The 144,179-nt window shown below is 39.0% G+C and overlaps 1 protein-coding gene across 2 annotated transcripts; it reads right to left on the reverse strand.

Moving 5' to 3' along the window:
• Window positions 1–8,179: 8,179 nt before the first annotated feature.
• runx2b (RUNX family transcription factor 2b) lies at window positions 8,180–62,112 on the reverse strand. Of its 2 annotated transcripts, XM_057823445.1 has the most exons (6): window positions 61,488–62,112; window positions 53,604–53,760; window positions 47,626–47,730; window positions 23,991–24,158; window positions 20,930–21,091; window positions 8,180–13,377 (listed from the first exon to the last, which is right to left on the reverse strand). In XM_057823445.1, the coding sequence occupies exons 1-6, from the start codon at window positions 62,049–62,051 to the stop codon at window positions 12,881–12,883; spliced, it is 1,653 nt and encodes a 550-aa protein (XP_057679428.1). In that variant the 5' UTR covers window positions 62,052–62,112; the 3' UTR covers window positions 8,180–12,880. The 2 variants fall into 2 exon arrangements, with proteins under 2 accessions (XP_057679428.1, XP_057679429.1); XM_057823446.1 differs by lacking the exon at window positions 23,991–24,158.
• Between the last annotated feature and the right edge of the window lie 82,067 nt (window positions 62,113–144,179).

The following is a 144,179-nucleotide window of genomic DNA, read 5'->3' on the forward strand; positions in this document are numbered from 1 at the left end:
TTTGAAGTCTACGGCAATGGCGCCACCCCACTGGCCACCCCGCTTGCCAGTATATCGTTAGATTGTTGTAGCATCAGTTATCCCAAATGAATGCATTTATTTTGTTTTGTTAAATGTAGGGCTGTCAAATTTATCGCGTTAACGGGCGGTAATTAATTTTTTAAATTAATCACGTGAAAATATATATCGCAATTAACGCATTCGCGGTACGACTCACGCATTGCCGCAAACAGCCTACAATGGCGCCGTTTTACTTATTTACAGAGATAAGAGGCAGTGTCAAGTGAGTGGAGTAGATTCATTCATTGGGACCGTGCTTTTTAATTGACAAAAGCTTTGTCACCTCTCCCACAGCAACTATAAATATTGTGGGGAAGAATGACAGGAGTTGATCTTTTTCTTAACACCCTGTAGTGTACCCAACACAGAGAAGATATAGCATTTGCAGCCACCACACACAGTCATGGTTGCACCACTTCCCATCATGCATTTGGGCAGAACAGTTAAGTCGTTACAGTATCATTTACTGAAAGCTCAACAAATTGGAATTGGAAGTCACAAATAAAGAACATAAAAACAAAACTGGCAAAAAGTGGACTACTGAACAAAACGAAACACTTTTTAAATTATAAAGCACGCCATATCTTGTTCTCTTCATTAGTAATGCCATACCTCAGCTACTGTGTGGAGGTTTGGGGCAACACATATCCCAGCAATTTACAGTCACTTGTGGTACTTCAAAAAAAGGCAATAAGAATAGTGCACAAGGCTAAATACCTCGAACATACAAATAAACTGGTCTTGGAATCCAAGCAGTTATAAGTCCTGGATCTAGTCAAATTCAAAACGGCCATAATCATGTTTAAGGCACGGGATAACGCATTACCTGGAAATATACAAGTTTTGTTTTCAAATAGGCAAGGAGGGTATAGTCTGAGAGAGGAGTTAAATTTCAAAAAGCAATATCACCGTACAACAAAAAAGAGCTTTTGTCCTTCAATTTTAGGTGTGGACTTGTGGAACAAACTTAGTGAGGACCTAAAGAAAAGCGCTAATTTGAGCGTGTTTAAGAGAAAATACAAAGATCTTGTTTTCTGTAATTATAGAAATGAATTATAGTATTTATGTTGAGAAAATGTTGAGTGATGCCAACCATTGTTCTTTAGGCATTATTGAACTGTTGTGAATTGTATTTGTTTTGTCTGATCCATGCTGATGAGTATGTAGCGGAAAAAAATAAGTTTTTTTCTTCTTCCTACTCCTTTTCGAATCTTATGTTTTGTTTGTATTCTTGTACTGTATATCCATAATGTGATGCATGTTTTCAAAATAAATTCAATCAATCAATCAATCAATCAATCAATCAATCAATCAATCAATCAATCAATCAATCAATCAATCAATCAATCAATCAATCAATCAATCAATCAATCAATCAATCAATCAATCAATCAATCAATCAAATACACTAGATGGCAATATTTAGTCACAATATACAAACTCACATTTATCCTTTAAGAATTACAAGTCTTTCTATCCGTGGATCCCTTTCACAGAAAGAATGTTAATAATGTTAATGCCATCTTGTGGATTTGTTATAATAAACAAATAAAGTACTAATGTACAGTATGTTGAATGTATATATCCTTCTTGTTCCTTATCTTTCCATTGCAACAATAATTTACAGAAAAATATGGCATATTTTAGAGATGGTTTGAATTGCGATTAATTACGATTAATTAATTTTTAAGCGGTGATTAACTCGATTAAAAATTTTAATCGTTTGACAGCCCTAGTTAAATGTATGCCTAACATACACATAACACAATAAAACAGAATTGTTGTGGAACTCAAAATGTTGACTGGACAGTTATGGACTATGCACATTAAATCATTAGTAACATCAAATATTACACAATACACCAAAGTATATCAGTAGCCGTGTCCTTAAAGTGCATGTGACACGAAAAAGCATGTTTATTTCATAATACACGCGGTATTTTTTGCTCCTGAATGATATGGACTGCTTGGATGTGTGTGGAAGCGATCGCTATATTTATTTAGTTTTTTGAATCCCGCGCCATGAAAATGAGTGACTTCTGGCTTCGGTCTTGCATTGAGGAGGAGGGCGCTGTGACGTGTACGGTAGAAGGCGTCCTCTTCACTATACAGCGTACTGTTGTGTATGAGGACGAAGGATTCAGCTGATTTTGCGGATTAATACGTTTATTTTTCGCATCACGCCAGCCAAACGGCTGCAGAAAAATCATTCTGTATGAGGGAGAGGCGTATGCGCCTTTTTGGAGTTTCAAAAGGTTCCCATTCACCGTGGATATTTACTGTGGGACCATTGGACTTATGAGGAAGTGAGTAAACATCTTGTTTTGTATTATGTCAAATACGAATACAGCGATTACAAAGTAAACACTACAAACTTTCTTTAAATAAAGGACTACTTACGTTTGATCATTGATAGGCATGTAAAAAGCTCTCCTCATGCACATTAGCAGCACGTTAGCTGCACAACAACTGCACCCACCCTCCTCCGGGGAACGAACTGTAAGTTGCTCTCCGCCGGGTGGTTTGCCGTTCCGCGAAGTCAATCGACAACCCAGTCATCATGTCAAATAATCCAGGCTAGTTATGTGTGATTTTCCGCTTCGAAGACTTTGAAACATCACTCGGTTCGGGTTAGCATGTCGGCTGGCTGTCACGCCTTTTGGTTTGTTTACATTCTCCGAAGCCGGGGAAGGGAAATGACATATGTCCGATTTAGGTGTCATAAAATATCGTTCGGGATGTGCGACAGTAAAGGGGAAGTCGACAGTTTTGTCCATTATGGAGTAATTTTGCCATGTCGTCCTGAATAAATGCATTATTATTATTTCATATTCCATTTAGCACAAGACTGTTATTTGTCATGACCATGCCATTTATTTAGCAATTGGGGAAAATACTTGGATAAAAAGAATATCCTGTAAAAATATTGAAGTAAAGAGACAGAAACAATGACATTTTGCAGCTCTCTTCGTCGCGTTTTCCTCGTTGTGAATAGTTCCCCCTCGACGGGCTGACTGGTCCTTCTCAAGCCATTTATATAGCTATTGGGGAAAAATACTTGGATAAAAAGAATATCCTGTAAAAATATTGGAGTAGAGAGACTGAAACAATGACATTTTGCGGCTCTCTTCGTCGCATTTTCTTCGTTCTGAATAATTCCCCCTCAATGGGCTGAATAGTAAAACCGATGAGCCCAGTCTACCGCTGACGTCATCCACCTGTTGGGGACGCTAAAGCCCTATAATGGTAGGCGTGGCTAACCGGCAGATTAAAAGACTAATTTCTTGTCATCTGCGCTTTGCTAAATTGTTGTATATCGTCGAATCGTCTCAAAATATGATTCTAATTTACATAATCATGCCATTTGAGACTTTTTTTCTCCTGTCGTATGCTCTTTAAGTCTTTCTGATAGTTTTCCCCAGACCTTTTTACTGCAATAATATAATGAAAAACTGAAATTATGGCTTTTAGTTTTGGCCACCCCAAGATTTTAAGTGGCCCCATCTAGCCACCTCTATGAAACATTTCTGGAGGCGCCACTGGTCTACGGTTACGCAGACATCCAAATTTTCATGAGAATGATCATTTGTTCATTCGCTGCCAGCCTTCCCGCTTCAAATGGATTGGACATCTAGCACCGTAAATGGCAGTTAAAAATAGGCGGAACAAACACTTCCCGATGACCATATTTGGATCAGACAAGCCAGCCAACTTCCTGACAAATAAAATCAATTAAATTATTAATAATAGAATTCCCCTTAGTCCTAAAATGTCACGTGTCAATACGAACCAAAACCCCCAAAATACATCAAATGACAAAAAAACAAAGGCACACATTCACACGCATAAAAACTACAGAGCTAGGAAAGGATTGGGACAGATGTTGGTAGTTATCGGGGAGACAGTGAAAAAAAAAATCATATCATTGAAATCCATCAAATCATCTAAAAGCTTTTTATTTGCTTTCTCCAGTTACAACACAAATACTTTGACTTTTCAGGCTGAAGCAGCGGGAATGTCAAGCGCGCGCGTGTGGGTGTGTAATAGCTGATTCCCTCTGCGTGCAAACCTTCAATAATAAAGTCCTCCCAAAATGACTTTATGATATTAGCGCCCACAAAGTGACAGATTATATGACAAGCGACTGCCCACCATTGACATCTGCGGCTCATTTGAGACAAGAATGTTTGTTGTAGAGCTGATAGTGCAAAACATTGTCTGTGTTGATAAATTTGTTGAGAAAAAAATTTAACGTTTGAGTCCAGCTGTGGTTACAAAACAGAATGAAAGCGAGCTAAATTTGGATCAAAGTTTCTCCTTGTTTCTCACAATTTTGTAGGAAATCATTTAAACAAAAACAAAAGGGTAGATAAACAAAAACCTATAGTACACTTTAAATAAAGCATTGAAAAAAATACTTATAAGTACTTAAATTAATGAATAATTTAAATAAAATGAAAAGTAAAAATGGGAATTTAGAATAATAGAAAAAAAGGTAGATTGGAAATGAAAAATGATAGAAAAATATAACCTAATTTCTAATTCAAAAACATAAAGAATTCTTCACAACAAAATATAGCAGACTAATTTTTGGTACCACAAACTTCATTTCTTAATAGTATTTTTTTTGCTTAAAATTTCCCATTTTCCAACATTTTTTTCTTCTTCTGATTTTCTGTAGAAAATCTTGCTAAAATATCATCAGAAGATTGTCCTCGCAAACAGAAAATGTACTTAAGTGATATTAAATAGACCAAAAAAAAAAAAAAAAATTAACAACAGTTTTTACTAGGCATGTGCCATTTAACGGTTTGAAGGTTTATCGTGGTATGAAAATGTCACGCTTTCAAAACCACAAAAATTTTCTGTTATACCGTAGTACGGTATTTGCTATTTTTTTATGTCCCAAAAATGCAGCGAGAAATAGCTTCCCTTCCCCTTACGGTTGTTGCTCTGTCCTGTATGTCACCCGACGTGCAGGCAACACCTCCAACATGATTTCACATTTACGTGACCATCATCCGTCACGTTACACAAAATTTAAGGTAACTAAACGCTGTCATGAACGCTTCCCACCAGCTACGAGAGTTCACTCCACCGTGTTTCGTGTGTCTATCGACGATAAAACAAATACTATAACGTAAGCTTATTAACGAGGCTATTAACGTGGCTAGTTAGCATGCCTAGACGGCTAACTTTTTTCCTCCTACTTTTGTAAAATCTTCCGCCCTTGTAAACGTGGTGATTTTTTTTTCATTGTGGCGACTTTCTGTGTTGAGAGAGGGTTGTGTGTGTGTGTGTATAATGTGTAAATAATGATAAAGTCATATACATGCGCTCCGTCTCTTACTGTCCCTCTACATTAATATTTAACTAATTAATATTAATAGTAGTAGTTGTATATTGACCCAGAAAAGGTGAACATACTCACATTCCTGCATCAAAACTTGGACTGAGAGAGAAATATGCAAAAAAAATGAGCAAGTCTCGAAAAATGTTGAGATGGAGCTTTAAGGTCAGTGAAGTGTCTGATGTATATACTGTATATATATATATATATATATATATATATATATATATTAAAGTTGCACCGATACTGATACCAGTATTGGCAGGGGGCGCCGATCCGGCCCGAATTGGTGGTACGTGAGCTAACTTCCCAAAATCTCGATGCATGACATTTGTATGTATTTGTCTCGATTTTACCATACGAAAGTATCATCTTCGTCTTCAATACTCCAGATGGTCACTACAACGCATATCCGAGATGTTACGCTGCTTTTCTAACATGGCATTCACAAACGATTAGCATGCGTAAGCTAACGCCCGCTGTTGGAGCGATGATGGGATCAGAAAGGTTAAGACCATGAGAGACTAAGCAAACTCATGGTTTCATGATGAACAATGAGTGGCAAATTAAGAGCGCCGTACTTCAAACTCGTCCTGTTTATGAAAGTCGATTCTCATATGCTGGTGTTGTGCAGTAATGAGCAGAAGTGACTTCTGTGGCCAGAAAACACTCAAGCGGCGCAGCGCGCACACTAGATATCATCAGATAGCAACCTAGATATATGTTAGATCCCATGCTAACTCTCGCGCGCAGACACTAGATATCATCAAATAGCAACCTAGATGTGCTACATTAGATCACATGCCATTAGCTGCGTGAGCCCAGAGCGACGCCATATTGTCCATTGATGAATTAGAAACCACCATGACTGAATGGAAGTTAAGCAGGCCAAATCAATCCATACCAGTGACTATAGATAATGCTGCAAATACTGTTAATTCAGCACATGTTACAGATGGACTCGGACCACAAATAGGATGTTTTGCTTATATGGTAAATATAGCTGCTAAGAGAGCTGCATCAAACAACAGTGTGCCCCACTTTACAAACAGTAAAGATTGTTCTCAGCACTTATATACAAAATTTCTTCAGATCAGTAAGAAGTGGGCACATAAATATTATGCATTAAAATGCTTGTTTTTATGATGGCACTGTTATTTTTGCTTGTTAGCAAAAAAAAAAAAAAAAAAAAATAATAATAATAATAACAGTTGTATTTTCTGTGTCAGAGCATTAAATGTATTGAATTGTATCAAAAATCGTACCGAACCGTGACTTAACTGTATCGTTGTATCCCTTATACATATATATATATATATATACACATATATATGTATATCTATCTATCTATCTATCTATACATATATATATATATATTTTTTGCAAACAGTGGTATCGGAATGGTATCGGTATCGGCAGATACTGCACAGCCAGGTATCTGTATCGGTATCGGGCCCAAAAAATGGTATCGGTGCAACACTAATATATATATATATATATATATATATATATATATATATATATATATATATATATATATATATATATTCAAATTTTATTAAGAAGTGTTTTTACTTTTTTATGAAAAATAATTATTTTTGTTTTTATTTATGATTATAGTGCTGCAACGAATAATCGATTAACTCGAGTAATTCAATTAGTGTGGATAGAATGCCCTCTAGTGGCCACAGTGAATATGACATAACTTATTTCACATGTCTGAATCCAGCTGCTCCCTGTTAAAACCAACATAGATCTAATGTTTTTTAAATGCATTCGTAATTTTTTATAGGTGTAATTAGCTGTTTTTTGTGAGAATGCCTTTCAACCATTTGTTAAGAGTGTTGCAAGAAAAAAAATGAGCATTTCATAGCATTTAAGCTAGCGAAGCTTTGCTATCTAAGTTAGCCAAGTGTTCTATCGTTGCACTTAAAATCCTCATTAATTTTTTTATACCATTTGAGGCTCAGCTCAAGCGTTTGAATTTTTTCTGTTTCAAATCCGATTTCTCGATTATTCGAACTATATAGTTCATTGATTAATCGACAACTAAAATAATCGATAGCTGCAGCCCTAAATGTTGAGCAAATTGAGCTGTGGCTGTGGGTTTAGTCTATAAGTTCTATTAATTTAAAAAATTCAGTTATGTATTTTTTTTTCTTATTTTATTTATTTTAACATGTATTCATGACGATGTTCCAATTTGCAAATATTATGTGAAAAATTTAAAAATCCAGTTCAATTTTTCATCTCAAATAGACGTGTCAATTACCGGATACAAGGTATACCGTGGTGTGGTATGAAAACGTAACTGTTTCAAAACTGCAAAAAATTGTCTTTTATACCGTCACTATGATATTAGCTATTTTTTATGTCAAAAATGCAGGGAGAAATCCCTCACTTACAGCTGCAAGGCTCAACCCTCCCCCACCGGTTGTTGCTCAGTGTCAGTGAGTCAGCTGTGCTACACAAAGACTGGGGGAGGTGCAACTCCTGAACTTTTTCCACCGTAGAAGAAAACAAAATCGCTGGTATGGGAATACTTCGGCTATAGAAAAGTTACAGATGGCCGCGGCTTAGATGATGAGGGCCAAGCATGTTTGTAAAACATGTTTGCGGAGGGTGGCTGCTGCGGTGGTAATACCTCCATTATGATTTCGCATTTACACAAAATTAAATGTTAGTAAACACTGTCATGAACATTTCCCACCAGCTACAAGAGTAAACTCCAGCGTGTTTAGTGTGTCTAGCGATCGTAAAACATGTGTTATTTTTCTCTCTGGCAACTGTGTGTGTTGAGAAAGAGAGTGTGTGTATAATGTAAACATGAGACGAGTCATACACACATGCTTTTTATGGAAAATAATTCAGTTATTTTTGTTGTGACGGTAATAATTTTGAGCCGTGGCTGTGGGTTTAGACTCACCTAAAGAATTGCATTTATTTTATATTTCAGTTAAGTTTTGTTATTTCTAAACTTAACATTACACTTATGTTCCAGTTTGTTTTGAAAAATAAAAATCCAATCAATGGATTAAAAAAAAAAAAAACCCAGATATCTCAAAGTAACACATTTTAGAGCTGTGATTACACAACTGTGATACTGTGAAACTGATATTTTGGCTTTGGTTATCATGCCATCAGAATCTCATACTGGCACATGCCTAGTTGTTACCCGCAAAGTGAACATAAAGGAACAAAAATGCACATTTTATACTGATAATGATTAATTTTGGTACAAAAATTTAACAGCATTTTTGCCATGTTTCTTGTTTCCGTACAAAACCTTACAAAAACGTACTTTTGGACGATCGAATGTCCTGGAATTGATTGTCACGGAATAGAATACAAATGTTAAGAATAAACATTCCGTCCTATTGCTGGTCTACAAAAACATGTGCGTTTTACTTATTACCCTGTTTTAGATTTTGCACTAAATCCAACTTGAAGTGAAAAGAAAATGATCGTGTCAGACGTTTCACAATTGTGGACCACAGACAGCCAATAAGGCGACAGGATGACATCACATGACTCTTGTAACCATTATTAAGTGCTTTTACTAATCCAAGATGGCTTCAACATGGAACAAAAAGATTATTAAAGACAATTCGAGTGTCAAACACCCTGACAAACTTTCTCAAAGTCGTCACTTTGCTAACAACAACAACAATTCCATCTGATTGTCTGCTTGGCTGGAAAAGGAAAACTTTGGAAATCTTTGGGTACCACCAGAGTTGTTTCTCCCCTTTAAATTATCAGCTTTTTTCTTGTTCTTTTGAAAAATATATTCATAAGGACGCAGCAAAAATGTCAAAAATACAATAATACATAAGTTATGGCTTCATAAGTTAAACAGGAAGCAGAACGCCCTGTAATATACACGTTTAAATAAGTCTTGCTGCTCAGTGCGACTCCGTATTGTCGTATAGAAAAAAAAAAAAAAACATAAAACATGCCTAATGCGCAAAAAAACTACCAGTACAAGAGACACACAATCAAAAACCAATGTCACTCCCAGATTAAAGTCGGAATATTATTGGAAAAGGTTTATATTTTGAGAACCAAATCAGATATTTTAGGAAAAATGTCATGTTATTTGTGAGTTTAGGAATTTTTTATTATTATTATTGTTTTCATCAGTTTTTGAGATAAAGGCCAAGTATATTATTAGGAGAAAGATAAGTGAAAGTTTATTTGGATAGCAACTGGGTAATTGAGAAAGTTGGGTATTTAAAAAAATGAAAAAAAAAAAAAAAAGGATATTTGTGGAATATAGCAGTCATACATTTAATGAAAATAGTCATATTGTCAATACGCTTGAAAAAATACTAACTATTAAGACAATCATGAAGTTGGGAAACTAGTTGTAGAAATTTAAGGAAGAATATATTTTTCAGGGAAAAGCACTGTTGTGGAAAAAGTTATTTTCAGATTTTTCAAAAAAAGTTTAAAATTTTCAAGAAAAGTTGTATTTTTCTTTTCAAATATTTAAGAAAAATGTATGGAACAAAAGATGTAAATATCTGAGAAAAGGTAAATTTCTACTAATTATTTCCAGCAGAACAAAAACTGCTGTTCACCTAAAAATTATTAGAAATACTGCAGTGATAGTAGTCGTAGTAGTACAATTTCAGGGGAAAAAAAAGAAAAGAAAAAAAAGAAACCGATATACATATATATACGGCGGAAAACAAAGACGGCTGAAAAAGCAGTTTCTGCTCTTGCACCCCTCCTTAAAATAAACTGCTGTATTTTAAGCCAAAAGAACTGTTGCGTTTGACTGAACAATATGTCTATATGCTGCCATAGCAGTTTCATGGCGCATTAAGCCTGTTTTTAATTTGCCTGTCTTACCCTGGAGGCCCCCGTTTACAGATACCGTGCAACCGCTTTTGTTTCAACCCAGCCATAAAAAGAAGGTAAGTAATTATATTTATTATTCGAAATGTCAGTAAAAAAACAACAATGACTTTATAAAGTTATTCACTTACATATTTTAAACTTCTAAACAAATTAAGTCACAATGAAAAAGATAGTATCTGTAAATACGTCACTGATATCTTGCTCATCATATCGCTTAATTGTATTTTTTATGTTACTGTCGCATTTTCCCCAATATGTTAGATGATAAATGATCGATCCAAATAAAGAAAAATTGAAAAAAAAAAAATGTTAAAAAAAAAAAAAAGAAAATCTCGACCACTCCTTGATATCTGCGATTTCTGACCCTTGTTATATTACCGTGTTTCACTCATAAAATCCCCCCAAAGTCCGGCTGTGACCATTCACAGATGTGTCTTGACACTTGGTGAGACATGCTAAACGGTTTTGGATCGAAACAAGGTAAGCACACGATATCATCTCGTTAAAATCGTGGTGTCTTTATTTATGCTCTCTCATGCTCTCACCTCGAGTTACGGTTTACGGGTTTGAATTTTTTTAAAAAAAATGCCCTACGGTTCAAAATTTTTCTGCCCCAGAAAATTGAGATTTTAAGCTTTCCAATGATGTATCACACATGCATATAGGACAATTTTGAAGTTTGGCCAAATTGGGGGTCTCAGAGCAGAACTTCAAGTCACCTGTTTGCCGCCATATATACAGTATATATCACTTTCTAATTTTTGAAAAGTGGCATATATGAATGAGTTTTCGGCTTTAAAATTTTTATTTAAACATGTTGCAGATGACCTTCAACTTGCCAACAGTCCTGGATTTGGCGGTACAAACCTGGAATTTAGTAAGTTCCTATTAGTACCACCGCCGGTATTGTACTACAGCATATACAGTGGTACCTATACGTACGAACGTCTACAAACGTTATTCTAAGGTTACCACTCGTTTAAACGGGAAAATGTTGCCTCTTGTTAAGAACGAAATTTCAGGTTACGAGAGGCAGAAAATACTATACAATACTGTAAAAGATACGTATGTACTTGCTGCTTTTAAATGTCGCGCCAAAAGATCCTGCTGCCCTATTGGTCATAATCTTTCCCATCCCCTTCAGTATGCAGCTTTCCTATTGGCCTATGGTTGGTGACATTTCAATTTAGATGTCGCAGTATGATGACGTGCACAGTGTTATTGTTGCTGTCGCAGGTCGACGTCTAAGCCAAATGAGAACAAGGCTACTCGTGTTTTTGTCTCACAAAGAGTTTTTTTTTAAGCCCACAGTACATTAGTAGCACATTAAAGCATAGGTCTCTTCTAATGCCGCAACGATTAATCGATTAACTCGAGTAATTTGATTCGAAAAAAGATTCAAATTAAATTTTGCTGCTTCGAGTATTCGTTTAATTACAGTGGCGTTGTAACGGTTTGTTTTTAAAGTGTTCACATTTAGTTTTATTGATTTAGGTAGCTACACTGCCCTCTAGTGGCGACACTGAATATGACACAACTTATTTCACATGGCTGAATCCCGCTGCTCGCTGTTAAGACCAACATAAGCTAAGTTTTTGTTTGCGCTAATGTTTTTTTTTAAAGCATTCGTAATTTATTTTATAGGTATATTTAGTAGTTTTTGTGGGAATATGTGTTTGAACCATTTGCTAAGAGCATTGAAAAAAAAATTAAAAGTCAGCATTTTATAACATTTAAGCTAGCAAACGTTTGCTATGTAAGTTAGCCACTTGTTCTTTTGTTGTACTCTGATCCTCATTTATTCAGTTTTTCATACCGTTTTAGGCTCAGCTCAGGTATTTTCATTTTTTATGTTCCTTATCTGATTACTCGATTATTCAAACCAACTAGATTAATTGACTACTAAAACAATCGATTGTGGCAGCTCTATTCTCCTCGCGTTCTTGTGTCGCGAAGAGTGAGATAGTCGGTAGGCACTATCGATCTCTTGAAAGAGGACATTGCCTCACTCGAAAGGTAAGATATATTTTTCTTTTTCTCTTTGCATTTTGTTCTATTATCTACTTCATTGCAGATATTAAGGGTTAGGTTAGATATATGGAATGATTCAGATGTGTTTAGCTGTTGTTTTATTCCGGTTTTATGCCAATTATAAAATTTAATATGGCGTGTCAGTAGTGCTTGGAATGGATTAGGGAATTTACATGTAAAACGCGTCTCTATTTAAGAAATTTTCGGGTTACGAGACTGCTTCCAGGACCAATTCATGTTGTAAGTAGAGGTACAACTGTACAGTTTTTTTTTTGTTTTAGAAAAATGCTAATATAACCAGTGGAAAAAATTGTCACTGACATTTCTCCTTCAAATATAAACATTACTGTGGTAACATTCCGACTTGAATGTGACAGTGTCATTTGTACTTTTCTCTAGAGTTTATGTCTCATCTCGTCCATGTCGGTAAGAAAGCGATACAAAAAAGTCAGTTTTGAAGGATGTGCTGCTTATTGCCGCTTCGAGCGCTTTGGTCCAAACATTCCAGGAAGACAAGTTCGCACAAGTCGGGATGAGCTGCGTTCAAGAAAATAAAATCCCTTTTCATTCAGGCGTTCAGTAAGGCCGCCACACGGCCTCATCCATACGGCCCCCTGTGTTCAGGACGGTGGGGGAGTTGCTGTGGCTGCCGTCTCCCGCGTCCACGCCGCCGTCCGCCTGGCTGGGCAGGTTGGGGTTGACCAGCGAGGTCCCCGTGGAGGTGCTGGTGCATGGCGGGGGGGCTACGCGTGAGGGTGAACGCTCCCCGCTGCCGCCGCTGCCCGGCACCATGGAGATCTGGTAGGACCCGGATGAGGCGCCGTAGTACAGGTAAGGGGTGCTGCTGGTCTGGAAGGGTCCGCTCTGGTTCTGCGTGGACCCCGGATAGGGAGGCGGAAGGTAGGCGTGGTAGTGGGCGCTCCCTAGCGACATGGCGGAGGTGACGGGCGGCGTGTAGGTGAAGGTGGCTGGGTAGTGCATGCGGGGACTGCTGAAGCGACTCTCCGTCAGGGAGGACAGGCCCGGGAATTGGCGCTCAAACTGGGCTGGGAACGGGCTCAGGTCTGAAGAACCTGGGGAGATGACGACAACAGCAAAGGGCAGTTAGATCACCAAGATATTACCAGTGTTGTTAATACCGGCGTTGGAGTTTCTGTGTTAGTTTTTTTAGGAGTGGACTTAGGAGTCTAATTAATTAATGTTCCCATCTTTGCAGTACTGTTACCATTACTGAAGATGTGTAGGGGTGCGTTACTACAATTTGGTTGCATGAAGAGCGAGTTGTCTGATTTTGTCCCACATTAGCTGCCTGACTGCCTGAAGAGGAGGGGGTTAGAAGGAATGGGGTGTTGCAAACGTGATGATGATTGGCTAGGTGGGTGGATCATGCCCTGCTTCACTGCACGCTCTGGCAAACACAAAAGAGACAGCAATAATGGCAACAGGCCAGGGAATTTTAAAGCGTTCTCAACAAATTATTTTCAATATTTCATCTTGTTATTTTATGGAATATTTAAGGATCGTATTTAAGGATCGTATTCTGCTTATTGTGAAGTAGGCCTAACATAGTTTCAGAGAGTTGTACTAGTTAATGGTCAGTTTTTTTGTGTTTTCTTAATAGTGTTTTTAGTCTTCAATCAGTTAATATAAACATCTTTGATGTGAAAGATGCTATAAAATGTAACTAATTACTTTTTAGTCAGACCAATAACACTGGTTTTTACACCAAGCTTTTACACTGAACCCAGGGGTTAATTTGTGCCGGATCCTGCCGTAACAGATCCGTCACCTCTTGATTTTGGCCTCCCTGTGTTCCGGCACTTATTTGGGCAGATCCGGCGCCTCTCGTGTGACATTAAAAAAAAAAAAAAAAAACTGGAAATTTGCGGCATCTGGGAAGCAAGCAGCCAGGATCAAACGGTATTTCAACATGCCAAAAAGACAGTTGCATTTACTGTCTTTTTTCAAAAAGAAGGAAGATGGTTCAAAATGAGTCAGAAAACAACCGGAAATGAGGGCAGCTGCAGCGATCATGCTAACGGGGAGGGCCGGGTGCAACAGGAGGCTAGCGCCGCAGCGGCTAACCAGGTTCACGGACAGCCAGCCAAGCCAGGGCAGGATGCTACAGGAAGCTTTCTGACAGATTTCATCTTTCACAGAAAGTAGTTCCTTTGCCTCTAATGTTACTCTATATCATGTTGTCCTAGCAGCCGTAAACAAACTGTGGTCTTCACACTTAACCTCGCCAATGTTACGTTAATGCAATAAAGTAGGCGACAACGTTTTGAATTTATTTGCTTACATGGGCCTACACAATAATTACAACTGTGTTTATGGAATAAATTATTGGAGAAGTATAATGAATTGTCGGATAAATATGTTTGTAAACCACAGACTCAAGGCACAAATATAACGGCGTAGTGATACATTTGGCGATGAGGCCCAAGCCATGTAATTATCATCTAGCCATGTTATATCGTGATTAATACACGGCAACTGACCAATCAGAGAGTTCCCTCAAACCCACCCGTTATTAGAATAAATAATAATAATGGGAGATTTGTGTTATTTATTGTAATCTCTGATTTTTTTTTTTTTTATGTTTTACAAGTTACACCTGTTGAGAAACCAATTGGTGACTGTTAACTGTAAGTCCCACCTGTGGTTATGTGGGCAATTGCCCGTGCTGTGCAGGGTATAGCCTAAATAATTCTAAATTGTTGTCATCACATTTATACCATGGATATTATCTGAAATTGAGGCTTGTATGTCCCACAGCATGGCAAATGGGCATTTGCGTGTTGTTGTCAGCACCATTTTCTGTGTATGTTTCGGGACCTGTGCCCGTCTCGTCTGTCATATGTACTTTGCTTTCCGACACCTTATGATTTACAAATTAAGCACTGACCAAACCTCATGTACTTATACAGTATATCAAATCATTCTTTTTACAATTAAAGTAAAGTGAAACGCCATTAATCAGTTCCTGCCGTCCCAAAAATGATGCCCCGACTTTTGTTGTCCTAGGTCTTGAGATAATACAAAGTTTTATGTCAATCTGGTTAAAAGATAAGCTTGCAATTATATGGTCATACTTAAGCGACTAGCTAAAACTGCAAACTCAAAATATCAATAGTTCAATTCCTGTTGATTTTAGGATTTGGTATCCGCTGAATTGTTTTGGAATGGTCACTGTGTGACGCCTGCAGACCAAATTTCGTGGGCTTAAGGCAAAGGACTGTACTTCTTTGACAATTTGCAGGGGGGGCTATAGAGTTGTTGTTTTGTTAATGCACCCGAAAACTTCTAAATATCAATATTTTTGTCAGGCTCGATGGGTGTGCCAAGTGTCATGGGTTTTCCCGCATGTTTAATCCTTCCAAATTGCACAAGCTTTGCCAAGATACTCCATTGACATGATTTCCTATGGGGGGAATGAATGTGACTAAAAATGCCTGTATTGTTTTATTCATCATCTTCTGTCTCGCCGGCCGGCGCTGACAAAGCGTTTGCATGTTTACGCATATTTACGTGTGTCTGTGTGTGCGCTGAATGAGGAGCAGCACATGTGGAAACACTTTGTGCAAGAAGCAGTTTCCATGAGATCTATAATGAGGCGGACCCCCGGCTCTGATGTGGCTCCGGCGCTCGCCTCCCGTCGGCTCCAGCGAGCGCGCGCGAGTGTGTGCGCGCTACTCCCCCAAAATAAAAAAAAAGTGCCCCCCAAAACCACTAACTGACTGCGGCGAGCGCAGCGCTGGGTGCAGGGTTTATAGAGAATGGGAGGTCTACGCTGTACACCCCCGTGCAATCCCCCATTTGTTTCTCTCAGTGGTTCAGTCCAGCCAAGGCGTTTGTATCGTAAATCATGAGGCGTCTTCCCTGTCAGCGCGTCTGTTGCGAAACAAGGATAAGGATGAGGGGGCGGGAGTCACGTAGCATATGATGCTAATTGAAAGAATTCCCCCAATCTTCCAAATATTTGAGGTCATGTACAATGTTCATATTAACTTTAATTCTCTTATGTATGTTATTACTATACAACTTCTATATGGTGCTGACTTAAGGTACAAGTTCCGAGACAAAACTTTTAACTCTAAACATTCGTGTTTCAATATTTCCAACAATTTACTCTTTGCAGGTTGTTCTGGTGTATGCGACTTGGCCACCAGGGAGCAGTATCAGACAAATATGGACATGCGAACAATGAAGACTTTTATAACTACTGAGGTGGTCTTTGGGTTACGAACAAGTTCCGTTCATAGGCTGGAGTTGTAACCCGAAGTTCGGAATTTCCCTTTTAACTCATTTGCTCCCAGAAACGTATAAATATGTTCTATTTTTAATTGTTTCAGTGTCCCGAAGATGTATTTATACGTCTTTAACATTTTTTTTCCCACAAGAGACATCTTTAGGTTCTGATGCAACTCAGCTTCATAGCACAATGCTGAAAATCCATTTTAAAGCAATAAAACAGGCAACTGGAGGGCAGTAGTGTATTTGGTAAGACCCGCAACCCGATTCAACGGGCCGCGCGGCCAGGGCGTCGGCGGAAGACAACCGAGCAGAACAATCGGGAGGACTTCCGGGATGCCAGGCGTTGGACGACCGAGCAGAATGATCGGAATCACCAGTGTAGTGGATGATGTTGTTGAGTCTGTGTTGTTCGTTGAGTAGAGTTCGCTTTGCCGTGTTCGGCCGCTCGTGTCTCTCGTGACTGTGTCTCATGACTCAGCCGGAAACGCACACAACAGCGTCATCTCTCAGTTCAATAGTTTAGTTTTGTGTAAATAAATTGTTCCTTTGCTATCAGAAGCTCTATTTGTCTTGTTCTTTATGTTATTTTGTAGAAGGAAAACATTATTCAGATGTTTGGGATGTCACAAAAGCAAAAAATAGCTGTGTTAAAATCAAAGTTATGTTTGAAATGTATGCTTTTACAAAAAGCTCAATTTCTTTGTGTTTTCATCAGAAATTGGAAAATTGCTCAAACTAAGCTATTTTCTAATGCCGATTTCTAAAGAATGGAAAAATAAATTAACATTTTTTTTCCTGCTGTAAGAACAGAGTCTAATCTTTTTTTGGTGGGTTCCATGTTTATATAGCAATACAGCAGAATTTTCTGTGGGCCTTGCAAAATCAGTCAAAATCCAGTAAAACGGCCGGGAGCGAAGGGGGTTGCACCGGTGAAACTGGCTGGGAGTGAATGAGTAAGTACCTCTAAATACAAAATAGCCCTCCAAAAACATGTATTTTACGTCAGGGGTCCCCATCTGCCGGGCTGCGGACCGGTACCGGGCCGCACAGAAATAATAATTTAATAACGATCGCATTCCGGCTGTATGAACCCTGTGCCCCTGCTTAACACACCAATATCTCTGTCTACTCTAGATATATTACTACGGAATAGATTAAAATGATGTCATAGAAATCCATAGATTGGACCGCTAGCAGTACATCTTGTTTGTGTATATAATATATCTATGTGCGCTTGTCCTCGACAACAACGTATTGCTAGGCCGCGGGCGCAGCACATTTGTTCCCGGAAATAATTAGCCCCCACACGAGCGAAGATGACTGAAAAACAGACGTCTTTGGAGATATTTTTACGGCGAAAAGGGCACCTGACGAGCCTACAACCTCGAAGACCCACGAACTGCAAAGAAGTGGATTCGTGACCCGTTTGTGAATAAACCAAGTGATTCGAGCATGTCTGTGCAACAGAAAGATCAACTTGTAGAGATCGCAAATGATGGCGACCTTATTAAGCGTACATTTGAGACAACAACTCTACCGAGGTTCTGGATTAAAGTCGTTCTGGAATATCCTGTAATCGCTACAAGAGCATTGAAAACCTTGCTACAATTTCCAACATCGCATCTTTGTGAAGCGGGCTTCTGTTTAACGACAAGGCGAAGCGGTGTGCAGTTGTGTGCAGCTTAAATGGCAGGATGTATCTGAGGAGAACTTTTCTACAAGTCCTTCCATGATCAAACGTAAGTTAAGTTAATATATAATATAAATAAAAGTATGTAGTGTTTACTTTGGAATCGCTGCTGCGGCTATGTTTAACGTTACGCGCTTGCGCAGAACCGCATCGTTGCAATTTTTGATGGGTTGCAAAATTTGTCAGAACACCGGTCCGTGAAAAAAAAACCCCAAATAACACCGGTCCGTGGTGCAAAAAAGTTTGGGGACCCCTGTTCTACGTCATATTATAGCGCTCCAAAAACATGTATTGTACGTCATATTAACAAGATCAAGTAAAAAATAAGATACTGTGAGGTACGTTGTGTTAAATGCCGTTATATTGAATAACTATTCGGGCTTTAAAAAAATAAATAATTTTTTTTTACTCGCGAGTGAGTCGCTTTGCTGAGAAAAAAGGGCGCTATGGAAATCATGGCCACTACCAAGGGTGGATCAGTTGATACAAATCCCTTTAGTATCCAGAGAAGGGTCATCTGACCCTAATCAGCATATCTTTTGTGAGGACTGAGGTCGTCATTAGTCATTCCTATTCACACTCGCGAAACAACAGGGTTGGATTGCTCCAATTAGCATCTTGAGTGTTTGCAGGGCTGCCTTGGCATTGTCGGACAGTGGACCGCTCAGGGAGGCAATCGGGCGGACAACCTTTTTACATATTCCAAAAGCTGCAGTTTGCCAACAGTACAAGGGACGGTGTAATAAAAAACAAAACATTTTTTATGTGGTGACGTATGACACTTCGCCCTTTTCCCGGGGCTTGGTGTTGAAGGTTGTTTTTCCTTCTGTGCCTTCTTTGCGCCCACATGAGAGTGAGCCAATTCCTTTGCAAGACCCATCAAGAAGTCCACCCATCTCTCTTGCCTTCCGGTGCATGCCTGATACAACACATATGCATTCAGTGCTGTCATGTCAATCATAATGTAGAGCATGACGACTGGCCATCTCCGTGTTCTTCTGTGTTTGATAAAGCCAAAGGAGCCCTGGATTTGCAAATATTCAAGATGCTAATTGCAGCTATCCAGAGTGAAACCACCCCTTCACACCTAGGCAGTGACTCCACAGGAATGTACGGGGGGTTGTCTGCTGGATTGCTTGTTTGAGTGGTCTTTTGTTTCACAAAGCCAAGTAGTCAGGTTGGTATTGGGGTCATTTGACACCTTTCTAGTCTTTCTTTAAAGCCAAAAAACCCTGGAACTTCCAGTGTTAACGTGAGCCCGTCATCCGAACTCAAGATTTTTTTGGTCTTTTGGGTGACTGAGAGTTTTGTAGTTGAGTGTAAGATCATTTTTTTGTAGTGTGCACTTTTTTTTTTAACTAAACTTGAGTGTTTGGGTGGTTTTAAGAGGTGTCCTAGTGATTTTGTAAAGATATTTCTTGTGTGTACGTGGGTTTTTTGTAGGGCTGTCAAAATTATCGCGTTAACGGGCGGTAATTAATTTTTAAAATTAATCACGTTAAAACATTTGACGCATTTAACGCACATGCCCCGCGCAAACAGATTAAAATGACAGCACAATGTAATGTCCACTTGTTACTTTTTTGGTGTTTTGTCGCCCTCTGCTGGTGCTTGGGTCCGACTGATTTTATTGGTTTCAGCACCATGAGTGAGTATTGTGTAATTATTGACATCAACAACGGTGAGCTACTAGTTTATTTTTTGATTGGAAATTTTATAAAATGTATTAAAACGAAAACATTAAGAGGGGTTTTAATATAAAATTTCTATAACTTGTACTAACATTTATCTTTTAAGAACTACAAGTCTTTCTATCCATGGATTGCTTTATGCGAATGTTAATAATGTTAATGCCATCTTGTTGATTTATTGTTATAATAAACAAATACAGTCCTTATGTACCGTATGTTGAATGTATATATATCCATCTTGTGTCTTATCTTTCCATTCCAACAATAATTTACAGAAAAATATTGGCATATTTTATAGATGGTTTGAATTGCGATTAATTACGATTAATTAATTTTTAAGCTGTAATTAACTCGATTAAAATTTTTAATCGTTTGACAGCATGTGAGACTTTTTGTAATAATGATTTTAAGAGTTTGTTGTTTGTTTCAAAGTCTTTTAGGGGGTTCAGTCAGATTTTGAGGTATGTTTGAGAGGTTTTTTACCGGTGTGGTTGAGACTGGCAGGTGTGTGTGTGTGAGAGGTGTGTTATGTTATTTTGAGCCTAAACGTCACCTCATACGTATGAGAACAAAGAGCGAGATGATAAAAGGCAACCTGGGGAAAGTCCAAACTCATCAAAGATGACAAGGCAGCTGACTCCATTTTAAACATGGCAGTGATTCAAACAGGTGTACACAGATTAAACTCGTCTGGCGGCATGTATTATTTTGTGACAGTGCTTACGAATCATAACGCGAGGTCAGTTAATGCAATTATGCTCATTTCCTTGTAAAGTGGGAGCGACAGAGCAGCATATCGCCCATAAAGACGCTTTGTTAGTAATTCCCAGTCTGTTATTAACCAACAAGTCTTTCATTACGTCGCAACGATCCTCTGGGATCAAAAGAAACCGGAAAGAATTACTGTATCAAGTAGAGTGTTGTAGGTTTCTGAACGAAGCCGATATTGTATGTTTTTTAAAATTTTGAGTTGTGTATGTGTCTGACCTGGCAGGCGTCGGGGCACGTCACTGATGGAAGGCAGGCCCGTGCCCCGGCTGGACGAGAGCGGGGCGGTGGAGTGCACGGAGGGGGACGCCATGGGGCTCAGGTAGGATGGGTACGTCTGCTCGTACGACCACGGCGGCGACGACTGCGACTGACGTGGGTCTGATGAGGTTGAGCGGAAGAAAAATACAAGAGTTATAGGGAAGGACAACACCTAGTATAAATCAACTTCATATGAAAGACGGTTGCTCAAATTGCTTCAATTTCTTAGATCTCGGATAAAGGAGAAAATCATGTTTAATTGGTTAGCTTCCATTGATGACGATAGATGTCCAATCATGGGCTAGTTTCAATCTTTTGTTGTGAATTTAGATTAGTTTGTCATCCAGTCCATTGTCCATTTACAAGTACAGCCATTTTGTTACATCAGTTACACCCACTCACATACAGTGGTTTGAAAAAGTATCTGAACGTTTTGGAATGTGTCACATTTCTGCATAAAATCACCATCACATGTGATCTGATCTTTGTCAAAATCACACAGATGAAAATACAGTGTCTGCTTTAACTAAGACCACCCAAACATTTATAGGTTTTCATATTTTAATGAAGATAGTATGGAAACAATGACAGAAGGGGGAAAATAAGTAAGTGAACCATCACATTTATTATTTTGTGGACCCCCCTTTGGCAGCAATAACTTCAACCAGACGCTTCCTGTAGCTGCGATCAGTCTGGCACATCGATCAGGACCAATCTTGGCCCATTCTTCTCTACAAAGCTGCTGTACTTCAGACAGATTCCTGGGATGTCTGGCATGAATCGCTGTCTTTAGGTCATGCCACAGCATCTCAATGGGGTTCAAGTCTGGACTTTGACTTGGCCACTCCAGAACGTGTATTTTGTTCTTCTGAAACCATTCTCAAGTTGATTTACTTCTGTGTTTTGGATCATTGTCTTGTTGCAACATCCATCCTCGTTTTAGCTTCAACTGTCTGACAGACGGCCTTAGGTTTTCCTGCAAAACATCCTGATGAACTTTTGAATCCATTCTTTCATTAATGATTGCAAGCTGTCCAGGCCCTGAGGCAGCAAAACAGCCCCAAATCATGATGCTCCCTCCACCATGCTTCACGGTGGGGATGAGGTGTTGATGTTGGTGAGCTGTTCCATTTTTCCTCCATACATGACGTTGTGTGTTACTCCCAAACCAAGGCCGGCCCAGCCTATACGCAGACTATGAAGCTGCTTAGGGCCCCTGACCACTAGGGGGCCCCCAATCTGGCAACCTCATTTTATACGTTGTTAATAGAGCATCGTGAATAATGTGGCGTGCATTGCCGTTTATCTATGCAAACATCCGTTTACTACAGTTTGCTTTGACTTTTGTGAGTTTTGATACTTGATTACAAGCTTAAAAAATAAAAGTTCTTCATTAACTTCTTTCCTCTTTTAGAAAAATGTTTGGCACCATCTACTGTAAGCACTGGCCATCATTTGCGGTGAGAAGTTTGAAGTATGCAGTGCAACAAAATCTGATTAATATACAAAATATGGACGTATGGGTTGGATTGCATGTATGGGGTTCACAGTACACTGTGACGAAATGGTGGGCCAAAAATATGGGCCCCTTGGCATTATTTTTCTTAGGGCCCCCAAATGGCCTGGGCCGGCCCTGTCCCAAACAATTCAACTTTGGTTTCATCGGTCCACTAAATATTTTGCCAAAACTTCTGTGGAGTTTCCAAGTGCCTTTTTGCGAACATTAAATGAGCAACAATGTTTGGCCATAGATTTACATATAGTTGATGTGTGCACGGAGATATCGCACTGTGCCAGTAATGTATGTGTCTTTAGCAGACACTCAAGGGCTCTTCTTCTTCTTTTTTTTTTTTACCTCTCTGAGTATTCTGCGCTGAACTCTTGGCGTCATCTTTGGTGGACAGCCACTCCTTGTGACAGAAGCAACTGTACCAAACTCTCTCTATTTGTAGACAACTTCTCTGACTGTCAGTTGATGAACATCCAGACTTTTAGACATGTTTTTTTATCCTTTCCCAACTTTATACAAATTAACAATCCTCGATCGCAGGTCTTCAGACAGCTCTTTTGACCGAGCCATGACGCACATCAGATAATGCTTCTCATCAAGACATTTCTTACCAGGTGTGTGTTTTATAGTGGGCAGGACCGCTTTAAACCACTCGTCAGTGGCTGGGCACACACCTGACTTAAAATGTTTGGTAAAAATTGGTTTCAATTGCTCCTTAGGCAGAGGGTTCACTTACTTATTTTTCCTTCTGTCATTGTTTGCATGCTATCCTCATTAAAATATGAAAACCTATAGATGTTTGAGTGATTTTAGTTAAAGTAGATGCTGTATTTTCATCTGTGTGATTTTGACAAAGATCAGATCACATTTAATAGTGATTTTATGCAGAAATGCGAGAAATTCCAAAAGGTTCAGATACTTTTTCATACCACTGTAACAACAGTGATAAACTCGAGCAATAGTCATAATGTCACGAGGAAGTTTGAGCAATCTGAAATCATATTTGGTTGGCTAACATAGTCTCAGCATTGATACTTTTTGGAAATACTGGCTTTTATTGAACCTTTTCTTCAATTTTACACATCAGAACAATGACATTGTGTTTTTTTTTCAATGTATTAATCAAGATTCTTTCTTGTAAAGGTGTTGTCTTTCCCCTTTAACACTACAAGTCCCGGAGAATTCTGGAGCATGAGTATTTGCCTGTGTTCTAGCGTTAAGTTTTGCGCGAACATTAGAGTGTTTACCACGTGGACAAGTTTCTGTAAGTAAACTAACAGCTAATGAAGCGAAATGAGGGGGCGAGTACTGACCACATTTGAATTTTACAATAGACACATTAGCTAGCTCTTTCAGTGCCATTGACGATGATAGGCATCCAATCATATTGCTCTACATTAAAACTCTTTAAGTGAGTTTATCTCTAGGGATTAGAGTAGCCACAGGCAGCCAATGAAAAAAATAAAAATACCATCTAATTTAATCAAATTCATATTAAAATAGTATTACCATTGATTTGCGTCTGTCCTTGCGGCGTGAACGAGTTGGCCGCCGTGTTGAGCGGCGGTCGCTGGGCTTGGGTGGGCACGGCCACACGGACCCTCATTCTCTCAAGTTCACTCAGGCGGTCCGAGAAGAGGCCCGATTTGGGGGTGTCCTCCAGCTTCTGACGATGCCCTATGGATGCAGCGTAGCGATTAATTTACATTTTTTGGGGGCCATGTTTCGAGCAGTGTTCAGTGACTTTTAGTGTTAATTTAAAATACTTTTGTACTCCATGCATGCTCCAACAATGCCCTGATGAGTACACAGAGAATGTCCCCTAATGCCCTTTTTCTTCACTTCAATAAAGAGTGTTTGGGACAAACACTCGCCTGTGCACATTCACACAAGTGTCTGAGGCAGCAGGGCTGTTTCACTGGTTCTCTGCCTTATGCCATCTTGACAAAAACACTTTTCTAACCAACTTTTCTAACACTTAAGACTCGCTGCTAACAGTAAACAATCACATTTGCCGCTTTGACATTTCTGGTGCTGATTTGATGGGCCAAACGCTTATTGCTTCATGTTCGCGCTCATTCAAGCATCCACATTATGCATCAGCTGCAGTCACGCTTTAAGCCGAAGGTGGCAGTCGCGAGTAAAAAAGTGCCAAATTCAATATGGGAAGTGGAAGTAATAGGGGTTAACAGTAGAGTTTAATATAGACTTATATGACGTTAAAAATTCAAATGAACTTCAAAATTGAAGTTCATTTTGTTAGGTTTCGTGTTTTTCCCTCCTAGTGTGTCCCTGTGATTGCCCATTGATTTCACCTGTAGTACCTGTTCCTAGTGTATCCGCTAATCTGCATCCTTCTGTATCACCCATCTGTTCCTCGTTGTCTCGTTACCCCTTGTCTCTGTGTGTGAATATAGGCTGCCAGTTTCTTTTCACTCCCTATTGTGTCATTGTCAATGTCAATGTCGAAGTCCTGTCCAAGCCCTCGTGTACTACTCCCTCCGATAAAGTAAGTTTTGTTTGAACCTTGCCTTTTTGATCCCCAGTACTTTGGTTGTACTTTGTGTTTTTGTTAGTTATTATCAAAACATTTTTTTTTAGATCACCGCCACCTGCCTTGCTGATTTTTGTTTCCCTGCATTTGGGTCCACACCACCTGCCTGCCCGCGATTTCCTGACACATTTGCTAATTGACAAATAAGATACAGAATTTTCGGACTATAAGCCGCCACTCACCAAATTTGACACGAAAATGGCATTTGTTCATAAATAAGCCACACTGGACTATAAGCCCCAGCTGTCCTTTTTTCATTATGGGATATTTACACCAAAAGATATTAACTGTAAAACTTTATTTGACAGTGGCATCATAAGACTGCCTAAGACCAAATGAACCACCATGAAGCTTTGGACCAATTGGCTGAAAATGTTAATTGCTTCAAGAAGCTTCCTTTGGGCATCACTGCTCCCTTGAGGGAGACAGTCAACCTCTGCTGCCACCTGCTGCCAACACTGGTGTCATCCAACATGCCTCCTGGCATGCATTGCAGCACTACAGATGTAAATAACAATCAAAATTCATTAGTGCTGTCAAAATTATCGCGTTAACGGGCGTTAATTAATTTTTTAAATTTATCACGTTAAAATATTTGACGCAATTAACGCACTCCCCCCGCTCAGACATATTTAAATGACAGTGCAGTGAACTGCTTGTTAATTGTGTTTTATGGAGTTTTGCCGCCCTCTGCTGGCGCTTGGGTGCGACTGATTTTATAGGCTTCAGCACCCATGAGCATTGTGTAAGTAATTATTGACATCAACAATGCCGGGCTACTAGTTTATTTTTTGATTGAAAATTTTACAAATTGTATTAAAACGAAAACATTAAGAGGGGTTTTAATATAACATTTCTATAACTTGTTCGAACATTTTTCTTTTAAGAACTACAAGTCTTTCTATCCATGGATCACTTTAACAGAATGTTAATAATGTTAATGCCATCTTGTTGATTTATTGTTATAATAAACAAATACAGTACTGATGTACAGTATGTTGAATGTTTATGTCTGTGTTGTGTCTTATCTTTCCATTCCAACAATAATTTACAGACAAATATGGCATATTTTATAGATGGCTTAAATTGTGATTTATTGCGATTAATTACGATTAATTAATTTTTAAGCTGTAATTAACTCGATTAAAAATTTTAATTGTTTGACAGCCCTAAAATTCATGTTATGTGCCAATTATTTCTTCAGTTACTGTACCAGTTGTTTCATTAATTGCTAGCTATGGTATTTGGCAACACTTTATTTGACAGTGGCGCCACAAAACTGACATATGACCATCATCATAATTATGATATGACACTGCCATGAGCATTAATGAATGCTAATGACCGATGGCATTTTGTGTCATCTGGCAAATTATCTCATTTTTGAATGGAGGTAAAAAATCCGAGCTAGTGACATCATTTGCCGGATGATACTTAATGACATCTGTCATAAGCATTCATTAATGCCCATGACAGTGTCATGTCATAATTATGACGGTCTTATGGCAGTCTTATGACGTCACCGTCAAATACAGTTTTACCTATTCCATCCATCCATTATCTTCCACTTACTCCGGGGTCGGGTCGCGGGGGCAACAGCTTTAACAGGGAAGCCCAGACTTCCCTCTCCCCAGCCACTTCAACCAGCTCCTCCGGCGGGCTCCCAAGGCGTCCCCAGGCCAGCCGAGAGACATAGTCTCTCCAGCGTGTCCTGGGTCGTCCCCGGGGCCTCCCGCCGGTTTTACCTATTAACACAAGTAAATCAACAAGCCGCACTGGACTATAAGTCCCAGGATTCAAAATGAGGGAAAAATGTAGCGGCTTATAGTACGGAAATTACACCAGTTTATAGTGACTTAAGGGGAGTTTACAATGAGGCAAACGTTCTTTATTTTCCCCCAAATCTGACATTCTGGTATAAGTGACTTCTTTGAAGGCGAGTGGCTACGGATCCTCCTTGAATTGCGAGAGGATGTCGTACGCTTGTTAAACTGATGTTTGTTCTTCAGGATAAAAAGAGTTTGTCACGCCACGTCGCCCGTCATCTCCACAGGAGTCGCAGGTGCTGCCAAAAATATTCTGGCTTTGTTCCTAGATACCTCTGGCAATATTTTGACGCCCTTTTGTCACACTTGTGCTTCTCTGAGGTGTGACTTACTGTACCTAACACACCCATAATGAGCCACTAGTTTATTTGGAGACTCAGGTGTAGACTCACTCACAATTACATCATTTTTTTTTGTTTTCTTTTGATGCTGCGCAGCTATCAAACTATGGAGAAATTTTCACACACAGCGTAAATCACAGTCCTGACCAACCTGCTCACATGGGACGCAGAGATGTTGAAGAAATCACATTTGCAACAGTTTTTTTGTCATCCTATACCTGAAATAAACATGCCTCTCAATGCAAACTACTTAGAAATAGGTGCAATTCATTAATTCACAAGTAAATTCACATTTATCGTGTTCATCTAATTTTTCTCATATAATTAAAGCCTTTTATTTGGGGAGAAAGTCCCAGAAGTTTAGTCACAAGACATCGTAAAAGCCAAACATCCCCACGACCACGTTTCGTCACACTGCTCCACGTCACATGTCGCATATTCCTGCCGCGGGGCTTCGGCCTTTCACGCAAAGAGCTGCCGCCGCTCCCATGCTTAGAAGCTGTCTTTTAATAGCGACCCAGACACCATGTGACTGACGACTAAATTTGAATTCATTGTATTCAAACGCCTAACGGATATGTTCGCTAGGGAAACAAACATTGGGAAAAAAGAGTCATTCTAACTGTATGCTTTTGCAGTGTTTTACTGTTGGTGCTGCTTTTTATGGGTTTTTATTTATTTATTTTACAGTAGCCTACTATAAAAAACGTTTTTACTCATTGACCGCCATCAATTGTGACAGACGAACCAGATCAGTCCTACAAATGAACTGTTTTTACCTTGACAACACTCAAGCTAAGGAAACAGATAAACAAAATTCCTACGGTTTTAACTGTTTTTAAGTCATTCTAATTACTCATTGTCTCCCAGCTCTCTCAATCAAAATAAATTGGATGTCTATTGCCGTCAATGAAGCTGAAAGAGTTATAGTGATATGAAAACGTATCTGAACCTTTTGAAATTTCTCACATTTCTGCATAAAATCACGATCAAATATGATCTGATCTTTGTCAAAATCACACAGATTAAAATAAAGTTTCTGCTTTAACTAAAACCACCCAAACATCTCTAAGTTTTCATATTTTAATGAGGATAGCATGCAAACAATGACAGAAGGGGGAAAAATAAGTAAGTGAACCCTCTGCCTAAGGCAGTGCTTCTCAATTATTTTCTGTTACGCCCCCCCCAAGGAAGACCTAAATGTTTCGCGCCCCCCCAACTCTGCCGCCACTGTAAATAGTATCATTTGTCTATAATATTACTATTATAAGTACGCCTCTGCCTCACAGTCATTTTTTTCTATTACAGAAAATAACAGAGATCAACTTATAAAGTATAACTTTATCAACATTGTTTTTGTTTGTAACAGAAAAGACTTAACGCACATCAATTTTCCTGAATTAAAAAAAAAAAAAATCACATCCAAACTGTAAAAATACTCAAGGTACATTTTTAACATTTGATACTGAAAAATAAAATAAGTAAATAATAACAAATTCAAATTGATTAGAAACATTAACTCATGAGGACAATATGCCAAAAAATTTGACCGAAAAAACAAAACCGAATAGAAGGAAAAAAAGAGTGTCTTTGGACAAAAAGACAGTTTTTATTTTCGCTGCTCGCTGCTCACAGTATCACCTCCAGTTTGCAATAGCGTGGGGTTATTTTCCACTCAGCATGCCAACAGTGCTCACTGGTTTACTTATATAACACTGACAAAGCGGGACGATTATTGGCAATATTCGGCACGTTTTCGCTGAAAAACAACCAAGCGGCTCATCAATGAGATTGGGGTCTAATGTCTATAAGTGGCGTCTTAATTGATTTGGCTTCCGGCTGTCCGCTATAATCATTTTCAGACACAGTAAACAATGGTCTTTCCTCACCTACCACTGTATTAAATGTCAAAGCCAAAAGGCAAACGGCCAGAAAAAAGCGCATTCTCAGCGGCCGAGGGAGAACCGTGGGTGACGGCGGTCGTCGTGACGATCCCAAGCCGAAAATGGCACGTCTCGGGCGGACACGTAAGAACCGGAGAAGACAGTGGGTCGCTGCGTGAGTCCGGCCGTGAGTCCTTACTTCAAAAATACGGCGCGCACTTTAAAAATGAGAGCGCCACTGCCACCCACTGAGTGGATGCGCAAGTACACTTCATTCTAGTATGGCAAAAAAAGAAAAAAAAAAAAGCATGTTCCCCGAGGTCACATGCGCCACCCCTGGCATCGCTCTGCGCCCCCCTGGGGGGGCGCGCCCCACTATTTGAGAAGTACTGGCCTAAGGAGACTTAAAGAGCAATTGAAACTGTCAATCACTGATGAGTGGTTTAAAGCTGCGCTGCCCACTATAAAACACACACCTGGTAAGAATTGTCGCTCGGTCAAAAGAACTGTCTGAAGACTTGCGATCAAGGATTGTTGATTTGTATAAAGCTGTGAAAGGATAAAAAACATCTCTAAAAGTCTGGATGTTCATCAATTGACAGTCAAATAAGTTGTCTACAAATGCGGAGAGTTTGGCACTGTTACTTCTCATCCAAGGAGTGGCCGTCCACCAAAGATGACGCCAAGAGTTCAGTGCAGAATACTTAGAGAGGTAAAAAAAGAACCCGAGAGTGTCTGCTAAAGACTTACAGAAATCACTGGCACAGTCCAATATGTCTGTACTAGGGTTGTTCCGATCATGTTTTTTTGCTCCCGATCCGATCCCGATCGTTTTAGTTTGAGTATGTGCCGATCCCGATATTTCCCGATCCAATTGCTTTTTTTTTTTTTGCTCCCGATTGAATTTCAATCATTCCCGATAATTTTTCCCGATCATATACACTTTGGCAATGCATTAAGAAAAAAATGAATAAAACTCGGACGAATATATACATTCAACATACAGTACATAACTACTGTATTTGTTTATTATGAAAATAAATCCTCAAGATGGCATTTACAATATTAACATTCTTTCTGTGAGAGGGATCCACGGATAGAAAGACTTGTAATTCTTAAAGGATAAATGTGACTTTGTATATTGTAACTAAATATTGCCATCTAGTGTATTTGTTGAGCTTTCAGTAAATGATACTGTAGCCATTTAACTGTTCTGCCCAAATGCATGATGGGAAGTGCAACCATGACTGTGCGTAGTGGCACCAATTGATATATCTTCTCTGCGTTGGAAAATAACATAGGGTGTTAAGAAAAAGATCAATTACTACCTTTCATCCCCACATTGCTTCCCACGATATTTCTAATTGTTGAGGGAAGGATTGAAAGGCTTTTGCCAATTAAAAATGGGCTCCAAAGACTGCCAAAATTCACTCTACTCATTTTACGCTGCCTTTTAGCTCTATATATAGGTAAAACGGCGCCAATCTTCGTGCAGTGCATGCGTTAATTGCGTTAAATATTTTAACGTGACTAATTGAAAAAAAATTAATTACCGCCGTTAACGCGATAAATTTGATAGCCCTACTTTAAGCCAAAACTAAAGACTCTGGATGAGTGTAAGACATTTTGTCTGTAACGTTAAATACAATTAGAAAACGATTTAATTTAAAAATTTTTTTTAAAAAGGCATATTCGATATTTTTTTGCCGATTCTGATACTTTGAAAATGACGTGATCGGACCCGATCGATCGGCATCTTTAGTCTGTACTATATGTAAAACTATGGCCAAGAATGCTGTTCACAGGAGGACTCCACGGAGGAAGCCACTGCTGTCTAAAAAAACAAAAACATTGATGCTCATTTAATGTTCGCAAAAAGGCACTTGGACACTCCACAGACGTTTTGGCAAAATATTTTGTGGACTGATGAAATCAAGGTTGAATTGTTTGTGAGTAACACACAACGTCATGTGTGGAGGAAAAATGGAACAGCTCACCAACATCAACACTTCATCCCCACCGTGAAGCATGGTGGAGGGAGCATCATGATTTGGGGCTGTTTTGCTCCCTCGGGGCCTGGACAACTTGCAATCATTAATGGAAGAATGAATTCAAAAGTTTATCAAGATATTTTGCAGGAAAACCTGAGGCCATCTGTCAGACAGAAAAGAGGATGGATGCTGTAACAAGACAATTATCCAAAACACAGAAGTAAATCAACTTGAGAATGGTTTCAAAAGAACAAAATACACGTTCTGGAGTGGCCAAGTCAAAGTCCAGACTTGAACCCCATTGAGATGCTGTGGCATGAACTAAAGAGTGATTCATGCCAGACATCCCAGGAATCTGTCTGAACTACAGCAGTTTTGTAGAGAAGAAAGGGCCAAGATTGGTCCTGATCGATGTGCCAGACTGATCTGCAGCTACAGGAAGTGTCTGGTTGAAGTTATTGCTGCCAAAGGGGGGGCCACAAAATATTAAATGTGATGGTTCACTTACTTATTTTCCCCCCATCCATCATTGTTTGGATACTATTTTCATTAAAATAGGAAAACCTATAAATGTTTGGTTGGTTTTAGTTAAAGCAGGCACTGTATTTCCATCTGTGTGATTTTTACAAAGATCAGATCACACTTATGTTGATTTTATGCAGAAATGTGACACATTCCAAAATGTTCAGATACATTTTCATACCACTTTATGTGAGTGGGTATAACTGATGTAAAAAAATGGCTGCCAAATGGCCAAGTCAAAGTCCAGACTTGAACCCCATTGAGATGCTGTGGCATGAACTAAAGAGTGATTCATGCCAGACATCCCAGAAATCTCACTGAACTACAGCAGTTTTGTAGAGATGAATGGGCCAAGATTAGTCCTGATCGATGTGCCAGACTGATCTGCAGGGGAGGGGCAGAATATTAAATGTGATGGTTCACTTATCTTTCCCCCTTCTGTCATTGTTCATCATTAAAATATAAAAACCTCTAAATAATTGGGTGATTTTAGTTCAAGCAGACACTGTTTTTTCATCTGTGTGATTTTGACAAAGTTCAGCTCACATTTGATGGTGATTTTATGCAGAAATGTGATAAATTCTAAAAGTTTCAGATACTTTTTCATACCACTGTAAGTACATTGTTCAGAATTTAACCGAGAACCCCTACTTTTACATGAGGTTTGTTCATCAGGTGGACTTCCACCCCCTGAAACGTTAAATTGAGCACATTTACACTGCTTTTTCATGGCCTTAAGGAAAGCCCTTTTCTTCTTCTGCTGCCAGAAGACTCGTGTCTCAGCTGTTTTATCGGAACTCTGCTCAGGCTGCTGAGCAATGAGCCCGGGGTGTTTCTGAAGAAGCAGGAAAAGGGGCGGGATGATTTCACCCACATTTGGGGAAAGTCCCTGACATTCCCACCAGTATTATCATGGTCAGCAGTGATGGCAAAAGTACTTACACTGTGTACTTCAATACAAGTACAGATAGTTGAGACTGATAAAAGTTAAAGTAGGGAACTGTTTATGGGGCATAGAAAGCGAGACCCACCAGAAATATCAAAAATACATTTGCCCCTTGAAAAAAAGTTTATACCATTCAGTAATTCCCTGTAGTAGGCACAAGATGGCGGCAAAGGACTACTAACCCTGCTTGAATGAAGTTCCTCAACTCACGTTAACTTAGATCAACTAGATTGGATCTTAATATTAATCTTGGAGACTGAAATGCACTTATTATACAAAAGAGCAAAACAATCCACCTTAAATTATCCACCATTATTCATTTTTGCTACTAGCCACCACCGGAAAATGGCAGGGCAGATTGGTGATAGCATCCTCCCTGCCTCCCGCCACTTCCTTCTTTGCCACGGCCGGTGGGCGGAAGCAAGGATAGATTCGTACCAGATGTAGAACCACTCGCTTACTCAGGAGTAGTGCTAAGAACGGTGATCCTAGAGGATTTATTATTGTTCCAAGTAAGGCTCTGTGGCGCGCCGGGCTAATCTGATCAAAAGAAAAGCAGACAGAGAGAAAAAAGAAGCTGTGTGATGATAATTAATGGATCCCTTTCACATTCGTGTCAGGGATTTACAGTGACAACAGGGCCGTTTGTAAACTCTGCTTGGAGGCATCACGGAACATAAGACTAAGTTATCTTAGCTCAGAATTGAGAGCTGTAAAATCAACCTGGCTTTGTCTAAGCAAAACACAAGTCAAGCAGAGACTTGTGGCTTACCTGATGATTTATGCTAAGCTATGCTAACATTGCCATAGCCTCTCACTTCAGTTTTAAGCTCTTTTAGTTTTTTTCAGCCTTGATAACAGTAAAGAAAACTAAAAATAAGACTTAAAGTGCGTACGACAGGATAAAAATAAGTCTTAAATAGCATTATTATGTGAATTAGAATCATATTATGAGACAATTTGACTATATGCAACAATTTTGCAAAGCGCAGATGACGAGAAATTAGTCTTTTAATCCGCCGTTTAGTCACGCCTACCAATACAGGGCTCTCGCGTCCCCAACAGGAGGATGACGTCGGCAGGGTCATGGTTTCATCTGATTTAGAATTCAACCCATTGATGGGGAATTATTCAGAACGAGAAAAATGCGACGAAGACAGCCGCAAAATGTCATTGTTTTATTCTCTCTACTCCAATATTTTTACAGGATATTCTTTTTATCCAAGTATTTTTCCCCACTTGCTAAATAAATGGTATAAATGTACATGGTACAATGGTACAAATAACAGTCTTGTGCTAAACGGAATATGAAATCATAAAAATGCATTTATGCAGTACGCCATGGGAAAATTACTCCATAATAGTCAAAACTGTCAACTTCACCTTTACCTCCCGAACGATATTTTATGCTACCGTAGTTAGTCAGGCTTTTGTCATTTCCCTGCCTCGGCTTCTGAAAATGTAACCAAACCAAGAGGCGTGACAGCTAGTCGACATACTAACCCGAACCGGGTGATGTCTCAGTCTTATTTTTGCTTTACGAAGCGAAAAATCACACAAAACTAGCCCAGATCATTTCACACAGCGGCGGGGTTGTTGATTGTCTTCGCCGATCGGCAACCCACCCGGTGGCGAGCAAGTTACAGCTCGTTCCCTTGCTACGGACAGGGAAGCTCATCGGGGAAGCAGCTGCAGAGTACTGCCGGACAAACCGACCGACGTCGGAGGAGCGCGTAGCTGCCACATGGTCAACACAAATATGGCGTAAAATAATGCTCTACTACACGGCGTAGACTTAAACAGAGAGCGGCGTACAGTTGTTGTGCAGCTAACATGGCAGGATGTGTCTGAGGAGAACTTTTCTACATTTCCGTCCATGATCAAACGTAAGTAAATAGTCCTTCATTTAAAGAAAGTTTGTAGTGTTTACTTTGTAATCGCTGTATTCGCGGCCATTTTTAACACAAAGTTGCAATTTCTGATGGGGTTGAAAATTTGACAGAACACCAGGCACACGAAGAGGGCAATAAGCCGAGTATAGCGCTCTCCCAGTGGGTGGGTGGGTGGGCGACAAGTCGCCGTTCGTCGGCCAAGTGCATTTTCGGAGGACGAGCGGCCACAAAATGCAAGTCACCTCCATATTAAAACGTGCCATATTCCAGTATTTAACATAATACAAAATACGATGTTTACTCACTTCCTTGTAAATCCAATGGTCCAACAGTAGAACGGCTTGTTTTGACCAATATCCATGGAGAACGGGAACCTTTTGAAACCCAAAAAAGCTCACACGCCTCTCCCTGGTGCAGCAACAATTTTCTGCAGACGTTTAGCTGGCGTGATGTGAAAAATAAACGAATTAATCCGCAAAATCAGCTGAATCAGCAGTCCATCTGCACTCTATAAAGCAATGCTGTATTGTGATAGCCTGGTACTCCAGACTCACCGCTGTTCCAGCTATTGAGTCTGGCCACCATTAAACGTATAAAATTTCCAGGGCGGAGCAAGCCACAGCAAACAGACAGCGGAGTGGACCAATCAGCGACGGGCGGGATGAGGGTCTTGCGCGCGGAAGTAAACATACGAGGAGAGCGGAGTTTATTCAACATGGCTAGCGCGAGACAGACAGTTGTCAATGACTTGTGTCGATGGGTTTTTGGTAATTTAAAACTGATTTTATCGTAGATTGGAACATATTCTCGGCTCTCCTGTTCGCCATCTGTGTTGTTGTGGAGACGACTTCCGAGTTCCGACGCGGAAGAGTGACGTTGCTCGTTAAGAACACGTCACGCAAATAAACAAATCTGATTTTTCGATTGATTTTGTACTTGCTCGAGAGGCCGTTAATGGGCTGGGTCCCAGACTATTCTCTCAGTGTTTGAAAAACACAGGGAGAACAGTCTGGCCGTGCCAGGCAAGTATTGTGAGATGCCAACCCGGGTGACGTCACATTCGCATTCGTCCTAAGCCCGAGACTGAAGCCGGAAGTCACTCATTTTCACGGCGCGGGATTCAAAAATTTAATTTATAAAACCAGCGCTTCCACACACATCCAAGCGGTCCATTTCATTCAGGAGCATAAAACACCGCGAGAAATATGAAATAAACGTGCTTTTTGGTGTCATACGCACTTTAAGGGTTTCACCTGCAACCCGCTAAGCTAGGCTAAAGTCATCAAAATTGAGTAAATACTGATTCATGGTTAATTTTAAGATACGGAAGCATTCGGTTTCACACGCGTCGACAAGCGGACGATTTGTAAAATCTATAAGACAGGCAAACACCGGTCAGAAGTCTTTAACTGGAATTCTTTCATGCATGTAGACAGCTGGGCTAGTTTAACACTCACTGCTTGAAGGCATAGAGAACACAAGACGCCAAACCTAGCTAAGCTTAGCACAGCTCTGCCTTAGGAGCTAGAAAAACAAGCCAGGGTTTGTTCATAATCTGGCAAAATAAATGTCAAACAGTGAGACTTGTGGTTTCCCCTTGATTTATGTATGCGAAGCAAGGCTAATGTTGTCTTAACGGCACCAAATGCTAGCTTAATTTAACATTACTTGGTCTGGAGAATTCGAAAAAACAACAACTTGTTTTCGGAATAAAGCAAAATAAATCTTAAACAGTAAGATCTATGAGTGAGGTAGGACTTTTATAATTGTGTTAAAGAGCTGTGCTAACATTTGACGAATTCAAACGCCGTAGAAGAAAAATAACGTACGAAATATCAGGCACAAGTCGGGTACATCCATTGTCACTAAAATACAGCGGCCGAGAGGTGTCAGAAAGACAAAAGACAAAAAAAGCACGAATCAAACTGCAACAACACGATCCCTAATTCCTAAAGCGCAATTGCAAATTGGCATAAGCACGAACCCCTCAGTAACCACAACACCACAGCAAATGGCTCACAAGACGAATGCAAAAAGCCACAGCATAACCGCAAAAACCCACAGCACGATGACAAGAGGATGACCTGGGAAAAAAAAAAAAAAAAGATGACACTTTGTACAGTGCTGGCCAAAAGTTTTGGTACCCCTGCAGTTCTGTCAGATAATGCTCAATTTCTCGCAGAAAATGCTTGCAATTACAAATGCTTTGGTCGTAATGTCTTCATTTATTTTGCTTGCAATGAAAAAAATAGGGCTGTCAAAATTATCGTGTTAACGGGCGGTAATTAATTTTTTAATTAATCACGTTAAAATATTTGACGCAATTAACGCACATGCCCCGCTCAAACAGATTAAAATGACAGCAGAGTGAAATGTCCACTTGTTAATTGAGTTTTTTTGAGTTTTGTTGCCCTCCACTGGCGCTTGGGTGCGACTGATTTTATAGGCTTCAGCACCCATGAGCCATGAACCATTGTTTAATTATTGACATCAACAATGGCGGGCTACAAGTTTATTTTTTGATTGAAGATTTTACAAATTTTATTACAACGAAAACATTAAGAGGGGTTTTAATATAAAATTTCTATAACTTGTACTAACATTTATCTTTTAAGAACTAAAAGTCTTCCTATCCATGGATCGCTTTAACGGAATGTTAATAATGTTAATGCCATCTTGTTGATTTATTGTTATAATAAACAAATACAGTACTTATGTACCGCATGTTGAATGTATATATCCATCTTGTGTCTTATCTTTCCATTCCAATAATAATTTACAGAAAAATATGGCATATTTTATAGATGGTTTGAATTGCGATTAATTGCGATTAATTACGATTAATTAATTTTTAATCTGTAATTAACTCGATTAAAAATTTTAATCGTTTGACAGCTTGTTTTGGCTTGTTTTGGCCAATATCCACGGTGAATGGGAACCTTTTGAAACTCCAAAAAGGCGCACACGCCTCTCCCTCATAAAGAAAGATTTTTCTGCAGCCGTTTGGCTGGCGTGATGCGAAAAATAAACGTATTAATCCGCAAAATCAGCTGAATCCTTAGTCCTCATACACAACAGTACGGCTGTATAGCGAAGAGGACGCCTTCATCCGTACACGTCACAGCGCCCTCCTCCTCAATGCAAGGCCGAAGCCGGAAGTCACTCATTTTCATGGCGCGGGATTAAAAAAACTAAATAAACATAGCGATCGCTTCCACACACATCCAAGTGGTTCATATCATTCAGGAGCATAAAATACCGCGTGTATCATGAAATAAACATGCTTTTTCTTGTCACATGCACTTTAATACCGTAATATATATCGCAATTTATCGCAGTTTTATCAGTCAGTTCCAATATCGTTCAGACCTAATAGCCACTACCATTTTTCCCAATCACTTTCAGTATAAGGGTTATAATTTTTTTTGTATGATGGTAATGGCATCGGTGTCGTACTCACCATTCATCTCATTCCAGAGAACTTTTAGTTCTCGGTACGTTCTGTTACTTAGGCCCATTGTGCATATTGTCACTGTCTTTTCATCTATAAACACTATTTGGTGTATCAGCTGGATGAAAATAAGAGCACGGACTTTCGGATTTAAGTGTTCTTTAGAAACTATTTATTTCCCTCCTTAGGGTTGCAAGTCAACTGGCGCCTGTCTTAACTGCTACTTTGCTTGCGCAATACTTTCCGCTTCTATGGTTATCACCACATTTCCACCTTTGCCACCACATGTACCTTTTTTGGCAGATGAAAGCCACAGTAAGCGTGTTTTGTGGCGGATTAAAGCCTCCCGGCGCGTGTGCGTGCATGTCAATCATCCATGAATTCCTTCTTTTTTTCAAAATGCGCCCTCACATTGGCCATATTCACTTTTTTAATGTCACGTATTATTCCAGTGGATGGTTTCCAGAGGAAAAAAAGTTTGGTTGTTGGAGGCAGGGTGACAGCCAGGCGCCCGTCCGCCGCGGGGGTCTGGTATCAAGGGAGGACGCATTGGAAGAAATGAGGGCCGATGATAAAAACAGAGATGGAGGGAGGAGAAGGGGGGGAAAAGAGGAGGAGGAGGAAAAAAGAGGAAGAGGAAAAAGCGAGCGAAACGGAGCCATGCTGACTGTGGTGGACCTTTGCCAGGCGTCTGTGTGGTCCAGCCAGGGAAGGGGAAAACACACATACACACTATACACTTATGCTTATAGACGTCCAGGCAAGCTCCCCGAGGCGATACTATGATTTCACGCAAAAACACATTAGAGATGATTCAGAACGGGAGAGCTGCTCCCCCCCCCCCCCCTTTTCCTCACTTTTTCTGACGGCCTCTGAATGATTTTGCGCTTAGTGTCGCACACGCACACTCACGCATGCGCTCACTCACTCACCAACCCACGCAAGCGGCATGCACGCAGACGTTCAAACATACTGATTCACTCTCGCACGCACACGCTTGGCACATCTTCAAGGAACTTCACACAACTGAGTGGCTGCCTCTGGAAAAGCCTGAAGGTCCTTTTTGTTACTTTTTTCTTCCTTTCTTCTCAATCCACTCGCTCACTTCATTGCTCTTGTTATTTTAGTTGTCATGTGACTGATTTGCTGTGTGCTTTGGATGTTTGTTAATGGCTTTTATGATGGTACGCACTCAAAACAAACCGTATTAGCTCATTGGCTACCACTGACGGCGATGGACGTCCAATCCATTTGAACTGGGAGAGGTTGGCGGGCATTGTGTTAAAGGGTACCTCGGATAGAAAGACAATTCTTAAAAGATAAATGTTAGTATGAGTTGTAATAATATGATATTAAAACCCCTCTTAATGTTTTCGTTATAATAAAATGTGTAAAATTAGTTTAACTACTAATAATGCAACTAGCAATGAAAGGATATACAAACTGTCAAATGGCAGCAAGTCAATATCTAGGCAAGCCGCCTAGGATCGGTTTAAAGACACTGCTGATGAGCTAGAATTGGGTGCAGGTACGACGTTGGGAACTCATCCCACAGCTTTGTAACAAAACAATCTGACCAGCGGCTGAATGTGACAAAATCATGCTAGTCGTCATACTAGATTCGCTTGCTAGCTAGCACAGCTATTCTCCCAGTCCAGCACCAACCGTGTCATCAGCCCCAGCGTGCATTGCGCTCATAAAACATGGCGCCCTCTGTAGGTCAAAACATGTACTAAATATTATAGATTATTAAATCAATGGCAATAATATATGTGTTTCTAATATCATATTTTAGTAAAAGAGAACAATTGTGGCTTATTACAGTCTGAGGTTCACTTTAATGAATTGACCTTTTTTCTGTATCAAAATGTTTTTACTCTAAAATCTACTTCTTAAACTTTTTTTTCTACTGTTAAGTTTATTGATAATTTGAAAATATAATGACTTATCTTTGTTCATGTGTATATACAGTGCATCAGCTATGGTATCCCACAGAGTTCTGGCTTAAACCCCCTTCTTTTCTTTTCTTTTCATAGATCAACTGATTTAACAAATATAACATCTATGTATAATACCGGATTAAACTGTTTTTTTCTCTCGACTGAATTCAGTCTGACACCTGTTTTTAACAAATTTTTGGGTGCAAAATCCAAAACATCAATTTTTTTCTCCATTGTATTAGGTTTTTGAACTATAGGAACATCATATTCTTTAAAATATGTATATTTTAAAAGATACCGTATTTAATATATGTTTGTTTTATTTAAATAATAATAATAATAATGAAAATTAAATATTTACATCAAATTCAAATAAAAAAAGCAGACATGACTGCAATGTTTATTTACATTATTATGTTTTTACAGATAGTTTGTTGTTGCATGTACTAACAACATAATAAATAGGTAAACCGTGTGAAAAAAACTCAGGTTTGGATTCCGAAACCAAAACATTTGTGAGAAACAATTTTTTTTTTTTTTTTTTTTTGCCGTCTTGTGTAATTGCAGGGATCCCTTTTTCACGGTTAATGGGGACCCCCCCACTCCCTCGAAAATCTGCGTGGTAGAGGCGGAGCTTGTTTACATTAGTTGTTTTTTTTTTGTGTGTTCAATGTATTAATTCAGATTTAACAGCATTGGAAAGACATAAATATAACCCCCCCCCATTCCCCCCAAAGTATTATTAAAGAAATAAAAACAGAAAAACAAACAAAAACAAACAAAAGGAAAAACCTTATATGTATGTGGGGGGAAATACAGACAAGGCTGAAAAAGCAGTTTCTGCTCTTGCACCCCTCTTTAAAATAAACTGCAGTATTTTAAGCCAAAAGAACTGTTGTGTTTGATAGAACAATAGTTCTATATGCTGCCATAGCAGTTTCATGAAGCATTAAGCCCCCAAACTATTTTTAATTTGTCCGTTTTATCCTGGAGACACCCTTTTACAGACACCGTGCAAATGCTTTTGTTTCAACCCAGCCATAAAAAGAAGGTAAGTAATTATATTTATCATTCAAAATGTCTATCAATTTTAACTTAGAATCATTAATTGATGTCCAATATTTAGTTAAAAAAAAACAAAAACAACATTAAAAAATTATTCTCTCGCATAGTTTAAACTGTTACGTCACAATGAAAAAAATAGTGTCCTTAAATAGGTCACGGATATCTAGCTCATAACTATCGCTAAATTGTATTTTTTTTTTTTTGTTAACGTCGCATTTTCCCTGATATTTTAGATGACAAATAATCGATCCAAACACAGAAACAAAACAAAACAAAAAAAAATTTAAAGGTTAAATACTAGTATTTGAAAAAGAAAATCTCGACCACTCCTGGATGTCTGCGATTTTTGCATTGCGACCCTTGTTATATTACCATGTTTCACCCATAAAATCTCCCAAATTTCCGGCTGTGACCATTCACAGCTATGTCTTGACACTCGTTGAGACATGCAACACGGAGTTTTTGGATCGAAACAAGGTAAGTACACGATAAAATCTCGTTAAAATCATGGTGTCTTGAATTATGCTCTCTCATGCTCGCACCTCGAGTTTGAGTTTAGAAGTTTGAAGAATTTATTTATTTATTTTTAAAATGCCCTCCTGTTCAGAATTTTCTTCCCCCAGAAAATTGAGATTTTATGATTTCCAATGATGTATCACACATGCATATAGGACAATTTTGAAATTTGGCCAAATTGGGGGTCTCAGAGCGGAACTTCAAGTCACCTGAGTGTTTTCTGCCATATGTATATTTTGAATAAAATGAATGGTTTTCAAGCAACGCAAATGTAATAATTATGATGTAAATAATAAATATATAAACAAAAACAATTATTTGTACATGTTTACTCCCCTCGTATAATACTTTCCTGCCTTTTATTTATCTTGAGCCATGTTTGTCTTTGTTGTAAAGCACTTTGGGGACCTTTCGGGTTTTGTAAAGGGCTATATAAATAAATTTGATTGATTGATTGATATATAAATATATCTTAACATTTTTAAGTAAAATACTGTAATTATTTTTTTAATTGACAAAAACCCACCATGGACAGAGGGCGCAAAGTTTGAAGCGTAAAGTAGCGAGTAGTTGATTTTGATGCTACTACATACAAGATAAAACACACTCAATGCAGCCAAATCACGAAACATTTGTCTCTGGGAAAAAAGGGAATTTCCACATTTTAATTGTGAGTCATGAAGATTATGAAACGCAACATGTTTTCTACTATTCCAAAAACTTACCATGACCAACGGAACACTTGTATTCTACATGTATGGATTAGCTTTCTTTACTGACTCCTTTTTTTTTTTTTTTTTTTTAATATCTAACAGGATGCTAACTACATAATAATAATTGCATTACATTTGCGGTACTTTTTAAGGAAATACAGCACTTATTGTCATAAAGTTGTCAGTGAGTCATTAAGGCACGTTATATAGATGAGTAGGTTTAAAAGCCTGGCTGTGTGGGTCTATGTGCGGGCTTTGCAAGTAACCACTAATATGGTCTGCAGAACCACTGCCTCCTCACCAGACTTGTTAACACTCTGACCTCCACAAAACACACACACAGACACTTGGCCACAAAGCTAGCTTTGTGTGACACCACAATGTTTTTGTCACCTCTCGTGTGAGGGTTCCATCAATTTGATTGAATAACAGCAGATTTGCTAGGAGAAAGTGTGTTCTTTTTGCTACCGTTGTGTGTATGTATTTCTGTCGTTTTCGTGCACAACACACACTCACGCGGAACCTGGGCTCGCACATGGCCACTCCTTGCCACCCATTAGCGGTAAATGACATTTAATGAGGGCTATTACTTGCCTTGCGCCTGCACTCTGTTAATGACATCATTAACAGACAATCACACGCTCACGCAATATGTGTCCTGAGCCATACACGCAAAGACACAAACATATGAGGGGCTGAACTAAAACTAAATTTTATACGAGATCCTTGCGATTAAATGTGATTAATCAAGGCATCAAGGCTTCTTGGGTGGCTTCAATGTTAACTCATCTGCTGCAATTGACAGCCATAGATGTCCAATCATTTTGAACTGGAAGGTCTAGGAGTGATAAACTAATTTAAATTCTCAGCAGATTGGACTTTTAACACCGTCAATGACACTGAGTTAATTTTTAACTCAGAGTTAACTCTAATGAATGTTCATTAGCTGTCAACCTCCCAGTTCAAATGGATTGGATGTCTACCAGTGATGAATTAATTCTAATTCTCAGAAGATTGGCGTTTAATTACCGCCAATGACACTGAGTTAATTTGTGAGTTAACTTTGAGTTAACTCTAATGAATGTTCATTAGCTGTCAGCCTCCCAGTTCAAATGGATTGGATGTCTACCAGTGATGAACTAATTTTAATTCTCAGCAGATTGGAGTTTTATCATCGTCAATGACCCTGAGTTAATTTATGAGTTAACTCAGAGTTAACTGGGAGGTTTGGCAGTGAATGCGGCTAATGTGGCAGTGAATTAAAAAGGCTTAACGTTTTCTTGGGTGGCTTTAATGTTAACTCATTGGCTGCAACTGACGGCCATAGACGTCCAATCCATTTGCACTGGAAGGTCTACTAGTGATAAGCTAATTTAAATTCTCAGCAGATTGGACTTTCATCACCGCCAATGACATTGAGTTAATTTGTGATTTAACTCAGAGTTAACTCTGACGAATGTTCATTATCTGTCAGCCTCCCAGTTCAAATGGATTTGACGGCTACTAGTGACAGACTAAGTTAAATTCCCAGCAGATTGGTCATCTATCATCATCAATGACAGTGAGTTAATTAATGAGTTAACTCAGAGTTAACTGAAACAAATGTTCATTCGCTGCCAGCCTCCCAATTCAAATGGATTGGACGTCTACCAGTGATAAACATATTTAAATTCTCAGCAGATTGGACTTTTATCATCGCCAATGACACTGAGTTAATTTGTGAGTTAACTCAGAGTTAACTCTAACGAATGTTCATTTGCTGTCAGCCTCCCAGTTCAAATGGACCGGATGTCTACCAGTGATGAACTAATTTTAGTTCTCAGCAGATTGGAGTTTTATCATCGTCAATGACCCTGAGTTAATTTATGAGTTAACTCGGAGTTAACTGGGAAGTTGGCAGCGAATACGGCTAATGTGGCAGTGAATTAAAAAGGCTTAACGTTTTCTTGGGTGGCTTTAATGTTAACCCCTTGGCTGCAACTGACGGCAATAGACGTCCAATCCATTTGCACTGGTAGGTCTACTAGTGATAAGCTAATTCAAATTCTCAGCAGATTGGACTTTTATCACCGCCAATGACATTGAGTTAATTTGTGAGTTAACTCAGAATTAACTCTAATGAATGTTCATTAGCTGTCAGCCTCCCAGTTCAAATGGATTTGACGTCTACTAGTGACAAACTAAGTTACATTCTCAGCAGATTGGTCGTCTGTCATCGTCAATGACATTGAGTTAATTAATGAGTGAACTCAGAGTTAACTGGAACAAATGTTACATGCTGCCACCTCCATGTCCAAACGATTCGACGTCTACCAGTGCCAAACTAATTTTTAATTCTCAGCTGATCAGACGTCCATCATCGTCAACAACACTGAGTTAATTTGTGAGTTAACTCAGAGTTAACTGGGAGATTGGCAGCGAATGAACAAATGTTCATACCAGTTCAGTCAGTTCAGTCCTGCCAATGGATTGGACGTCTACCAGTGATAAACTCATTTAAAGTTTCTCAGATTGGACTTTTTTTTGTGAGTTAACTCTAATGAATGTTCATTCGCTGTCTGCCTCTCAGTTCATATAGATTGGACCTCTTCTAGTGATAAACTGCTTTAATGCTTTAAATTCTCAGCAGATTGGACTTTTATCATTGTCAATAACACTGAATTAATTTGTGAATTAACTCAGAGTTAACGCTAGCGAATGTTCATTCCCTGTCAGCCCTACTTACTTAACTAAGAGTTAACTCATTAACTTAAACATTCTTACAAAAAACACATACTGTCTGGTGGTAATGCTTTTAGGCGGCCTTATCTTGGTACCTTTCATTTTTTAATCCACTGCTTTGTTGACAAATTGGTTGTTGTGAAGTCGCATCTGTTGGCTGCCAAACAACCGCCTCCAAAAAGTCATGTGATGCGCAGCAGCAGATGCACAGGAAATGCTTTTGATCAAACCCCTGCGTGCGTGTGTGAGCGTGTTTCTGTGTGCAAGTGAGAGTGTCCTTGGCAGCTCGAGCAGCTTTCCTAGCGGCGGCAACGACATCGTCTGCCGGCTCCGCTCTGTCCCGGTGCCACATGTGAGCCTTGTTTGTCAAGTCGCAGTTATTTTTTTCCCTCTTGATTTTTCTTGAGTTTCTCAAGAAGGAGGCAAACAGCTGCGTGCCAGACCAGCTGGCACTGACGACTCAACTATAGTAAAGTTTTTTTTTCTTTCCTTAACTTCCTGCTCAGTTGTTTTTATACTGCCTATTAAAAGGAGCTGATACGAGCTCTATTGCTACCCGGTGTAGCCTCTCGGGAATATTCCACCTCACTGTCTTGGTGTCTGAAGCAGTGTGGGAAAGTGTTAGTGTGGTTCATTGTTCAGGACCGCCGCTGTATGACAGATTTTATTCCATCCACACTCGCATCTCAAATCATCTTCCCCAATAAAATAAATGTAAATGGTAAGAAATGTAATAATAATTTTGTCAGTTAAAACGTGCTATAAAATACTACACCAAGAAATTATTAGACATCCAATCGTGTGGCTCTTAAAAACTAAATTAAAAATCTTTGAAACGGTTTGACGGCAGTCGACGTCCAATCCATTTGAAATGCATTTTCATAACTTTTTAACAGTAACAACCTCCTTAATACGTATATGACAGGCAAATGAGACTTATGAGGACTACTCTGCTTTTACTGGTGTCATTCATTGACTGAAATTCTACATATTTTTACACAAATTTCCTACTTTGATTTTCCACATGGAAAAGCTGGCTTAAGGCTGCGTTCAAACTGCAGGCATATCTGATTCCTCCTCAAATCCCACTTTTAGGGCTGAATGCTCACACAATTTTAAAAATTTACAGTATATACAGTGGTATGAAAAAGTATCTGAACCTTTTGGAATTTCTCACATTTCTGCATAAAATTACCATCAAATGTGATCTGATCTTTGTCAAAATCACACAGATGAAAATACAGGGTCTGCTTTGACTAAAACCACTCAAACTTTTATAGGTTTTCAAAATTTAATGAGGATAGCATGCAAACAACGACAGAAGGGGGAAAAATAAGTAAGTCAACCCTGTGCCTAAGAAGACCTAAAGAGCAAATGAAACCAATTTTTACCAAACATTTTAAGTCAGGTGTGTGCCCAATTACTGATGAGTGGTTTAAAGCTGCTCTGCCCACTATAAAACACACACCTGGTAAGAAATGTCTTGATGAGAAGCATTGTCTGATGTGCATCATGGCTCGGTCAAAAGAGCTGTCTGAAGACAGAGGATAAAGGATTGTTGATTTGTATAAAGCTGGGAAAGGATACAAAACCATCTCTAAAAGTCTGGATGTTCATTAATCGACAGTCAGAGAAGTTGTCTACAAATGGAGCGAGTTTGGCACTGTTGCTTCTCTCCCAAGGAGTAACCGTCCACCAAAGATGACGCCAAGAGTTCGGTGCAGAATATACAGAGAGGTAAAAAAAGAACCCCAGAGTGTCTGCTAAAGACTTGCAGAAATAACTGCCACAGTCCAATATGTCTGTGCACACATCAACTATATGTAACACTATAGCCAAGAATGGTGTTATTTGGAGGACTCCACAGAGGAAGCCACTCCTATCTAAAAAAAAAACATTGTTGCTCGTTTAATGTTCACAAAAAGGCACTTGGACACTCCACAAAAGTTTTGGCAAAATATTTTGTGGACTGATGAAACCAAAGTTGAATTGTTTGGGAGTAACACACGATATCATGTGTGGAGGAAAAATGGAAGAAGCTCACCAACTTCAACACCTCATCCCCTCTGTGAAACTTGGTGGAGGGAGCATCATGATTTTGGGCTGTTTTGCAACCTCAGGGCCTGGGCAACTTGCAATTGTTAATGGAAGAATGAATTCAAAAGTTTATCAGGATGTTTTGCAGGAAAACCTATAGCCGTTTGTCAGACAGATGAAGCTAAAAAAGAGGATGGATGCTGCAACAAGACAATGATCCAAAACACAGAAGTAAATTAACTTCAGAATGGTTTCAGAAGAACAAAATACACGTTCTGGAGTGGCCAAGTCAAAGTCCAGACTTGAACCCCATTGAGATGCTGTGGCATGATCTAAAGACAGCGATTCATGCCGGACATCCCAGGAATCTGACTTAACTACAGCAGTTTTGTAGAGAAGAATCAACCAAGTTTAGTCCTGATCGATGTGCCAGACTGATGTGCAGCTACAGGAAGTGTCTGGTTGAAGTTATTTTTGCCACAGAGGGGCCCACAAAATATTTAATGTGATGGTTCACTTACTTATTTTTCCCTCTCCTGTCATTGTTTGTATACTATCCTCATTAAAATTTGAATTCCTATGAATGTTTGCGTGGTTTTAGTCAAAGCAGACACTTTTTTTTCCTCTGTGTGATTTTGACAAAGATCAGATCACATTTGCCGGTGATGTTATGCAGAAATGTGAGAAATTCCAAAAGGTTCAGATACTGTTTCGTACCACTGTAGATACGCATTGCATGTACTCACTCCTGGGCTCTCGTGGTCCGTCCACTGTAACCTTGATGGCCCGGTGGTAAGTGGCGACTTGCGGTGGGTTGGTGAACACGGTGATGGTCAGCGTGAAGCTTTTCCCTGTGGGGACATTGAAATGACATCATCATCGTTATGACCAAAGTTGACACGCCATGTGTGTCGGGGATAACGCGCCTCATTCAATATGAACAGGAAAGAATTCATACTGGACAACAGCAGCTTGTTTGAGAAGGTCTTGACTAGAGACACTTGGGTCTTATGTTGCCCCTTTATTAGAGTGTGTGGACTCTTTTAAATGCCACTTCCTCTCTTGAAATTGGGGGCACACGCCATATTGCGGTTCATCATTCACAAGCAATTCTATGTATTATCATAGACTTCATTACCTATTGACTTTGTCATTCTTTGCGTCATGCCTTATCATAGGGGGCCGAGCTTCATTTCGAATAGTCAGGCGAAGACGGCACACACTCATGTCTAAGTTGAATTCAAGCTTTGAGCTTTGAAGAACTAGGAAAGCTGTACCGCATACAAATTGTCTCAAGAGTGATTTATTCAAGTATTCAAGGTAATTATTATATTTTTCCTAGCATGTATGCATTTTGAAACATTGTAAAAAAAAATCAATGGGAGAATGGGAACCGTTATGGCATATATAAGTAAAATAGATGCGTACCTGCCCGTTTTTTTTCTCTTTTAACAAAGTGTCGAGAAAGTTTTACGTCCATATCTACAAAGAATTCAGTGAGTGAAGCATTTTTTTTCGCAGGAATTTTCTTCTTTGTTTACACATGGAGGCAGCTAATTTTCGTAACTGACTAGCCTCATAGTTGGCAATATTTATGCGAAATAAATGCTACCAGCACGGTTTCTTTGCTTTTAACCAAGAATCGAGACTGTTTTACATCCATATCTATGAAGAGTTTGGGGATTTAAGCATTTATTCACAATAATTTCCCCCAGAAAAGCTCTGTTTACGTCAGGCGGCCACTAGCCTCATTCGCTAACAGAGTAGCATTGTACTTCGACATATATGCGTAAAATAAACGCTAACTGCATGGTTTCTTTGCTTTTAGACCAAGAATCGAGACTGCTTTACGTCCCTATCTATTAGGAATCTGGTGATTTAAGCATTTATTTCCAAGAATTTTCGCCAGAAAAGCTCTGTTTACGTCAGGCGGCCGCTAGCCTAATTTGGTAACAGAGTAGCATTGTACTTCGACGTATATACGTGAAATAAACGCCAACTGCACGGTTTCTTTGCCTTTAACCAAGAATCGAGACTGTTTTACGTCCATATCTATGAAGAATTTGGGGATTTAAGCATTTATTCACAAGAATTTTCGCCAGAAAAGCTCTGTTTACGTCAAGCGGCCGCTAGCTTCATTCGCTAACAGCATATAGTGTATAATAATAATAATAAAGGGCTATTCTCTTCTATGATAAGTTGTGATTGTATATAGAATGTATTAATAATCTATTTAAATATTATTTATAATTGATCCCGATGTTTTCCTCAAGTATTAAGTTTCAATTCTTAAATTGAGTGATTTATTAGCTGTTGAAAACAGTAAATAAATTTTAAAAAGTTGCTATTTTGGTCAAAGACTTATATGATATGTTAAATACTGCTATTGATCCTGAAAAAAATAGGTGATTTTCTCTGCATTTGGTGATTTTTGTGCATTAGGTGTAAGTCATGTCAATCGGTTATGAAGTCTATGGTATTATCAATTCATTAAACTTGATTCTTTCCACTGGGATGGACATAACAAAAGGTATTGTCTTTCCCTTTGACTACTTGGCTGCCATTGACAGCAATAGACGTCCAATCCATTTAAATTTACAGCAGAATAATCTAAAAAAAAACACATGATTGGATGTCTATCTTCGTTAATGTCATTGAACGAGTTAATTTACTGTATGCCATTGACCATGATACACGTCTCATCAATTTTGACTGAAATATAAGGATCCAATGTGCTAACATTACAAAGGTGGGTTGTGATAAAGCTGTTGACTTTAATCTCATCTTTGTGTGCGCGAACGTGTGTCAGCACCAGGAATGCAGTGATTCAGAGACACCAGTTCGGCAGCGCTATGAAGACTTCAAAAGGTATGCGTCGTGTAACCGTGGCAACGCTCGGGGGCGGGTAGGGGACAGGAAACGGGGGCGGTCTGAGGGGGTTATATGTGGCGAGTCATAGCGGCAGCTGTCCACGCGTGGGCGTCCGCCACGTTAACGGGAGTCCACATGTGACAGGTGTGCGCCATGTTTGGATGATGAAGTGGACGCTTCCGCTGGATCGCCTTCCCGGTGCTTCATTTTCGTTTCAGTGACAGTTTTATTGGAAAGCACATTTAGAAATGCTTTCCTCCCACTTTGCAAAAACACACGTGCTTTCTTAATTGACAATAAATCCTCTTTAGGTGCAAAGAATAGGAATTTCCCATTGCCTTTAAAGGTTTCGCTGCCATTCTATTAAGCCCACGATGCGATCAACAGTATCAGCTTACACTAAGCTACCTGCGCTATCAATCGTGGCCGTCACGACCCCGATGCGTCATCGACATCGGCATCCTGCCTCATCATTGCAGTCCCGGTGTTTATTTCAGACACCTCGTAGTCTGATCTCTCGGCCCCGGGCTCCTATGTCACTTCCTGTCGCCAGATTCTGTGTCAGGGGTTTCCCCGGCAACAGGCCAAACACTGATAAGTGGGCCGTCTCAGAAAAGACAGGCAACTGGACAGGTGATGGTGGCTCTTTTTTTGAATTAAGAAAAAAAGACCAGATGCTTAAGACCAGATTTCCTCCCTCATATAGTGGTGCCTAGTGATACAAGTTAAATTCCTCCATACCCATGTTCATAACTCAAAACACTCATATCTCAAATCAGCTGCCCCAATCAGTGTTGCACCAACAATTTTTTGGTTCCCGGTACAGATTTTGTGTGGTATCAGCCGATACTGTACTGATTAGGGTTGTTCCGCTCATGTTTTTTTGCTCCCGATCCGATCCCGATCGTTTTAGTTTGAGTATCTGCCGATCCCGATATTTCCCGATCCGATTGCTTTTTTTTTTGCTCCCGATTCAATTCCAATCATTCCCGATAATTTTTCCTGATCATATACATTTTGGCAATGCATTAAGAAAAAAATGAATAAAACTCGGACGAATATATACATTCAACATACAGTACATAAGTACTGTATTTGTTTATTATGACTAAAATCCTCAAGATGGCATTTACATTATCAACATTCTTTCTGTGAGAGGGATCCACGGAAAGAAAGACTTGTAATTCTTAAAGGATAAATGTGACTTTGTATATTGTGACCAAATATTGCCATCTAGTGTATTTGTTGAGCTTTCAGTAAATGATACTGTAGCCATTTAACTGTTCTGCCCAAATGCATGATGCGAAGTGCAACCATGACTGTGCGTAGTGGCACCAATTGATATATCTTCTCTGTGTTGGGAAGTAACATAGAGTGTTAAGGAAAAGATCAACCACTACCGTTCTTCACCACATTGCTTCCTACGATATTTCTACTTGTTGAGAGAGGGATTTTAAGGGTTTAGCCAATTAAAAAGAGGCTCCAAAGACTGCCAAAATTTTCTCTACTCATTTTACGTTGCCTGTTAGCTCTATATATCGGTAGAACGGCGCCATTATAGATTGAACGCGGCAATGCGTGAGTGGGTCGTGCAGCGCATGCGTTAATTGCATTAAATATTTTAACATGATTAATTTTTAAAAAATTAATTACCACCGTTTACACGATAAATTTGATAGCCCTACTTTAAGCCAAAACTAAAGACTCTGGATGAATGTAAGACATTTTGTCTGTAACGTTAAATACAATTAGAAAACGATTTAATTAAAAAAAAAAAATTTAAAAAAGGGATGTCCGATAGTTTTTTGCCGATTCCGATACTTTGAAAATGACGTGATCGGACCCGATCGATCGGTAGTACTGATACTACATTTTTTGAGGGGGGGGGGGGGGTTGTTTTTCTTTTAATACAAAATGATTGCAAACTCACTTGTAAAGTAATGAAAAGTAATTACGATGATGGCTTGGTCAGACATTGCTTAACTCATTGACGTTTGTTCGTTCCTACATAAAATGGATTGGACGTCTACTAGTGATAAACTAATTGAAATTCATAGCAGAGGGATGATTGGATGCCACACTATTGATTGGACCTCCATCATCACCTTTAGAACAGTGACAAGCTCTCCTTATAATTGGCGGCCATCTTGGGTAGGGTAACATCTTCAAAAAGTACATACTGCACAGCCTCGACACCATATGTGGAGTTTAAGGGGCGCTCCTGGTGGCCGAAAAGTGTAATTGCATGTACCTTATTGGCCTGAATATAAGACTGTGTTTTTTGCATTGAAATAAGACTGAAAAAGTGGGAGTCGTCTTAAATTCGGAGTCTAGACATTATACACATTCACGACACTAGATGGCGCCAGATAACATTAGTAATGTTCTGTCATGACAGATCTCAGCTACTCTCAAGTTTAACCAGTTTGCATTATTTTATTGCAATCTTTTTCCTTATTCAGATTTGTTTCAAGACTACAGTTATAGTTAGACCTCACTTTGATGGTTAATGCAGTTATTGCAATTTTGTTGTTTCATCATGAGAGATAGATTGGTTTATTTACATTTCAAAAACCAGAAGCCATTAATTTACGAATGTGATTGCACTTTTTAAATGTTCAGATATCAAGATTTGAATGAGGCAAAATAACATGCTTTTTCTCTGAAATATATTGTTATAATCATTTGTTTCAGGTGTACTGTAATTATTTTCTGTATAAAAGTTAATTTGGTGTTCAAAAAGTCTTTTTTCAAACTTGAGTCTTGAAAAAGAGGGGGTCGTCTTATAATTAGGGTCGTCTTATATTTGGGCCAATACGGTAATTGACTTTCCTATGTATGATTTTAAAATTAAGAGTTTTCCGGTAAAATGTTGTCTATATAAGTTGTAAAGCAATAATACAAAAAAACCCAAAATGAATTAAATGAACAGAAAAAAAATTATAATGGGTCAAAATAATTTTTCGAACAGATCATGTGACTCACACCTTAGAATGATCATTTGCTTTGGTTAGCCAAAACCACCTGAGGACCACAGAGGCAAGATGGATACACGTAATTTTTTCAAACCTAAGCTTTCATAAGCGACAAAAACTACTGAGCAAGAACCAAGGATTGAAAATGTGGACCATGAAACGCCAGAGAGCACTGCCGAAATGATGAACGGAGTTTCAATTTGCCCCACTAAAGACGCTAATTGTACAACAGAGCCAACACCGGCGGCCGTACCATATTCAATGGATGACGATCTTGGCAAAAATTATAGCTGTCCTAAGCAGTCTGATTTAGAATTCCCCTCAAAAATGATGGGAAACAAAAACGCTCATTTTCAACATTTTATTATAAATATTCTTGTAAATCCAATTTATTGCTGACACTGCATTTCGAGGTCATCAACATGTTGTGCCCCACTTGCCCCAAAAGTCAAACTCTGCTTATGCTCGGCACATTTTTTCTGAGTAGTTGTCAATAGCTAGGATGTCAATTCAGTGTTGATCGGTACAGATAATAGTATCGGTTATCGGTGTGCAATACATCGATTATTCGATTCATCGAGAGTCGACATGCAACGATTCGCGTATGATTCATAAATTTTCAAAAACGATGATTTTCCCTAATAACTTAAAGACATTCTGATTAATACAGGAGGGTTGGATGCTGATTTCAATTAAGATTGTTTGGCCTTGGCATAGGTTTGTGCTCCAGTGAGAACTATACAAGCAGAAGCTTTGAATCACTTTGATTCAGACGTGCGCTGGCAGTGGAAGAAATTATGTGGTCGCCACGTAAGCCAAGGAGACCACTAATCCTCACCACCTAAGTGTGTTAAGTGCGTGGGTGTTTTTCGCCTCACCTCGGCCACTGCGGCCTACGAAGCGCAGGTCGTTGAAGCGCGCTACTTGGTTCTTCATCACGCCCGAGGCGTTGCGCAGCTCGGCCGAGTAGTTCTCATCGTTGCCCGCCATCACAGTCACCACCGTGCCGTCCGTTATGTCTCCCAGAGCCACTACCTGGCGGCGAAGGCACAAAATGTCTTAAAATATTGCCATATATACTCGAACACCATGATAAATCATAATTTATCGATGATAGCGTCTCCAACTGTACTCGAGTAGTAGTAGCCTAAATGTTTTAAGTCATGCACCACCACACCCTTTATATAGAATACATACAATTTAAAATTGTATTATTTTAAGATTAAAATAAGATTTTTATTCCCACCAAAAATATGAAAATATAAAACACTTTTAAAATAATTACACAATTACTGAAATATACTGTATTACAAGAGGTGTAAACCATATAAGTCTGCCACGATTTGATTCAACGGCTTACAGTCTATTTAGTACTATATTATCGTAATTTTTGCACTATAAGGCGCACCTGACTATAAGCTGCTACCCACCAAATTTGCCACGAAAATGGTATTTGTTCATAGATAAGCCGCACTAGACTATAAGCAGCAGCTGTCCTCACTGTATTAGGGATATTTACACAAAAAGATATTAACTGGTAACACTTTATTTTACAGTGACTACAGAAAACTGTCATAAGACCAAATGAACCACCATGTCATTGCTTCAAGAATCTTCATTTGGCCATCACTGCTCCCTTGGGGGAGACAGTCAACCTCTGCTGCCACCCGCTGGCAACACTATTGTTGTCCAACATGCCTCCTAGCATGCATTGCAGCACTACAGATGTAAATAACAATCAAAATTCATTTTCTGTGCTAATTATTTCTTCAGTTACTGTTCCAGTTGTTTCATTAATGGCTAGTTATGGTATTTGGTAACACTTTATTTGATAGTGGCGCAATAAGACTGTCATTTGACAATCATAATTATGACATGACACAGTCATGAGCATGAATGAATGCTTTTAACAGACGTCATTTAGTGTTATCCGGCAAGTAAGCTCACTTTTGAATGGATGTAAAAGATCCAAGCTAGACACAAATGGAGTTAGTGACATAATTTGCCAGATGACACTTAATGACAACTCTCATAAGCATTCAGTAATGCCCATGATAGTATCATGTCATAGTTATAACTGTCTTATGATGCCCCTGTCAAATCAAGTGTTACTTGTTGACCTAAATAAATCAACCAACAAATAAGCCGCACTGGACTATAAACTGCAGGATTCAAAATGAAGGAAAAAGTAGCAGCTTATAGTCTGAAAATTACGGTAACGTTATGTACAGATTAAAAAAGTTATTATCATAATTTTTTAAACAAAATGGCATTTCAAAAAAATATATTGATTTTAATCAATATTTTGCCTTTGTATCGTTGCTTTACCAATTGCTGTATTGATCCAGATGCATCTTTACACCCTTACACTGAAAAAATAAGTAGTGATTTACTTGATAAAATCATCGTAACAATTTTACTTACTTTTATTAAGTAAATCTTACTGCTTGCAATATTAAGTTTAGATCACAAGTAAGTGCAAATTGTTACAATGATTTTATCAAGTAAATCACCAGTTATTTTTTTCAGTGTATGAATTAACATAAAACCAAGTAAAATAATTGAAAACTTCCAAATGATTGCATTTTAAAACTAAAGGGATATGCATGCTAATGTTTTAGGGTCTTTTTCGTTCAAGGTTCCTCACTTTGAACATCTCGACAGTTGGCGTACCCCCTTTCAACAACAAACAAAACCATTAACTTTTCATTTTGCACTATTTTCCATGCAATGAAAACAGATAAAACACAGAGGATCTGGTATAAAACATTTCAGCCGCAAATGCTGGTGGAATTACTGGTAACCTGAGTGCAAACCTCGCCAATGCCAAACAACACCAGTAGCCGCCTCCTGTATTTATTGAAAAATGACGTCAAATGAATTCCAAAAGTTTATTTTAAACAGCTGCCAGTTTAAATGCTGTAAGGACACAACATGGCAACGTGCCAATTCCCTGGCAGAGGTAATTATACATGTCTTGATAGACATCAAACCACCTTCAAAGTGTGTTTTAATTTCATCACATAACAGCAAAAAGTCCTCACTGGGATTCTCGTTAAGATTCCTGGAAGGAGATAACAGAAAAGAAAGAAAAAAGGCCTCGGCAGCTGCTAAAATGACCCGGATAGCAATAAAAGTACTTGTTCAAAAAGGCAAAAAAAATTATGAAAAGTTTGGCGTTTGTTTGGTAGCCAAGCAACACATTTCAACATGCTTGACAGTGTTTGATCTATCTTTGAATATGTTTGAAAAGGTCCTTTCATAAGAATAATCACAAAAACAGTTAAATATGAGAATGTGTTCAGAATAAAAAACAACTCAGAATTGATGTAAAACAAATGCTTCAGATAACATTTTTAGAGTGCGCTCCTTATATTTTAAATTAGCTTTTATTTTTTTTGTTTTTTTTTAAGCCTTACAGGGCACTCATTTAACTCATTGGCTGCCATTGACAGTGCTAGACGTCCAATACATTCAATTCAATTAAATAAACTTCATTAATTCCTTGGGAGAGTTCCCTCAGGGAAATTATTTTCCAGCGCCCATAACACCACAACAGCAAAGGTAAAAGTGTAAGGTGCAAGATAGTAAAAAAGTGCTAGAGTAAAAAAGGAATAAAAACAAAATTACAAGGGGTGTGACACAATATTGAAATGGTGATGTATCGCGATACTTTATATCCCAAAAGGTTATTGATATGCTCCTGCCAAGAATCGAGATATCGTTTTAAAAAGGTGTCAATGTTTAAAAAAAAAAGAAAAAAAAAGTTGCTACCAAAATCTTCCACCATAATAGTGTCTCAGTTAACTCTAAGGCTGCCATTGACGGTGCTCGACGCCCAATCCATTTAGACTGGGAACGTTTGTTCATTCACAACCAGAGCATTCACAGTCATTCGGTGAGAGACAGCGAGAACCGAAAGTGGTATTTGCCATGTGGCAAAAATGTTTTGCCATGTGGCAATAAAAAATGCCCCATGGCAATTTTTTTTTGCCACATGGCAAAAAAAATGCCACATGACAAAAATGTTTTGCCACATGGCAAATTTTTTTTTTGCCACATTGCAAAATTTTTTTTTGCCACATTGCAAAAAAAAATGCCACATGGCAAATAATTTTTTCCACACGGCAAAAAAAAAAAAATGCCACATGGCAAAAAATTTTTGCCACATGGCAAATTTTTTTTGCCACATGTCAAAAAGAAATGCCACATAGCAATTTTTTTTGCCACATGGCAAAAAAAAAAAGCCACATGGCAAAAAAAGTTTTGCCTTATGGCAAAAAAAAAAAAAAAATTCCACATGGCAAAAAAATTTTGCCACATGGCAAAAAGAAATGCCACATAGCAATTTTTTTTTTGCCACATGGCAAAAAAACAAAATTGCCACATGGCAAAAACTACTTTGGTTTTCGGCCCTGCTGCATTTGGTCCGATTTTCGGGGCATTTACAGGTCACTCATTGTTCATTTTAGGGCATTTACAGGTCATTTCCTGTTGCGTTTGAGTCACTGCCTATTCATTTGGGTGATTCCCAGGTCACTTCCTGGTCTGTAATTCAAAATAAACAGGAAGTGACCCATAAAATACCCCAAAATCGACAGGAAGTAACTGAAAATCAACTGGTAAATGATCTTAAAAGGCCCAAAATTTCCTCATTGCCTGGCATTGGCTGCCACTGATGGCCATAGGCAGCGAATGAACATTCGCACCCTCCCAGTTCAAATAGATTGGACGTCTACTAGTGATAAACTCATTCCAATTCACAACAGAAGCTTGTTTATGTTGTAGAATATCCTAGAATGATTTCCATACCAATGTATCCATAATCATTGTATCGCCATATCGTCCGATCATCGTTATCGTGAGCTTTGTATCGCAAATCGTATCGTATCATGAGGTACAAAGAGGTTTCTACTCCTAAAAATTACATTGAAAAATGAAATAAATACAATTCAATACAATATGCTATTACTTAAGAAGTACATTAAAAGAAATAATACACACCAGGCAGAAACTATAGCAGGAGGGGTAAATTCGCCCTTCCCATTCAGAATGGATTGGACGTCTAGTGCTGTCAATGGCACTGAAACATGAGCATTCATAGCCAGTCTTTCCTGTTCAAATGAATTGGATATCTGTCGCCGTCAATGCATGCAAAGAGTTAAAAAAACAACAACTTTAGAGTGGTACTTGGGGCTATGACCAGTGTGTAATTCTGTTTTTATTCATTTTAATTTCGTTAATTTAGTTCTATTAACATTGTAAGAATGTATTAATTTATTTATACTTATAATATAAAAATATCCCAGATAGCAGACCGACCTTGAAAAGATGTTGACTCATCATTCCGCTGTGGATTTTACATCGTTGAATCAATGTCACTTTTGCACCCTCAATTAATGTTGTTTAAACGTTAAAAACCTTACAAAACCTAAACGTCATTTTCATTATTAATAATATTGGATCAATGCTGAATCAATGTTATGTTGTCGACCAAAACGCCCACTCGTCCATAATTCAATGACTTTTCAATTATATTCAATCATAAATCAACTATTTGTCGCCTGACATAGCATAGAACAACGTTGTTTCAACTTCACCTCAAATATTTCGATGTCAACCATACTGATGATTTTGATGGAAAATCAACGTTTATTCAATGTCGGTCTGCTATCTGGGTATGGCGGAAAAAATTCAGGTGACTTGAAGTTCCACTCTGAGACCCTCAATTTGGCCAAATTTCCAAATTGTTCGATATGCACGTGTTATACATCATTAGAAAGCTTAAAGTCTCAATTTTCTGGGGGAATAAAAATTTTGAACAGGAGGGCATTTAAAAAAAAAAAAATAAACAGAGAAACCCTAAATGGAGGTGAGAGCATGAGAGCACAATTAAAGACGCCATGATTTTAACGAGATATTATCGCGTACTTACCTTGTTTCAATCCAAAAACTCAATGTAGCATGTATCACCGAGTGTCAAGACACAGATGTGAATGGCCACAGTTGGATTTTGGGGGGATTTTATGGGTGAAAGATGGTAATATAAAAAGGGTCGTGATGAAGAAATCGCAGACATCAAGGAGTGGTTGAGATGTTCTTTTTCATTTATTTACCTTTTTAAACGTTTTTTCCCCCTATTTTTTCTTTGTTTGGATCGATTTATCATCTAACATATTAGGGAAAATGCGACAAAACAAAACAAAACCAAAAAAAACAATTAAGTTATAGTTTTGAGGTAGATATCCGTGACTTATTTACAGACACCATTTTTTTCATTATGATGTAATTTGTTTAAAAGTTTAAAGTATGCGAGTGACTAATTTGTTAAAGTCGTTTTTTTTTTTTTTTTTAAACGAAATATTAGACATCAATTAATGATTCAAAGCTAAAAATGACAGACATTTTGAATAATAAATACAATTACTTCCCTTCTTTTTATGGCTGGGTTGAAGCAAAAGCAGTTGTGTGACGTCTGTAAACGGTGGTTTCCAGGTTATAATGCATACCTGTCAAGTTGTACGTTTTCGGCGTAATTTGTACAAGTGAGCACTGATTTTTAAATATGTACGCCGTACGTTCAAAATCTGTACGTTTTTCGTGCATTACGTTTTTTTTCTCCGTTCAGATTTTGTCACCGTTTCGGCAACGAGACTATGTGCGTTGCTATGCGTTACTACGTTGGCTGAAGGACGCAAGAAAAGTCGGTGACATGGAGAGTGAAGAGCGGGAGTGGGAAGGAGGGAAGAGTGTTGTGATGCTGTTGCAAACGCAATGCTAGGCGAGGTGGCTCCAATATTTCCTGACTGTAGCCGACAGCCTACGATCTACGCCCACATGCATTTAGAACTACAGGCGAAATGACAGACTCGGTGGCGTTAGTAAGCAGCCGCCATTTTAAAGCAGTAGACTTCTCAGAAAGGCTTCCGTTGTAGTGAACCTTCCTAGCAAACCTAAGTAACTTTTTATCTATAATACTCCTAAATCAGCAAAATCTTGACTTGAATCTATCTTTAAATGATGAAACTGTTTTAAAACTTTCACATGTCGAAAGTAGACAGAAGGGAACTCATGCAAAAACGGGAGCAATTTTAACAACTTTAAAAGTTGATTCACAACACTAAATGACTTCCAAACCTAGCAAAAGATACTATGTTAAAAATGAAAAAAAAAAAAAAAACAACACAAAAAAAAAAAAACATGAAAGGTAACACCAGTTACTTTGCCAAGTAACTAATTACTCTTACATTCAGGTAACTGAGTTACTAACTGAATTACTTTTTGGGAGAAGTAATTTGTAACTGTAATTAATTACTTTTTTGAAGTAAGATTAACAACACTGGTCACAAAAATGAAGTCTGCAGAATGAAATGTGACGAAAGCGGGGATTTTATTCTGCCAATTTGTTGCTGAATATAATTTGCCTGCCACTTATTGTTGATCACTACTCAGAATTAGCAAAAGAAATGTTCCCTGACTCAAAGATTGCATCGGCAAGTTAATTTTATCCCTTGACCTTTTTTTATTTATAATTGGACACACTAACGAACTACCTTCAAGTAAAACTGAATTGAAAAATGAAGTGCAGCCATTAAAAGACACGATAGAAATTGCCAAAAGTGCTCCATACAATTATAACAAATGTCACTGTCAGTTTTTAGTAATCATGATGTAGCTAAAGATATTGATTGCAGCAGGTTATATATGACAACATTACCAATAAATTCATGTTATTTTAAAAATTGAGTTTCATGTTGCACGCTTTATAAAACGTTGTAAGATTAGTCACCATTTTGTAAGGGCATACATCACTATTTGTAAGATTGCCAACGGCCTCGGGGTTGACAGGTATGAAAACGCACAAATTAAAAATAGTTCAGAGGCTTAATGCGCCATGAATCTGCTATGGCAGCATATAGACATATTGTTCTATCAAACATAACAGTGGCTTAAAATACAGCAGTTTATTTCAAGGTGCATGAGCAGAAAGTGCTTTTTCAGTCTTGTCTGTTTTTTCCGCCGAATACAAATGATGAATAACTTAAATCACTTTAAAATATAATATTTGAGTTTAAACAAATAATAGTATTAATTCAATAATAAGTAAATATTATCTTGCCCTATAAAGGGTTAACCCTTTAATGCCTGCAATATAAAGCAATTGTCAGATAATCACAAATTTTGAAAAATAAGGTCTTAATGAAACCTTTTTTTCAAGTTTGTAAAAAAGAAAAAAAAGTGTAATAAGCGCTCTAATATCTATAACCCTTGCTAAATCCTGTTTTTTAAAAAAAATTATATTATTATTATCATGGAACTTGCAAATAAATGAGTTGACTTGCATCCATTATTTTCTTTTGAGGAAAGATATTTCAAAATTCTGAATTAGTCTCAAAATCATGAAATTCTAAGTGTATCAAATGTAATACATTTGTCAAGAAGGGGTTAAACGTCTTCAATGATCCCCCCCAAAAAATAAAAAATAGACACTTGCCCTATAAAGGGTTAACGTTTGAATAGCTGTCCCCTGTATTGACCACTGCCCCTGAAAGGGTTAAATAATTTGTGTTATTATTATTATTTTCTGAATCCAAAATAAGACCAGAACATTTTTTTATTTATAAATAAACTTTTGTAATTGTTAATTTACGAAAGAGGATGTAAAAAGTGGAACCAGTAGGATAAAAAGTTGCTTTCATGTTTTCACATTTTAAAGTTTCGCAATCAACTCAAAACGTCAAATCACGTTCACTTGATCTCACCTTGAAGGCGACGGGCAAAGTCTTGTTACAGCGCCAGTGCGACGGCAGCACGGAGCACAAAAAGTTGGGGCTGTCGGTGCGCACCAGCTCGGCCGGGTGATCGGCGATGATCTCCGCCATGCTGCGGTTCTCGTGGGCGCGCAGCCGAGGCACCACCGCTGACACCGGGTCCGCTTGTCCGCCGTTGCCGCCTCCTCCTCCGCCACCGCCGCCGCCACCGCCGGCCCCCGGCGAGCCCACGTCCGTCATCTTGCCCGCGAGCGGCTGCAGGCTGCTGGACGGCGGGCTGAACCTCCGGCTGGCGCTCGGGTCTATGGGGATGCGCATGACACACAATCGGAGTCGATTAACCGCTGATGAAATCGTCGATATGAAAGTCAAAACTAAACGAGGAAAGTCGGGATCCTTCCTCGGTAGCACCGCGAGTTGGAAAGCCTCTTCTCTCCCGGGCAGGAGGAGGAAAACCACGCGTGGGGAGTGTGAGAAAAAGGAGGAGGAGGGTGGTCGCGGTGGTGAGGGTAGTGGTCTCTGTGGCTTCTTAAAAGTCCGCGCGCCACCACGCATGTGCGGCTATAAATAACATCAAATGAACGTCCACGCGTGGGGTGCTTAAGAAAACAAAAAGAAGTCTAGGCGGTTTCCTTCACGCATCAACTTAAAAAAACACACTCCCAAACAAATCATTCAAAGTACAGAATTGAATTATACAGAAAAAAAGAGTGATTATGGTTTTCCTATCCGCGTTTCTTTTTATCCCCAAGTAATTAAATAGCTGGTACATAACTTGAGGGGGTGTGACGTCACGCTTCATAGCGTCCACATGTGTACGTACCGGATCCACAGCTACGACCACCGCAACAAAGTCATAAGAGCGTCCCAGCAGCATGTGTGTTGCGTTCAATGAGCCGATAAAGCGTGTCTATTGAGTGCGTGTTGCATTCCCGGAAGAGTCTCGAGATTCGTGTGTGCGTGTATGTTGCCTTCATGGAACGTACCCGGTCATGAGGAATAGGAGCGTGTGAGTCACCCAGTATTGTGTCCTTACATGTACTAGCATCATGTACATTAAGTATTCAGACTGACTAGAAATGCGCTCCTTGCAACAATTATTTTTAAAGTTCTTCTAAAAGTAAACAATGTAATTATTTCCTTAATTAATAAGAATAGGAGAAACATATTGCACACATACAATTACTTATTGGTATTATTTAAATTGAGTTTCAAAAATATGCACTAATAAATCCTCAAGAAAATCAATCAGAAATAGTTTGCTCCCATCTGGTGGGCAAAATTTTTTAATAAAAACAAAAACAAACAAAAAAAAAATCGAAAAAATCTAATACTGTATAGTATATACATTTCAGATACAGCCATGGGCCCCTAAAAGTTCTCTGTAATATAGTTGCTCTGGTGATGCAATTAACACAAATCTATACCATTTATTGAAATTTATATATTTACTAATAATTTCAATCATTTTTAAAAATCAAACATGACGTAGGTAATTATTTTGAGAAGTTGACTAAATGCAAGCTACATACTGTATGCACCAACACTATGGCTCCATGTAAAAAAAAAAAAAAAAAAAAAAAAAAATCAAATCAATTAAATCAAGTATGCCGAAAATGATTTAAAAGAATAATAAATCTGTTAAACCGAAAGTTGTACTTGTTACTTAAAACAATAATCATGATGAGAAAAAATGCATAGACAGCAACGATACTGAAAAATAATTTGACTCATGTTTTAAAAAAAAAAAAAAAAAAAAACACCATACACACATGCAGTATGGTATGTTTAAAAAAAAAAAAAAAAAAAAAAAAAAAAAAAAAATATATATATATATATATATATATAATAAAACTGTAAATGACAATGTTGTATTCACTCTCAAAGATGATATTCATATAGAGAAAAAAGTAATATTTGGTTGTGCATCTGTGGCCTTAGTGTGTCTACTGTAGAGGGCATCATTGACCCTCTGTGAGGCTCTCATTCATCCTCACTCACTTGCCCAACCCCCTGATTAGACATCAGTCTCCAGTCTGTCTCCTGGCTGCCACATCACACACACAAGCGCACGTGTGACTATGTAGTGCCACTGCTGCTTTTCCACTGCACTCAACCAACTTTTATTGCATCCTCGCGCTTTGATTCCTTTCAAAATAAGAAGCACACATGTCAGACATCTTTTAAGTGGAATAGATTAGAAAGCATTTCATTGTTTTATGCCACTCTTTCTGTAAAATACATTTAGGATCCACTGTGTGTGTGTGTATAAGTCCCAGACCAACTAGTAAGCAACAGGTAAAAATCCATAATACAAAGAAAAAATATATACAATTGTTTTTAAATATTTTGACCTTTCCACAAGGTCAACAACATTTTACATGAATAGGGCTTTTCCCCAAGGTTTCAGTGTCAAAAAAAAATAGGTAACTATTGAACTCACTGTTAAAACGAAAAGATGGATGACTATTTCGTTGATATCTGCGACCAAGTAAAACGAGCTTGCTTCAAGCTGTTTATTTATTGCTCCAAGTTGAAGTTTATTTCAAAATGGACGGTGTACTGCACTTAAAGTGTGCAACTCTCAATTAGGACGCGCTTCTGGCATCTCATCAAGCCGACGGTTAGGTCACTTTTCCGTCTTTACGTACCCAAAGCGGTAAGAATATAGAACAGAACAGAACAGAACAGAATAGAATAGAATAGCCTTTTATTGTCATAATACAGTTGTACAATGAAATTGTGGAGCATCTTCCTTAACAGTGCAGGACAAGTAAAAATCTCAGAAGTGGCTTGCAAGAATAAAAGTATAAAATCTAAATAAATATAAAATATGTATGAGGCAGTCCTATGTTCAGGCAGTGCAAATAATTGAAGTAGCAGCAGTTGACAGTGAAGGCATTGAATATTGCACATTAATATTGAATGTAAATAGGTTTTGCACATAGAATATGTGTGAATAGAAGTTAACTAGCAGAAGTTGACAGTGAGGCATTGAATATTGCACATTGATATTGCACGTAAATAAGTATTGCACATAGAATATGTGTGAATAGAAGTAGCAGAAGTTGACAGTGAGGCATTGAATATTGCACGTAAATAAGTATTGCATATAGAATATGTGTGAATAGAAGTTAAAAAGCAGAAGTTGACAGTGAGGCATTGAATATTGCACATTAATATTGCTCGTAAATAAGTATTGCACATGGAATATGTGTGAATAGATGTAGCAGAAGTTGACAGTGAGGCATTGAATATTGCACTTAGTAAGTATTGCACATAGTATATTGCATGTAAATGAATATTGGACATTGGGTGTCTTCGACATTTTCAAACATCAACACAAGCCGTGAGAATAGTATCGGGATTGCACGATATTTTCAGAGAAGCATGTGTGTTTTAGTACATAAAGAACATGTAGACTTCACAACAGGTTTTGAACACAGACCCTTAGAACTGTGAGGCAGATGTGATAAACACTTGCACACTGTGCTGCATCTGAAGATCAGAAAATGACGAAAACACTGAATCTCAGTCGTTTTCTTTGCATCCCTTTTAATTTTCGTCTTAGTCTTTAAGATGATAAAACCTATTAGTCCTAGTCACATTTTAGTCATCTCAAAATGTGTTTGTCTTCGTCTAGTTTTTGTTGACGAAACCTCGACTAATTTTGTCCAGTTTTAGTCGACGCTGACTAAAAAATGTTTTCGTCTGTAAAATAAAAAATATTTACTCCAAAAATAAATAAATAAATAGTTCCAACTACAGTGGTATCTTTCCATACTACTACAAATAATAATACCTGTAATAATGTAACGAATCGGGTTCTAATGTTGCGGATGTGTTTTGCATGGTGTACCTGAACGCACCGTGTGGCTGACTTGACAGAGTGAGAGAGGACATTTTACTTTCACTTTGTTCAACTCCGGCGGATAGTCGGCATGTTGTGTTGTGCAAGTTCTGAAATAAATGATCAAAAACCTGACGAAGCTGGCGATTTTTTGGCGATGTCATCACAATAATAATTGTCACCTTAGCTTATAAAGACTGGCGAACAGAGGTCGAAGGAGGACCGCCGAGATCATAGACAATCTACGGCCGTATTGTTGAGCCAGTTCCCGGACGGCACACCACGCTCATATTTTTCTATCATTTCCATCTTAATTTCAAGGGTAAGCCTCACCTTTTTTCTTTTTTCACAACCTGCACTAACATTGTTGAAACCCATGTTGATTTCTCTCACAAGTAAATCCAGCGTGCGTCCGTCTTGTGGGAAAACAAAGAAACTGTGGCGCAGTCATAAATCGTTGTTTTCGAGCATGTCGTCAGATGTACAAACAAATGGCGAGTCAAATTTTATGTTGGATGTCGGAAAGATCGTGTGTCGAAGCGTATGTTGAGGTACCACTCTATTTTCAATCAACATTGACAGATTGACATATTGTAGCGTTTACAAAGACAACGTCAACTTGGTGATTATACACATTCGGCAGGAAAACAGTACATTATTTTCAATTAATTATACCCACCTGGACGCCACGAACTCTATGTAAAAAGTTTTCTGAGAGTTTAAGAGTTTAAGTTTTACCCTAATGCTAACTGGAATGCAAATGTTATGCTAACGCTACGAGTTAGATTTAGTGTGTGATGATCACCCAGCACAACCCTTTAACACTGGAAGTCCCGTTTTTTTTGGCTGTAAAGAAGGACCAGAAAGGCATCAAATGACCCCGATACCAAACTGACTACTTGGCTTTGTCATACAATAGACCACTCAAACAAGTAATCCAGCAGACAACCCCCCTCCACATTTCTGTGGAGTCGCTGCCTTGGTGTGAAAGGGGAGTTTCACTCTAGATAGCTGCAATAAGCATCTTGAATATAAGAGAGACGGGTGGACTTCTTGGTGGGTCTTGCAAAGTAATTGGCTTAATCTCATGTGGGTGCAAAGAAGGCGCAGAAGGAAAAATTGCTTCGGCAGCGACTTCCAACACCTAGCCCTGGGAGAAGGGCGAAGTGTCATATGTCACCACATAAAAAAATGTTTTTTATTACACCGTCCCTTGTACACTGCTGGCCAAAAGTATTGGCACCCCTGCAATTCTGTCGGATAATGCTCAATTTCTCCTAGAAACTGATTGCAATTACAAATGCTTAGGTAGTAATATGTTCATTTATTTTGCTTGCAATGAAAAAACACAAAAGAGAATGGGGAAAAAAAATCATTAGCATTTTCCACAAGATTCCAAAAATGGGCCGGACAAAAGTACTGGCACCCTCAGCCTAATACTTGTTAGCACAACCTTCACACTAAATAACTGCGAACAACCACTTCCGGTATCCATCAATGAGTTTCTTACAATGCTCTGCTGGAATTTTAAACAATTCTTCTTGAGAATTGCAGGGGTGCCAATACTTTTGGCCAGCAGTGTAGGCAAACTGCAGCATATGAAATATGCAAAAAAGGTTGTCCGCCCGATTGCCTGCCCGAGCGGTCCACTGTCTGACAAAGCCAAGGTAGCCCTGCCCTGCAAACACTAAAGATGCTAATTGGAGAAATCCAACCCTGTGGTTTTGCGAGTGTAAATGGGAATGACTAATGAAGACCTCAAGGCTCACAAAAGATATGCTGATTAGATTCCGATGACCCTTCTCTGCATACAAAAGGGATTTGTATCAACGATACACCCTTGGTAGTTCTAGTAAAGGCTAAAGCAACATTGCATATTCTCTCTTGCCCAGATAAGAAAACAAAATCTTATCGTGTGTGTCTTAAAACAAACAATAGGGAGACTGGAGAGGACACTGGCACGTCACATGAGTGACACAACCATACACTGCTGGTAGCAGGCTAACTACACATAAAATGACACACATTGTGAACATGTGACGGGAATTATTGTGCATTTTTGTCTCGTTCTCGTCTCGTCAGACGAAAACGGGCATTCGTCTTGTTATGTTTTAGTCTACTAAAGCATGTTTTTAGCTCGTCATTGTCTCGTCATCAACATGAAAATAGTGTTTGTCCATGAGATATTTTGACAAAAACAACACTGATTCCAAATAAAAAAGACAGGAAAGTCAAGATGTTGCCAAATCCAAACCTAAGAACCAAAATTTCATCGGATTTCTTCCTTATTGGTGAAAAAATCAATTTCTCAACGTCGCCTTTCCTGTCTCAGCTGATGTTTGGTAGCAGTAAAGAAGCGTGCCGCTATGTGTAATTTTATGACTTATGAGAAAGTTGGAATTCCGCCACCCGGCTTTCTGTGACGTTGACGTACTGTTGACATATCACTCAAACATTTCTGTTACCATTCCAACCTGGAGTGGCGTCAAACCACAAGTATCTCCATACGCCTGTCCATAGTGTTGTTAACGAACTAGCATTTAGAGATAAGAGCCTGTCATCATAATACAGACAAGACAAGCATGATAGCAAACAACCCATTATTACGAAATTCATTAGTTAGTTAAACAAGCAGCAAGAAAGAGGTTTGTAAAATGTCATTTTTATGATTATGACTAAGCTACAGGTTTTCAGGAAGCTAAAGTTAAAAATAATGATAATAATGGAAACAAAACAAGAAAAGCTGGTGTTTCTTGACTGAATTGCTTTTCTAAACTATAACTCGTAAGTCAAGTTACAGTTGTTGATAGTACAAATGGTAAAAACACGAGTGAGCAACAGAGGCCTAGTCTGTTTTTTGTTTTTTCTTTACCAGCGTCATCAGCGAGTAGGGGAAAAGACGGGAGGATTAGGGCTCCATTTCACAGCGGTGCATTTTTCAAGACCCTTAATTACAGCTTCTCAGAGAAGGCCGCCGACGAGGCTTTCGGCGAGATGTTTCCACGTTGTTTCGCTTGCCAACCCCGCCAGGTCCGGGATGCGGCCAATGGAGCCAATCAGTGGGATGAAAGCGGGAGGGGAATGGCCGCCCCGGGAGCGAGTCCGGCACCGGAGACGGCTGACCTGCTTGAGGGCAACAAATGACGAGGTCCGGTAACCTTACTCTTGATGACCTCATGGCGGTCCGGATCAGAGCTAACCTTGTGATTAATGTTTGTCACCTGGCCCGGAACATCACTGTAGAGGCGACCTTTTTGGAGGACACTGAACGGCCTATTTGAAGGTTAAAGTCCAAAGATTGTCGCTTTAACCGTTGCACATGCTTATAGCGGGCAAATGAAGGCGGTGAAGCAGGAGAGAGGTTGGAGGATTTTCTCTGGGCTGTTACTGCTCTGACTGTCTGCTGCCTTACGCCTTCACGGAGGTCCCTAATTGACATCACTTGTAGGCAAAAATAGGCACCATAGAGGAACTTCTGTGGGCTGGCAGTGAAAATAAAGCAGTGAGACCTGAGAGCGTTAAAAGACTCCCAAGGACACATGTGAGGGGGCGACGTGTTTCCACCGAGACGAACAGTACATTTCAGGCTCAAAGTAGGACAGTATAGATTGGTAAATCCTGGTATGGATTTTTTTTTTTAACCCTTTCAGGGACAGAGGTCATGAGGCATGTGCCGGTATGAGATTTTGACAGTATGATAACCTTATGCAAAAATACTGCGTTTCACGGCATTGTAATCATAGCTCTAAAATGTGTTATTTTGAGAAAAAAATCCATTGCACAGTATTTTTTTTTCCCCAACACATTTGCAAATTGGATCAACATGAATATAATGTTAAAATAAATAAAATAATATTATATGTATATATACAGTATATATATATTAGGGCTGTCAAAATTATCGCGTTAACGGGCGTTAATTAATTTTTAAAATTAATCAAGTTAAAATATTTGACGCAATTAACGCAGATGCCCTGCTCAGACAGATTTAAATGACAGTACAGTGAAACGCTCACTTGTTGTGTTTTATGGAGTTTTGCCGCCCTCTGCTGGCGCTTGGGTGCGACTTATTTCATAGGCTTCAGCACCCATGAGCATTGTGTAAGTAATTATTGACATCAACAATGGCAGGCTACTAGTTCATTTTTTGATTGAAAATTTTACAAATTTTATTAAAACGAAAACATTAAGAGGGATTTTAATATAAAATTTCTATAACTTATACTAACATTTTTCTTTTAAGAACTACAAGTCCCTCTATTCCATGGATCGCTTTAACAGAAAGTTAATAATGTTAATGCCATCTTGTTGATTTGTTATAATAAACAAATACAGTCCTTATGTTGAATGTATATATCCGTCTTGTGTCTTTTCTTTCCACTCCAACAATAATTTACAGAAAAATATGACATATTTTATAGATGGTTTGAATTGCGATTAATTGCGATTAATTACGATTAATTAATTTTTAAGCTGTAATTAACTCAATTAAAAATTGTAATCGTTTGACAGCCCTAATATATATATATATATATATATATATATATATATATATATATATATATATATATGTATTTTAAATAACATTTAAATAAATAGTTAGTAGTAAAAATAAGTTATAGACTAAACCAACAGCTCAAGTTGCTAAACATCAGAACAAAAATAATTAATTTCTCATAAAAAAGTAAAAACGCTTGTAAATTACTGTTGGCCCAAATATGAGATGGTCCTGATTATAAGACGACCCCTTCTTTTTCAGGACTCAAGTTTGAAAAAAGACTTTTTGAACACAAAATTAATTTTTATACACAAAATAATCACAGTACATCCGAAACAAATGATTATAACAATATATTTGAGAGAAAAAGCATGTTATTTTGCCTCATTCAAATCCTAATATCTGAACATTTAAATATGTCAACTAAAGTGCAATCCCATTCGTAAATGAATGGCTTCTGGTTTTTGAAATATAAATAAATCAATCTATTGTGATAAAACAACAAAATTGCAATAACTGCATTAACCATCAAAGTGAAGTCTAATTGTAACTGTAGTCTTGAAACAAATCTGAATAAGGAAAAACATTGTAATAAAAAAAATAAGGCAAACTGGTTAAAATTTAGAGTAGCTGAGATCTGTCATGACAGAACATCGCTTCAATGATATCTGGCGCCATCTTGCGTCGTGAATGGAGAGAGTAGCTGAGAGCTGTCATGACAGAACACTGCTTCAATGATATCTGGCGCCATTTAGCGCCGTGAATGGGTATAATGTCTAGACCGCGAATATAAGACGACCCCCTCTTTTTCAGTCTTATTTCAATACACAAAAACACATTCTTATATTCGGGTCAATACGGTAAATTATATATATATATATATATATATATATATATATATATATATATATATATAAATATATATATATTAGGGCTGTCAAAATTATTGCGTTAACGGGCGTTAATTAATTTTTAAAATTAATCACGTTAAAATATTTGACGCAATTAACGCGTGCACTGAATCAGCCGCTCTCGCATTGCCTCAAACAGATTTCAAGGACGCCGTTTATGGACATTAAGAGTGAAGAGAATGCCACCGGCCGCTTGGGGGCAGCGCAGGGCCGTTCCATACTAATGTTATTCCTTCTAATAGTGGGAGAATTAGTATTTGTGAGACGTTTATGCTGTTGCTTTGTGCTCCAAAAATATTTCGGTAAGTTTGCTTTCTTTTAGTGGCAATTATGTGTCTCTTGTTGTATTTTGGGTAAGATATGCACAGAGATACAGTATATCTGTTATAAAGGCGAGTGGACACAGGCGTTCTTTGGGCTGCGCCGTTTATTGGCATAAGCTTCTGCAACTCCTTCACAACAAACAGAAGTATCATTTAGTGAAAGCACAACAAAAAATAATATTGCTATCTCTCAAAAAAAATAATGTTCACAAAAAGAAAAGCACTTCAGTCTGTAATAATGAGGCCCTACTCTTACACAGCGAAACAACAATGCAAAGTGAACTGGCATTACTCAGAGTTTGGTCACTCAATTCTTATTATTGTTATTTTTATTCTTCTTATTATTATATTAACTGTACTTTTGATTGAAAATTGTACAAATTTTATTAAAACGAAAATTTGAACAGGGGTTTTAATATAAAATTACTATAACTTGTAACTATAACATTTATCTTTTATGAACTACAAGTCTTACTATCCTTGGATCACTTAAACAGAAAGAATGTTAATAATGCCATTTGTGGATTTATTGTTATAATAAACAAATACAGCACTTATGTACAGTATGTTGTATGTATATATCCGTCTTGTGTCTTATCTTTCCATTCCAACAATAATTTACAGAAAAATATGCCATATTTTAGAGATGGTTTGAATTGCGATTAATTGCGATTAATTACGATTAATTTTTAAGCTGCAATTAACTCGATAAAAAATTTTTGTCGTTTGACAGCCCTAATATATATATATATATATACATATATACTACTATATATACTATTAATATGAATTAGTTGAATATTAATGGAGAGTGCAAGCAAGAGAAAGAGTGCGTCTGTATGACCCGTATCATTTTTTACACATTATACACACACACGCACCCGCTCAACACAGAAAGTCGCTAGAGAGAAAAAACACCACAGGCTGTGTTATGAAAATGTTATTTTGAACAGATGTTTACAATGGCGGAAGTCTTTACAAAAGTACGGTTATGGTGAGGAAACTATAGTTAGCTGTCTTGGCGTACTAACTAGCTAAGTTAACAAGCTTCTGTTATCGTATTTGTTAGACCATCGCTAGACACACGAAACACGCGGGAGTGAACTCTCGTAGTTGATGGGAAATGTTCATGACAGCGTTTAAATTTTGTGTAAAGTGACGGATGATGGTCACGTAAATGTGAAATCATGTTGGAAGTGTTGCTTCAACGTCGGCTGTCCTTCTTCCTCTAAGCCTCAGAGTTTCTTTTCGGTGGCTGAAATACTCCCATACTAGCGACTATTTTGAGGGGGTTTTCTAAAAAGCTCAGGTGTAATTTCAACAGCAACAGCAGTGTCACCAATAAAGCAAAAACCGCAGAGGGAGGGGTGAGCGCTGTTGTTCCAAGCCATTTCTCGCTGTATTTTTGGGACATTAAAAAAACAATAGCTAATACCGCACGAAGGTATGACAGACAATTTTAGTCGTTTTGAAACCGTGACGTTTTCATTCCACGGTAAACTTTGAAACCGGTAACCGGCACATGCCTAGAGGACATCCATTCAAACATTATCATAGCATAGTAAAAGCTGATTTATGCTTCCGTGTTTCGGTGACGGCGGCGCGACAGCGTAGACCCTACGTCGTTATTGCGCATTCGAAATTCTGCGTCAAAGAAACGCGTTGCTCTGTAATTCACGGCCATGCCATTAAAGAGGTGAGGCTTTGTCTTTGTACGGTTTTGGGGGAATCTTGCCGAATTCCTTTAGTTTTCCTTCGGCCATTGACAGCAATAACAAAGGAGATGGAACATGTGTATTTGCAGCTGCAGCTAATCAATATTGAACAACAAATGTTGTCAAAATAAATGTAGAAGCGTAGGCATCACAGACGTTTGCGAATGTTTGAAAACGGCGGTAAACAGGTAACATGGCAGCCAAGGAGTCAAGCTATGTGAGGTCACAAAAAATCAATCAACAAATAAACTAACTCACTAGCTGCCATTGACAGCGCTAGACGTTCAATCGATTTGAAGTGGGGGAGCCACCCTCCCAGTTCAAATGGATTGGACGTCTACTAGTGATAAACTCATTTAAAGTGTTTTAAATTGAGGTTTTAAGAGCCTCATGATTGGACGTCTCTCACCGTCAATGACACTGAATTTGTAGTATCGAAAATAGTCTCAAGAATTTTTGACAACTGAGTGAGGACCTACAGTAAATGAAGGCATACTTTGGGCCGCTTCACGAAGGAAACAGCTAACATCTCTTCCGATTGTTTCTGTACGGGTATGGTTTGTTAATGGAGTGACAGTGCCTGGGTTGCCAGCCAAAAACATGCCACCACATAAGACGGGATTTCAACTTTTCCGCTTTTGCACGCAACCAAATATCTTTGGAGGCTCGAGGCGTTTTGGCCCAAGCCGTTCTCTAAGCAGCCTTTGTGTCACTCGCTATACTATTATTAGCCCTTCACTTCAGTTCAGCCACGCCAGCCATCAAACTCTGCCTGGAGCCACCACAGTGTTGGCCCAGAGTGTCTCCAAGGTTGTCTGCTTTTCCCTTCTGTCACTCAATCAGATCCGATCGCGCTACGGCGAGGGATCCATTCTGAACCCAAGATTAGAGGTGAAAATCCGAGGGAGACCAGATGAAAATCCATCCATTATTTGTACCACTTATTGTAGGGTTGTGGGTCTGCTGGAGTCTAGAGGACGGCACACCCTAAACTGGTTACCAGCAAATTTAAAGGAATTTAAATAAACATTTTTCAACCATTTTTAAAAAGTAAACACGCTCTCAAGAAAAGGGAGACTATCGAATAACATTATATTGAGAAGAGAGTTCACTCTAAAACTGGAGCTACCTCGAAAACTAATTTTCCCACTATAAGGCATACCTGACTATAACCCGCCACCCATCAAATTTGGCACGAAAACGACATTTTTTCATAGATAAGCCGCACTGGACTATAAGCTGCAACTGTCCTCACTGTATAATGGGATATTTACGCCAAAAGATATTAACCGGTAACACTTCATTTGACAGCGGCATCAAACGACTGTCATAAGACCAAAAGAAACCACCATGAAGCTTTGAACCAATAGGCTGGAAAGCTTCATTGCTTCAAGAAGCTTCATTTGGCAATCACTGCTTCCTAGTGGGAGACAGTGAACTTTTGATGCCACCTGCTGTCAATCCTGTTGTTGTCCAACATACCTCCTAGCATGCATTGGAGCACGACAGATCTAAATAACAATCAAAATTCATGTTCTGTAACTTCTGTGGTAATTGTTTCTTCAGTTACTGTTCAAGTTGTTTCATTAATTGCTAGTTTTGGTATTTGGTAACACTTTATTTGACAGTGGCGCTATAAGACTGTCATAAGACCATCATAAGTGCGACATAACACTGCCATGAGCATTAATGAATGCTTATGACAGATGACATTTTGTGTCATCCAGCAAATTATCTCACTTTTGAATGGATGTAAAAGATCCAAGATGGACATAAAGGGAGTTTGTGACATAATTTGCGGAATGACACTTTATGACATCTGTCATAAGCATTCAGTAATGGTGATAATTGATTGCGTCATGTCATAATTATGACGGTCTTATGACGCCCTTGTCAAATAAAGTGTTACCTATTAACCCAAATAAATCAACAAATACTGGACACTCGACCCTGGACAATAAGCCACTGGATTCAAAATGAAGGAAAAAAGTAGCGGCTTATCGTCCGAAAATTACAGGTAGCTAGTAGGTGACTGTTTATAAATGCTTACAGATACCAGAAGATGGTGGCAAATCACCTCTTTTGTCTAAATGAAGCTGCTCAACTCACTTTAACAATTGTTTTTTCAGCACCAAGATGCGAAGCCTTGACGTGGAGTCAAAAAAGATTTTTCAGATGAATCTTCCATTGAATTACACCACAGTCGCCGCAAATATTGCAGGAGACCTACTGGAGCCCGCATGGATCCAAGATTCACTCAGAAAACAGAGAAATTTGGTGGTGGCAAAATCATAGTCTGGGGTTACATCCAGTATGGGGGGGTGTGAGAGATCTGCAGGGTGGAAGGCAACATAAATAGTCTGAAATATCAACAAATCTTAGCTGCCTCTTATTTTCCTAACCATAAAAAAATGGCAAATTCTGCAGTAGGATGGTGCTCCATCGCATACTTCAATTTCTACCTCAAAGTTCCTCAAGGCAAAGAAGATCAAGATCCTCCAGGACTGGCCAGCCCAGTCACCAGACATAAACAGGATGAAAGAGGAAGCATGGAAGACGAAACCCAAGAATGTTGATGAACTCTGGGAGGCATGCAATGTTAGGTTTTGTGTTGGGTTTTTCCTAGTGTGACTTGTCTCTGTGATTAACCATTGATTTCACCTGTGTGTGTTCTCCCAGTGTATCCTGCAATCTGCATCCACCTGTGTTACCCAGCTGTTCCTCGTCTCGTTACCCCTTGTCTGCGTGTGTATATAAAGACCCAGTTTCTTGTCACCCCTTGTTGTGTCAGTGTAAATGTCAACGTCTATGTATTGTCAAGGTCAATCGCCACGTTCATGTCAGCATTTTTCCACAGTTCCTCATGTTCCTCGTCCTGCTTCGAAAGTAAGTTTATTAGTTAACCTGACTTTTGTTTGTTAAGAGTTTTTTGACCACCACAGCCTTTGTTTTGTACTTTGTGCCTTTTTGAGTTCTCTGCCACCTGCCTTGCATCTTTGTTTTCCCTGCAATTGGGTCCACACAACCTGCCTGCCCACGCACCACGTGACATGCAAGACTGCTTTCTTTGATGTTCCTGATGACTTCATCCATAAATTGTATGAATCCTTGCCGAACCACATGGATGCAGTCCTTCAAGCCCATGGAAGTCATACAAAATATTAAATTTGGATCTCACCGCACCACTACTTAATTTGCTTATGTTATGTAACATTTTTGTATTTGAAGTACATTTTTTGTTCAATTTTCACACAACTTTCTGTAGGCGACAAAATTTTTGTCTTGGCAAAATTTGACCTTTATGTCTTCATTAAATGATAAATCTTTTTTCAGTGAAACAAATATATTTTTGTACATTCAACATCATTTGGGAGGGTCTTAGCTTTCATCTGAGCCATTTCTGAAACCAATTGGATAATTAAAAGTCAGGTTATTAGCAATTGTTTCTACAAAATGGATAAGCGACCAGACTTTCGTCAGGGACTGTATGCCTTAAAAAAACTACACGATCTAGCAGGGGTTGGCTATATTAATCAAATGACAAGCTTGCCCTCCTCCTCCTCAAGGATTAGTTCTAGGGGAAATGCGGCGTATCGAGAAGCGCGACGGGATCCCCGGTAAGGAGGGTTGTTCTTGGATGCTGAGCCTCCGAAGGTGCTAAAGACAATACAGACGTTTGTTCCGGGCCAACATTCCACTTGACGCTTTCCCCCTTTCCTCTCCTCTGTGCATTTTCAGCGGCTCGCTTCCTCTCTGCGCACGAGTATCAAAATATTATGAGTACATCAGCAAAGACACGCTGTTCTCATGTTATCCGGACTGGCGTTTCATTGGGCGAGGTAAAACTAACAGCGGATTTATCGGCCGCCGTTTCTCCTCTGCTGATCTCGGCGCCGGTCTGTCACGAGTGGGGATGATTGATGCGATGTCGGGTGATTAACGAGGCTCAGGCGAGAGGGATACGGCGGCCGCGGGGATGTCGAGCGCCACACACCGGGAAGCTATCGGTTATCATGTTCGCTTCCAGGTTGAGGGAACGTAGCAAAAGCCAGAAAAGACAGAAAGAAAGATGTTGAACTACATCTTTATTTTGATTATTACAGTATAAATAGTAATAAAATATTTGCTGTTCTGTTAAATCAAGTCAGGAAAGATGATATGCTAATACTTATCGTCATCAACACTGCTGATGGTAAGAAGCTTTTTGCACTTAAGAACCGTGGGTGCTCGAGATTCTAACTTTATCATGCTTTTCAAATTGCTAACATATGTATTTGAAATTTGATCAGAATTGGTAATGTATCATAATTTTCGGGCTATAAGCCGCTACTTCCCCCCCCTCATTTTGAATCCTGCGGCTTATAGTCCAGTGCAGCTGATTTATTGGTTTACTGGGTCAATAGGTCAGACTTTATTTGACAGCGGCGTCATAAGACTGCCATACGACCATCATAATAATGACATGACACTATCATGGGCATTAATTAAAGCTTATTACTAGAAATGTACCGATCGATCGGGTCCGATCACGTCATTTTCAAAGTATCGGAATCGGAAAAAAAATATCGGCCATGCCTTTTTTTAATATATATATATTTTTAATGAAATCGTTTTCTAATTGTATTTAACGTTACAGACATAATATGTTACACTCATCCAGAGTCTTTAGTTTAGGCTTAAGGTAGGGTTATCAAAGATATCCCAATAACGGCGACTATTTATTTATTTAAAAATGTGTCACGTTAAAGTAATTAACGCAATAATGTATGCGCTGCACGACTCTCTCACTCATTGTCGCGCTCAATCTGTAATGACGCCGTTTTACCTACATAGAGAGATAAAAGGCAGTGCTAAATGAGTAGAGTAAATTTTGGCAGTCTTTGGAACCTTTCTTCAATTGGCTAAAGCCTTGTAATCCCTCTCCCTATGGTTAAAAATATCATGGGAAGCAATGTGGGGAAGCAAGGTAGCAATTGATCTTTGTCTTAACACCTTAAGTTATTTCCCAAAGCAGAGAAGATATATCCATTGGTAGCACGACGCACAGTCATGGTTCCACTTCCCATCATGCATTGGGGCATGGCTGCAGTATCATTTACTGAAAGCTCAACAAATACACTAGATGGCAATATTTAGTCACAATATACAAAGTCACAAGTCTTTCTATCCGTGGATCCCTCTCACAGAAAGAATGTTAATAATGTAAATGCCATCTTGAGGATTTATTGTCATAATAAAGAAATACTGTACTTATGTACTGTATGTTGAATGTATATATTCGTCCGAGTTTTATTCATTTTTTTCTTAATGCATTGCCAAAATGTATATGATCGGGAAAAATTATCGGGAATGATTGGAAATGAATCGGGAGCAAAAAAAAGTAATCGGATCGGGAAATATCGGGATTGGCAGATACTCAAACTAAAACGATCGGGATCGGATCGGGAGCAAAAAAACATGATCGGAACAACCCTACGTATTACAGATGTCATTTAGTGTCATCCGCCAAATTACCGTATTGGCCCGAATATAGGACGGCCCTGATTATAAGACGACCCGCTCTTTTTCAAGACTCCAGTTTGAAAAAAGACTTTTTGAACAACAAATTAATTTTTATACAGAAAATAATTCCAGTACATCCGAAACAAATGATTATAACAACATATTTGAGAGAAAAAACATGTTATTTTGCCTCATTCAAATCCTAATATCTGAACATTTAAATATGTAAACTTAAGTGCAATCACATTCGTAAATGAATGGCTTCTGGTTTTTGAAATGTAAATAAACCTTGTGGGTATATAAAATAATAAAAATGAAATATAAAATAAAATTTAAAATGTAAATAAATATTGTGATGGAACAACAAAATTTCAATAACTGCATTAACCATCAAAATGAAGTCTAACTGTAACTGTAGTCTTGAAACAAATCTAAATAAGGAAAAATATTGCAATAAAATAATGCAAACTGGTTAAACTAAAAAGAGTAGCTGAGATCTGTCATGACAGAACATCGCTTCAATGATATCTGGTGCCATCGAACGTCGTGAATGGGTATAATGTCTAGACCGCGAATATAAGACGACCCCCTCTTTTTCAGTGTTGTTTCAATGCAAAAAAACACCGTCTTATATTTGGGCCAATACGGTATGTCACTAACTCCATTTTAGTCCAGCTCGAATCGTTTACATCCATTCAAAAGTAAGAAAATTTGCCAAATGACACAAAATTACATCTGCCATGAGCATTCATTAATGCTCATGGCAGTGTCATGTCATAATTATGATGGTCTTATGACAGTCTTGTGAAGCCGCTGTCAAATAAAGTGTTACCAAATAACATGACTGGCAATTAATGAAACAACTGCAACAGTAACTGAAGAAATAATTAGCAGAGAACATGAATTTTAATTATTTACATCTGTATTGCTGCAATGCATGCTAGGAGGCATGTTGGATGACAAGTGTTTGCAGCAGGTGGCAGCAGAGGTTGACTGTCTCCTCCAAGGGAGCAGTGATGGCCAAATGAAGCTTTTTGAAGAAATGAAGCTTTGCAGCCAATTGATTCAAAGCTTAATGGTGGTTCATTTGGTCTTATGACAGTTTTATGATGCCGCTGTCAAATAAAGTGTTACCGGTTATCTTTTGGTGTAAATATCCCATAATACAGTGAGGACAGCTGCTGCTTGTAATCCAATGCGGCTTATCAATGAACAAATGCCGTTTTCATGTCAAATTTGGTGGGTGGTGGCTTATACTCAGCTGCGCTTTATAGTCTGAAAATTACGGTAATTTTTTTTTTCGAGAAAATACTTTGCAACTATCCATTCATCCTCAAATGAACCATTGTCTGACCTTTATTTCTGACATGTGTCAGCTCCTAAAAAAGTGGTAATATTGTTCTTTTGATTGTTTTTTTAACCAGTTTTTCAATGCTTATTATGAGTCCGCTTACTTAAGCAAGTTCAAGCGCAATTATAGGATGCAAACATTGTTGTGAAAGTTTCTGATGCAGGAGTTGATTCTACATAATAATAATCCTAGATACATTTTTGGTGGCACGGTAGCAGAGTGGCTAGCACGTCAGCCTCACAGTTCCGAGATGTTACTCCAGTCTCTGTGTGGAGTTTGCATGTTCTCCCCGTGCCTGCGTAGGCTCTCTCCGGGTACCAAACACTCATGGTCGGCTGATTGAGCACTCCAAATTGTCTGTAGGTATCTGCGTGGATGGTTGTCTGTTTCTATGACAACACCATTAACTTTATTGACAGTTTGACACTATTACATCTGATGCTGTCGGCTGTCAAGGTGAGTCCAACGTGGGACCAAAGAAAAAAAAAAGTGTCAGACCCCTTTTCCACGGAGCTGGAACTGGTGCTCATTCCGTGCTCGTGCTTGAGGTAGCGCCTCAGCTTTAGCCAATTGAAAAAAAGGCTCTAAAGGCTGCCAAAATTCACTCTACTCATTATACGCTGCCTTTTAGCTCTATGTACAGGTAAAATGGCGCCAATATACATTGAACGCAACATTGCGTGAGTGGGTCGTGCAGCGCATGCGTTGATTGCGTTAAATACTTTAACGTGATTAATTAAAAAAAAATTAATTACCGCCATTAACGCGATAAATTTGATAACCCTACTTTAAGCCAAAACTAAAGAATCTGGATGAGTGTAAGACATTTTGTCTGTAACGTTAATACAATTAGAAAACAATTTAATTTAAAAAAAAAAAAATTTAAAAAGGCATATCTGATATTTTTTTGCCGATTCCGATACTTTGAAAATGACGTGATCGGACCCCGATCGATCGGGACATCTTTAGTAGCAACCTTGTCCAATGAAGATTTTTGACTCTTGACTCCTTTTCCAGTGCAGATTCTTGACTCCTGAAAGGTGATGATGCTGGAACTTTTGTATTGTGCTGTTCCAGTGAGATTTACTAAGACGATTGCCTGACGAAAACATCATAATTCCCTCAGTCCTTGATGATATGGGGCTGCATGTCAGGCAAAGGCACTGGGGAGATGGCTGTGGTTAAATCTTCAATAAATGCACAAGTTTACATTGAAATTTTAGACAGCTTTCTTATCCCTTCAATTGAAAATATGTTTGCCATTTTCCAAGATGACAATGCATGATGCCACAGAGCTAAAACTGTTAAAGCATTCCTTGGAGAAAGACTCATCCTCATCATGTCATGACCTGACCTGACCTGATCTCAACCCTATTGAAAACCTGTGATGGAAATTGAAAAAAAAAAAAAAGGTCCACAGCAAGGCTCCGTCCTACAAGGACGATCTTGCAACTGCAATCAAAGAGAGTTGGCACCAAATTGATGAAGAATACTCATCAAGTCCATGCCTCAGAGACTGCAAGCTGTCATAAAAGCCAGAGGTAGTGCTACTAAATACCAGAGATGTGTTTTGATTGTTATTTCTTCGTTTGTTTCTCATGATTTCATATTTTTTTCCTAAGAACGGAGTGATTCCAAATATGTGTATATTATATACAGTATATATATATATACGCCATATATTTTCCTGCACTTTCTCTATAAAAGTAACATTTACTGACCACCACAATGTTTTTATTCATTTCTTTTAGTGTTTCTGAATGCTAAAGAGTTGCACTTTTGAACTAATTCATTATTTTTTCAAGCTTTTTATCTGAGTTTGTTCTACATGATAAATTGTCTGAGTGAATGCTCGTCCGAGACTGGTTGTTCCATACTTTTTGCTAGGGGTTGTATATGAGGACACATCCAACTTTGTGGCTGTGCAGGTACTTGAATGCCTTGGAGCTTTTCAGCTTCCTGATGCCATTTCCATCCACTGCCAAAGAGTCAATAAAATACGATAATATTTTTCTTCTGGTCACCTCGGCCATTTCTTTATGTTGCCTTCCCATGTCGAGATGGGAGAAGGATGCGGTATTTCCAAATAATGTTTTTTTTTCAAGGTTTTTAGTGAGTAATGCCACTCCAGCGCCATGCTGTCAATGTAAAATAACGTGAAAACGGAAGTCGTAAGCAGAACGCAGGAAGTAAAGCGTAAGTACCTTGGAAACTTGTCTATAGGATGACAAATTTTTTTTAAAAAAGGGTTTTGAGACACCACCCAAAGAGTTCTCATAAATGGTTGTTTGACTGTTTCCCATTATTGCTGGAGTTTCTAATAGAGGCCTGAACTTAATCCAAATTAAAACTGAATAAATTGGTGGAAAAACGACTTTTGCCACCATTTGCTTCAGACTAAGCTGAATTGTCATCATTTTAATGACAACACAATCATTCATTCATTTTATTGGCAGAAAGAGTTGGCCTGTCAAAATGCATCCCTATCAAAATCAGACAAACAGGAAATAATAATAATCGTGATGGTAGATGATTTCTGAGGGTTTGGATCCCGTGACGGCATTCCGAGAGCCACACCGCAACGCTGAACTCTGCAACCTGGACCAGCAGAACCCAAGGGTTTTCACGATATCACTAGAGTACACAAGGGTTAAACTGCCATTATTGTTTATCACCGTCAATGGCAGCCAACGACTTGAAGTGACGTTACACAAGAGGCCCTCCATTTGTTGACAAGCGAGACCGTGAGAACAATTGAATCCCCCCACTGCGTCGCTACCTTTCACACGAAGAGAAGACCGCGAAAAAAGTAGCGCTACTGCTTCAGCGTCTTTTCTCCAAACATTCCCGTCGGCTGTACTCCGACGCCAGCGAGTCCCAGCGGGAACATCATTGTCAAACTTTGCGCCTCTCAAACATTTCACGCTGTTGTATGATGGCAACAGTTTCAGCGGGATGCGGTCGCGAGTTGACACTAAAATTGCGCATGTGAAATACGACCGGCCTTAAATCTCCAGAGCTGGATTTCTTTATGGCCTCGTAGATCACGCGTGAAATCTCAGTAGAACAGAAGGGGGGGAAGAGGGGTTCCCGCGTTTGCTCGTCGCTCACCGTCAGACAATTAACGCATCCATCTTGTCTTTTAACAATGCCAGTCAAATGCTTGACTTCTTGCCAAACAGACTTTCTAAATATTAGGCGACAAGCCAGGAAGAAAATGATCATTACACAATTAAATCTAGACAAATGTAGATTAAGATTAGATCACTGCCAGCCCCCCATTCAAACTGAATTAGACGTCCATTGCTGTCAATGGCAGTAATACCATTGACTTCATAATGTAGTGACGGTACACGGGGCCGATTCATAGGGGGCCTATCTCTGTCAAAGCTGACCGAGTGGAAACACAGACAAAGAGCTTTTTCCGTTAAAAATTCTCGTGAATAAATGCTTAAATCCCTAAATTCTAACGTACAGTTCGCATTTATTTTATGTAAATATTGCAAACTATGAGGCTAGTCAGTGAGGGACTTAGCAGCCGCCATATGTAAATAAACTAAGCGCTTTTTCCGATGAAAATTCTTGTGAATAAATGCTTGAATCCCTGAAATTTTTTAAATAGATATGGACGTAAAACAGTCTTGATTCTTGGTTAAAAGCAAAAAAAAAAAAAAAGAAAACAGGCAGTTAGGATTTATTTTACGTAAATATGTCAAATGTGCTGCTAGTCTTTCAGTCACTGTGGCGGCCCCCTTCGTACAACAAACAGCTTTTTTTGCATTGAAAATTCTTGTGAATGAATGCTTAAATCCCTGAATTCTTTATAGATATGGATGAAAACAGTCTCGATTCTTGGTTAAAAGATAAAACCGGGCAGTTAGCAGTTATTTTACGTCAATATTGCAAAGTATAATGCCAGTGCTGTAGCAGCTAATTTGTCCCATTGATTTTTTTCCACTTTTCAAAATGCATGCATGGTACGAAAAATATAATAATTGCCTTGAATCCTCGAACAAATCACTCCTGAGACAATCCTTCCTGTTTCTATGCAGTACAGCTTTTGTACTTTTTCAACCTAAATCCGGCGTTAGATCGCTGCATGTGACCGACTGCTAAAAAATGAAACGGTGTGTCGGACGGCCCCCTTCAGGAAGGCGTGACGCAGTGAATGGGGAATGTGTCACGTCAATATATTATGAAGTCTATAGTAATACGATCACTCAAGGTCAGCCAACCCAGATGAAATGGATTTGATGTCTATGATCATTAACGGCAGCGAATAAGAGGCAAATAAAATCCTTTTCAATAATTTTGTATTTCAAATGAGGATAAAATTTTCAGCATTTGAAAAATGACAGTTAACTTTCTCACTTTTGTATTTCAAAAGTATTTTTAATTGTTTTTTTATTTTATTTTTCCATTTTAGTTATTTAAATTTATAGACCCTTCTACCAATGCTAATTCAAACAAATTGGATATCTATCGCCGTCAGCAATGATAACTCGATTAATTCGAGTACAGTGGCACCTCGACAAACGATCGCTTCGACACACGATCTTTTAGACATCCGACGTAAAATTTGACTCGCCATTTTGTTTCTACATCCGATGACATGCTCGAAATCGAAATGCTCCCTCGTTTTTCGCGATTAATGGGCCCAGAACCCGCCACAATAAGTGAAAAACCGCAAAGTAGCACCCCCCCACAAAAAAATGTATATAATTTTTTATTTTTCTATAATTTTATTTTTCAATGTATTTATTCTGATCTATCATTGGAGAGAGATACAAATAAGCCATGATTTCTTTTTTTAATCTTTCCCCCCAAAGTATAATAAAAAAAACATATACAGTGTATCACAAAAGTGAGTACACACCTCGCATTACTGTAGATATTTAAGTATATCTTTTCATGGGACATCACTGACAAAATGACACTTTGACACAATGAAAAGTAGTCGGTGTGCAGCTTATATAATAGAGTTAATTTATTTTCCCCTCAAAATAACTCAAAATATAGCCATTAATATCCAAACCCCTGGCAACAAAAGTGAGTAAACCCTTTAGAAACTACGTGCATCCCTAAATGTCCAAATTGAGTACTGCTTGTCATTTTCCCTCCAAAATGTCACGTGACTCAACATAACAGGAGTGCTGTCAACATTGCTGCAGAGATTGAAGAGGTGAGGGTCAGCCTATTAGTGCTCAGACCATATGCCGTACTCTACATCAAATTGGTGTGCATAGCTGTCACCCCAGGGGGAACCTCTTCTGAAGACGGTACACAAGATAGTCTGCCCGTCTCATCAGACCATAGGACATGGCTTCAGTAATCTATGTGCTTTGTTGACATGTCTTCAGCAAACTGTTTGCGGGCTTTCTTGCATGCAAGTTAGCCAAATGTTCTTTTGTTGTACTTAAGTTCAATTTTATTTATTTATTTATTTATATTTATACCGTTTGAGGCTAAGCTCAGGTGTTTTAATTAGTTTTTAAATACATTTATTGCTTTTGAGAAATGAAAGTGCAATCCTGCATTGTTTGATGATACACTTGGGAATTTTATTTTGTATTCGCATTTAATGCTCTTTTGAAAATTTAATCTTAGCAACACTTTGTTTCACATCTCCTAAAAATCTATTCTGCAAAGCAATAAATATTCCTAATCCGATTACTCGATCATTTGAACCAACTAGTTGATAGATTAATCGCTTACTTAAATAATCGATAGCTGGAGCCCGAGTGGTAGCTAATGAGTTAAGTGGCGCAAGAACATTAGAAATTGCCATGTTGTTATAATTTTTTTAAATAGAAATTTATGAATAAGTTAAATTAATGAATCAGGTTCCTGAAAAAAAGATACACCAATATGTGAATTTGGGAACTCTGAATCGTCCTTAATCCCAAAAATTTGCTAAAATGCTGTTATTGTTTCTAATATTCTTCTTATTAGTAGTACCTCATTGCTCATGCTCTTTTACGTGTTGCTCCGAAATCCAAACCACAGACGAGCGTACATTTGTCTTTTCGACGTGAATATTTTGACGGCCATTTACTAGTGGAAATGCGGTCAGAAGGAAGAAGGTATCCATCATTCTGAGAGCCAGAGGATGTTCTTTTCTCAAATAAATAATTACACAAAATTACAGTTCATCACTGCCAGAAGCTGTAAAAAAAAAAAAAAAACAAAAAAAACAAAAAATTAAAAACCACAGTCAGCTTTGTGCTCACGCTACTAACTCACTGAACGCAACATTAAGTACACTAGCTATATCAAAAATAAATTTGTTCTTGAAAAATATTGTCTATTTTGAGAGTTATGCATTTCTCAAAATTTGTTTGGGAGTAGTTGGGGTTAAAAATTATAAATAAAATTATTTCAATGCTTGTTTGATATTTTATTTGGTAAGTGCTTGTTGCTTTTAGGGTGCATGCCAAATTAAAGCCATATTTACGCTATTTCTAAGGTCATAAACTGAAGACCTCTCCTTGAGTAAAAGTGACCACGAAAATTGGGTGATGATTCCTCAGGATTATTTTAACTTTTGTAATAATATTTTTGATAGACAACAGGTTTAAAACAGACACTTTAAATGTTTACATTTAACAATGTCTCAAATCGGTAATTTAAAGCGACACTTTTCATTTTTGGTAGATTTAGCGACGCTGGTGGACAACAGCGGTAGTGCTTTTAAGGAAGATTGCGTTTCCTATGAGGACCAGCGCTGCGTTTCCCATGAGAACCAGCACACACCCGCACAGTGTCGTGAAATAATCAATCAATCAATCGAAATGTAATCTCCGGGTCACCTGCAGATGGATTAAACAACATAACTGTTTCCAGTGTCTGTGTGAAGGATGAAAAGTAACAAGGTAATGAATCCAGTTGTGGCTAAACAATAGCATATGACTGTTAGCGACCGTGTGGCTTCTTCCTGTGCAGGGGCGGATCTAGAAAAAATATTTATGGGGTGGCGAGAGGGGAGCAACTTTTTGAGAGGGGCAAATATTTCATGATGGTTTAATACAACATCAATTTACAAATGATATTTACAATTTTTACAATTTACATTTATCTTTTAAGAACTACAAGTCTTTCTATCCGTGGATCCCTTTAACAGAAAGAATGTTAATAACGTTAATGCCATCTTGTGAAATTATTGTTATAATAAACAAATACAGTACTTATGTACAGTATGATGAATGTATATAGCCTTCTTGTTTCTTATCTTTCCATTCAAACAATAATTTATAGAAAAATATGGCATACTGTATTTTAGAGATGGTTTGAATTGCAATTAATTTCGATTAATTAATTTTTAAGCTGTGATTAACTCGATTAAAAAAATTTAATCGTTTGACAGCCCTAGTTATATTGTTATGTTGTTTTATGTTGCATTAATATGTTAGATGAAAAAGAAGTGTTGTTATTATTGCTTAAAATAGACAAAATTAATTTGCAATATAAACACATTACAGTATTGAAAAAAATGGACTCCAAATTTAATACCGAAAGCTGTTTTGATACAAATCTGGCCCAGATTGGGTAACCATATCCGGGCCATACATTAATGTCGTGTCTGCTACTTTGGACCAGTTCTGGCCCAAAACTGGTTGCTATCACAAAAGTGAGTACACCCCTTGCATTTCTTACTTTACTTTACTTCATACTTTTGTGATACACTGTATTTTGCTATCTGGGTAGCTTCATAATCTTTTTTATTTTTTTTTATTTCACTTTTTTTAAAAAAATATTATAATCATAAAGATCCTCACTGACATCACTACTTAACTGATGGCAGTAAAAGTCAAATTGACTGCATACCTGTCAACCCGAGGCCGTTGGCAATCTTACAAATAGTGACGTATGCCCTTACAAATTGGTGACTAATCTTACAACGTTTTATATAGCGTGCAATATGAAGCAAAAGTTAAATTCAATTTTTAAAATAATATGAAATCATTGGTAATATTGTCACATATAACCTGGTGCAATCAAAGAACAGTATCTTCAGCTACATCATGATTACTAAAATTTAACAGTGACTTTCGTTATAAGTGTATGTAACACTTTTGGCAATTTCTATCAAGTCTTTTGATGGCTGCACTTCAGCTCGCAATTCAGTTTGACTTGAAGGTAGTTCGTTAATGTGTCCGATTATAAATTAGAAAGATCAATTGTTAAATTAACTTACCTAGGCAATGTTTGAGTCAGGGAACATTTTGTGTGCCAATTCTGAGAGGTGATCAGCAATCGTTGCTGGCAAATTGAGTTCGGCAACAAATTGGCAGAATAATATCTCCGCTTTCGTCACTTTTCATTCTGCAGACCAGTGTTGTTAATCTTACTTTTAAAAAGTAATTAAATACAGTTACAAATTACTTCTCCCAGAAAGTAATTGAGTTAGTAAGTCAGTTACCTCAATGTAAGCGTAATTAGCTTCGAGCGTTTACGTCACAGCAGCACGGGATCATGCGAGATTTGCGACAACGCAACCATTGCGGAAGCATCACGGGACATTTAAACTTAGCGGCAACCAAAGATGGAAAAAAGTAAGGAATACTTGCCAGTTCGATACAGAGACAAACTTGTTACCACGGCGAAGGACAGATATGTGAGCAATTTTAGGGATGTGAACAATGTTGACCCTCACGAGCAAGCCGAACACAAATGGAATAAAGATGTCGACAAGCTTCCACCACTACGCGAAATGGACATCATGCTTAGTGTTTGGTATATGTTACTACACTCATCAGCAATTCCGAAACTACAAATCGCTACAAAGCTACGAACAGTTTTGCTGCGGATGGGTGCAGGATCTTCACTTTATGACCATAGCAAACGGCAACACCATCTTTCTAGCAAAGGTAGGCAATGTGTGTTTACATTAGTCTGTGACCACGGATGTACAAATCTTTTGCTGCATAAAATGTAGCCTGTGTACAAATTCTTTGCCACTCTCTCACGTCAAAATATTACAGCTTTTTCATTTAGCAACATGAATTATGTCTTATGAAGACAATGCACATGTATGCATGCTAGTTGTTTAGCTGTAGCAATAGCTAACAACAGGCCGACTTAGGGCGTAAAGTTACTGAAATTTGCGTAAACAAACGAAATTAACTTACCGGAGTGAAAGTGCATTGAGCAAACTCAGTGTGTAACTGGAGAATCAAACGTTATGCCCTTCCTTCTGATCGAGGCCACCCATGCCCTTCTTCGACATTTGGTAAGTTAAGATATGAGCTTTTCCTCGCCTTTTCTCCATGTAGGGATCCGGAAGAAACTCAATGGTGTTCCGTCGAGCTGTACATTCTCCTTTCTATTCGATCGGTTGTTGCAATTCTTTACCGCACAATAATTTCCAACCATTTTTAAAGAGCGACCTGTGTTGAAATGCCTCAGTTTATCTTCCACAATGGCGATAGCGGCGGAAACCTCGCGAGTGCCACGTCATACGCTCGAGCCTAATTAAAAACCATACCGTAATTTCTGGACTATAAGGCACACCTGACTATAAGCCGCCACTCACCAAATTTGACATGAAAATGGCATTTGTTCATAGATAAGCCGCACTGGACTATAAGCCGCAGTTGTCCTCATTGTATTATGGGATATTTACACCAAAAGATATTAACTGGTAACGCTTCATTTGACAATGGCATCATAAGACTGTCATGAGAGAGAATGAACCACCATTAAGCTTTGAACCAAGTGGGTGCAAAGCCTTATTGTTTCTAAAAGCTTCATTTGGCCATCACTGCTCCCTTGAGGGAGACAGTCAACCTCTGCTGCCACCTGCTTTCAACACTGTTGCCATCCAACATTCCTCCTAGCATGCATTGCGGTGCTACAGATATAAATAGCAATCAAAATTCATGTTCTGTGCTAATTATTTCTTCAGTTACTGTTCCAGTTGTTTCATTAATTGCTAGTTATGGTATTTGGTAACATTTTCTTGGATAGTGGTGCCATAATACTGTCATAAGACAGTCATAATTATTACATGACAATGTCATAAGCATTAATGAATGCTTATAATAGAGGTCGGTTAGTGTCATCCAGCAAATGATCTCACTTTTGAATGGCCGTAAAATATCTGAGCTGGACATAAATGGAGTTATTGAAATAATATGCCACATGACACATATTGACATCTGTCATAAGCATTCAGTAATGCCCATGATAGTGTCATGTCATAATTATGATGTTCTTATGACAGTCTTATGATGCCGCTGTCAAATAAAGTGTTACCTATTAACCCAAATAAATCAACAAATAAGCCGCACTGGACTATAAGCCGCAGCATTCAAAATGAGGGAAAAAAAGCGGCTTATAGTCCAAAAATTAGGGTAATAACTAGAGCTAGGAATCTTTGGGCACCTAAAGATTCGTTACGATTACGATTCAGAGGCTCCGATTCGGTTATAAAACGATTATTGATGCACCCCCCCCTCCTTTTTTTTTTTTTTTAAATTAAATGTTTTGTACATTAGTTCCAAAATTGTTCAAAAATCCTCTCAGGCTAAACCAAACTACTATTTCAGTATCAAGTTAACATATAGCAGTAAACAAATATACAAAAATAACAGTAAATAAAAAACTCCAGTCCCCATTCTGTAACAGCAGCTTTAAACTACATTCAATTAATTTAATGTTGTGAATCAACTGTTAAAGTTGTTAAAATTGCTCCCATTATTCCATAATTTCCCTTTTGTCTACTTTCGACATGTGAAAGTTTTAAAACTATTTTAAAGATAGATTCAAGTCAATATTTTACCGATTTAGGAGTATTTTAGATAAAAAGTTAATTAGGTTTGCTCGGAAGGTTCGCTACAACAGCCTTGCAGGGAAGTGTACTGCTTTAAGATGGCGGCCGTTTACTAACGGCCGCATCCTGCTTTTTGTAGATGTGCTGCCTACACTACCAAATCTATATTGCATCTAGTCCTATATAAATGATATCCACTGTAACGTTGTAATGGATGTACTTTGTACAGCGTTTCGGCAGCAGTCAGGTATGCTGTTGTGTTTTTATCTTGTGGCATGAGTTGAGCTAGAGCCGTGAGTTGAGCATTGGCATTACCCGAGGAGCCGGGTAATGAGAAGCATGATGTTTAGCTACTCTCGCTGCGTTCTTCCTCGTTGCGCCCCGAAGACCGCGCGGCGCGCTGAGTGTGTTGTACTTCCACTTTACTTGGCATATTTCAATAATCGGAATTTGGATGTTTGTGAATCGTTCTCGAATCTTCCATGGCCGAATCGCGAATAATCTAAGAATCGGAAATTTTGCACACCTCTAGTAATAACCTTTGCTATGTTTGGAAGTCATTTAACGTTGTGAATCAACCGTTAAAGGTGTTAAAATTGCTCCCGTTTTTGCATTAGCTCTGTCTACCTTCGGCATGTGAAAGTTTTAAAACTGTTTCATCATTTAAAGAGAGATTCAAGTCAAGATTTTGCCGATTTAGGAGTATTTTGGATAAAAAGTTACTTAGGTTTGCTTGGAAAGTTCACTACAACGGAAGCCTTTCTGAGAAGTCTACTGCTTTAAAATGCCGGCTGTTTACTAATGCCGCCGAGTCTGTCATTTCGCATGTAGTTCTATATGCATGTGATATCTAGTGTAGCATCAAGTGGGCGTAGATTGTAGGCTGTCGGCTACAGTCAGGAAATATTGGAGCCGCCTAGCCTAGCATCGTGTTTGCAACAGCGTCACAACACTCTTCCCTCCTTCCCACTCCCGCTTTTCTTTCTCCAAGTGTCTGACTTTTTTCGCGTCATTCAACCAACGTAGTAACGCATAGTAACGCACATTGTTGCGTTGCCGAAACGGTGACAAAATCCGAACGGAGAAAAAAAAACGTAATGCACATAAAATGTACAGATTTTGAACGTACCGTGTACACATTTTAAAAATCAGTGCTCACTTGTACAAATTACGCCGAAACCCTACAACTTGACAGGTATGTGACTGGAGATTTTTTTTTTTCCCCATCGGTGCCAACTGGGGTTGCAACTGGGGTGTCAAGCCTGTCTTTCAACCCATGCCAACCTGGCGGATCCACCCCTGTTCCTGTGTGCTCTTGTGTAACATTTTAAGGTTCGGTACCTGAATGGGATATGCTTGTTTTTATGATATAAAAAAATCATAAACAAGAAAAAATCTCTATATTCAGCAAAGAGTCATCAAAAAAAAAAAAGATGCTTGCTTTGTTTGTTGTTGTTTATGTCAAGACAGGCGCTCCAGATGGAAAAGCGGGACAGGAGAGGAACGCCGTTTAACTTTGAATCGTTGGATTTTCTCGATGCGGCATCTTAAATTTCCATCAAAAGCGTCTATCACTCTGATCAAATATTCCCGCCTCCTCCACCTTTTGCTCGTTCAGCATCAGGACAGGAAAAAAGGGAGAAAGACCTACTTCCTGTCAGGAGCGCCGCAATAGTTAAAGGAAAAGAATAAAAAGACCAGACAAACAACGCCGACTTCAGTCGACTGTAGTGACGACGAACAGAGACGATGTCGGATAAGCGAAAGATGACACGGAGAAACGACAAAAGCGGGAGCTAACGCGACGTCTGACGTCTGGAAAGTTGCCCGGCATGCAGAAAACATACTCAACTTCAGGATTTTATCGACAAACTTTGACAACATTTGGCAGAATTAATAGTAGGCGACTCCCATAGAATTCCAGAATTTAAAAACAAATCTCAGGTTTAGGACCTCAACTCCACTAATTGTGAGCAGTATGAGTGGGCACTTATCGATCAATAAAAAGTAAAATTTTGTTAATATTTTTTTAATAATAGGGTGTCATAAGCAAGATATTTTAACACCAGTTTAATGTAATACCTTGACAAAATGACGCCTAGTAACATGTTTTTAAGAAAAAATTCAAGTGAATGAAGATGAAGATGAGCACTAAAATTTTGTTAAATGTCTTTTTGTTCATGTCAATGAACCTTTCCTACAATTTTCAAAGAGACTTTTTCGGAAACTAAATCCATCCTTTCAACTGTTAGTCACAGACAAAATAACAGACTTGCCTAAAATGTTGAGTTATAAACCATGAAGATGACGTAATTGCAGAGAGGTTTATTAAGGGTAATTAAATAAGTTGATGTGTCCTCGTAAATGCAAAAACGCCACTTTTTTTTTTTTTTCAAGACCTGCGGTTGCCGAAACATTTGGAACGCTTCTCGGTTATCATCAATTTATTTTCTTGTAGTTCGGGTGAGTTATTCCAGATATGAGCTATTGTCCTTTTAGAAAAACCCTGGAAGTCACATTATCCCACGGCTTCTCAATTATTTTCCCTATTACCCCCCCCCCCCCCACCCCATTGAGACGTAAATATTATGGTTCATGCCCCTCCCCCCAACTCTCTCTGCTGCCACTGTAAATTCATTTGTCTATAAAATTATTATTGTTATAAGTACATCTTTGCATACCATTGTGCCATTTTTAATATTAAAGGGATCCACTTCATAAAAGCGACAATGAGCATGACAGCACTTTTGATATTTCACAAAACGAACAGCAAAATCAAACTGAACAGAGAAGACGGGATGAGACGAGAAAAAAAAAAAAAAAACGTGTTCTGCCAAAATGTACTACACCGGCGAAACGTCCTACCAGAGGCGAATTTGACACCCAAAGTACTACCGTGCGCTTTCAGCTTGTTTTGTTTAGATGCATACATACAGAACATACTAAAGATGGCTTAGGAAAATACTATTAAATAAGGATGGTTTGAATATGCTATGTGACTACTGGGGTAAACGGATCAACAATCTGATTTAAAGCTACCACAAGACAAAAAACAATGCTTTAAAGTATGCGAGGGAAACACATGCAAAAAGTATTTCGTGTCGGGGAAAACGCGGGCAGGCAGGTGGTGTGGACCCAATTGCAGGGAAACAAAAAGCAGCAAGGCAGGTGGCGGTGAACTCAAAACACGTTTTAATAACAATTTACCAAAATCACAAAGTACAACCAAAAGGACTGGGAATCAAAAAGGCAATGTTCAAACCAAAACTTACTTAAACGGCGGGACTGGTACATGAGGGCTTGGACAGGACTTGAAAGTGACGTTGACATAGACAATGACGCAACAAGGAGTGAAAAGAAACTGGGAGCTTATATACACACACACAGACAAGGGGTAACGACAGAACGAGGAACAGGTGAGCACAGGAGGATGCAGATTGGAGGATACACTAGGAGGCACAACAGGTGAAATCAATGGGCAATCACAGGGACAAGTCACAATAGGAGAAAACCAACACAAAACCTAACATTTTGAAGCATTAAAAAGTAATAAAAGACTCAAAACACAAATAGTAAGTACTCGTTGCTTTTAACTGATGAGCGCATGAGTTGGACGCCTCGCCGCGTAGAAGGAATTCAGTAACCCGGTAGTATTCATCGAGTCACAGTGACAATCTACGTCATCGCCCCGAGCGTCCATAAAACATGGCGCCCTCCGTAGGCCAAAACATGTACTAAATATTATAGATTTTTAAATTAATAGCAATATATTATGTTTCTAATCACATATTTTAGTAAAAGAGAACAATTGTGGCTTATTAGAGCCTACAAGTCTTTAAGTCTGAGGTTCCCTTTAAAGATAAAAAAGTAATAGATCAACTTACATTAAAGTATAACTTTAGTAACATTGTTTTGTCTGTAACAGAAACGACTTAAAACGCATCAATTTGCCTGAATTAAAAAAAAAAAAAAAAAGTCACATCCAAACTTTAAAAATCACGATGCATTTTTTTACCATTTGACACTGGAAAATCAAATTTAATAAAATCAATAAGTCAAAGTGAATTCAAATTGATTGGTAACATTAACTCATGAGGACAATATGCCAGACAATTTGACCGAAAAAATGAAAATTAATAGAAACAAACGACAGTGTCATTGGACAAAAGGACAGTTGTCAGAGTTTAAGAGGATGCTTGACGTTAGCATTAGCAAGCGTCCTCTTAAACTCTGACAACTTCTTTTTATTCTTTACATACAGTCTGTGGCATCCAGGTGGGTATAATTAATTGAAAATAATGTACTATTTTCCTGCTGAATGTTTATTATCACCAAGTTGGTGTTGTCCTTGTAGACGCTACAATATGTGCTTGTCTGTCAATGTTCATTGAAACATAGACTTCATATTGATATTGACGGGTCACGCCTATCATACACTGTGCCTCGCCTTCAAGTAGGGGGCCTGCCCTTGTCGGGGAGTTATTCTCAAACACACGCATGCAGCGATCTAACTCCAGATTTAGGTTTGAAAAGTACGAAAGCTGTTCCGCATTCAAACAGGAAGGATTGTCTCAGGAGTGATTTGTTCGAGGATTCAAGGTAATTATTATATATTTTTTGAAACGCTCTGAAAAAAATTAATGGGAGAAACTAGCCGCTAATGCATTGGCATCATAGTTCGCAATATTTACTTAAAATAAATGCTATATGCACGTTTTTTTGCTTTTAACCAAGAATCGAGACTGTTTTACGTCAATATCAATAAAGAATTTTTTTTTTTAGCATTTATTCACAAGAATTTTCACCGGAAAAGCTCTGTTTACAACAGGTGGCCGCTAGCTACATTAATTGACAGACTAGCATTGCACGTCGACATATTTATGTAAAATAAACGCCAACTGCCCTTTTTTTTTGTTTTTTGCTTTTAACCAAGAATCGAGACTGTTTCACGTCCATATCTTTAAAGAATTCGGGCTATTAAGCATTTATTCACAAGAATTTTCACCGGAAAAGCTCTGTTTACACTTAAGGCGGCCGCTAGCTACATTCACTAACAGACTAGCATCGTACTTCGACATATTTACGTAAAATAAATGCTAACGTTTTTTTTTTTTTTTTTTGCTTTTAATCAAGAATCAAGACTGTTTTACGTCCATATCTACAAAGAATTCAGGGATTTAAGCATTTATTCAAAATAATTTTCACCGGAAAAGCTCTGTTAACACTTAAGGCAGTCGCTAGCTACATTTTCTAACAGACTAGCTTCGTACTTCAACATATTTAAGTAAAATAAACGCTAACTGTACATTTTGTTGTTGTTGCTTTTAACCAAAAATCGAGACTGTTTCAGGCACATATCTTTAAAGAATTCGGGGTATTAAGCATTTATTCACAAGAATTTTCACCGGAAAAGCTCTGTTTACATATGGCGGATGCCTCATTGAGTAACAGACTACTAGCATTGTACTTTGACATAGAGGTATTTACGTAAAATAAATGCTAACTGCACTTTTTGTTGTTGTTGCTTTTTACCAAACATCGAGACTGTTTTACGTCCATATCTATAAAGAATTCGGGGATTTAAGCATTTATTCACAAGAATTTTCACCAGAAAAGCTCTGTTTCCATCAGGTGGCCACTAGCTACATTCACTAACAGACCAGCATTGTACTTCGACATATTTACCTAAAATAAACGCTAACTGCACGTTTTTTTTTTTGCTTTTAACCAAGAATCAAGACTGTTTTACGTCCATATCTATAAGAATTCGGGAATTTAAGCATTCATTCACAAGAATAATCAACCAAAATTGCTCTTTGCCTGTGATTCCACTCGGTCAGCTTTAACGGCCTCGCCAACAATGCAGGCCCCCTATTTATCGGCCCGGTGCCCCGTGTCCCGTCAATAAATTATGAAGTCAATGGTTAAACTATACCGATATAGGCTATACTGATTTCCCCCTTTTATACTAGGAGGGAAATAGAGTACAAATGAGGGCGTTTGTAAACCCGCCTACCAGTCAATTTGAGCCCAGCGTTCTGTTTTCACTTCAAAGACTTAAATCCACCTGCACACACATACACACGCACCCTCCATTTGGGTCTCCAGGCCACATTCAAGGTAATTACGTGTGTGAGCGTGTGCCACAGGTGGTACGCCGCCCAGTTACGTTTGTCATCAGCCTTTTTCCTGACGGCGTGGGTAAGGTGGAGGAGGAGAAAGGGAGGGAGGAAATGGGAAGAAGGGCTAAATGCTCGCCCCCTAGCCAGATGGGAGTTGCTTTGAAAAAAATCTAACACCGTGTGGTTGTTCTCGCTTGCCAACGCAAAAGTATATGTCATGAGGAAATTGGAAATAATCCAACCGTTTCAGTCGTAAAGGTTTTATGAACCGCACAGGCCAAGTTAGTGCAAATATAAGACGTGAAATTATTTCATGAGAAATGCTTACGCATAGTCTTGCCTCTCACATTTTTAAGTTGCTCAAAGGATAAAGAATTCTTAACCTTGTTAAACTTATGAATGCAAGTCTGCTTAACTCATTCACTGCCATTGACAGCGATGGATGTCAAATCCATTTGAAAAGGGATAGCGGGCATGAACGATCATGTTTCAGCGCCATCGACGGCAATAGACGTCCAATCCAATGCCCTCAAGGTCAAAATGTATAGGACATCTTTCACCGTCAATGGCAGCCAGTAACTTAAATGTTTTTTAAACAACAGTAGAAACGGTGTTAACTATTGAAGTAAATCTGTAGCAGCAAATTATGAAAGCGAATTTATAATTTTCTGATTATTTTTCTGTTCATTCACAAAAAAAAAAAAAAAATCGGTAGCAAAAATTCAGTTGGCAAAAAAAAAAAAAAAAAAAACGTTGCAAAAAAATTCCATTACAAAAAAATCACTATTAAATATTTGAATTCAAACTGTAGTGGCACAGATTAACTTCCATAGTTAACTTTTTGACTGCCATTCATGACGATAGACGTTCAGTCCAACTGAAGTGGAAAGGTTGGTCTTATCAGTCAAAAAAAAAAAACAAAAAACAAATAGTATTAAATATGTAACGCAATTTTTCAATATTCTTTTATAAAAATATCTAACTTAAGCTCTGTTAAATCAGTAGATCAAATAAAACAATTTATGATGAATCATTGACTTCATTAGTTCATTATTAGCAGTCGGTTACGTGCAGCTATCTAACACCGGATTTAGAAAAAACAGGAAGGATTGCCTCAGGAGTGATTTGTTCAAGGATTCAAGGAAATTTTTATATTTTTCGTACCATTTTGAAGTGTGAGAAAAATCAATAGGAGAAATTAACCGCTATGGCATTGGCATTATACTTCGCAATATTTACGTAAAATAACTGCTAACTGCCCGTTTTTTTTTTTTTTTTTTTTTGCTTTAACCAAGAATCAAGACTGTTTTACTTCCATATCTATAAAGAATTCAGGGATTTAAGCATTTTTTCCACAAGAATTTTCAACAGAAAAGGCTCTTTGTTCGCATATGGCGGCCGCTAATTTCATTACTGACTACCCTCATAGTTCGCAATATTTACGTAAAATAAATGCTAACTGCACTTTTTTTTGGTTTTGGTTTTAACAAAGAATCGAGACTGTTTTATGTCCATATCTATAAAGAATTCAAGGATTCGGGCATTTATTCACAAAAATTTTCAACAGAAAAGCTCCGTTTACATCAGGCGGCCGCCAGCTAAATTCACTAACAGACTAGCATTGTACTTCGCAATATTTACATAAAATAAATGCTATTGGCACTTGTTTTTTTTTTGCTTTTAACCAAGAATCAAGACTGTTTTACGTCCATATCTATGAAGATGTCGGGGATTTTAGCATTTATTCATAAGAATTTTCAACGGAAACCACTCGGTCAGCTTTGACGTAGATAGGCCCACTATGAATCGGCTCCGCGCCCCGTGTCCCGTCAATACATTATGAAGTCTATGGATGAATGATAATATATTGAATTGCTTTGCTAACTAGCACTTACTAAGCTTATTGACATGGATTGTCAAAAAATTACCTAGTAAACACGATAAAACACTAACTTAATAATAAGTGACGACGCATATGGTTAACTCCGAGGTCTAACGGAAGCGGGCATGGTGGCCACACGGCCTTAAAAAGCAAAAGGAGTGGGCGTAGCCGCGAGGGATGCTTTTGATCCGTTAGCGTGCGTTGCGGTCCGGGTTGGTAATTTGAGCAAAATGTGTTATTAAAGACATCCAACACCCTTGGCTGCACGTCCACTATTGTTCACACGTACCTTTCTTTTCTTTTCTTTCCCTTCTGAGTTACCCCTCTACCCCCCTCGTCCTACCCGGTGGCATCTGCTCAACACCAGTCGGCCCTCATGGCATGCACATGCTAAGACGCAGGGATGGACGGGGGTGTTAAAACAAAAAGAGCGTAGGGGGATGGATTGTTTCCAGGTGGCAGTTTGAGTGAGAGCATTAATCAAGCGGACAGATCTTCTTGTCATGGACACCTTAAGTGCACGTGCGAAGACTACACCTGTCCATGAATGCTGGTCTTAGCAAGCCAGAATGTATGTGCTCATCTTTTTAGAGTATGTGTTCAAATTTTGAATTGTGCACTGATATTGAAGTACAGTGATCCCTCGTTTTTCGCGGTTAATGGGGACCAGAACCCGCCACGACAAGTGAAAAACCTCCAAGTAGAATGAATGAATTTTTACTGTATGTGTGTTCAATGTACGTATTTTTTCAGATTTAGCATCAAAAAGAGATATCACAAAAAGTGAGTACACCCCTCACATTTCTGCAGATATTTGAGTATATCTTTTCATGGGACAACACTGACAAAATGACACTTTGACACAATGAAAAGTAGTCTGTGTGCATCTTATATAATATAATTAATTTATTTTCCTCTCAAAATAACTCAAAATATAGCCATTAACATCTAAACCCCTGGCAACAAAAGTGAGTACATCCCTTAGAAACTACGTACATCCCTAAATGTCCAAATTGAGTATTGCTTGTCATTTTCCCTCCAAAATGTCATGTAACTCGTCACAGGAGTGCTGTCAGCATTGCTGTCAGCATTGCTGCAGAGATTGAAGAGGCGGGGGGTTCAGCCTGTTAGTGCTCAGACCATACGCCGCACTCTACATCAAATTGGTGTGCATGGCTGTCACCCCAGGAGGAAGCCTCTTCTGAAGACGGTACACAAGAAAGCCCGCAAACAATTTGCTGAAGACATGTCAACAAAACACATGGATTACTTGAACCATGTCCTATGGTCTGATGAGGCGGGCGGAAGACATGTCAACAAAACACATGGATTACTGGAACCATGTCCTATGGTCTGATGAGGCGGGCGGGCTTTCTTGTGTACAGTCTTCAGAAGGGCAAAAGTGTCATTTTGTCAGTGTTGTCCCATTAAACACACACAGAGCCTGTCTGTTCCAAGGCAGCACTCGCAACACTTCATTGAGTGAGTGTACTCAAATCCTCTCACTTAGACACAATGAGTTGCCACAGCAACTGTTTAACTTGTGAAACGATTATTGACATATGCAGCATTTTCGAAACTCTTGACTCTGGCAAGATCAAACACAAACATCTGTCAAAATCGTTTAGCAACTCCAATGCAGTGCCACAGTGCTGGACGAACAATGAGCAGGGAGTGGGGGGGAGCGAGAGTGAGACTACGCAAACGGCTTGGGACAGCTCATCTTTATTTATTAATTTTTTTACTGAAAAAAAATCTGTGGTGGACTAAGGGCGCGAAGTTTGAAGCGCGAAGTAGCGAGGGATTCCTGTACTACATTGTGCTACAACATGGGCAGCAAGAGGCAGGGCTAGCGGAGAGGCAAGCTAGGCAGTTGCTTGGGGCCCCGGCCGATAAGGGGGCCCCTGTGAGTTGCCAAAATGTACTCCACAAAAATGACAAGAATTGGCCATTTATAATGACACCGCCGTAGCAATCCTCTCTTGTGAGGGCACTTGATGCGTATTTCATGAAAGGTTAAACTTAAGTATTATGTTATAAGTGTTTGTTTATTTTATTTGATGATATTTATTTATACGATGAAATGTTTTTAATTTAATGTTATACATATATTGTCTGACAACTTCATTTTTCTTTTGATGTGGCCTTATACATTGTTTACTTATTTATTGTGCATTTATGTGCACGGGTGTTTTCAACAACTAATAAATAGCTCAATTTTCAAATCAGAAACTTAATACTTGAGGAAAGCATGCAGGATCATCTTAATTTTACTCAACAAAAGCAAATTTTATATATACAAACACTTACTTATTTCGGTTGAATTCCAATGTCACTGTGCCTCAGCACGTCTTGCCGTTTATCTGGCCCTCGTCGTTTTTAGATTGAACACGTAAAAGCCAGTTTTTTTTTTTTTTGTATGGAAGCAGAAGTGTCTAAATTTCTTTTTTTTTGCCAAAAAACGGGCAGTTGGCTGAAAATTACCTGATAATTTGAATGTAAAGTTACACTACATGGCGGCTGTCACAAAACAAAAAAGGTTTTTAAGTAAAAAATTCTTGTACGTAAATGCATAATTACAGAATTTCTATAGATATGAAAGTAAAACAGTCCAGATTCTTGGTTAAAAGCAAAAAAACAAAAAAAAACAAACAAAAAAAACCAGGCAGTTATCATTCGTTTTACGTAAATTTTTCAAGCTAAAGTTACGCTAATTTTTTCCATTCATTTCACTATTTTCGCAACGTTTCAAAGAGCATGCATGGTGGAATTTTACATAATAATTATCTTGAATCCTCGACCAAATCACTCTTGAGACACTCCTGCCTTCTCGTATGCATTTTCTTACATGGTAATGTGCACTTTGAGATTTGTTTTTCAAATGTAAAGAGCGTTATAAATAAAATGTATTATTATTATTATTGATATTATTATTATAAAACGTCTGTCGTTTTCACCTAAATCTGGCGTTAGAACTCAGCGTGTGTTTGTTGCAGTGAAAGCTGGCACGGCGCTTTGCCTGGCCAGGCTCCCCATGGCGCAATGTCTGTAGAAACTGTCTCGTCAACTGATCTTAACGTCTATGGATAAACATACATTTCATTGAAAGTAGGAGGAGTAGACGTCTAGCATAGAGGACAACCTTGTTTTTTGAATGTAATACCTTATGGCCATCTTCATCATATGTTCACTTTGAACTAAAGTAAAAGCAAAGATGCTAAAGACAATAGACAGCTCAAATGATTCGATTTTTTTCAACCTTGAAATGCGACTGTTAGGTTTTAAAAAGTGTTTTGACATGTTGCCGGAACTGCAAATTCTCTTTGTATTACAGACAAGTAAAACTGAAGACAAAAGCTGACCAAAGTCGCTAAATTGCTTTCATGAACCAACGTTAATGACCTAAGATTATGAAGGTAGTGTTTTGAAAGCGTGTTTTACGACGACATGTTAGACAAGTACAGGTATTCCTCACTTTGTATTGAAGACTATGACGGCAAAGACGTTAACTAACCAAAATTGCTACGACATCATGTTTCCGACACGTAATTGAACTGCAAGCTCGTAAACAATCCAAAGTCATTGCATTTGTTTGCGCGAGTGACGACGAAGCGTTCATGAGTGCCTTTGAACGACCTAATTCCACATTTCAGCTCCGACACCTCCTGTGTTTCCTCAGCTAAAGAGTGGAAATTACCTCCAAACACGGTTAACATCCCACCTAGGTCGCTCCTTTCATGACCCGCCGCTAAGTAAGTTTACATCGTAGGGGATGCCGCATTCCTGCCAGACTAAACCAACATGCTGGAAGGCTGACCTTTTCCCTCCCTCGCGTCGAGGAACAGGTAAGGCCTTGTGCGTCACAGCTCTAGCTCACATCATTACGGGCTGAAAACAAACATCCACGAGGCTGCATGCACTTTTATACGCCCTCGATGAGGGGAAAGGGAGTTTTGCAATTTGTGGAAAATTAGCAATGTGTTTGTTAAACAATTTGGTGTTGGATTACTTTTAACCTGAGTTGCAATTTTTGATCTTCTTTATGATTTTTTTCTCCAATATCACTGTTTATAGCAAGATTTGGTCTCAATATTGGTAGGGACAAAATAACAGCATAACCTGCAAGTACACTTTTTGGTGGGAACGGGACGTGAATAAGACCAAACAGAGTGGGTGAACGGGTGTCAGGGATACATTTCTCACCAATAGGAATCTAATTAATTGCTAGGCTAAATGATCAATGCAAAATAAATCTGTATTGATTTTTATGCTTACTTTCACACTGCAAATTTATAATGTCTTAATCTGATCATTTTTCTTAAATCTAGTTGAATAATTTTCTCCATCTTGTTTTAAGTGTTAAAATAAAAACTGGGGAGAAGGCGGCAAACCTTGGTTCACTACATTCCTTACAGTTTAATTAGTGTTAACAGGAGAAAACACATAAAGGAGGATATTTCTCTCGAAGCAGCTTCCAACTCGAGTTTGGGAAATTCACACATATTAATGTTATTCGAACACCGATGTAGGTCAGACTTTCAGTAGCAAAATTAGGGGCCGTTTACATGGTGACTCTCCGAGAATGCGAAAAATTTCAAATTTGCGTCTCCATTTGAACAAAGTTGCGATTCCGCATGAAAACAATGTAGTATTCATGCCAGGCCCTAGGGGGCAGTGCAGATTTACTGGGCGACAGAGAATGATACACTTTGACCCCACCAAGCTCCCTCAGCCCAGAAAAAAATACCCCCGCCCACTCAAAGCAATGTCTTTACTTTTCCGTTACAACAGCGCCTTATTCAACGTGACCCGGTAGCAAGCAAGGTGTCATTTGGTGTTATTTATAAAAACTTCTTTAACATATATAGTAAATCCCCAAACTTAAATACGCTATTGTTTCAATGTTTTATTAATTTATTTTTTAAAAAACTGTACAAAAAGACTTTTTTTCCTCCGCAACACCAGGAGGTGCTCCAGCACCCCACTTCCTGTGCGCTACTTCCATGTACCGTATTGGCCCGAATATTTCTTTTTTGTATTGAAATAAGACTGAAAAAGTGGGAGTCGTCTTATATTCGGGGCCTACACATTGTACCCAAGATGGCGCCAGATATCATTAAAGCGAATGCTGAACTTGAGGAGTAATGTTCTGCCATGACAGATCTCAGCTACTCTCAAGTTTAACCAGTTTACATTATTTTATTGCAATGTTTTTCCTTATTCAGATTTGTTTCAAGACTACAGTTACAGTTAGACTTCACTTTGATGGTTAATGCAGTTATTGCAATTTTGTTGTTTTATCATAAAAGATTGGTTTATTTACATTTCAAAAACCAGAAGCCATTCATTTACGAATGTGATTGCACTTTAGTTTACATATTTAAATGTTCAGATATTACGATTTGAATGAGGTAAAATAACATGCCTTTTCTCTCAAATAAAGTGCCTTGCAAAAGTATTCGGCCCCCTTGAACCTTGCAACCTTTCGCCACATTTCAGGCTTAATTTTTTAATTAATTAATTATTTTTTGTCAAGAATCAACAACAAGTGGGACACAATCGTGACGTGGAACAAAATTTATTGGATAACTTAAACTTTTCTATCAGTTTTGCACATCGAGAGACTGACATTCTTGCCCATTCTTCCTTGCAAAACAGCTCGAGCTCAGTGAGGTTGGATGGAGAGTGTTTGTGAACAGCAGTCTTCAGCTCTTTCCACAGATTCTCGATTGGATTCAGGTCTGGACTTTGACTTGGCCATTCTAACACCTGGATACGTTTATTTTTTAACCATTCCATTGTAGATTTGGCTTTATGTTTTGGATCATTGTCCTGTTGGAAGATAAATCTCCGTCCCAGTCTCAGGTCTTGTGCAGATACCAACAGGTTTTCGTCCGGAATGTTCCTGTATTTGGCTGCATCCATCTTCCCGTCAATTTTAACCATCTTCCCTGTCCCTGCTGAAGAAAAGCAGGCCCAAACCATGATGCTGCCACCACCATGTTTGACAGTAGGGATGGTGTGTTCAGGGTGATGAGCTGTGTTGCTTTTACGCCAAACATATCGTTTTGCATTGTGGCCAAAAAGTTCCATTTTGGTTTCATCTGACCACAGCACCTTCTTCCACATGTTTGGTGTGTCTCCCAGGTGGCTTGTGGCAAATTTTAAACGTGACTTTTTATGGATATCTTTGAGAAATGGCTTTCTTCTTGCCACTCTTCCATAAAGGCCAGATTTGTGCAGTGTACGACTGATTGTTGTCCTATGGACAGACTCTTCCACCTCAGCTGTAGATCTCTGCAGTTCATCCAGAGTGATCATGGGCCTCTTGGCTGCATCTCTGATCAGTTTTCTCCTTGTTTGAGAAGAAATTTTGGAAGGACGGCCGGGTCTTGGTAGATTTGCAGTGGACTGATGCTCCTTCCATTTCAATATAATGGCTTGCACAGTGCTCCTTGAGATGTTTAAAGCTTGGGAAATCTTTTTGTATCCAAATCCGGCTTTAAACTTCTCCACAACAGTATCTCGGACCTGCCTGGTGTGTTCCTTGGTTTTCATAATGCTCTCTGCACTTTAAACAGAACCCTGAGACTATCACAGAGCAGGTGCATTTATACGGACACTTGATTACACACAGGTGGATTCTATTTAGAATCATCGGTCATTTAGGACAACATTGGATCATTCAGAGATCCTCACTGAACTTCTGGAGTGAGTTTGCTGCACTGAAAGTAAAGGGGCCGAATAATATTGCACGCCCCACTTTTCAGTTTTTTATTTGTTAAAAATGTTTAAATTATCCAATAAATGTTGTTCCACTTCACGATTGTGTCCCACTTGTTGTTGATTCTTGACAAAAAAAAAATTAAATTTCATATCTTTATGTTTGAAGCCTGAAATGTGGCGAAAGGTGGCAAGATTCAAGGGGGCCGAATACTTTTGCAAGGCACTGTATATTGTTCCAATCATTTGTTTCAGATGTACTGTAATTATTTTCTGTATAAAAAATAATTTGGTGTTCAAAAAGTCTTTTTTCAAACTTGACTCCTGAAAAAGAGGGGGTCGTCTTATAATCAGGGCCGTCTTATATTCGGGCCAATACGGTAATTTTAAGATACGTACTTACGAGTCACTTCTAGTGAAGTTTTAAATCGCGGTTAAAGACCCACTTTCAGACTCGCCTTTCCACCAGACTAGGGCAGCCTGGTTTTATTTCTTAAGGGTTTTAATGTTTTTGGATTTTATCTGTTTTATTGTTTAATTTTCTGTTTTGACTTTTATCGCGATGCATTGTTTTTTTCTCAATGTCATTGTTTAATGCTTTCTTGCTTTTTAAAATATATATATTTTTATCATGAACTATATTTATCATTGTTGTAATGCACTTGGAGGACCTTTCAGGTTTTTGTAAATGGCTACAGAAATAAATTTGAATATATTTTGGGATTTGATATGTAAATGTTAAATTTCCAGGTCATTTCCTGTTTGTTTGGGGGCATTTTGAGGTCACGTCCTTGTCAATTCATTGGCTGCCATTGACAGTGCTCGACGTCCAATCCATTATGACTGGGATGGGTCAAATGAACGAATGAAACTGCCGACACGAAAAGGAGCCAAGTGTAGTCACACAAATCACAAATCTACTGTTTTATGGTGTCAAATGTCAAAATGAAAGCATGTGATTTTGTACGTTCGAGCTACAACATGCTTTTCAGGCAGAACAACCCCCCGGGCCGGATTGGACCCCATGGCGGACCATTTCCGTGAATTTGACTCCACTGTATTAATTGATATTACCGGCATATGAGAAATGCTTTCAAGAGTTGACAAAAATAAAGACCATGATTTGGTCCAATCTGTAATTAATCAAGTATCGAAGATGAGATTTTCTGCTACGGAGGGACAGCACCGCCAAAATTTAGTCATTCTTAAATTTGAAACTACACTTTAATAAATGTGTTATTACAATGTAATTACATTTTTTTTTTTAAACTTATGTTTATTTTAACATTTATTTATTTCTAATAAATGCTAATTATTTTATTTATTTAAAAGCCCAAACAGATTCCATCACAAGCAACTAGTTTACAAAATTCAAATTAACACAATTTGATTGACGTCATTCACTAAATGACTGTAATTAATCAATTTGGGAACCCACTATATATACTCTATGATATTTCCAATGGCTCATTCATGTTGTGGCTAGATGTGGGCTGCAGACCTGGAGTTCGAGGGGTTTAGTAAGAAGAGTCTAAAAGACCTTTTGTTGCGTGTTTGAGCATCAAAAACAGCTGACCCAGAATCATCTAAGCACTGAACTGTTATCCCCGTCTTACTGGTATCACTTGTTTATCTGGTGAGAACACCACCAGGCCACTCATTACCACACCTTGTCACACTGCTATTAACACCATAGCATACAAAGCCGTTAATTGTCCTCACCGCCGAAACAGTATCACGCTGACACGCCCCGATTTGCCTGCAGGATTTACACGGGATTCTAAAATGCGCGGCTAACAAGCGATATTAGCTCGTGAAACTACACGTGCACTATTTTGAGATTTCAATGACACGGCGGTCGGGGCGAAGAGGGCCTCCATTGAGGACGAGTCAGAGCACAGTAGCTGCCACTGAAGCTGAACTTTTTTCCCCCCAAATTACCTATTAATGAAAGCGCCTGTGCTGGACTCTTAAGATGTCTCAAGTTTGTGGTTGGAATGAAAAGCTGTTTGAGGATTTATTTGAGATCCTTGATATCCAGTTTGAGGATTAGTGCGCTCTTTGTTCTTACTAGTAAAACCATTTGGCGCACGAGTAGAAAGACTGAGGTGTACTAATACAAAAACTGTCTTACAAGGAATGTTTTTCCACTATTAGTGACACTTGTTGACAACTAGTACTCAACTGAATCTAATTGATAAACTGTGATTCTGTCCAAGTAAGAGTACTAAAACTAAATTAACTCTTTTGCTGCGATTGATGTTCAATCCATTTAAACTAACTATTCATTATTAGTGGGATTTTTATACAATAATAAAAAAATAAAAATAAATAAAAATATTATTATTCTAGTAATCAGGTGTATTGTCAAATAAGTGAGAAAGTTTTGATGTTAAGTACAGGGAGTACATTCGCGAACGCAGAGGTATCCAAATGTTCTGTCCGGGGGGGCAATTACCGTATTTTTAGGACTATAAGTCACAGTTTTTTTCATAGTTTGGCTGGGTTGCGACTTATACTCAGGAGCGACTTATGTGTGAAATTATTAACACATGATGATATCATTTCACATGTTATTTTGGTGTTTTGGAGTGACACTGATGGTTTGTTAAACTCGTTAGCAAGTTATTTATGCTATAGTTATCTGAATAACTCTTAATAGCTATGGCCACGTTCGCGTTCTGCCTTTGGCAATGTGTGTTCAATGGCGTACCGCAAGCAACACGTCACTTCCGCTCATTAATATTCATGACATTAGCTACTGTTGCTAATTAGGGACAAGCCACTGTTTGTCCCTAATAGGAAATGAATGGAAATCGTGTACAAAGGAGATGTTTACAGAGCTAAACCTACATATTCTCTCCGAAAATGATGTGCCTGGTGCCAAATTCACTGGCAAAGATGTGGAAGAACATAAAAATGTTCAGTTAAAGAGATGGCTTGAGTGTCGAAGGCTGAAAAAGACGAAAAAAATGAGCCGACCTAAGCATAGCCTTAGCTTTTTTATCGACGCGACAGACAATGACATTCTCCTGTTTCAACAAGCTATCCTTTACCATCAGCCCTGTTTTTCTTATATATCCTCTGGTTGTCCTACATCTCTTACCGTTCTTGGGTCTAATTTAGTTAGCTTTGTGTAGCGATCGTAAATGCTACTCAGTGACAGCCAACGAACACTTTTAATTTTTTCATTGATAACAAATCTTAATTCTATCATTTATTTACACTTCCCCCTTACTAAAGTTGTTTATATATACATATATATACGTATATATAACAGAAACAGTAACACTGGCAGTCAAATACCATTGTAATTCTTTTCAGGTCATACATTGTCAGACAGAAGCAGTACGGCACAACGTTACGCTAAAAAAATGAGTTAAAAATATAAAAATGGCTTACCTCTTTGTCCTCTGAAAGACCATGACAACCCAACAAAATGTTTACTGCATATGAAATGTGAATGGATTCACCGAGCTGGTGTTAAAGTCCGCGCAAGTTGATTCGGTCTTCACATTTTTTCCTCCCGAGTTTTTGGTTTCCGGAAACGTATGAAGAAAACATCCTTCATGTGTCGTAATGTCTATAGTCGTTTCTACAAGTTCCAAAAAAGCAATGCGTGATCGGCATGTTCGTTTTTGAAAGATTACTGGCGAAAAGCAGCACAAATTACGTTGTTTCTATGCGAGGGCGGGTCTATAATGTCCCACTTTGGCTTTATTTCCGCTTTACGATGAGACGTCAGGGTATAAAAATAGCATGCGTGCGGTACGCCATTGTATTATTGACTTTTTTTATATTGAAAGGCATGCTTTTAGTTTGTGGCGCTTTCACGCCAAAGTGGGGGTGGGGGCGCACTCACACTTGTTTACGTGAAGAAGAGTGCTCACGCGCCAGAAAAAGACGGACAGCTACGCAGCATCTCTGTCTGAGCGAGTGAGCGAGTGAGAGAGCGAGAGAGAGACACGGCTGCGAACCTACGTTCATTGTTTATGCTCGTAAAATATCTCTACAGAGGCAACACCTGTGTGTATCATCTTTTTTTGTTGTGTGTTTTCCACCCGCGATCGGACACTTACAGCCAGTTGTGTGGTTGTTTGAATGATGTGCTAATGCTAGCAAACGCATGCTAACCGTTTGTGTCATGGCTGTAATAGCACCTAATTATCATGTATTTACATTGATTCGAACCTGTTTGGTATCGAGGACGAAATTGATTTAGCAAATTATACGGACGCCCGGCATCGTCATTTGGGAGTTTAGCCCGCTGTATAGACCCCAATCACATGACGTCACAACTCCGCCCCCCTGACTGGAGCCGCCATACTGTCTGTCAGCTTGTCGTGTTTACACATTACCGCTACGTACATGCCTCCTATTGCAGCGTGTTTTTCTGCTCGTTAACATTAATAATCAAAATGGTGAAGGCGTGTGTGGCGGTTGGACTTGAAGTTCTACCATATTCCGAGAGACCCGAAGAGGAGAGTGAGATGGACTGCTGCAATTCGACGAGAAAACTGGGCACCAAACGATCACCACAGACTATGTAGTAGTCATTTTATACCTGGGAAGATGCATTTAATATATATTTAGAGGGTTTTGGGCTGACAACCACAATTAAGATCATTGCGAGGCTAATCGCCGACAACATACAGTTCAAAATTCAAGATGTTTATTTCTTCCGCCATCATTATTTTTTGAATAATATTTAGCTGGTACCAAGTGAAAGAAGCTGGCCTCGTCTACGGATCATCAGTTAAACAGGGGTGTCCAAACTTTTTGCAAAGGGGGCCAGATTTGGTGTGGTAAAAATGTGGGGGGCTACCTTGGCTGACTTACGTATAACAATATATTTAAACAAATTTTAGCAAGCCCTTCTGTGTGTCACATTTGCTTTATTATTATTTTTTTTTTTGAATTCATAATTTCAACAATCTCGCCTTTGTGGCGTTCTCTTTCGACACTCGGGCTCCTGCGAAATACTGTTGCTGTGAAATTAAACTAACTTCAAGTTGCTTTAATTTCTCGCTGCGTATCTTCCCTGTAATGTTGTCGTACATGTCAGCGTGTCTTGTTTGGTAACATCGCGTCACATCGAACTCTTTGAAAACAGCGACTGTCTCTTTGCAAATGAGGCAGACATAGTTGTTGCGTATTTTATTGAAGTAATAGTCCAATATCCACCTATCATTGAAGTGTCGGCCATCGCAGTCAACTTTTTTTTTTATTGATTGTCGCCATTTTAGAAAATTGGAAGTAAAGGGTCACACGGGGTAATGTTGCTTAGAGTGCTGCTCTTAAAGTTTTTCAAAGTTTCGTGAGAATAGGCTGAGTTTCTGTGGACAAGATAGTTGTAGATATCAGGGTAGCAGATGTCAGGCAGAGACGGCGAAGACAGCGGGTCGAAAAATATCGATTTAGGCATCAAATATGGATCTGGCGAATGGATCGACCGAAGCTTTTCCACATAACGCCTTTTATGCAACACATCCATTGAGTTTACAGTGTCTGAAAGCACTGGGGCTTCCATGAATTGCACTATAAATTGCACGATAAATTGAGACCATTGAGACTATGGACACACAATGACGGACAATATGGCGGCACAATACAGCCACACGTCATTGTGTGACGTTGGTGAGTGGGGTCTATAGCCAGGACAGAGCCGTGTCGTCCTGGTGAGGACAGTATATTCGCATTTCGTTGTTCATGGATTAGGTAACATCATACTGTACACTTATTCAGCATGTTGTTCTCTATTGTATTTTTAGATTATATTGCTTTTCAAGATGACATATCTGTTCTATGTGTTGGATTTTATCATGTAAATTTCCCCCAAAAATGCGACTTATATATGTTTTTTTCCTCTCCGTTGGGCATTTTATGGCTGGTGCGACTTATACTCGGGTGCGACTAATAGTCCGAAAAATACATAGGTGACATAAAAACTTGTCTCTGATTGGCCTGCACGTTTTTTTGATCACTTGCAGCACACACTACCATATTTCGGTCTCATGACAGTTTTTAGCAGTGCTTGTGGACGAGTGAATTAGCAGCATTAGTCACTTGGTTAAAATGTAATTCTGAAGTGGCACCAAGTTGAAGGAAAGTATGTACTGCCACCCAGTTCCAATTATTATTATTATTATTCTCAAAACTTGTATTGGAGCGAATGGTTAGTCGCCGATTTCAGGAAATGTGACGTTATATGCGCAGAGAAAGTTGCAAAGCTAACAAATGCCATACTAAATGTGCTGAGGTGTCCACCAGAAAGATGTGACCATGATACCGATCATGTTCATCTTCTGATGAACTGTTTTAGTTTAGTTTTTTTTTTTTTTGGCGGCCCACACCCTCTTCAGATTTTAAGACCCTTACTCGAACATCTTTCAATATGTAAAATCTAAGGCGGCACTTGAGCCATCTCAGGAAAGTTTTCCGCCTTTAGATATTTACCCACCGTCTCTTTCTTGATCCTGTTGATTTAGAACCATCCCCGCATGGATAATTGCTCCAAAGACTTAATTATCTATTTGTATTAAAGTTTGTAATCGGCCCATTATGTGCTAAGCAGACACGGACAGGCGCTTGTTGAGGACTTTTCTGCCGCCTCCGCCAAGCCCCAAAATGTATTTCATGCAATTAAATGCAAATGCAAAGCCAAGACAAATCTTCACAGCTATGGGAATATTTAGTTCGCGTCATCTTTCTGCGGGAATGCGCCGGGAGCTCAAATTAAAAGTGTCCGTGACGGCAGCAGTGTGGCGCTGTAGCAAGTAAAACAAAGATTCTTGCGACTTGCATTCAGGGCAAAAAGAGGCTGACGCCACAACATACACAACACATGCACGCACGCGCACGCACAAACACCCCCACAAAAAACGAGTCCAGGAGGAACGAGTTGAGAAAACATCGCGGACGTCTCGGATCTCACACGCGGGATTTAAGTTGACGGATGATGGAAAAGATGATTAATCCTTAGTGCTCTCAAAATATACATAGCAATTTACATGTCCAGTGTCAGCTAAGTGAGGGAGTCTAAAACCGGGGTCCGTGAGCCATAGCCTGGGGGTCTGCAAAATAATTCGCAATCAATTATTATGTCGAAGCATTTAAAAAAAAGAACATTCCTTCGTATGGGGGCTGGTGGCCAATTAAACATGAACATTAAACTAATTATTCCTCACTTCTTTAGCACTGGCCAATTACAACATCTCATATTAAACTTTAGATGAACAAATTATGACTTTTTTTTCTAAAATATTTTTATTATATTCGCATAGGACAGTGGTCTCAAACATGCGGTCCACGGGACAATTGCAGCCCACGGGACGATATTTTGCAGCCCCCATTTGATGTCCTATTGTACTTTTATCATTAACCGCATGTATTTTGCGATGGGCAATGAACTAATATATACTAGAGGTGGGAATCTTTGGGCACCTAACGATTCGATTACGATTACGATTCAGAGACTCCGATTCAATAATAAATCGATTATTGATGCCCCCTTCCCCCCATGTTTTTTTTTTTTTAAGTTTTGTATATTTTTTCCAAAATTGTTCAAAAATCCTCTCGGGGTAAATAAACCAAACTGCTATTTTAGTATCAAGTTACCGGTTAAAAACAGTAAATAAAATACTCAAGTCCCCATTCTGTATCAGCAGCTTTAAACTACATTCAATGAATTTAATGTTGTGAATCAACCGTTAAAGTTGTTAAAATTGCGCCCGTTATTCCATAATTTCCCTCATGTCTACTTTCGACATGTGAAAGTTTTAAAACTGTTTCATCATTTAAAGATAGATTCAAGTCAAGATTTTGCCGATTCGACGGTATTTTAGATAAAAAGTAATTAGGTTCTCTACAACAGAGCCTTCTAGAGAAGTCTACTGCTTTAAGATGGCGCCTGTTTACTTGCGCAGGAAAGTCTGTCATTTCACATCTTGTCTAGATATATGTGATATCTACCATAGCCGTATGTTGCCGTATGTTTGTAGCAACTAGCAACTGGGCGCTGTTTGTAGCGGCTGACGGCCGCAGTCAGGTATTATTGCTTTTTTTCTACCTAGCGGCATTAGCTGCACATGATATTTACTCTTGGTCCCTTCCTCATTGCGTCCCGAAGACCGCGCTGACTGCCTTTTATTTCCGCTTTACCTGGTATAATTCAATAATCGGAATTTGGATGTTTGTGAATCGTTCTCTAATCTTCCACGGCCGAATCGCGAATAATCTAAGAATCGGAAATTTTGCACACCTCTAATATACAGTATACCATAATTTTTGGACCATAAGCCACTACTTTTTTCCCTCATTTTGAATCATGCGTCTTTCAGTCCAGTGCGGCTTATTTGTTGACTAATTTGGGTTAATAGTTAACACTTTATTTGACAGTGGCGTCAAAAGACTGCCATTAGACAGTTATAATTATGACATAACACTGTCATGGGCATTGATGAATGCTGATGACAGATGTCATGAAGTGTCATCTGGCAAATTACTGTATGTCACTAACTCCATTCATTTCCAGCTCAGAACTTTTACATTCATTCAAAAGTGAGATAATTTGCTGGATGGCACAAAATGACATGTGTCATAAGCATTCATTAATACTCATGGCAGTGTCATGTCATAATTAAGATGGTCTTTTGACAGTCTTATGGCGCCACTGTCCAATAAAGTGTTCCCAAATACCATAACTACAAATTAATGAAACAACTTGAACAGCAACTGAAGAAATAATTAGCAGTGAACATGAATTTTGATTTGTATTTTCATTAGTAGAGGTGCAATGCATGCTAGGAGGCATGTTGGACGACTACAGTATTTACTGCAGGTGCAGCAGAGGTTGTCTGTCCCCTCCATGGGAGCAGTGATGGCCAAATGAAGCTTTTTCAAGCAATGAAGCTTTGCAGCCAATTGGTTTGAAGCTTATGGTGGTTCATCTGGCATTATGACATCTTATGATGTCACTGACAAATAAGGTGTTACCGGTTATCTCTTGGTGTAAATATCCCCTAATACAGTGAGGACGGCAGTGGCTTTATTTAAAGAAACACTTGATAACTTTTCAGTTTTGGTCAATTTTAGCGAAGCCGGTGGACAAAAGCGGTAGTATTTTGCCTTAAGGAAGACTGCGTTTCCCATGAGGACTAGCATACACATACATGGTTAAAATTATGATGGACGCCTGCAGATGTCTTAAAACATTTTTTGTTTGAAGTGGCTGTGTGAAGGATGAAAAGTAATAAGGTAATGAATCCAGTTGTTGCTAAACAATAGCATATGACGGTTAGCAACCGTGTGGCTTAGTGTGGCTAAGTCACATCAGCTAGTGAAAGTCGGGCCAATATTTATTCTGTATACCCTGGTAACCCACTTTTTTTTTCCTCCTCAGACAAAACTTTTTGTCTCTTGTTGCTCTGCCGTCTTTGCAGAATTCACGCAAAAGAATACGCATCGACTTCCGTCTTCATAATGAATGGGGAAAGGTGGAAGTGACGTATGCCGTAAAGCAGTTAGCACATTTGTAGTTTTTTTTTGTGAGTGGCAGGATTCCTGCCACCCTCCTCGAAGTTAATTAGTACCGGTGAATGCGATAAAGACCACCCTCAAGATATAAAAGAGGTGTCATTTAGCTAGTTGTAAGTCGACATCTCACAAATGTTATGTATTATTCATTTTTTTTTTTTTTTTTATAAATGTTGAAAAGTTACCAAGTGTTGCTTTAGATAGAAATAAATAAAACTGGTTCAAATGAATAGGACATCTATTGCCTTCAATAGGTGTTTTCAATATCAATTTTTCTCTTTTTTCTAACTACCACAACACAAACTGTTACCTGGGCTGGCAGTGAATGAGTTAAACTAAAGATAACTTGTTGAATAGACTGTCCCTGAAAGGGTTAATGTTACATATCCCATAAATCTACTAAATCTGCATGAATAAAGACAGTTTGTTTTAGAATAAAAGCTGTTACAGGAAGAAAGTCCAATTTTAATGAGGCTAATAAGTGTTTATTTCAGCATATAAATAAAATTTTCCAAGAATAACGATTATTATTAAATTAATTTCGTGCTTTCATTGAAAATATGTAATATCATGTAAAACAAAGTACATTAAAAAAATTGAAAAATATCACTTTTGTAGTTATGTTTAAATAATCAGCCTTTTCTTTGACTCAATATAGTCGAGGAGCGCAATCCTGTTTTCCTCCTGATACATAATACTTGTTTTCATTTCAAAATTACAAACACAGCCCATTGCTTCGGTGGTCCCGGGGACATTTCGTGGCGGCGCTGACAGATTTACAAGCCAGATGATCGTAAAACGGCGCCGGAGGCGACATCAATCAGCGGGTCGCCGTGAGAATCGATAGGCGATCGGTCGGGCAGCCTGAATCACCCTCCCCTACCATCATCCTCTTTCCCCTTAGCACCTGAGCATCATCCTGCTTTCAATTTCCTGCCGGGCTCGCTTCCCGCAGGTGAGAGGTTAACGCGGTAATAGGCGGCGGTGATTGGTGGAAGACGCTGGAGCGCATTAAGAAGCCGACGCTGCTTCTGTGGAGAGGCCCGCAGCAGATGTGTGTGGGGAGCCAGGAGACTTCTGACAAACATCTTGCAGATATTTGATTTGGACTGGGCTGTGCTGCCAGAGGATACGCAGCGAGTAGGGAGACACAGCCTTGTAAATGTTTATTTAAAATTTCAGCGCTTGAGCTCTATTCATTTGCCTGATTGGAAGTTGCTGCCACAATGCACAATGCCATAACAAAAACAATGAAAAAAAAAAACTGCAGGAAAATTAGTACCAAATCGATTCTGAAATCCGAGGACCATCCATGGATTACCATAATTTATACATTTAAAAAAATGTCCAAACAACAAAAACAGACCGTAAATCACAGCAAACAAAGGTTGATTTCTAAGTTATTGTTAAGAGCATATCCTAATGTTTCCCCCACCCCCTAAAAAGGCATGAAATTAGGGGACTTTCAATGAATCCACAATATTGCTCTGCGTCAAACAGGAGAACCATTACAATGCAAAAATAGACCATAAATTAGAGTGCACAACAATAAAATAACGCTAATGCTGATCCTAATTTTTCAAAATATATTCAGGGACTTTTTGTTGCACATTATACCAAAAAAAAACAAACACAAAAGGCCAAAACGCAATTTAGATTGTACCGCAATACACAACAAAAAAGGGAGATCATAAATTACAGTGCACACAAAGAACTGAAAACTACTGTGACGCAAATAGCAATCTTTCAAAACAAAGTTTGACGACCTGTGTAGCTCCACAATGTTGTTTTGCATTATATAGCACAAGAAAACAGCCACAATGCAAAAATGCCATTAAAACAACTGTAGACCGTAAATTACAGTGCAGATATGTCTGACAATCATCAAGCTTGTGAGAAACAATTTTTTGCATACACTGCATATATATTGTAATTACCACTTCCCAGTACTTTATGCGAGTATTTCTACTTTATTTGAAAAATATGCTGAATAGTGTCTTGAAGAGTTTTTCTATGGGGTTTACTATTCTATTATTAGCAGCAGGATTATCATCTGAACTATTTCAAGGTACACATATTAAAATTTTCCACATCATTATATGGAAATTATGAAAAAAATGTTCAATTTGAGTCATTTTTTTAAAATTGACCTTAAATTTGGAAAAGTTTCTAAATCCATCTGCTGCGTTAAATTATATCATCTGAACACAGAGTAGCGGATATTATAGATATTCAAAACAGATGCTTTGGGTGTTGTATATGGACGAATGTTTCATTCTTTGGTAGCCTCAACAATGCATTTTGCCAAAATGTGGTTCCTTAAAACCAGCAAAACCGGGAGAAAAAGTCTTCAAAACTGATGAAATTCTTTGTTTGGTTAATGGACTTTATAAAAGGTTCATCAAGATTCAATTTCAGATCTGAAGATTCTTTTACAAAAATCTGAAGGCACATAAATAGTGCTATAATAATTGCGTACAAATGTGCAAATGTACTAATCAGTTCTGTGGTCGCCGAAACTCGAGCTATGTGGGCTCAAAATTCAGATGCAGAAAGAAGCGCAAATCTTTGATACTGTATAAGGAACCGTGGTTGAGGTTTTGTACTTCAGTGAAAGCGGCTTGGTTGTATTCTCCACAGATCTGACAGTCTTTGTTTAGTTAAGTATGAAAATCTGTCTGCTGTGTTAAATTAGATATGCAGGCTGACGGCAGTTAACGGAAAGCATTTAATTGGAATATACAGAAGTATTCCTTTTCATATTTTGGCTTTGTGTTACGGACCAAAACGCGGTTTGTGAAATTTGAGCTTTGTCGGATAAAAACGGATTTCTGCTCTGCCATGAAAATTTTGAATAGGGCAAATAAAAAGCATTTGAATAGGGTCATTATTGTACAGTTAATCATCAGTTTAAAATCTACTGATGTTGTTACAATGGTCAAAATGTTGCACTTAAAACTTGATATTTGTTACACTGCAATGGGAATACAAGATTGGAACTGTCCACTACACATCTGAAGGTTCTGAAGCTTTGGTTTGTGCAATAATAGACAGGTTGACTGTGGTTGAATCACTCAATCTGAGATAGGAATGATCCATGTGATGGTCATCAAGGATGCTCCACATCCAAACACCTGACCCAGAGACCCTCCCCAAGACCCAGGCAGCATGTAAGGAAACCAAGCTCTACTCACCCCAGAAGAAGTTCTGCTGGCATGGTGTGACGGTGCTGAAGAGGCTGTTTGACGCCATGCCGGGACCAGCTCTTGCTCCTCGGCGGTTTCCGTGAACCTTGACACGTCCTAAACCATGTTGCGAGGGGGGAGGAGGAGGGGGTGAGAAAATAAATTCGGGAAGCCGCGAGACATGCGTTTACGTATCAACTATTCGGATGACCACAAGGAAGAAGCTGGTTTGGTTTTTATGGAGGAGGAAAAAAAAAATCAGATGGTACGGCGTACTTACTTGCTTAGCGCCGTCCCTTTGACTGGTGCTGCTGGCCCGCTACCATTAACCATTGACGTCCCGGCCACGCCAAGTCCCGAGCCGCGCGTCTGTGGTTCTGTGGTTGTTTTGGAGGAGCACCTCGCGCAAAAACCCCAAAACGGCACCAGCGGCTTTAAAAACTGCTTTTCCTGCCCTCCACGCGCCGTCACTGGAGAGCCTCGCTCACGTGCCCCCGCGACGTCACCGCGGCGGTGGGCCGGACCCGCGTTGTGGTTTCCCCTCTCTCCTCCCTTCCCTCCTCCTCTTCCTCAGCTGCGCTTCCAGGCTCTGGGCTCTCGCGCACCGATCTCCCCCGTGCGTCAGGAGCCTCCACCGGGGGCTTCACTTGGGCTTTCTCCCCTCCAAAGCTGTCTGCTGAGATCCAAGAAGGCTGTGAACATATGTGAAAGCCGGCTTGGCAACTCCATGAAAAGCAAAGGTGGCAGGAAGCTTGTTGGTTGAGGGGTGTGTCCCCTGAGAAGAGATGCTTCTGAGGGGTGAAGTTGCTGTTGTATCCCAAAGTTAGAATAACTTTGTGTCAATTCCTGTAAGGGCTCGTAAATCTGGCTAGACGCCTCCTTCATCTGTTGCGTCGAGCGTTTGATTCGCCGCGTCAGGTGCGCGTAGGAGCCACGACCGGAATGTGTGGAATGAAGGCGAGAAAGTCAGTTAAAGTCGCTAACTTGCCAGTGACTCTGCAGAAGAAGCTAAATAGGGGGAGGATTTGATCTCGGAGGCGATAAATGCAGGGGTGTTCCATTACAGTTTGACCCATAAAGTTAATTCTTACTTAAGTGATCATAAATTTGATAAAATTAACATAATAATTGGATGATCTGGCTTTAAAATGTAATAAATTATTCATTTTTTCTTTTTTTACAGGTGCTTGCGTCTCCAATTTTAGGCACATATTATTACAGTATAATAACACAATAACAGTACTCTGACTTTGCAAACAAAATATCTCAAACTGCTGATTGAATGTTTTAGCCATTCTGAAACCTTGACTAATTAAAACCGGTATACCTTGTAAACTTTAACTGACAGTTCCCTAGTGAGAAAGTTGTCTTAATCACTTCTCAAAATACAGTGGTATGAAAAAGTATCTGAACCTTTTGGAATTTCTCACATTTCTGCATAAAATCAGCATCAAATGTGATCTGATCTTCTTGTCAAAATCACACAGATGAAAAAAACCTTGTCTGGTTTAACTACAACCACCCAAACATTTATAAGTTTTCATATTTTAATGAGGATAGTATGCAAACAATGACAGAAAGGAGAAAAATAACTAAGTGAACCATCACATTTAATATTTGGTGGCCCCCGCTTTAGCAGCAATAACTTCAACCAGACGCTTCCTGTAACTGCAGATCAGTCTGGCACATCGATCAAAACGAATCTTGGCGCATTCTTCTCTACAAAACTGTTGTAGTTCAGTCAGGTTCCTGGGATGTCTGGCATGAAGCGCTGTCTTTAAGTCATGCCACAGCATCTGAATGGGGCTCAAGTCTGGACTTTTACTGGGCCACTCCAGAACTTGTATTTTGTTTCTCTGAAACCATTCAGAAGTTGATTTACTTCTGTGGTTTGGATCATTGTCTTGTTACAGCATCCATCCTCTTTTTAGCTTCAACTGTCTGACAGACGGCCTCAGATTTCGCTACAAAGCATCCTGAGACACTTTTGAATCCATTATTCCAATAATGATTGCAAGTTGTCCAGGCCCTGAGGTAGCAAAACAGCCCCAAACCATGATGCTTCCTCCAGCATGCTTCACGGTGGGGATGAGGTCTTGATGATGGTAAACTTTTCCATTTTTCCTCCACACATGACGTTGTGTGTTACTCCCGAATAGTTCAACTTTGGTTTCATCAGTCCACAAAATATTTTGCCAAAACTTCTGTGGAGTGTCCAAGTGCCTTTTTGCAAACATTATTATGCAACAATATATATATTTTTTTCCAGACAACAGGGGCTTCCTCCATGGAGTCCTCCCATGAACACCAGTCATGGCCAGAGTTTTACATATAGTTGATGTGTGCACAGAGATATTGGACTGTGTTGGCGATTTCTGTAAGTCTTTAGGAGACACTCTAGATTTCTTTTTTACCTGTCTGAGGATTCTGTGCTGAACTCTTGGCGTCTTCTTTGGTAAATGGCTACTCCTTAGGAGAGAAGCAACAGTGCCAAATTCTCTCCATTTGTAGGTCTTTTGGTCATTTGTAGACAACTTTTCTGACTCTCGATTGATGAACATCCAGACTTTTAGAGATAGTTTTGTATCCTTTCCCAGCTTTGTACAAATCAGCAATCCTTGAACGCAGGTCTTCTGACAGCTCTTTTGACCGAGCCATGATTTTGGATAATGCTTCTCACCGAGACATTTCTTACCAGGTGTGTGTTTTACAGTGGGCAGGGCAGCTTTAAACCACTTATCGGTGTTTAGGCACAAACCTGACTTAACTTGTTTGGTAAAAATTGGTTTCAAATTTCTCTTTAAGTCTCCTTAGGCATAGAGTTCACTTATTTATTTTTCCCCCTTCTGTCATCGTTTGTATGCTATCCTCATTAAAATATGAAAACCTATCAATGTTTGGGTGGTCTTAGTTATAGCAGACACTGTTTTCACACCTGTGTAATTTTGACAAAGATCAGATCACATTTGATGGTGTTTTTCCACTGTATTCGCGGGCTCGTTCACACTTTTCATACCATTTTGCATGCATTCATTAAAGTTCTTGACTTATAGTTTGTACCCTGTTATTGACAACTAGTTTACAGTGCAATAAATTTATTAAAAAAATAAAAAATAAAATAACAACCAGGTTAAATTTACGGTAACATATTGGCAGCTGTGGTTGCCAGAATTGTGTGCCAGGTAAGACAGGTGCAGCGTACCTATGAAGACTTGGCACATGTATGCTCTCTGGTGGATCGGATTCAATGCTCGTTACTCTATAGTCATAGAGGTCGACGGATATGGGAGATATGGGATTTTCAAACGCCGATGCCAATACCGATATCTATTTTTTTTTAGCCAATTGCCGATACCCAACGCCAATTTTGCATGCCGATATTTGAGGCCGATATATCGTAATTTTTAAACTATAAGGCGCACCTGACTATAAGGCTCCACCCACCAAATTTGAAACGAAAACGACATTTTTTCAAAGGGAGCTGTACTGGACATAAGCCGCAGCTGTCCTAACTGTATTATGGGATACTTACACCAAAATATACCAGCAACACTATATTTGACAGCGGCATCATACAACTCTCAGTAGACCAAATGAACCACTGTGTCATTGCTTCAATAATCTTCATTTGGCCATCACTGCTCCCTTGGGGGAGACAGTGAACCTCTGCTGCCACCTGATATCAACACTGTTGGTGTCCAACATGCCTCCTAGCATGCACTGCAGCGCTACGGATGTAATTATTTCTTCAGTTATTGTTCCAGTTGTTCATTAATTGCTAGTTATGGTATTTGGTAACACTTTATTTGACAGTGGCGTCATAGGACTGTCATTAGACAATTATAATTATGATATGACACTGCTATGACCATTAATTAATGCTTATGACAGATGTCATTTTGTGTCATCCGGCAAATTATCTCTCGTTTGAATTGATGTAGAACTGGACATAAATGGAGTAAGTGACATGAATTGCCGGATGACACTTAATGATATCTGTCATAAGCATTCAGTAATGCATATGATAGTGTCAAATAAAGTATTACCTATTAACCCAAATAAATCAACAAATAAGCCGCACTGGACTATACGCCGCAGGATTCAAAATGAAGGTAAAAAAGTAGCGGCTTATAGTGCGAAAATTACAGTATTTCTTTTTAAAGTGCGTAGATTATGAAAGGCATTTTTTTTTTTTAAGTGCTTCAATAACTTCAAATTTACAATGATGACCTGAGACTTAAAGGAATAATTCGGTCTCGTGCTACCAAACCAAAGAAACGCAGCACTCAGTACATTATTTTCGAATAATTAAACCCACCAGGACGTCACAACAAGTGTGAGTTTAAGAGGATACTCGGCATGCTAAAGCTAATGGTAAGGTGAATGCTACGCTAATCCTACAAAATACATTTAGAGTGTAAGGGTCACTCAGTAAACCCCTTTAAAGGCTAAAGCAACATTGCATATTCTCTCATGCAAGATAAAAAAACAAAACAAAACAAAAAACAATATTGACAAAACAGGAAAGCCTGAATCTTACTATAGCAGCCTGCCTTCAAGCTGCTGCAGGGTCCACCCGGAGTCCTACTGTCAGTTGCCCACAAAGATGCCAGATCAAAATCCTTTTTTCTTTGTAAATTGGCCAATGACCAATTTTGGAAAAAAGTTCTGATATCGATTGACCCCGAGTCATAATGTCACCTGAATTTCTAACAAAATAAAAGCTTTTCGCAGAAAAAATTGGTTTTTGAAAACCTCTTATTTTGCAGGGAGGGGGGGTTCTAGAATGTTAATTTTCATGTAGATTACACCTTTATCCATAATCAATATCTACTTACTTATATATAAATGTGTGTCTGTGTGTGTGTTGATTCTCTATGGACTCCGAAAAAGCGGGGTGGATTTTGCCAATACTTATGTTTCTGGGAGTGTTCTTGGATGGGTTTGATCTCTGTGGGCCTCCATTTAGTGCTGAAAATTAATTCGAAACTCCAAAAATTAGCATAGAAGATCCCTGACTGTGGAGGCTAACAGACATGTCTCTTGCAATTGCAGGGTCGCAGTTGGCTTTCAAACTTTACGCTTTCATGTACAAAATTTAAATGTGCAATGATACGCTTTCAGTACTCCACAACAAGACGCTGGATTAAAAAAAAAAAAAAAACGTACAATTTTCCGTAAGGGATTCATTTTTGCTGGATATTCACACTGCAGTGACTATTATTTATTATGTGTTACGCCTGCAATGGTTCATGGGTAGTTGTGGCAACCATGACTGGAAGTGGTGGTTGCCGTTGTTATGTTCTGGTGTTTTCTTCTCAATAAAGGTGTGGTCTCTTGGGGTCGTGCGGTGTATGGGGGACAAGAGCAGCAAGTGTGAAACATAAAAACTGTGCAGAGTAATAGCATATTAACCCCTTGATGGTGTCCTTTCAACGATTACTATATTACAGGTGCATCTTTAAGGAAAGTATGTTTATTTGTATTATATGTTCAAGTTACAAAAAGCAGGCAACGCCAGGGCCATACTGCTAGTTGAGTATAAATGTGTTTTTGCAGCCAAATCTGAAACATGAGCAGACACATTTAGTAATATTTATTGTTTGAATCAGAAATGCAATAGAGCACTGACGGAAAGTGTATACAATCATTGATTTTTGTATAATTATTTGTAATTATGTCTCTCACAATTGCTTATTTCTGACTAATAAGACATGAGTATGTTTGTGATTGGGTGAGGTTTTAGTTGATGAATTCTAACTCAGGCAGGATTGTCTTCTGGGCATGGATGAGACACACATCTGTCATCTGTATGGTCCAATACTTTTGCTCTCATTAAAAAACATATTTCATACATGACTTGACAGCAATGCTAATGTTCCAGTTAAAATTATTAAAAGAATCGCTCTTAATGTTCCAATACCTTTGGATTGATTGTATTTTTAACACAAATTTCTATTCAAGTATCAGGTTTTATGATGAGGTTTGTTCCATTGTCAAGTATTTAAATCCCATGCTTGAATCAATAAAGCATATATTCATGAGCTATGAAATCTTATATAGTTATTTGTATAATTGATGTCGGTGGGGCCCCAATTAGCCGTGATTAAACACATTTTAATAGCATCCATATGTGTGTGTTTTAGGACACTAAAGAATAATGACATTAAATCCCAGCAATTCCTCATGTCCTTGCCACTTACCGTATTCCTGCGCGGTGAAGAATTTACCTTGGCGCTGGCCGCTCGGTAAATATTTGCCGTCTAAAACAAGAACATGCCTCCCGGGTCACAGGACCAGCTCGGGATTGGACGTCGCCGTGCGGCTGTTGGCGGCAGGCAAACACGCCCTGGGCATCGACGAGACGCACGCCGGCTATTTTCACTCGGAGATTTAATGCTCGGTGTCAGCCGTGGCGTTTACCTTTGCCGCTAAAAATATCCCTGCTGTATTTTCTGGATATTTGGAAACGTTAGCCTTTTGAATAACAACTTTTAGCGCCGCGCGCCGACGAGATCGGATGCCCCGCTGTCAAAAGCGTTAAAGGCGCGGGACCGACGAGCGCGGCAAATTACCAGCAATCTGACGGGAGAGTAATTTGGACGTCACGACCTGGCCTAAAAGACGGAATGAAGACGGAATGAAAAATAAATCAAAAAAGGCAACTGGTGTGGCAGGAAACGCATGAGGCGGCAGAGAAACCCTGTTTGTATTTATCTGGTTTCTTAGCATATACAGTGAGCTACTTCGAAATCACGTTTCATCTTAAGTGATTGTTTTTGTTGGGGGGGGGTTACAACATTAAGAGCAGGTCTAAAGAGGAAGAGATGATCCCGAATTCAACTTCATTGACTGTCATTTCCACAGAGCAGACTTTGATTATAAGATGGTTTGGTTTTTAACCAAAGTGAGAAAATGCAATGAGGAATACTATAAAAAGTGGGTTTCAATAGGTTTTAAATGTGTTTTTATTACTTTTAAATCAGGGGTCCCAAACCTGCGGCCCTGGAGCCAAATGAGGGCCATAGGACAGATTTTGTACTTGATATCAAAAGGTTTTGAGTTAATGCAGGTCACGCGTTTTCTGTCGGGTTTTCAACCTGTTTTGTTTTGTTTTTTTGGGTTTTTTTTTGCTACCATGTGGAAGGAATATACAGTGATCCCTAGATACTTCGTGTTTCTAACTTCGGGTCCTCAGTCCATTGCGGATTTTTTTTTAATTAAAAAAAAAAAAAAAAATACAGGAGAGCTGTCCCGAGGCAATCAACTAGTCTCACTCTCGCTCCCTCCCTCCCAGCCATGCTCTTTGTTCTTCAGGCAGGCAGTGCACATACACTGGAGTTGCGAATTAAAGTTAACGAAGATTGACAGATGAATGTGTTAGATCTTGCCAGAGTCAAGAATTTCAGAAGCGCTGCATGCGTCAATCATCATTTAACTTGTTCAACAGTTGCTGTGGCAACCTATGTTGTGTAAGTGAGCAGCTCCGAGCGGATTTGAGTAGACTCACTCAATGAAGTATTTATTAAAGTCTAGCACTTTTCTGCTACTAGGCAAGGCAAGGCAAGGCAAATTTATTTATATAGCACAATTCAACACAAGGCAATTCAAAGTGCTTTACATCACATGAAGACCATAAAAATCACATTTAAATCAACACAACGTAAAAACCAAGACAAATGATCACATCTAATCACAGAATAAAAATAAATAAATAAAAATAAAACAAAAATAAAAATAAAGCAAAAACTACTACTACTAATAATCATTGAAATCAGCAATGGAGATAAGCACAATAGGAATAGAAGGCAGGTAGGTTGAAATATATAGACAGTTATGGATATGCAGTGCCAAACAAAAGCGTTTTTAGCCCTGATTTAAAGGAGCTAACAGTTTGAGCATACTTCAGACGTTCGGGTAACTTGTTCCAGAGGTGAGGAGCATAATAACTAAATGCTGCCTCACCCCTCTTGGTTCTTGTTCTTGGAACATGCAGAAGACCCGTTCCAGACGACCTTAGGGGTCTAGATGTCTCATAGGAATCTAACAAGTCAAGCATACTACTTCATTCTTGTTTAAAAATAATTCGGTGGGACAGTAACATGTTTAAAACCTAGTTTAATCATTACATTTGAAGTGCTTAAAAAAACATTTATTAAAATAAATATTTTTTAAAAATTTATACTTTGGGAAAAAAAAGTGAAAAAAACATGTCTTATATGTATCTTTCCAATGCTAAATCTGAATAAATACATTGAGCACACACAAAAAAACCCAAATAATTATCACAAAAAAAAAAAAAAAAAAAATCTTTTTTTTTCTGTGCTACTTCAAGGTTTTTCACTTATCGTGGCGGTTTCTGGTCCCCATTAACCGCAAAAAACGAGGGATCACTGTAAATATAAATATAGTGGGGCAAATAAGCATTTAGTCAACCACCAATTGTGCAAGTTCTCCTACTTGAAAAGATTAGAGAGGCCTGTAATTGTCAATATGAGTAAACCTCAACCATGAGAGACAGAATGTGGAGAAGAAAAAACAGAAAATCACATTGTTTGATTTTTTTTCAAGAATTTATTTCCAAATTAGAGTGAAAAATAAGTATTTGGTCACCTACAAACAAACAAGATTTCTGGCTGTGAAAGAGGTCTAACTTCTTTTAACATGGTCTAATGAGGCTCCACTCGTTACCTGTATTAATGACACCTGTTTTAACACATTATCGGTATAAAAGACACCTGTCCACAAAGTCAGTCAGTCAGTCAGACGCCAAACTCCACTCTGGCGTTCGCCCCGTGGCGTCAAAATGATAACAAGAACGGTGAGCAAAAATCCCAGAACCTAGTGAATGACCTACAGAGAGCTGGGACCACAGTAACAAAGGCTACTATTAGTAACACAATGCGCCGCCAGGGACTCAAATACTGCACTGCCAGACGTGTCCCCCTGCTGAAGAAAGTAAATATCCAGGCCCGTCTGCGTTTCACTACAGAGCATTTGGATGATCCAAAAGAGGACTGGGAGAATGTGTTATGGTCAGATGAAACCAAAATAGAACTTCTTGGTAGAAACACAGATTCTTGTGTTTGGAGGGGAAAGAATACTGAATTGCATCCAAAGAACACCATACCCACTGTGAAGCATGGGGGTGGAAACATCATGCTTTGGGGCTGTTTTTCTGCAAAGGGACCACGACGACTGATTTGTATAAAGAAAAGAATGAATGGGGCCATGTATCGAGAGATTTTGTGTGAAAATCTCCTTCCATCAGCAAGGGCATTGAAGATGAGTCGTGGTTGGGTCTTTCAGCATGACAATGATCCCAAACACACAGCCAGGGCAACAAAGGAGTGGCTTCGAAAGAAGCATTATAAGGTCCTGGAGTGGCCTGGCCAGTCTCCAGATCTCAACCCCATAGAAAATCTGTGGAGGGAGTTGAAAGTCCGTCTTGCCCAACGACAGCCCCAAAACATCACTGCTCTAGAGGAGATCTGCATGGAGGAATGGGCCAAAATACCAGCAACAGTGTGTGAAAAGCTTGTGAAGAGTTACAGAAAACGTTTGGCCTCCGTTATTGCTAACAAAGGATACATAACAAAGTATTGAGATGAACTTTTGGTATTGACCAAATACTTATTTTCTATCATAATTTGCAAATAAATTCTTTAAAAATCAAACAATGTGATTTTCTGTTTTTTTTTCCCACATTCTGTCTCATGGTTGAGGTTTACTCATGTTACATTACAGGCCTCTCTAATATTTTCAAGTGGAAGAACTTGCACAATTAGTGGTTGACTAAATACGCATTTGCCCCTCTGTATATCTCAATCTTTTCCAGTCATGCAGTTCTACAAATCTGCTTATCAGGAGAAATACCTGCACCACAAATTGTCAGGAAAATTACAGAATTTTTGGACAACTTGGATGGAGATCTCAATTCCTCACTTACTTTGTGCTGCCTCTCCTTCTTCTTGGGGAGGACACAAAAATTACTAGTCTTCCATTAGTCATTGACAGATCACAATGAAAATTGGTCGGCATATTTTAGGGATGCATAAGAAAAGGTCCTCAGAGCCCAGTTTCAGTTTTGTATTGTCTAAAAAAGAGGAAATGATGATCGGCCCACTATGGTATTTACATCATCGTCCATCGTGATGTTCCCCGGGAATCAAACGCATGCTTTCACGCATGCCTCGCCCAGGGAAAGTCTCGGATATAATACTAAGACGCGAGCCGTTATTTGTCCGCGTAATCTCAGTGTCAGTTGACCCGGGAGTTGCTTTCACACACAAGGGCTACCCGCTTAAATCCTGGGATTATAACGGTGTTCTGGTATGTGTGAAAGGGGGCTTTCGTGATCGTATCGAGACAGCTCATCTGTATTTATTTATTTATTTTTAATTGGAAAAAAAAAAAAAAATCCGCGATGGACTGAGAGTGCAAAGTTTGAAGCGTGAAGTAGCGAGGGATCACTGTATATTAAATAATCGTGGACTTTGTTGTTTGTAGGTTCTGAGTAGAGTGAGCCGGCCGGTCGTAGTTAATTGTGAACTAGTAATTGAGCACAGAGGCACCCTGATGTAATGTGAAAGTTCATTCATTCATTCATTTTCCATGCCGCTTTTCCTCACAAGGGTCACTGAGGTTCTGGAGTCTATCTGTCCCGACTAACTACGGGGAGTATGGGCAGTAGCCAGGGTACACCCTCAATTGGTTGCCAGCCAATCGCAGTAATGTAAAGGTTGTACTGCTAGAAAATGACAACGTAACATTTACTCAACTAGACATGTAAAGAAGGGACCAGGTCACCAATCTCATTCATTTTATGAAAAACCATCAATGTTCAGAACTTCTTTTAAATACACATTGGGGAGATTACATTAGTTGTATGTTTTTGAACAATTGAAACCTTTTATTTTAATAATTTTTGAGAGGTCAAAACATGTTTGAGGGTTTACTCACCTCCATCCTGTCAAACCTGGACAATGGAGGTTGAACTCACCCGATCCCAGATCTGATCATAGGGGGTGCGCACAAGCCAACTCTGGCTTCTGCTTTTGTTTTTCGGGCTGTGGAGGCAAAAACACAAAGATGAAGGTCCTTGATTGGAGGGGATTTGGGACAATTACGTCGTAAGAGGAGCCGAGCGAGTCACGCAAGAGCGCATTTGCGACGACGTCTGGAGTTCAAGCGAAACCCGGTATTTTGCGGATTTAACGTTTCTAAATCGCACTGTTGCTAGATGTAAACAAGGCATGGTATTGAAGGGGGAATATGGGAGTCCTGCTGTGTTAGACAATTCTTGACAGCTGCGTTCACGTGAAAAGCTGGAATACGATACGGAATATAATATTTAATTCATAAGATTTTCTCCTCCGGTGGCCGAATACTCCGGCAACTCAAGTTAAAGATGAAGAGCTTGGACGCGCCATAAGTTCTGGTCTGGGTTCTGGAAGGCCCACCCCGCCGCTCTACCACTCGGGACCACACATGCAAGCACCTTCAACGTTGTTATCACAAGCTCTCGCAGAAACATAATAGAGGTTTCACGTGTTGCTGAAAATTACACGCGCTCGCTATGGTTTCCTTCCTTTCTTCAGTTTGGAAGGAGGTTGTTTTCATTTCTGGAAAAGTGCGAGGGGATAATGACAGCTAACGTGGACGCTAGGGTTTGGCGATATGGTCCATTCTTTTGCAAAGATCTGATTTCCAAATGTAATTCATTTTGCCCTTTCACTTTTAGAAAAAGAAAACGGCGATGAAATTACTAATGATGACACATTATTATTAATGATGACACATTAGGCTGTATTTGTAGGACTACCGCAAAAGTAGGAATTTGTGTTGTCTGGCCGTGCAGGGATGTGGTTTCGACCAACCATTCGCAGCCAATGAGCAGTCACCTTCTCATCACCTCTAATAGTGCTCACGGTATCGATACACCATTAAAATGACGTCTTTGGTATCGGGGCGTACTAAGATATAACGTGTCAATGCTGTGCATTATGTACTTTTCAAAATCTAGTTTCTAATGGCTGGTCGGTCTATCCAAGATGGCTGTACAACGTCCTTCCCAACATGATCACAGACGTTCAATCGAGTGCCGTCCAATCATCCTACTGCTGTGAATTTCAATGAGTTTATTACTAGTAGATGTCCAACCCATCTGAAGTGGGAGGGATGGCAGCGAATGCAGTAATTTAGTATTAAAAGTGTGTGTCGGGGGGGGTGTATACACAGTGGTACCTCGACATACGAACACCTCGACATGCGATCCTTTTGAAGGAAAAAAGTAGCAGTTTATAGTCCGAAAATGATGGCGAACTGTTAATTCATTGCCTGCCACTGACAACTGTAGACTATTTAAACTAAAAGGGCTGGCAGAGATCATTCCCAGTCAAAATGGATTGGACCTCCAGCGCCATCCATTGGCAGCCAGCGAGTTAAAACGTTTATATTTTGCATTCTATTCATGTTGCGTAACGTGACTCAAACCATGATCTTAAAACCGCAGTTCTAACAGAACTATGATTTTCGATATAACATTACGTCCATAAGTAAACTCACAAACTGGACTGATCCGCTGTCTTAGATGTATTCGAGTAGCAGTAACAACTTAGTAATAAACTGGTTTAATGCTGCATCAGGATCACAGGTATAGTGAATTATTGCTCATTTACACTAATTCAAAAATTGAGTTACTTTCACTGGAAAATAAACACAAGTCATGGAAAAGTTTATTACAAACCTCACATAGATGAAGAAATCTAATCTGCAAGGCTACACAAGACTTTTGAAGAAGTGACTCGTTCGGCGAGTTGGGCCATATTGTATCATGGAAAATGTTCTATTTTTCTTATTGACTCCAGCAGTGATTATCTACGTGTTCAGTGATCTTTTTTGTGGTGTCTGGATGGCTGTTTTTGGAGTCGCAAGGAAAATAGAGGGAAATGTTTAATATCGAATGGCGCAAGCGCAACCTAAACACGCATTAAGAATAGCTTTTACAGTTTATATGAATGAAAAACGAAGCGGGGGTGGGGGCAGGCCAGATCATCAGATCACTGGCAGAGGCGGCTGACCGCTGATTTCTCCCCCTCAACCCCTTCATCGCTCATTTTAATCAAGCTGCAGCATAAACACTCAGTTGTAGTTCAAAAGCATATGGTGACAGACAAGCGGTGATTTCTATGTGTTCGCAGACAAGTTGTTTTAACTCTTGTTCGAAGTAAATTGACATAGACAGTGTTTCTCAAACTTTTTACACCAAGTACCTCCATCACGAGAAATATAGTAATAGTAAGACTGCACGATTAAATCCAAAATGATAATCTCGATTAGTTTTCATCTATTTTGTTATTATGATCGATTAAAAAAAAAATATATATATGAACAGTAAGTAATGTAAGATGAACTTTTAAAATGAATGGATTGTCTCTTTAAATGATAACACAAAAAAATGTACTCATATGAATAGATAATATTATCTTTTTAATGTCTCAGATTCCAAAACAAATCCAAAAATATAGGTCGATCCCCTTCGAGGCAGTTACTCCTCACATGATGCTCCTGAGTTCCAATTTTTGTGTCCCAGTACTTTCTTCTCGTGCCATTACTTGAAAATAGAGCGCTTGTTTGATATTTAAGCATTTCAGAGGCAAAGCAAATGTGAAAAGGGTCTGGGTGTGATGATCATAAATGAGACCCCTCGAGTGGATAGTCTGACGGGGGTGGGAGGTGCTAGTTGACAAATACTGTAGTATGAAAAAGTATCTGAACCTTTTGGAATTTCTCACATTTCTGCATAAAATCACCATCAAATGTGATCTGCTCTTTGTCAAAATCACACAGATGAAAAAAACAGTGTCTGCTTTACCTTAAACATCCCAAACATTTATAGGTTTTCATATTTTGATGAAGAAAGTATGCAAGCAATGACAGAAGGGGGAAAAAAGTAAGTGAACCATCATATTAATATTTTGTGGCCCTTCCTTTTGCAGCAATAACTACAACCAGACACTTCCTGTAGCTGCAGATCAGTTTGGCACATGGATCAGGACTAATCTTTACCCATGCTTGTCTACAAAACTGCTGTCTTTAAGTCATGCCACAGCATCTAAATGGGGTTCAAGTCTGGACTTTGACTTGGCCACTCCAGAACTTGTAATTTGTTGTTCTGAAACTATTCTGTAGTTGATTTTAAAGATGTCCCGATCGATCGGGATGCGATCGGGTCCGATCACGTCATTTTCAAAGTATCGGAATCGGCAAAAAAATATCGGACATGCCTTTTTTTAAATATATATTATATTTTTTAATTAAATCGTTTTCTAATTGTATTTAACGTTACAGACAAAATGTCATACACTCATCCAGAGTCTTTAGTTTTGGCTTAAAGTAGGGCTATCAAATTTATCGCGTTAACGGCGGTAATTAATTTTAAAAAAATTAATCACGTTGAAAATTTAACGCAATTACCGCATGCGCTGCACGACCCACTCACGCATTGTCGTGTTCAATCTATAATGGCGCAGTTTTACCTATATATAGAGCTAAAAGGCAGCGTAAAATGAGTAGAGTGAATTATGGCAGTCTTTGGAACCTTTTTTAATTGTCTAAAGCCTTACAATCCTTCTCTCAACAATTAGAAATATCGTGGGAAGCAATGTGGGGAGGAAAGGTTGTAGTTGATCTTTTTCTTAACACCCTATGTTATAACACAGAGAAGATATATCAATTGGTGCCACTATGCACAGTCATGGTTGCACTTCCCATCATGCATTTAGGCAGAACAGTTACATGGCTACAATATCATTTACTGAAAGCTCAACAAATACACTAGATGGCAATATTTAGTCACAATTTACAAAGTCACATTTATTCTTCAAGAATTACAAGTCTTTCTATCCGTGGATCCCTCTCACAGAAAGAATGTTAATAATGTAAATGCCATCTTGAGGATCTTTTGTCATAATAAACAAATACATTACTTATGTACTGTATGTTGAATGTATATATTCGTCCGAGTTTTCTTCATTTTTTTCTTAATGCATTGCCAAAATGCATATGATCGAGAAAAATTATCGGGAATGATTGGAATTGAATCGGGAGCAAAAAAAAAAAAGCAATCGGATCGGGAAATATCGGGACGGCAGATACTCAAACTAAAACGATCGGGATCGGATTGGGAGCAAAAAAACATGATCGGAACAACCCTAGTTGATTTACTTCTGTGTTATGGATCATTGTCTTGTTGCAGCATCCATCCCCTTATTAGCTTCAAATGTCTGACACATGGCCTTAGTTTTTCCTGCAAAACATCCTGATAAACGTTTGAATCCATTCTTCCATTAATGATTGCAAGTTGTCCAGGCCCTGAGGCAGCAAAACAGCCCCAAACCATGATGCACCCTGCATAATGCGTGGGTGGGGATGACGTGTTTATGTTAACCATCCCTCTTCCTGCTGCCCAGCAAAAGAGCCATCATCACCCCCCAGGGATCCAGGGTGGACCCCCGGGCCACCCCCGCTCCCACCAACCGGCCTTCATGGATAGAAAGAGGGGACGCACCACCAACCCCACGCCCATCCCCACCCCCGTCCGCTCACCTGGACCACGAGCCACAGCCGCAGCCCCCAACCGGCACAGTACGCCACGGGACCCCCAGTGGTCCACCAAGCCCAGGGCAGGGCCGGAGCAAGCGACATCCAGCCAATACACCGGCGTCCACCCAGCGACCCGCGATGGAGCGCAGGGATGATACCCAGGGAGAGAAAAGAGGGGAAGGCGGAGGCAGGAGAACACCGAGGAGCCGCCGCGGGGCGACGTGAGATCAGAGCCCTGACCTCCCCCCATGCCCCGGGAGCCACGCCATAGAGGAAAAGTGTTGGACCCACCTACCACCCTATTACAGTGGCTGCCAGGTTCCCGGCTGGCAGCCATTACCCAGCACCGCGATGGGATTGTGTGGGGAGGGTAGTGCAATGTATGCATTAAAATAGGAGAGCTCGGCTTGGGGCAGTGGGGCTGCTGCATGGAATTTCGACCCAGCCGCCTGTCCCACCGCCCTTCGCCGGAGCTCTCCTGTGGAGTATGATGTGTATGGTGCGTTAAAAAAGGTGCAGAAATGACTGGGCCTGCCGTGAGGAGGTAACCGTGAGCACCCCCTAAAACAGGTCCCATCCATCCCACAACCTTGGTGTGTGATGCATTAAAATCAGGGGGACTTTGCTGCACTTTTCACTAAATCTCCTGCAAAAGAATTAATGTTATTCATGTTATTCAGGTAAATTGTTCTTTTCCGTGATTATGGGGATCAATAACTGATGTCTTGACCTGGGTCAGTGGTTTTGATAGCGGGGCGAGTAACTTCAAAAGACCTGGACCAGTGGCTAATTTCCCTTATTATCTACCCCTGCAGGCCTTAATCATGCACCCGGAAGAGATAAGTAACTAATTAGATGTACAGCAGAAGCCACATTCTTATTGTAATAATCCAAAATTGAGTTTTAAAGTCAATTAATTCAGATGCATTCCACCCTAAAATCTGTGTTATAGCAAGGGTGCAAACAAACAGCAGTACAGCGTGGGAACACTTTAGTTGCATCCTCTGTTTTTGTGCGGTGGAACACTTCACGGACGGGTTGGTCCAGTTACGTGCCTGAACTGCAAAGTCAGCACTCGTAATAACACCCCGTCGCTGCGATGATGCAAGCCCGAAGCAAGTCACATGACGCCCAAAGCCATAAACAGAAATGTGTCACCGGGAAAGTGTGAGGACGACGCACAAGGCCCGTGACTCAGTGTGCGTAGGGCACGCCAGGCAACCTCAGTGATCTTACACATAAGCGGCCCATTATATTCCACTCTGTTTATTTGCCGGCGAGAACAAAGGCAGCCTGATGGCAGCGAGGCTCTCCCGTTGGAGAAGCGAGCCGTTATGAGTGTGGCCCGTGTGGCCGCGACAATGGTGCAAACAAAAGCCTCCGCTGTCTTCTTTTTGTGGCGGATAATTGCCCGCCTCACATGATTTCACAATGCCGTGACTCGACGCCCGGGCCTTCTACAGCTGAATTTAGGACATTGTGGGCATAAAGCTGCTTTCGTCTTTGTTGCGGCCCCAAAAAAAAAAAAAAAAAAAAAAAAAAAAAAGGGAAGATCCAAGTACTTATGGATGACAAATGTAGGCAGGGAGAGCAGGGCAGCTTCCAAGCGACCAAATTATGGACTATATTGTCGTTTGATCAGCATTTTGACTTAAAAAAAGAATTGCTCTTGTATTTCTAGTGTTGAGTTGTTTACACATTAAAAAAGCAAACACAAATGTCCAAAATAGACGTGCCGATTATCGGTTTTAAGTAGGGTTGTTCCGGTCATGTTTTTTTGCTCCCGATCCGATCCCGATCGTTGTAGTTTGAGTATCTGCCGATCCCGATATTTCCCGATCCGATTGTTTTTTTTTTTTGGCTCCCGATTAAATTCCAATCATTCCCGATAATTTTTCCCGATCATATATATTTTGGCAATGCATTAAGAAAAAAATGAATAAAATTCGGACGAATATATACATTCAACATACAGTACATAAGTACTGTATTTGTTAATTATGACAATCCTCAAGATGGCATTTACATTATTAACATTCTTTCTGTGAGAGGGATCCACGGATAGAAAGACTTGTGACTTTGTATATTGTGACTAAATATTGCCATCTAGTGTATTTGTTGAGCTTTCAGTAAATGATACTAAAGGCCATGCCCAAATGCATGATAGGAAGTGGAACCATGACTGTGCATAGTGCTACCAATTGATATATTGTCTCTGCGTTGGGAAATAACATAAGGTGTTAAGAAAAAGATCAATTGCTACGTTGCTTCCCCACATTGCTTCCCATGATATTTCTAATCAAAGGGAGAGGAATTGTAAGGCTTTAGCCAATTAAAATAAGGCTCCAAAGGCTGCCAAAATTCACTCTACTCATTTTACGCTACCTTTTAGCTCTCTATATAGGCAAAACGGCGCCATTACAGATGGAGCGCGACAATGCGTGAGTGGGTCGTGCAGCGCATGCATTAATTGCGTTAAATATTTTAACGTGATACATTTTTTAAAAAAAAATTACCGCCGTTATTGGGATAAATTTGATAACCCTACCTTAAGCCTAAACTAAAGACTCTGGATAAGTGTAACATATTATGTCTGTAACGTTAAATACAATTAGAAAACGATTTTATTAAAATATATATATATATATTCAAAAAAGTCATGGCCGATATTTTTTTGCGGATTCCGATACTTTGAAAATGACGTGATCGGACCCGATCGATCGGCATCTCGATCACATCTTTAGTTTTAAGGTATACCGTGGTATGAAAACGTCAAGGTTTCAAAACCGTAAAAAATTTCCATCATACCGTCCCTAAGGTATTAGCTATTTTTTATGACCCAAAAATGCAGAAAGAAAACCCTCGATTGCAGCTGCAAGGCATAACCCTCCCCCACCGGTTGTTGCTCAGTGTCAGCGAGTCAGCTGTACTACAGGATGGCTGGAGGAGGTGAAAGTCCTGAACTTTTTCCCCTATCGAAGAACCCAAAATCGTTGGTATGGGAATACTTCGGCTGCTGAAAAGTGACAGACGGCCGTGGCTTAGACGAGGACGGCCTACCGACATGTAAACATGTTTGCGGAGGGGGGCTGCCGAGGAGGCAATACCTCCAATATGATTTCGCATTTATACAAATTAAAGGTTAGTGAACACTGTCATGAACGTTTCCCACCGGCTACGAGAGTTAACTCCAGTGTGTTTAGTGTGTCTAGCGGTGGTAAAACATGTGTTTTTTTTTCTCTCTGGCAACTGTCTGTGCTGAGAAAGAGAGCATGTGTATAACGTAACCATGATACGAGTCATACACACATGCTTTTTATGGAAAATAATTATTTTTGTTCTGATGGTAATACTGTTGAGCGGTGGCTGTGGGTTTAGGCTGGGGTTGGCCACCCAAAATTTTGAAAGAGCCATATTGGACCAAAAAAACAAATATGTCTGGAGCTGCAAAAAATTAAAAGTCTTATACTGTAGAAGCCTTATAATGAAGGCAACACATGTTGATGCATCTATATTAGCTATATTAGCCTACTATCAAAATGACTAAGTTGGCAACAAACACATAATGAGCCGACATGATTAAATGTATATTGCCTCCTATCGAGAATGATGCGCCATGTGACTCGATGCCACCTGTTTAACTTAATTACAACATCAATGAATTAGATAAATGTTTGTGTCATGTTTGTCCTCGTGCAGAAACTATATTAAAAAAAAAAAAAAATTCTCTCCCTTATCTTTTTCCATTTTCAAACGTTTTTGAAAAAGCTACAGGACCCACTAGGACAAAGCGAAAGAGCCGTATGCGGCTCGAGAGCCGCTGGTTGCTGATCCCCGGTTTAGAATCACCTAAAGGACTGCATTTATTTTAATTTATTATTTTAATCTTTTGTTATTTTTGTAAATGTATTTATTTCAACTTAAAACATTTCCAACATGTTCCAATTTGCTAATATGTTTTGAAAAATAAAAATCCCGTTCAATGGGAATTTTTTTAAACCCAGATATCTCAATGTAACACATTTTAGAGCTGTAATTGCAATATTGTGAAACCGTGATACTTTGGCTTAAAGGTTACTATACCGTCAGAATAACATACCAGCACATGCTTAGTCCAAAGTCATAAACCATCATTAGATTTGTGACTATGGCAATAAAATAATGACCATACATAGTGTACATATAAGGTCAATCAAACTATACCAACATTGTTATAGCTCTGAAACTACTTTCAAAGTCAGATAATTGCAGTGTCAACTTTGTCTCATCAATTCGTAACAGTGCAGTTTATACAGAACAGCAACACAGGAACAAAGCACTGTGTTGAGGCTCCAAAACTACTGCTAAAAGGCAAGAAAATTGCCAGTTTTTTTTAGTTATTTTTAGCTTTTTAGTTCAATATACTTATAATTAGGGATGGGAATTGATAGGATTTTTACGATTCCGATTCCATTATCGATATTGCTTAACGATTCGATTCTTTATCGATTCTCTTATCGATTCTTATTTGGGAAAAAAGAAGAACAAATGTTTTGATTGGCATCGAGTTTGTTTAATCAGAAGTCGCAACCTTACAAACTCACAACGAGATCAAAAGAGGCCCAAAGCCTCAATGTTAACTGTGGCAATAAGTGGCAAATACACAAGAATGTGTAAAATTTTACTGAAACATTTATCTAATAGAAATAAAAAATATTGGTATATATATATAGGCAGATAGGTTTTTGTTCTGCCTTTGGCAATATGTGTTAAAGCAGGGGTCCCCAAACTTTTTCCTGTGAGGGCCACATAACTTTTCCCTTCTCTGATGAGGGGCCGGGGTCAGTTTGTTACAGAAAAAGTGTGACGATTGCAGAAGTGCATAAATGTAAAAAATTATTGTTTTTCAGAAAGCCACAATCAAATAACCCTTTCTGGATTCTTTATAATAATAATAATAATAATTAATAATAAAAACACTATTAATACAATAGATAATAACCAAATAACCCTCTCTGAATTCTTCAAGGAAAAGGCCAGAAAATAAATAACACGATTGAGAAAAAAAAAAAAAAAATTCAAAATGGCCGGACCAAATGTGGAGGCGGGCCATATTTGGGCCGCGGGCCGCAGTTTGAGGACCACTGGAGCGCGCATACACCCAAAGAAGAAATGCTGCATCCAAGTGAGTGAGAGAGGGAAACACTTCTACGAGCCTACGTTCTTTGTTAATGTTAATATCTACAGAGGCAACGCCTGTATGTATCATCTTTTGTGTTGTTGTTGTTGTGTTTCCACTCGCGATCGGACACTTAAGTCCAGTTGTGTAGTGGTTTGAACGATGTGCTAATGCTAGCGAACGAATGCTAACCATACTGTTATTAGCAGCTAATCATCGCTGATTTACTTTGATGCAAACCTGTTTGTTATTGGGGACGAAATTGATTTGTTTCATTTCTATTCTTAGTTTCACTCTTCAAGTGATGGTTGAAAAAGTCAGCAAATTATACCAACGTCTTCTGCATCGTCATTTGGGAGTTTAGCTAACTGTATAGCCGGGACTTTGTACTGTGAAGACACACTTTCAAGCGTTTGAACCTACGTGCTGTCATTGTTATGTTTATGGCTGCAATGCTCGTGCTTACCCGTCGTAACCTTTCATTTTCACACTCTTTCCTGGTGAAGTGTAGTCAAACTTTGGAGCGAGTGGTTCTTGGCGCCATGCTAGTTTGATGCATTTGGACAACAAGACAGTCACGACGCAATATGCGTCTTCAGGACTCGTTAAAGGGATCGTTAAGGCTTTTTCATTGTGATGTCGAGGCCTCGAAACACTCGGAACCGGTTCCGAATTGGAATCGGATTTCGATTCCCATCCCTACTTATAATATAAGTATATTGAACTAACTAAGTATACTTATAATATAAGTATATTATATAGTATAAACTTAATAATAATTTTTATGTTTAATTTATTCATGAAATATTTGATGTATCTTTGATTGACAACGGTTCATAACTTATTGGGCGCCATTGACAGTGATAGACGTCCAATCCGCTTGAAGTGAAAGGTTTGGCATCTGTTAATTCGCTAGTGATAAACTTGTGATAAACTCATTTAAATTCACATTAGAAGGATAAAAAGAGCCACTTGAAGTGAAAGGTTTGGCATCTGTTAATTCGCTAGTGATAAACTTGCGATAAACTCATTTAAATTCACATCAGTAGGATGAAAAGAGCCACATGATAGGACGTCTATCACCGTCAATGGCACTGAAAGAGTTAAAGGGAAGTTCAGAATTTATTACATTAGGCTTAATCTAGTCAGTAAGGTTGATTTCAACTAATTCTGTTCAGTTATTTATTTATTTATTAGTTTCAGGGCTCTGGAGTGGCTTAGCTAGTGCGAGTCAGTGAGCCTGTCCTAGCGTGCCAATAAAATAAAACATGCAGACTTCAAAATCACTGAAGACTCATGCAATCAATAGTGTTGGCTATGTTTTTAGAATGAAATTATTAAAACTTACATTGCATGTCAATAACTACAGTATGAACAGCAACATTTGTAATCCAGTAGCTCTGCAGATAACAGGCTGCAGAGGAGAGTGATATTTTTTCCACCTGTGTGTTTATGTCGTAGCTAGCAGCAAGTATCCAGTTTGCATTGTTCCTTGTTCTTCATAGGGAATTTGTGGAAACTCTCATTTGCCCATTTCTTCTGTCTGTTTCCACAGCCTGTAAATGCAAGTTTCGCTATGTTGCCGTTCTTCAGCCAAGACTCCGTAGACTGATGCTGCATTCGAGGAAGGTAGGAATTCGGAGTTTTCCAACCTCCGATCAGAATAAATATAATTTGAACGCCACTAAAACTGGAAGGCCCTAGTCGCGAAGTCAGAAAAAAAAGGTACCCTGACTCCACGAGTTGCTTCAATCGAAAAGCAGACCTTCAATAGTAAAACTAAAGAAGGCAGTTTACAGTGTGGTATATTCACTTCAGCCGTCATATTTTCCTCCAATATTTGATCGCTTACGAAAATCCATGTTAGCTGGAGGTTAAAATGTCTTTTGATGGCCAAAATAAAAAACGCTTGGAACGCTTTCAGGTCGCAACTGCTACCATCCAAGTGGGATAAGTCCAACTTCCCACCTTCCTCGAATGCAGCATGAGCACAAGTGGCCGAAGCACTCTCTATTGTGGTCGCATTACCCATCTAAAAAAAAAAAAATGTTCTGGTTTGGCCGCATGGGTATTTTGAACAACGAGCTACATTTTGAATTTATTTGACCATGTTAGATCTGTTAGTATCGTTTTTTTTTATTGGCATAAGGTGCCATTGACTCGCTCTAGCTTAGCCACTCCAGAGCCCTGATATAAATGAATAACTAACAAACTGCACAAAATTTGTTGACTTGACCAACTCCACTGACTAAGTTAACCCCCGCTAAATCAAAGATTAAGTCTAATGTAAAAAAAATCGGAACTTCCGCTTTAAATGGTTTGAGAATCAGAATATTAATGAAATTGTACTACCATTATTTAAGCTAAAAACTCAAAATACCAATCTGGTTCCATCAATAAGACAAAAACAAAATGGATGACTTACGTTGCCATATCATGAGATGCCGCTTGACTGTCTCAATCATGAAAGAAAAATGCATTCAATGTCAGGTATTAATTATGTTTATGCTCGGCTATTCCAGCAAAACATTCCAGTCACATGTTGGAGTACGATGAAGCACAGTAGCAACGACCTATAAAAGCAATTAACTCGAGTTAATTTAATTATAAGTGACAAACTGCGTCGTCCCCAATGGTATCCTAATTGAATTACAGTGCTAAAACTCCAAAGCCCATCAATCAAAATGCTTTATGACGCTCCGCTGTCTACGAATGCTAATTGATGAGCCTTGATAAATTCAGACTAGTCCTAAATGTGGAAAATCTGAGTCACTTGGGAGAAATAAAATGAGGATGTTTGCTGCTTGTGGTAGCAACACATTCAAAACAAAAATTATTCATCAAACCGTACGTTGCCAAATGCATTCACTGGCTAGTCAAGGGAAAAAGGTGGGAAACCCGAGCACACAGACTCCATTCCGACTCCGATACTACCGCCCAAAGACGGAAAATTGTGAGATTGATTTTTTTTCTCAATCGAATTTCAGCTTCGGAGCCGCAGAAACAGTTGGCTGCGTGAGCTCAGAGTCCTTAAAGCTAAAAAAATTGGCGGATTTGTACAGCGGAGAAAATGGGGGAAGTCAATAAATTTGCAATGTCCCAGTGTCTTGTCATGGCATTGTTTACTTCAAGTTCATCTAAGCAAAAAAGGACTCCAGGCTACTTCCTGTAGGCTGCTTAGCAACCACTTCCAAATATGGGCAAGTCACCAAGCTAGCTGGACCAATCAAATATTGACAATGAAACGCGATTGAAGCCCGAGGTTTTCTGATCCATGCAGCGCCTTGAAAATACCAGGGCGTGCAACTCACACCCACTGGACGAACGTTTCGTCAACTTTCGGGACATTCCAGCAGAGATGAAATGCCGGAATGCGAGGCACGATGCTAATTTGAAGACGGAATAAATCTATAAATCTGTGTTTCTTTGCCCCGCGGACACACAGCCATGATAATTACGGGTTGACTTTACAGACACTCAGACGTCTCTCATCAGCGCCGCTAATAGCATAAGCAGCAGGCGGCTACGTGCTTACTCACCGTCTCGCGGTTACGGGGTGAGCAGAGGTAAACAGCGGCGCTGATATCATTAGAAGTGTCCGCGGCTCCAATTGCTCCTTGTTAGGATGGAGACTCGCCGTGTGGTTGTAAAGCCATTATCTGTTTATACTTACATGTTGCGTCTCTGATGCGTCCATTATTTATGAGTCAGTAAATCAGATGCGATTTTTGTGGGGGGAAAGTACTTTTTTGTCAGACAGGACTTTATTTTGTTACCGAAATACAGTAACAGGGACTGAGCCCCGCCGCGAATAGCGAAAAATGCTATCTTGCTTTGAATTTGGCCTATGATTATTGGAAGCCCAATCATTAAAGTGCTTGTAACACAAAAAAGCATGTTTATTTCATTTTACATATTACACGCAGTATTCTATACTCCTGAATATAATGTACCACTTGGGGATGTGTGGAAGTGATCGATATATTTATTCAATTTTTTTTTAATCCCGCGCATTGAAAATGACTTCTGGCCAGAATCTGGATTAAGGAAGAAGGTGAATGTGACGTCAGCGGACTAATCATCTTAACAATACAGCCATTACTATCGTTTGCAGAAGTACTGCGATTCAGCTGATTTTGTGAATTAATTGTTTTGTGTCACGCCAGCCCAATGTGCTGCAGGCTTTTGTTGCTACACCAGGGAGAGTAGTTTTTTGGATTTCCAAAAGATCCTGTTCATGCGAAGACTGAGCAAAACAAGTCCGACAATCAAGAGATCATTGGACGGATGACGAAGTGAGTAAGCTACGTGTTTTATGGTATGCCGAATACTGGGATCATGGCAAACGTTTTGATAAGGAGATGGCTTGCGTTTCGTGGGTGACAATGCTCCCTGTCCACTGAGAAGGCCACTCGGCAGACGACCGGCAGCTTGTCGCACACCATGGTCGCCGGCCGACAAAGGCGTGCCCACCTATGGAGCGCTATCCTCAGCTTGGGCCCGGTCAGCCCCCTGCTCCCGTCTCCGGTTCTCGATTGTGTCGAGACTTCGACCCCCTTTCACTTGCCCGCCTAGAGAGCGCTATACTCGACTTGGGCTGCCTCACGCTCCGACGTCGGCCGGTTTGTCTGCCTTACTCCCTGCTGCGGCCGCAGCAGAGCAAAGAGCTGAAATTTGCTTGCGCGGAGGGGGGGGGGGGGGGCTGGCCGATCGGTAAACACAATCAACCCTGCCGCCGTGTCGTGTGGGATTTTTTAAATTTTTTTCGAAAGGCGAGGAAAAGACTTGGAAGAGTCGCTCAATTTGGGTTAGCATGTCGCTTAGATCTTACGCCTCCTTTTTTTTTATGTTCTTTCCTCCATCTCCGAAGCCAAGGCAGGGAAATGACAAAAGCTGGACTGACTCCGGTGGCATAAAATACTGTTCAGTTAATTTAGCCCTGTCGTACTGAATAAATGCATTTGTAAAAATTTCATATTTCATTTAGCATAGGACTGTTATTTGTCATGACCATAAAATTTATCTAGCGTTTGGGGAAAAATACTTAGATAAAAAGAATATCCTGTAAAAATATTGGAGAGATCAAAACAAAGATAACATTTTGTTGTTCTCTGTCACATTTTCCTCATTCTGAATCTTCCCCATTGGGCTGAATTCTAAATCAGCTGAAATCGTTACACTGCCGACGTCATGACCCAGGTGGAGGCGCGAGAGCGCTCTTATGACAGGCGGGGTTAAACGGCAGATTAAAAGACTCATTTCTTGTCATCTGTGCTTTGTCAAATTGTTGTATATAGTCGAATCGTCTCAAAATATGATTTTAATTCACATAATAATGCTATTTAAGTTTTTTTTTATCGTGTCACAGGCACTTTAAGTGCAGAATTGAACAACCCAATCTGGTATCATCTACATCTGCTGCAAAATAGCGCGTTTTCAAATTTCCACAATACACACTTTGCAATTAAGACTATTTTCTCTAACTGAAATGCGTAACAAAACCATTGCATATGACAAAATCCATCCCTTCATTTTATCCCCTTATCCGGGGT

This window comes from Corythoichthys intestinalis, chromosome 19, assembly GCF_030265065.1.
Source record: "Corythoichthys intestinalis isolate RoL2023-P3 chromosome 19, ASM3026506v1, whole genome shotgun sequence".
Taxonomy (NCBI): Eukaryota; Metazoa; Chordata; class Actinopteri; order Syngnathiformes; family Syngnathidae; genus Corythoichthys; species Corythoichthys intestinalis.

What these genes read in the sequence shown, in the direction of transcription:
- runx2b (XM_057823445.1), bottom strand. Translation starts at nt 62,051, where the DNA reads ATGCGTGGTGGCGCGCGGACTTTTAAGAAGCCACAGAGACCACTACCC. An exon ending in CGTAGGCCGCAGTGGCCGAG is followed by an intron (nt 47,731 to 53,603) that starts GTGAGGCGAAAA and finishes ATGTCCCCACAG; the next exon opens with GGAAAAGCTTCACGCTGACC. An exon ending in CGTGCCCCGACGCCTGCCAG is followed by an intron (nt 13,378 to 20,929) that starts GTCAGACACATA and finishes TCATCTCCCCAG; the next exon opens with GTTCTTCAGACCTGAGCCCG.